The sequence below is a fragment of the Quercus robur genome, chromosome 3 (assembly GCF_932294415.1).
Source record: "Quercus robur chromosome 3, dhQueRobu3.1, whole genome shotgun sequence".
NCBI lineage: Eukaryota > Viridiplantae > Streptophyta > Magnoliopsida > Fagales > Fagaceae > Quercus > Quercus robur.
Genome location: NC_065536.1, coordinates 55,431,559 through 55,575,737, shown reverse-complemented (window position 1 = coordinate 55,575,737; position 144,179 = coordinate 55,431,559). Strand labels below are relative to the sequence as shown.

Here is a 144,179-nt window from a genome sequence, read left to right as displayed (position 1 = left end):
GGCCATGGTTTGGTTCCCCATTATTTCTTTAACTTGACCTCCTGACGGATACTTCACTTTTTGGTGCAAGGTTGATGGCACAGCCCCTAGTGCGTGAAGCCATAGTCGTGTCACGATAGCTATGTAGGGGGAGTACGCATCTACCACAATGAAGCTCACCTCCACCACGTCTGAGTCTGTTTGCACAGGCAGCCTAATCATGCCTTTCGGGGTGACGGTTTTTCCTTCAAAACTAACCAAAGGGGAGTCGTATGGCGACAGGTCTTCTGGCTTCAAGTTTAATCCTTTATACAAGTTAGGATACATTACTTCCACAGCGCTGCCTTGATCAACCAACACTCTTTTCACGTCATAACCTCCAATTCTGAGCGTGACGACTAAGGCATCATCGTGGGGTTGAAGGGTTCCTTGTTTGTCCTCATCCGAGAACCCGATTAAGGGCATGGCAATTACTCTGGCTCTCTTGGATTCCCTGTCGTCTGGCTCAGTCGGGAACCTGCCCACTGACATTACTCTGAAAGGGCTGGAACCGGTCATTCCAAGTGCGGCAAGAATGACATTTATTGTGCCAATGGATGGCTTCAATGTACTTTGTCTGGTTTCGATATTTGACTGTTCCTGCCATCCTTCAGGGCGATGCAACAGATGCCTCAACTTCCCTTCTTGGACAAGCCGGTCCAAATGGTTTTTCAGATTCCTACAATCATCGGTGGTGTGACCTGGCTCTTGGTGGTATGCGTAATACAGATTCTGATTACGTTTTGAGGGGTCACCTGCCATCCTGTTCAGCCATTGAAAGAATGGTTCGCACTTCACCTTCTCTAGGATCTTGTGTAATGGTTCTCGGAACACAGCATGGACTGCCTGTGCCCCAGTGGATCCAAACTGTTCCACGTAGTCTCTTCTTGGCCTGTTACTGCTGTTAAAGCGGTCCGACCTGAAGTCCCTCCTCTCCTGAGGGACAACCTTCGCTTTACCTTTCCTCATCTGCTGGTCCTCCTCGACCCTTTTGTACTTGTCAATTCTGTCCATGAGTTGGCGCACGCTAGTGATTGGCTTCCCAGTAAGGGACTTTCTTAAGCCATGCTCTGTCGGTAGGCCCCTCTTGAACGTACTAATGGCGACGTCATCGTAATTTCCTTTTATCTCATTATACATTTCCCAGTACCTGTCTGAGTAGGCCTTCAGCGTCTCCCCTTCCCGCATGGACAAGGATAGGAGGGAATCTAGGGGTCGAGGGACTCTACTGCTGGTAATGAAGCGGGAACCAAAAGCCTGTGTCAGCTGTTTAAAGGAATCTATGGAATTCGGCTTAAGGGCATCAAACCATCTCATCGCCATAGGTCCCAAGCTGGACGGAATCACCTTACACATTAACGCCTCGTCCCTAGAATGGACGGCCATCCTCTGATTAAATTGGCTTACATACTCTACTGGGTCAGTTCGACCATTGTATATGGCAAACGTTGGTTGATGGAACCGCTGAGGAAGCTCTGCCCTCTCTATTCTACGCGTGAAAAGCGACTGGGAGATGCGATCCAGGGCCTTGCTCATGGCATCGTTGGCTAGGCCTTGGTAGGATGGGCTTTTATGGCCGCGTTTGCGAGGTCATTCTTCCTTGTAGGAAAATGTCTCGCTTGGAGGGGTTCTTGATCTCTGCCTGTATTCATTATCCTCATCACTGCTAGTGTCTGAGTCGGGTGAGGGATGTTTTCGCTGCGCTCGGCGCAGCTTCTTCTTCAAATCATCAATTTCTTGCTGTAAAGCCTTTCGATCGTTTTGCTTATGGGATGCATGACCTTTCCCTTTCGAGCGGCTCCTGCTCGTGTGAGAGGTGTTCACACTGCCCTCTCGTTGTTTGTCTTGGTCTTTCTCCCATTCAAGATTCAAAAAATTGTCCTGCCGTTTGGAATCTGCACGTCCGGTTTGGCGCGGACCTGATCCTTCCATTTCTTACAGTTTCACTTGTCGAGACACAAGTTCTTCCTACAGACGGCGCCAATTGTAGGGGCGGTTTTTGGGGCCCAGACCCAGCAAGTAAGTGGTTCTGGCCTAAAGGACCCTAGACAATGAATTTGTAGAGAGCGGGTTACATAACTAGGACTGGACGAAGTGAACGTTAGTTAATTATATGCCATGCAACAGTCTGAACGTAAGAATATCTCCTTTATCTACAGGATACTCGGTCCGAGGAGACGTATGAGTGCACCTCTTGTTATGATTAAAGACTATAGAATTATTCCCTCTTTCTCTCTTTCTTTCTCTTCTAAACTTTTCCAATCCCCTCTTCATGGGGATTTCCTTCTCTTATATAGCCTCCTTAAATTGATAAGAACCTTACACTTGTTAACCATCTGGACCCTCACTTGAGTGCCTGTCCCATCGGACATCCACCTTATCTTTCTGTGAGTTGCATTAGCCAATGTAACACTGTTCGTCTGTCTTCTCCACATTAATGCGGTTGGAAAAATAGCTTCCTTGCATTTAATGCAGCAGTTGTGGTTGCCTCCTGGACGTCTTATCTTTTCCTCCTTCTTCCTACTTTGTGAAGCTTATCCTTATTACCCATATTTGCTTGGAATGACTCCTTATTATGGATAGGGTGCATGTTGGGCTCGTATTTGGCGCGTCCGAGGAGACACTTCTCCTCGGACGTCTCCTTTAAATAAGTTTGGACTTATTAGGGTTGGGCTAGCAGTTGTTTTGGCGGCCCATTTTCCCTTTGGTAGTAGTTGGACTCTGTATAGGGCCCAAGGCCCGTTGTTTGACTTGGGAATTTTACCTTTACAAGGAACATATTTTAACTTTTGCAATTGTTTTTTCATTATTATTCTTATTATTTTATAACAATGCATATATAGAAACTTAATTCTAAGATTTTGCTAATAATTTTTATTTGATAGTCTTTTTGGTGACGAAATTGCAATTTTTGTAAATAAAATATCCTCAATAGATTATCAATAACAAATTTATTTCCTAATTGGTCCAATTATATTTTTAAGTTTTATTAATTTTTTAGTTGCATTTTTTGGTGTTTTGGATTTTAGAGTAGAACAAAATAGGTTTAAGAAAGTTTGTTTAAAATTAAAAGAATATTTTCCAAATTTTGCATACTTTTTAATGATACTCAAAATGTAATAAATAAATTTTATTAAAAGATGAACATTTTTGATAACTTGCCTTTTGAATTCGTGAGAAAAATTGTATTGTTTTCATTTTGGTACTACATAAGTAATATATATATATATATTACATTTTTTATTGTTCCTATAATATATGAAAATACGATAATGAAATACATTAATTTTTATTAAATTAATCCAAATTGCAAAAAATAGATTTAATGAGACAACCTTAAAAAAATTATCACGCACAACGAGCAGTTTTAGGGCTTATTATTTATAAATTTCTACAAAAATTGTACTTTATAACTTTAAACTATACCCTATATTACACTTTACACCATAAACTTTTTGAATGCATGTATTGTACTTTAAACTATGACTATTGTTACACTTTACATCTTGACACTAAGTTTGCTGTTAACTTGGACGGAAATTCAAAATTTTGGGTGCAAAGTGTAATCAAGATTATAGTTTAAGATGGAAAAATGTAATTTATCTTTTGTTTTTAAAAGATTAAGAAGATAGAAAATTAGGTATTTTCACATGATGCCATATTTTTCCATCCAGATTAACAAGAAAGTAGATGTTTGGGTGCAAAGTTTAATAATGATCACAGTTTATGGTGCAAAACGTGCATTTGAAAAGTTTATAATGCAAAATGTAATTGGTGTATAGTTCAAGATGGCAAAATATAATTTTCCCTTAATTTCCTATCAACTGAATATATGTACACACCCACAAAACATACAGTCAACTAATTCAATGTCAATTTGGGGCATCATAATTACAATATGTATCTCTAGCAAAAATGAGCATCGATGATACTAAAAATGACAATATTAAACATTTTAAATAGATATAGTTATGGAATGTGTAAAATGCATTTTAGAGTGATTGCCGGACAAAGGCTGAGAATTGCAAGTTCTAGATGGTACATATTGACGGAGTTCTGCCCTACTGGAATTGAGAAATGGTGGATGTGTTGGCTGTGGAATTTCATGATTATCAGATAACATTTTCACTACCGTTGACATTGATGGCCGCAGTTCTGCAGAGGCTTGTACACATAGTAGCCCAATTTGAAGTAATCGAGATGCCTCCTCTCCTTGGAACTGACCCTCTAAGGCTGGATCAACAGCTTCACATATCCTACCTATTCCATAAAGGTTCCAAACCTTTAAAAAAGATGAAAAGTAAGAAGGTTTTGTTAGGTTTTCTCACATGAAATTAGAGGAGAATTATTTGTCATTGAAGCCTAAATTAGCAGAAATGCCAAAGGAAAAAAGATTTACCATTTGTAGGATGGTATATGAATATTGAGAGAAGGTATTGTTCCTCTTTCCAGATACAACTTCAATTACAAGAACCCCAAAACTGTAAACGTCTGCCTTCTCAGTCAATTTGCCGCGAAGAACATACTCTGGGGCCATGTAACCTCTACAAATACAAATATGGTTAATGCCAAATAAGAGATGTATATGTAAGCAGAGATATTACACTGTATACTGCAAAGCTGTAAGGGTGGAATGTCAATGTGTGAATAGAACAAAAAGAAAAGGAATTGATACTTTACTAGTATTGTCTTTTTCCCTGGGGTGATAATTTCCAATTAACAATAAGGACTTGAAAATAATACTAAAATTTATCCTAGAAAAACTGATGTTTCTTAGTATGTACCTAACATAAAATTATATAACACAATGAACAATTACATGTTTATAATGAGAATATCAACTTTGGATCAACCTTCCCCTGATTCAATACATTATATTAAACACTTCGTAACAATGGCACCAAGAGAGTAGTTAACTAGCACAGTTTGGAGGGGTTCATCTAAATATTCTTTAAAATGCATTGAGACATTGTGTAATGATGAAATATCTGTTAATGTTACTTAAAAGAAATAACTAGGATAAACCTTGAACTTGAAATACCAAGACACAAGAATTTTTCCCGCATGAAGAGGACATTAATCACAGGAATGATAAAGGATATTATGGACCAAGGAAGATAACCAAAGATGGTCTTGCACTTACAATGTGCCAGCAATGCCAGTGCTGAGGTGTGTCTTATCTTCTGGAAATAATCTAGCGAGTCCAAAATCTGCAATCTTTGCTGTGAAGTCCTCTTCAAGCAGTATATTGCTTAATTTAATGTCTCTATGAATGATTCTCGTTTCTAGTTCCTCGTGGAGATAGGCCAAGCCCTCAGCCGTACCCAATATGATCTTATACCTCACCTCCCACCTTAGCAGCTGAAACTTCCTTTTAGCTGAACCAAATGAAGTGACATATGTAAGTACATAAGTTAAATGAGAAAGGGTTATCTTCTAACATAAATAGTAATTCAAGATTAAATTACAACCAGAAAAGTAATCATGGAGGCTTCGATTTGGCACATATTCATAAACAAGAAGGCTTTCAGGGCCTGCAATACTGCATCCCAACAACTTTACAAGATTTTTGTGATGGATGTCGCTGATCAAATTGACTTCATTGAAGAAATGATCCACCCATTGTGTGGTATTGAAGAAAAGCCTCTTAATGGCAACAACCTTCCCATCAGGCAAAACTCCCTAGTTTGACACAGAAATGTACCTAGTTAATTTCATATGCAAAAATTAGAAATGTCAAAAAAGTAGACTTGAAAATACCTTGAAAACAGAACCAGATCCTCCTTGTCCCAGCTTATTGGAATTGTGAAAGTAATTTGTGGCCTTTTCTAGAACTTCATACTTATAATTGAGTTTGGAATTGTTCACTGTGGCCAACATAGCGCCTAGTTGCTTTCTTTCTGAAACAAATATCAAGTCAAGCTATATATTAAGTCCAGAGTCTAGACAAAGTCTTTTAAATTCTAAGATATCAAAATAGGTACCTCTCCTCCTCTTTAGTACATTCTTCCTCACAATGAAGACAACCGCTGCAATAACCAGCAAAAGAGCCAAAGCAGTCGATGTTGCAGTCAAAGCTATAGCTAGCTTGCTTCCTAACATATATTAACAAGTTACTCCGTGAGACCGTTACCATCGTTAGTCAAAATAGAAGTCAAGAATTAGTACACCAAATTATATAATTAAGTAATAATTGATGTTGCTGAGATTTTTAGTACTATGAAAAATTTTTACCCAAAAAACAGAGCATTAGAATTTATCCTTTGATGGCATAAAATTAGACAATATAGGCTAATTCAAATCCCAGTTTTTAGTCATTTTGTGCTGCAGTGGAAATGGAATAGAATCTTAATTGAAATTTATAAACAACTAAAAAGGACAGTAATTCAAGGCTTCCACGATGGAAAAGCACTAATATCCCATTTGATTCGATGGAGGAAAGACAGAACAAAAAGAAAAAGAAAAAAATTCATTGGAGCCAAACTCACCTTGATTACTGTTTATAACAGACTCAGTCGAATTGGAATAGAATTTTTTTGTTGAATATTTCAAATAACAACCAGCGTTCAAGACCTTTCCTTCTTCTTTTGGAGTACATGAACTAATTTTAGTAACCGCATTGGCCAAGCAGTCCTCACAAGCAGTACCATTCACAAATTCCCAACACTGAGCCAATCCATAAACAGTGACATTTCCATTGTTCACAGACCCCACAGAAAACCCATCAAACTTAGGCGCTTCCACGCTTAGATTCATCACCAACTGATTAACATTAGCGCTAAAAACAGAACCATTCCCTACAAAATCTTGAGCTCCACACACGGTCCTGTCTTGCGCACTCAAAGCCTCATTGAAGAAAGGGTAATCATCGTACCTTAGATAACACCCATCATGGAAAAGCCTGCCACCACTAGTGGCTTTATGAACTGGAAAACACCCGAAGATCTGAGTCTGGCACTGAGCAAAGCAAAGATCACAGTCTGTATTATTTAGATCTTTCATGCACTCACCAAAAGCATAAACTGTGGTATTACCAGTCCCGTTCACAACAGCTGCGTATCTTTTTGTGGCAATCAAAGGGGTCATTGTTTCCATGGCCGCAAAAAAGTTTCTTTTGAAGGTATCGCGCTGTGGTAAGGAAGTTTTGTTAGAGCATATTAGAGCAGGGTCTGTGGCTCTTGGGTCGGAAGGACAAGGATTTACAAACAAACATAAGGCCAGGAGGAGGAGTAGATAATACATTGAAGATGGATACAAAGATGAACTACAGACTTCAAAGAAAGCTCTAAAAATCTTAAAATGGTAGTTGTGATGCAAGACACAATGTTATTGTAGGTGATAATAGAATATTAAAACTATAGCACTATGAGGCTAATGCTGATGGTGTTGCGCGCTGTGGTGTTTTATTGAGTTCTTCTAGGTGATAACAGAATTTTAAAACATTTTTCCAAAATTCACTATAACTTAAAATAAAAATGGTTAAATCTTGTTATATACTCGTCAATGCACACAATTCGTGTACACTCATTGAAATCATGTTTTAAAAATACAATTTCAATAAGTGCATGTGTGCAAATTGTAAACAATAGTGAACGTGTGATAATCATTAATTAAAGAGAAATGTTACGTTCAAAACATTTTCACAACAAATCATAAGTGGTTAGTTGCTATTTAGTTATAATTTGAATAGACCACTGTAATAACTTTTTGCCCTATTAATTACAACTCGCAATAACCAAACACTTAAGATTTGTTTTGAAAATATTGTAAACAAAACATTTCTCTTACTGAAATTGTGAAATCGTGTAATTAACTGAAATTGTATTTTCAAAACACAATTTCAAAGGAATGTATGTTGATTGTGTTAATAAACCAATTTAAGAAATATTTTATACTACTTTTATGGAAAATAGAAAAAATTATCAAAAAATCAATTGCTTTTTTTTTTTTCCCATAAAAAATTTCTTAAAATGATTCTCTTATAAATGTCTAGGCAAGATATTTTGAACTTAGGATATCTCATGAAACCTTAGAGTACACTTAACCATCCTTTGGGAAGTCGAAAGGGTGTTTTTTTTTTTTTTTTTTTTTACACTCTGTTTATTTCAATGGAAAACTTTGTGTAAAGATAATTTTTTGTGCTTTTCATTGTTTAGTAGCATCATAAAAAATTAGTCAAATGAAAACTATCTCTAGTCGATAGAAAAAGTATGACTTATTTTTAGAGATTGTTTTCCACTAAATTTTTTTGGAAAATAATTCTATCTTGTCGTAAGCTAAATAAGGAAAGTCATAGTTTAGTAGCATCATAAAAAATTAGTCAAAGGAAAACTATCTCTAGTCGATAGAAAAAGTATGACTTATTTTTAGAGATTGTTTTCGACTAAATTTTTTTGGAAAATAATTTTATCTTACCGTAAGCTAAATAAGAAAAATTAGGAGATTGTTTTTTAATTCATTTAAGGTTGTTATTAAACATAGAAAAATGTGATAATTTTATAGATAAATACTTTTTAAAAAATAACTCATTTTTAATTTTTTTTTTATAGAAAATAATATTGCTGAAATAGAGAGAGCATTAACAACGAAAGGAGTGGATGTATTTTTTTTCAAAGTCAAATGGAATGTAAAAGATAGGTCCCATTGTAAGGTACAAGAAGGCCACCATGACGTAAATTATTGTTGGAGGGCTACCATTAAAGAGCGTTGACAATTTAGTTTAATATTAGGGTCATTAGTCATGGCTTAGTTTCTTGTTGGGGGGCTACCTTAAACCGTTGAACAATTTTTATTGCTTTTGTTAATGTAAATGAGACAAAGGATAATATTTCCAATTTAGTTTTCTCTTTGTTGAATGTAATCAATTTTTTAGCTTTGAAAAAGATTGCTGTGTTTCTTTTAATATAAGTATTTTACTATTTTGGTATCCATCGAGGTGCGTTCCATGCAATTTGGAGATGGATTGACTGAAATCCTCGTATTTGAAAAATGAAGACAAAACTTGGGAGGTCAGTATTCATTAGAGACAGTGGAGAATCCCTGAAAACGAAACCTTAAAACTCGTACTTTTATTAAATAAATAAATACTTTCTAGAAAAAATAAATAAATAAAACCTCGTACTTGGTGCTGGTGGAGGCATCATCCGTGACTTTTTTTTTAGGGTTTGTTAGGTTGGGAGATGGAAAAGTAAGAAGGTAGAAATTAATGAGAATATGAAAAAATAAGAGGATAAAAAAGATTTAGTTTTCTCTTGTATGTGTTTAGTTGAAGAAATGGAAAAGTAAAGGGATGGAAAACTCGTTTGTTTGGATGAGAAGAAAAATGAGATGATAAAAAATATAGTTGGTATAAATTTACTTTTATACCCCTATTATTTAAAATATTATATTTTTATTTTTAATTATATTACCCACAAATATATAAATATATTTATAAGTAACTCAATCTAATTTTTTTAATTACATATTTTTTTAGGAATATTACACAAACTATTTCTTATAAAAAAATAAAAATAAAAACTCTACATACAAATTTAATAAAATTTTCACCTTACCTATTAAATAAATAAGATTATATATATAAAAAGAAACTGCTGCACACACTTACACGTACAGAAAAATAGAAACAAACAAAAACAAAACCCATTCTTTCACCCTTTTGTCTACCCATATCCAAGTCCCATATCTAGGTCCAGTAACTAGAGCACGGAGAGGGCATTAGAGGAATAAGAAACAAGATTTTGTGGGTGGCGAAGGTGACAGGTGAGATTTTGTGGGAGGCGAAGTCAAACAATGTGAAATTTTGTGGGTGGCGAAGTCAACGGCATGAAATTTTGATTAACGGCGTAGGGCGATTGCAACTTGGCTAATCTTGACTCAGATGGAAGGGGGTATATGCGTTATTTTAGGATTGGAGCTTTTTCTCTCCTCTGTTTTCTTCCCGATTTGGGGAGATGAATTTTTGTGGACCCAGGTGACTTATTTTCTCCCCTATTTTCCCTCCCTTCAGTTTTCTCTCCTTAATCAAATGGAAGAAAATAACATTTTCCCCCCATTTTCCTCTCCCTTGTTTTCCCTCTCCTTTTCACCCCAACCAAACATAGTGTAAGGGTATATGTGTAAGTACGGATTTAAATCCGGTCCAATAATTAGAGCTTTTTTTTTGGTAAGTTGGAAGATGCACTCAACTAAGAGGACGAAAATACATCAGGGATAGGACAAAGCCTAATCTAAGACAGTCCATGCAAATCAGAAATAAAGACATCTAAGACAGAGGGAGGGGGATAATTGAAATACATAATATTAGCAAATAAGGAGCATCCTAGTCTAGCAAGGACATTTGCATAGCAGTTGCTCTCCCGATAGCAATGAGCCACCTTAACTTGAGGAATTTGGGATATTAGTGCTCTGCACGCAATCAGCCACAATAGAAGAGTTAGTAGCGTTCAAGCTACCAACATTGTTCATCAAATAAAAAATTACTTGGGCATCCAATTCAACTTTAAGAGCGTGAGTTTGCATATTCAAGCACATATGTAAACCATCCTTGAGGGCCGAAAGCTCAGTTAGAAAACTGGTGATGGTCCCTATATATATTTCTAGCAAAAGCTCTAACCCAACTTAAAATAAAAATGCTATAAAAATGGTTAAATCTTGTTATATAGTCGTCAATCCACACAATTCGCGTACACTCATTGAAATCATGTTTTAAAAATACAATTTTAAGAAGTGCATATGTGCAAATTATGAACAATAGTGAATGTGTGATAATCATTAATTAAAGAGAAATGTTACGATCACAACATTTTAACAATAAATCATAAATAGTTAGTTGCTATTTGATTATAATTTGAATCGGATTTGGCTTACCTCGAGTACTTTTTTAACTGGACATGTCATTTTTTTTTTAAATATACAATGACAAGTGGTAGTGAGTTTTGATCCCCCCCCCCCCTTTTTATTTAGTTAATGGATGATGTGGTAGTCTCTTATTAAAATAAAAGGAGATTCATTTCTAAAAAGTACTGGAGGTAAGCCAAACTCATTTGAATCAACCATTGTAATAACTTTTTGCCCTACTAATAACAACCTGACACTTAAAATTTATTGTGAAAATATTGTGAACAAAACATTTCTCTTATCGAAATTGTGAAATCATGTAATTAACTGAAATTGTATTTTCAAAACACAATTTCAAAGGAATGTATGTTGATTGTGTTAATAAACCATTTTAAGAAATATTTTATACTACTTTTATGGAAAATAGAAAAAATTGTCAAAAAAATCAATTTTTTTTCTTTTCCCATAAAAAATTTCTTAAAATAATTCTCTTAAAAATGTCTAGGCAAGATATTTCGAACTTAAGATCTCTCATGAATCCTTAGAATCCACTTAACCATCCTTTGAGAAGTCGAAAGGGTGTTTTTATTTTACACTCTATTTATTATGAAAAACTTTGTGTAAAGATAGTTTTCTATATTTTTCATTGTTTAGTAGCACATAAAAAATTAGTCAAATGAAAACTATCTTTAGTCAACAAAAAAAATATGACTTATTTTTAGAAATTGTTTTTCACTAAATTTTTTTTGAAAAATAATTCTATCTTACAACAAACTAAATAAGGAAAGTTAGGAGACTGTTTTTCAACTCATTTAAAGCTGTTATCAAACATAGGAAAATGTGATAGTTTTATAGATAAATACTTTTCGAAAAATAACTTATTTTTAATTTTTTTTTTAGAAAATATTATTGCTGAAATACAGAGAGCATTTAACATCGAAAGGAGTGGGTGTATTTTTTTCAAAGTCAAATGGAATGCAAAAGATAGGTCTCCATTGTAAGGTACAAGAAGGCCACCATGAGGTAAATTATTGTTGGAAGGCTACCATTAAAGAGCTTTGAACAATGAGAAATACTAATAAATGCCCTTAGGATATTAGTTAATAATCCATTTAAAGAAAATTTATATAAAAAAAAAAAACAATTAATATTTTGACAACTTTTTTTCATTCCTTATAAAAGTGACGTCAAAATTTTCTTAAAATAGATTGTTAACTAATGTTCTAAGGATACTCGATAACATCACGCTTGAACAATTTAGTTTAATATTAGGGTCATTAGTCATGGCTTAGTTTCTTGTTGGGGTAGGAGGCTACCTTAAAGCGTTGAACAATTTTATTTTATTGCTTTTGTTAATGTCAATATGACAAGGATTATATTTCCAATTTAGTTTTCCCTTTGTTGAATGTAATCAATTTTTTAGCTTTGAAAAAGATTGTTGTCTTCCTTTTAATATAAATATTTTACAGTATCCATCGAGGTGCGTTCCATGCAATTTGGAGATGCATTGACTGAAATCCTCGTACTTCAAAAATGAAGTCAAAACTTGGGAGGGCAGTATTCATCAGAGACAGCAGAGAATCCCTGAAAACGAAACCTTAAAACTCGTACTTTTCTTAATAAAAAATAAAAATAATAAAATAAAAACTCGTACTCGGTGGCTGGTGGAGGCATCATCCGTGACTTTACTTTGTTTGCGTATAATGGTTTGTTTAAATAGAACTTATTTTGTTGAAATTTAAAAATTGTTATTGAAAGTATGGTAGATAAATATAAAATTTAGTTGAAATAATATAGTGGGGTTTATGAATAGTGCTAAAAAGTGCAGTGGGGTTCTTAAATAATAACAAAAATAAGCTAAATAATGAAATAATTTTAATTTTTCATTTCAATTACGCACACTAAGTACATATTTGAATTAGGGGTGTCAATGTTTGACCCAACCCGCGAATACGACATAAACCCAACACGAGTTTTTTTGGGTTAGAGTTGGGCCTTAATGGGTTTAGGTCATAAATAGGTCGACCCAAAAGCGACATGATAAGAAATGTGTCATAAACGGGTCAACCCGCGTAACCCGCAATAGACACGTTTGACACTCCAATTTATTTGTGTCAACCCGAAATGACCCACTTAACACAACCCGTTTAACTCGTATAACAAATAAATATTCATCTTATTTTTTATTTATCATATACCTTTTATATCCAACATATATTTTAAATTAAAAAAAAAAAGTAAGTAATTACAAAAATTTACAAGAGATATAATTAGAAATTGAAACTTTACAAATCCTAGATCTCTAAACTCTACGAACTCTAAATATCTAAACCTTCTTATAAATATATATATATATATATATATATATATATATTCAGTCGTACTACTCTTCTCACTCCCAATTCTCAAACTCAAAGTGCCAACTCTCAAACCGGTTATTTCTCTCTCTCTCTAATGTGTTTATATTTTCTGCATAATGCTTTTGTACAATAAACTTTGAACCCATGTGCCTTGTGTTTTTCTTGATTGCATGATATGGCCCACTTGTTTTTTTTGAACTATGTTATTTTATTTTCGTTAAACTATATTATTTTGAATTTGGATTGAAGTGTATGCACTTCTTTTTTAGTGTAAAAAACTTATTTCTAGATGAATGTTATATTTTTGTTAAACTATATTATTTTGAATGTGGGTTGAAGACTTGAAGTGTATGCATTGCTTTTGGGATGTAAAAAAAATTATTTCTAGATGGATGTTATATTTAATATTATGCAAGTTGAAATGGGTTGTGTTATATTCGTGTCAACCCAACATAACTCGTTTATTAAGCGTGTCAAATGGGTTGGGTCAGGTCAACCCGCCTTATTAACAAGTCAGGTCAGGGTTGAAGGATTATGACACGATTATTAAATGGGTCGGATTAGGGTTGAGCCATTTAATCGAATACCCATATCTCGACACGACACGAACCCGACACACTAACCCGAATTGACACCCCTAATTTGAATCCGATGCCATATTAGAGCTACTTTATCATACAATTTCTCCTAAATTCCTTACAAAAAATTTTATTTTATTTATTTTTTAATCTTTTACCTCTTCTAATTTTTAACTTAAAAAAAAAAAAAAAAAAAAAAAAAAAAAAAAAAAAAAAAAAAACTTTTTAAACTACTTTGATCAAATGGCTGATATTAAAAATAACTTTCCTAACTTTTGATCACAACCATTAAAATGGAATTGCATGGAGTAATAGCCATAACTCAAGAAATAGCACCTGATCCTAATTCGTACAAAACCCGAACTCAAGGTCTGTGAGTAGTCCACTCTAACCAGTAGATCGGGTGATGGGCTGATTTTCTACCCATAGACGCCAATTAGGCTAGCTCATTAACTAATTAACAACCTGCCAAACTTAGCCCCCCACACCCATGGGTCTAGTAAAAATGGGTTGACCCTTAATTTTATTGGGATTTGGAGTCTATAAGTGTAACTATTATCTGGAATCTATAATTATATAGAACCAAAGCAATTTGAATTTTGGTTGAAATCTCAATATTTTAAATTTTATTATTTCAATATATATTTATATATATATTTAATTGAATTTAAATTTTATTCTATACTTAAATCTTCCATCAAAATCTCAACACGTGAACAAAAAGAAATATTGACACATGAGATCTATTTTAAATAGTAGAATATAACCACTGCACATCCTTGGTGCAATGGTCACTCTACAAGTATAAGTGCTTTTGGAGTGTGAGGGGCAAGGGTCAGGATTCAAGTCTCTAAGAGGGAGCTTCACACATATCCACACTTAGATTAGACTAGAATAGAATTTCTATCTTGTATTAAAAAAAAAAAAAAGTAGAATATATAGCTTCATATACAAATATAATCACAATAAATGTCTTATTAATTACCATAATGATCAAGTTTCATATTTAAACAAAACATTTACGCTCTGTTTATTTCGATGGAAAACATTGTGTAAAGATAGTTTTCTGTATTTTCTAGTATTTGATAACATTAGAATAAATTAGTCAAAGAAAAACTATTTTTAGTCAACATAAAAAGTATAACTTATTTTAAGATATTGTTTTCCACTAATTGTTTTTGGAAAACAATTTTATCTCACAGCAAGTTAAACAAGAGAAGTTATGAGATTATTTTTTAATTCATTTAAGGTTGCTAACCAAACATAGGAAAATGAAATAATTTTATGAAAAATGTTTTTGGGAAAATAACTCATTTTCTAAAAAATATCATTACTGAAACAAACAAAACGTTATAATTAAAAAAGGAAAAATCATATTATGTTAAATTTCTTGTGCATTACATGGGTTTCCAACTAGTTACAAATAAAAAAGGTGAATCTTGTGTCACATCTTAAAAAAAATTTAAACGTGATAGTCTATAAATTGTCAAATCTTGGAAATAAAATCTCAATCATAAGATGAACTCTTTTCATTTCAAGTGAAATTGAGAGGAATGATGTGGCAATATAAAAGCTGTTAGATAAAAAAAAAAAAAAAAAAAAAAATCTAAACCTTGAAATTAACAAAATGGACATAATTTTAAGGCAAAACTATATTGTGGTCTTTAAAGTTTACCTACTAAGGATTTTTTGTCTCTAAAGTTTGAAATGAAAGCTATTGGTCCTTGGAGTTTAAAAAATAAGCTTTACCAGTCGCTAACCCGTGCAATGCACGGGGAAAGTTATTGGGTATGAAGGTTTAACATTCTCAATTAGTTAATAAATGTATGAAAGACAAATTTAAAGAACAAATTCTTCAATATTTCTAATTAATCATGATGAACCACAACAATAGCAAATATGTTAACCCATCCAACAACAAAACTACAACTCATAAGCTTAAATTATATCCAAACACAAACAAACAAACAAAAAGTCTCATATTAATACAAAGGGAGAAACAAAACAAAAGGCTAAATGTAAATTAAAATTATAAAACATTAATAGTGGTGTTGTAAACCACAAAACATATACACAGCTATTTACAAATAAAATCACTACTATCAAAAGAACAGTTAAAAGAGATAGCACTGTTAATAAAATAAACAATCAATACTTAATATAAAATAATATAAATAATAAAATAAACAATCAATACTAAATATAAAATAATATAAATGATAAAATAAATAATGCAAGTGCACGAAGTTAACACTTGATGGACGTGTGGCAGAGGCATATAAAGTTGAATTTGAAAGCTTCATAGGCTTGGTCAGGCAAAGGCACACAAAAAAAAATAAGGTTGAGAAGACAAAAGAACGAAAGGAAAAAGAAACAAAGCAAAAAGAAAGGAGCTTGAGCAAAAAAAAAAGAAAGGAGTCTTGGCGAAGAAGATGGAGGTGACAGTAGCTATCTGGTATCGACTTCCATTTTTCTCCATGGGTTTTTTTTTTTTTTTTTTTTTTTTTTGTGTGGATAATATTTAAATGATCTGAGTTTTGGGTTTTGGGGGAAGGAGATTGTAGCGTGAGAATGTCAAAAGAATAATTCAAATGTTAAAATATTGAGGTTTGTATTGCTTTTATAGTGTTCATAGTGGGTGTTCTGAGGAAGGAGACGATTTTGAGGAAGAAGATGTCTGTTGGTGGGTATGGTGGGTTTTCAGATGCGATGCGATAATGCTTTGCTGTTGGCTTGCCGTGGGACTAATTGGCTTGCCGTGGGTTTGACTGTTGGCTTGCCGTGGGTCTGATTGGCTTGCCGTGGGTTTGATTGAGGAGGAGCTGGAAGAGAAGGCACAATATCGTGAAAGGGAAAGCGTGAAAGGCAGAGCCGGGTTTTAAAAAATTCAATTAGGTTTTTTTTTTTTTTTTTTAAAATTATGCTGACGTGGAAAATTGTGAGAGTTTCAAAAGTTTTGGTTATATATATATATATATATATATATATATATAGATTAGTCATTCAATTAACTTATGTTAGTTTTCTTGCTTATGTGTCTAATAGAATAATGACATGATATTTTTATTTAATTATGTGGCAGTGTTTTTATTATTAAAAAAATTACACAGCCAACTCAAACTCCAACTCAATAAATCTACCAAAACTACAACCTCTGCCCTCGCCCTCCATTACCTTCTTCCTACTGACGTTGTGGAAGGTAGAGTAGATTTGCTAATTGCTCGCACAAATCGCTTTCGAATTCATTGAACTCCTCTCTCTGTTTAAGCTTAATTGGCCAAGCTTTTGTATGTTAAAAAAAAAATCTACCAAAAAAAAAAAAAAAAAACCAAGAATTAAACCGTAGCTTACGGGCCATCTCTAACGTGGGTCTTTACTGCCATCTTCGAAAAAAAATCAATCGAAAATGTTTCCCCAGCAGTTTCCCATCTCCAAATTCACCCTCCAAAACCCCCTTATTTACTTCCATGCCACTCCTTTCACCATTGATTTCATAATTGTTAGTATATAATAGTATAAACAATCAGCATCAGATTGCATACTTTGATAAATTATTTTGAAGATTTGCATTCTACTTTTAGTTTTGAGCATGGTATCTAACGCTTAGACTTCACACTTATGGCTAAGTGTTTCGTAAAAGGGTAAAAATAAAATGCTTTGCTTTAAAATAGGTCAATGGCGTTGGGGAAATCCAAGATCACAGACCTGGTCGTTCCGGCCTTGGACGGTGTATAGGAACTAGGAAGGAGTAATGGAGGGCAGAGACAAAAATTGTAATATTGGTAGATTTGTTGAGTTGGAGTTTTAAAAGTTGAGTTGGCTTATTAGTAATTTTTTAATGCCATATCACTGTTTTGTTAGATACATCATACCAAGAAAACTAACAAAAGTCAAAATGAGAGAATAAAGCTTATTTTTTAAATTCAAGGGACCAATAGTGCTCATTTCAAATTTCAAGAACCCAAAGCGCTCGATAGGTAAACTTTACTTTAGGGACCAACAATGAGAAATTATTAGGTCCACTAGGTTGACTGCTGATGTGGTCTTCATTGACCTCCTAACTAATAAAATGCTGTTATTTATACAAATGTGACATTATTTAGTAATTTTTATTTTTTATTTCTTATGCTAATTAGGAATCTCACACATACCTTTATATAGATGGCATCATCTCATTGATCAAGAAGGACCACATCAGCAGTCCTCCCGATATAAATAATAATTTCTCGTAGTTTCGCCTAATTTTAAATGGAGAGGATATTTATAATTAATAGGCAAAACATCTTTTTGGCCCTATATTTTGGGAGTATTTGTTGTTCCTTGAGCTTTTCGACAACATTTCATCTTGGATAGTGTCATCATCTCAATAATGAAAGTTGTTGACATGATTGATGGAATGCTCACTGGCACACATGTAGCTAATAAAATATTAAATAAAAAATATAATTGCTTAAAAAAGTCATATTAGCGTCAAACAAAAATCATATCACACCATAAAATAAATACATAAAACAAAAAAAAAATGTATTCCTCAATTTTAAAAAATAGAACAAAAAAAGAATTTTTAGTTCTTTTAAAAAAATCTGCCGCAACTTTTTTTTAATTATTTCTTATGCTGATTAGGAATCTCACATATACATTTATATAGATGGTATCATCTCATTGATCAAGAAGGACCACATCAACAGTCCTCCTAATATAAATAATAATTTCTAGTAGTTTCGCCTAATTTTAAATGGAGAGGATATTTATAATTAATAGGCAAAACATCTTTTTGGCCCTATATTTTGGGAGTATTTTTTGTTCCTTGAGCTTTTTGACAACATTTAATCTTGGACAGTGTAATCATCTCAATAATGAAAGTTGTTGACATGATCGATGGAATGCTCACTGGCACACATGTAGCTAATAAAATAATAAATAAAAAATCTAATTGCTATAAAAAAAAAAAAAAAAAAATCATATCGGCGTCAAACAAAAATCATATCACACCATAAAATAAATACATAAAAAAAATGTATTCCTCAATTTTAAAAAATAGAACAAAAAAAGAATTTTTAGTTCTTTTAAAAAAATCTGCCGCAACTTTTTTTTTTTTTTAATTCCTTTTGTTGATTTGGAATCTCATACATGCATTTATATAGATGACATCATCTCATTGATTAAAAAGGACCACATCAATAGTCCTCTTGATATAAATAATAATTTCTCGTACTTTCGCCTAATTTTAAATGGAGAGTATATTTATAATTAATAGGCAAAACATCTTTTTGGCCCTATATTTTGGGAGTATTTTTTGTTCCTTGAGCTTTTCGACAACATTTCATCTTGGACAGTGTCATCATCGCAATAATGAAAGTTCTTGACATGATTGATGGAATGCTCATTGGCACAAACGTAGCTAATAAAATAATAAATAAATAATCTAATTACTATAAAAAAGTCATATCAGTGTCAAACAAAAATCATATCACACCATAAAATAAATACATAAAAAAAAAATCTGTATTCCTCAATTTTAAAAAATAGAACAAAAAAAAAGAATTTTTAGTTCTTTTAAAAAAATCTGCCGCAACTTTTTTCTTTTTTTATTAAATTCCTTCTGCCGATTAGGAATCTCACACATACATTTATATAAATGGTATCATCTCATTGATTAAGAAGGACCACATCAACAGCCCTCTCGATATAAATAATAATTTCTCGTAGTTTCGCCTAATTTTAAATGGAGAGGATATTTATAATTAATAGGAAAAACATCTTTTTGGCCCTATATTTTGGGAGTATTTTTTGTTCCTTGAGCTTTTCGACAACATTTCTTCTTGGACAGTGTCATCATCTCAATAATGAAAGTTGCTGACATAATTGATGGAATGCTCACTGGCACACATGTAGCTAATAAAATAATAAATAAAAAAATCTAATTGCTATAAAAAAGTCATATTAGCGTCAAACAAAAATCATATCACACCATAAAATAAATACATAAAACAAAAAAAAAAATCTGTATTCCTCAATTTTAAAAAATAGAACAAAAAAAGAATTTTTAGTTCTTTTAAAAAAATCTGACGCAACTTTTTTCTTTCTTTCTTTCTTCCCGTCTCTTGGAAACCACACACTCACACTATATATTTCTCAGTACAAAACTAATTTTCTTTGTATCTATTAGCATTTTCTTCTTTCCACTAGCATCCACCAAAAATCAGACCCAACCAAAATTGTCCCTGAAAAGCAAGAGGGTTATAAACCCCAAAAAATTGCATCAACATGGTAATTGAATTTTAAAGTGTTCCCAAAAGAAAACAGAGGAGTGAAATGTGCCACCAAAAATTACTGTTTTTTTAATAATCCACAAAAAATTCCTATTTAGCTTCAAATATCAAATATAATCCCACAACTACCTTTGCAAAAATAAACTATAAATTGATCATCAAAGCTGCAAAGGGTGGTATTAATTATAGTTGTAGTATTTAGTTTTTTGAGCAAGATATTAATCCTTTGGGAGCTCTAATTAGAGTTTTGCCAAAATATTCACACGGTCTGGGAGTTGGGGTTCGGGTGGTTGAGGAAGGATTACCCAATGTTGGCATCATTTTTGGATTTGGTCTCATTAGTTGGAAGGCAGTCGAAGCAATTGGAACTTTTTGCTACTGTCGCATGGTCAATTTGGTGCCAGAGGAATAAAATGAGGTGCAATGAACAGTGTTTGCCACTTAGGAAGATTATGGAATCAGCTGCCTCACTCCTGACTGAATTTCAAAAACATTCCAGTCATAGAGTTAGTGTGCCAAGGCAACGAGACATCAAATGGCATCCACCTACAGCAGCTATGATGTGGAAAACAAATTTTGATGGGGCTATGTTTTCGGAATCTGATTAGGCCGGTATAGGGGTGGTGGTTAGGAATCATGCAGCGTAGGTCATGGCAGCATTATCGGAAAAAATAAAAAAAACCCACCTTAGTTGATATACAAGAGGCCTTGGCAACACGGAGGGCAGTCCAATTTATCCTTGAGTTGGGCTTTAAACAGTCTATGTTTGAAGGTGACTTGGAGGTTATCATTAAGGCCCTTGATAATGAAGATTTTTCGTTGGTGAGTGTTGGACACATTGTAAAAAACATTTGGTCTATGTTAGGTTTATTACAAACCAAGTCCTTCTCTTATGTAAAGAGGCAGGGCAATTCAGTGGCCCATGCCTTAGCTCAGAGAGCAAGGTTTTCTTTTCCTGTATTAGTCTGGCTGGAGGATGTTCCACCAGACATTTATCATTTTGTTTCTTTTGATTTTCCAACCATTCAATAAAATTGCCGATGAGTTTGGCTTCTCAAAAAAAGAAAAAAAAAAGTATTACTTAACCTATGGCTGCATGGCACCACTTAAACAAGAATATTTCAATGTTTTTCTAATTTATTTTAAGTCACTATCTCAATTTGAGATAGTAGTTTGTATGCATATATATATTTATTTATTTATGCGGCAATATAATTGACTTGAATTTATTGTTCAATCACGCTTGATTTCAAATTGGATTTGACTTTATATGTAGATAAATATATTTTTTAATACGTTAAAAATTTCTAGCTAAAACTTGGCTTGAGCCCATATCAGGAAGATTAATAAATGCTAGAGTAGCATAAAATGAGAACATATGGCTCATACTTGCTATTCATCAGTTTGAATAAACAGCGGTGAGATTTGAATGAAAATGATAGCTTATAATTTAAGTTGAAATTGACCATTGAACTCCTCTAACTTTTCATGCACTGTTCATTTTGTTGGGTATTGAGTGTGCTTAGGACAATTTTTAATAAATCATTTTAAGAAAGTTTAGACAATACTTTTATTAAAAATATCAGAAGTCAAAACAATTAATTCTTTTTTTTTCTTTTCTCATAAAAATTTTGTAAAAATACTTTTAAATCAATGCCCTTAGGGCATCCTTTTCCATGTATTTAGTTTTCTCTTTGCTGAATTTTATTATTATTATTTTTTTAAGTTTTGAAAATGATTGCTGTTTTTTTTTTTAAATAAATTATATACTATATAATAAAAGTTAGGCTTAGAAGTCGGGGTTACACCAAGTGACTTCACCAAATTGCATAAATTGTTATAGATTTTTTTTTTTAAAAGATATAAATCTTTTTGTTCTTATCTTCTTCAAGTTGATAAAAATTTTAACTTGATTACAATCCAAATTCTTCATCTAATCCTTTTTCTTATTATAATTTATAAGTTGATAAATAATATCAATTTGATTACAATCTAAAATCTTCAACTAATCCTTATTTGTTTTATTTAAATTATATTACTACACGTAGAAAAAAAAAAACTACTTTTGTGTTTAAATAAAACACTAATCCTATTTACCCACCACTTTTTTTAATATTTAGACTTCAACTTCACACTTCCACAAATTAGACTAACATTAGATTTTTTGTTTATATCAACTTCTTTAATGTGGAGTGTATATATATTAAATAATTCATAATGAATACCTACCATTATGATTCTTTTTCTCTGTTCTTCTCTTCTTCTACCTACAACCTTGCAGATATGTATTTGTTTACTCTAATTTTTTTTCCATTAAATTGAATAGGTTTGTGTATTTTTTTGTCTTTTGTTTAATCTAATGCTTAAGTTTTATCCAATTTATATGATTATGGTTTGAGAATGAATCACATTAAATATGCTCAGACATGATTTACATGGGTTCCAATGGTGACATGTTGCTTTCATCCTCTCATTTTGATTTAGAGAACAATCTTCTTTCTAGCTTATTATTAAGTATGTCTTGTTATAAATTTGATGATAAATTGTTCATAACAATTAGATTTTTTTTTTCCCGATTGAAATAGTTTTGCTAACTATTAAGAGTTGTACACTTTGACCTATAAATGAAGGCAGTCAGTTCATTTAGTGTTTTTTTTTTTTTTTAAAATTTCTTTTATCAATCATTAAATATGGTTTGACATGATTTTCTCAATCATTAAATTTTCTAATGAAGAACAATAACAAATAAGAACAAGGATACACTAAAAATATAGTGTACAAAGAGGTATTCAACAATCTCTCAAGGATACTAAATTCTCATTAGAGCACAATTGGTATGTTACAAAACAATAATTTTTTATGTAGGTGTCATCATTTTATATTTGATAGTTATTATAAAAATACAACTTATTCCTTTTATTATTATAATAATTATTTATTTCATTATTTTTTATCAGATAAAATATATATATTTTATAAGTATATAATAAAAGGTGTTATTATTTTATATTGATAGTTATTATTCCAATACAATTTATTCATATTGTTATTATAATAATGATTTATTATTTTGTTATTGTTTATTAGATAAAATATATATTGAATATATTCTATAATTTTATGATAAAATCGCACAACACACAAGCCTTTAACTAGTATTTAACTATTTTAGTATCAATCGAGGTGAGTTCCATGCAATTTAGAGATGCTTAGCAGCATAGGCTGAAATACTCATATTTAAAAATTAAGTCAAAATATCATTTTCTATTACTTTAACGGTATAACCTACCACAACCCCCACAGCTAAACAAAACTTGGGAGGAGGTTAGTATTTAAACGGCAAGGAATCCTGAAAGCGAAATCTTAAAACGCATACTTATTAGTTTGTGGAGGCATCTTTTGTGACTTTACACAAGTGTAAGTACAAAGCCCAAGCTCAAGGCCTAGCATATTAGCCTACTTGTTCACATTGGCCCAATTCAATACTATTGAGGTCTGCGAATAGTCCACTAACCCGGTACATTGGGTTGTGGGCTGATTTTCTGCCCATGAACATCTATTAGGCCAGCTCGTTAACTAATCAACAGCCCGCAAAACTTGGTTCTCCATCCCATATTCTCATGGGTCAAGTAAAATTTGTCCAACTTTAATTTTATTGGGGCTTGGATTATAATAATATCTATAATCCCGAATCTATAATTATATAGAATGGGAGCAATTTGATTTTTTGGTCCATATCATAATATTATGTCAAATAAAATTTTGGGATTTTACAATTTTAAACATTATTCAAGTTAATTCTTGTAAAGAGAAAAAGAAATAGTGACATGTGATATTTTCTTCAAGAGATTAAATTTTGTAAGGACGTGATGTAAAACTCATGTTTTATCCCTCAAATCCCAACACGCCACATCATATTATCATATATTTAAGAATAAACACAATCACACTCAATCAATTCTAATACCCATATATAAATCCAATCAATTAGGAATTTATTGAAATGTTATTAGGTGTGGTAGGATGTATTGAATTTTACGTAAAATTTTGATATGACAATCACTTATTGAATGGTGTAAAACATGGGTTTTACACCACATCCTTATAGAATCTAATCTCTTTCTTTAAACAATAGAATATATAGTTATAAATACAAATACAATCATAATAAATGTCTTATTAAATACCACAATGATCAAATTTAAGTATTTAAAAAATAATAAAAAGGGAGGAAAAATCATATTATGTTAAATTTCTTGTGTACTACATGGGTTTCCAACTAGTTACAAATATTAAGGTGAATCTTTTGCCACATCTTAAAAAAATTTCAAATGTGATAGTTTGTGAATTGTCAAATATTGGAAATAAAATATCAATCATAAAATGAAGTCTTTTCATTTCAAGTGAAATTGAGAGGAATGATGTGGCAATCTAAATGCTGTTAGATTCACACACAAAAAAAAAAAAAAATATATATATATATATATATTTATATATTTATATAAACCATAAAATTAACAAAATGAACATAATTTTAGATGGAAAGGATATTTATAATTAATAGCAAAAAGCCTTTTTGGCCCTATATTTTGGGAGTACTTTTGCTTGGGAAAAATGATATGTCCACAATATTTTTATAATATTTTTACAACAAATTCTAAGTGGCAAATTGTTATTGGTTGTTATTGTTGGGACAAAAAAGTAATTTTAGTGTTAGGTTCAAATTTGAACCAATAACAACTAACCACCTAAAATTTGTTATAAAAATATTGTTTTGATCCTGGAGTTTTTCAACAACATTTTATCTCAGTTAGTGTCATTATCTCAATGATAGAAGTTGTTGACATAGTTAATGGAATACTCACCTGGCACACATGTGGCTAATAAAATAATAAATAAATAAAAGTCATAGTACCATGATACGAAAAAAAAAATCACATCATAAAATAAAATTTTAAAACAAAATAAATCTTTATTCCTCAATTTCAAAGAAAAAGAAAAAAAATTATTTAAAAAAATCTCAATATGCTACTCTCTCTCTCTTCTTCTTCTTCAGTCTCTTGGAAATTACACACTCATACCCTTTATTTCTCAGTACAAAACTAATTTTCTCTTTATCTATTAGCATTTTCTTCTTTCCACTAGTATCCACCAAAAATCAAACCCAACAAAAAATGTCCCTAAAAAGCAAGAGAGTTATAAACCCCAAAAAATTGCATCAACATGGTAATTGAATTTTAAAGTGTACCAAAAGAAATCAGCTGAGTGAAATGTGCCAGTACAAAAAATTACTGTTTTTTTTTTTTCAAATATTAAATATAATCCCACAACTACCTTTGCACAAAATAAACTATAAATAGATAATCAAAGCTGTAACGGGTAGTATTAATTATAGTTGTAGTATTTAGTTTTTTGAGCAAGATATTAATCCTTTTAGGATCGAGCTATAATTAGAGCTTTGTTATTTATTTTTAGTATTACTTAACCTAGCACACCATTTAAACATGAATATTTTGCATTAAAAAAAAAGTGAATATTTTAATGTATTTATGATTTATCTTAAGTCACTATCTCAATTTTGAGACAGTAGTTTGTATGTATCAAGAGTTTGAAATATATCTCTACTGCAATATAATTGACTTGAGTTTGTTGTTCAATCATGCTTGATTTTAAATTGGACATGACTTTTTTTTAAGAGAGTTTTAACCTATGATGTTCGCATTGAACTCTAGATTTCTTATTTAACCATTAGAAATTTTACCAATTAAGCTAACTGGAACCCACAATTGGACATGACTTTAGATGTAGATAAATATTTTTTTTTAGTGCATTGAAAATTTCTAGCTAAGACTTGGCTTGAGTCCATATCATGAAGATTAATAAATACTAGAGTAGTATAAAATGAGAGCATATGGCTCTTACTTGTTTTTCGTTGGTTTGAATCTATAGTGGTGTGGTGAGATTTGAACGAAAATGATAGCTTAAGAAGCTTCCTTGACTTACAATTTAATTTGTAGTTGACCATTAAGAACTCCATTAATTTTTCACGCATTGTTCATTTTAGTTGTCGGGTTCTATTAATATGACGTAAGTGCCCTTAATACAATTGTTAATAAACTATTTTAGAAAAATTTTAACACAACTTTTATTGAAAAATATAAAAAGTTGTGACGTAGAGCAAAAAACTAATGCCTTATTACTCCTCTACAAGCTGAAGAGTACTGATGACATGAGTCTCAGGGTGAGGAGCTTAAACACTAGGTGCACTGACATGAGTCTTAGGGTGTAGAGCAGGCTTGCAGGTTAGGAACAATGGCAATGTTTGAACTACTAGTCGAAGAAGGTGGTGATGCCTCGGGGTGTCAATGTTCAACCCAACTCGTGAACACGACACGAAGCCGACACGGGTTTTTTCAGGATAGGGTTGGACCTTAATGGGTTTGGGTCATAAACGGGTTGACCCGAAAGTGACACGATAAGAAACGTGTCATAAGCGGGTTGACCCGCGTAACCCGCAATAGACACGTTTGACACATCAATTTATTTGTGTCAACCCCAAATGACCCACTTAACACAACCCGTTTAACTCGTATAACAAATAAATATTTATTTTATTTTAGATTTGTCAAATACTTTTTATATCCAACATATATTTTAAATTTAAAAAGAAAAGTGAGTAATTACAAAAATTTACAAGGGATATAATTGAAAATTGAAACTTTACAAACCCTAGAACTACTAATACTTTCTTTTTCTTTTTTTTTGGCATAGAACTTGCACAAATATAATTGGATGAGCTTGTGAAAGATGTTATGAATTTGGACATCAACAAAGAATCTATGGATGATAATCATGGTCATAGTCAAGATTAGTCTATTGTTTACTCAAATTCTTTCAATATTGATACTTAGCATTTGGCGAGTTCCAAGGATATTATATTTTTGTTGAGCTATGTTATTTTATTTTTTTTAAACTTTGTTATTTTGAATTTGGGTTGAAGTGCATGCACTTCTTTTGGAGTGTAAAGAACTTATTTTTTAGATGAATGTTATATTTTTGTTGAACTATATTATTTTGAATGTAGGTTGAAAACTTAAAGTGTATGCACTACTTTTTGGGATGTAAAAAAAAAATTATTTCTATATAGATGTTATATTTAATATTATGTAGGTTGAAATGGATTGTGTTATATTCGTGTCAACTCAACACGACTTGTTTATTAAGCGTGTCAAATGGGTTGGGTTAGGTCAACCCGCCTTATAAACAAGTTAGGTTAGGGTTGAAGGATCATGACACGATTATTAAATGGGTTGGGTAGAGTTGACCCATTTAGTCGAATATCTCTATCTTGACACGACACGAACCCGACACGCTAACCCGAATTGACACTTCTAGTAATGTTGCCAAATAAAAACAACTAATGTAGTGGGTTTGAGATCATGAGCCCTATAAAAACCAATAGCACTTGGAGTTTTTGGAATGGCAAAAGCTTTGATACCACTTTTTGGCTTTGCAAAGCCTTAATAGGAAGAATAACAAAATAAACACTCACAAGAAAGAGAGGAATGAATATTTTATTAGACACAACTTCGACCTCACAAACAAAGAAAAATCAAGCTGCTACCTTGTATAGAACTCTAAAAAACAAAGGCTACGGCCTTCTACAACTCCCACAAATAGGGCTACGACCTTTTACAAAACTCTCACAAAGAAGACTATTACCTTGAACACTCTCTGAAGTGGACAAAATAGACTGAATAGGACCAATGTGGACCGAATAGAACCAAAGTGGACTAAGTGGGACCTAAGTGGACCAAATAAGACTTTTGAATATTTATAATTTTTATTGCATTTTCTAGGGCTTATTTTTCCAATTTCTTATGTCTATTTTATTTGTATTTTTTTAACTCAAAATTAAAGAGTTTAGCCCAAACATAATAAAATCTCATACTTTTCAACCCAAAAATTAAGAAAATTTAAATTTGAAAAGGCAACCTATAAAAAGAATCAATTTAAGGCCCAATTAGTCCAAAATGGATCGGAATTGACCGAGTGGACCAAATTGGACCGAAGTAAATTGAAATAGACTTAATTGGACCGAATGGGACCAAAGTAGATCTAATTAGACCGAATGGCAATTGTTTAATTTTTAGAGAGAACAAATTATCTTCAAAACATTTTAGAGAACAAATTATAAATTATATTACAATTACAAAATAATCATTTACTCCTACGCATCACATGGGTCTGCAACTAATTATTTATAAATTTCATATCAACTAAGTATATGCCAAATGTAAGACTCAATACACACCTGTAAAACACATACTCTACTAATTATATATCAATTTGGGCCATCACACGTGAGTTTTAGTTAGCTTAACTAATAAAGTCTTTTACCGTTGAATAAGAAATTTAGGGTTCAATCCCCTCCTACATTAAAAAATCAATTGAAGTTTTAGTTTGAAGATAAAGAGCAATCATCAGAAACGGAAAAAATATCTCTAAAATAATATTTTGGGCATCACACTTACACTATGTATCTCTAGTGAAAATGAGCCAGGGGATACTAAAAATGACAATATTACACACTTTAGGTAAATTTAGTAAAATACATTTAAGAAATAAGTTTATTAGTTATTACTATTACAATTGTGATTTGTGGAAAAACATGTATAAGTGCAAAACGTGAGTTCTAATTAGCTCAACTAGTAAAATCTTTAATGGTTAAATAAGATATCTAGAGTTTAATCCACGTCTATACCAAAAACTGATTGGTGTTTTAGTGTGATAATAAAAAGCTATCACCAAGAGTGGACGCCATATATTATAACTCTCTCAAAAAAAAAAAAAAACAAAAGAAAAGTATGAGTGCAAAACTTATAACCATAAAATTTCCTTGTGCATCTATCTAAAAAAAAAAATCCTTGTGCAATGTAACGTACATATCCTATGTAAAAGAATTCAAGTAAGCAGCTTTACTTGGAGTTTACGGAAGGCATTCAGCTCTATCCAAATTGTCAAAACATCGTGAAACTATACAAGATTCTAATTCTAACTTAGTATTTTAGCAGATGGTCGGTGCAGGCTGGAGTGGTACATGACTCTGTATCCTATGATATTCACAAGGGCCACCAAGGACTATTACAAACAGCTCCCTGAGTCACTCAAACCATTTCAGCTTTTATTGTAGTATCTTTGAGCAAACAAACTCCAATGTGCTACCAAATCAAGTAGCAAAAACTTGGGATAGAAAATCCTGGAAGCAGAGAACCTTCAAGTTGGCAACAGCCAAACCCAGTGGAATGGATCGAATGAAAGAATTTAAAGCAAGGGAATAATGTGAAAAATGTTTAAGAAGGTTAAGTGTTCATCTAGGCTCAATCCCACTTTCTGTTGAGTTGTTCCCTGAAGAGTGAGTGTAGGACTCAGGTTGAGAATTGTATGTTCTAGATGGTCTACCTAAAGAGTGAGTGTAGGACTCAGGCTGAGAATTGTATATTCTAGATGGTCTAGATTGACTGATTTCTGCACTACTGGAATTGAGAAACGGTGGATGTGTTGGCTGAGGAATTTCATGATTATCAGATAACATTTTCACTACCGTTGACATTGATGGCCGCAGCTCTGCAGAGGCTTGTACACATAGTAGCCCAATTTGAAGTAATCGAGATGCCTCCTCTTCTTGGAACTGACCCTCTAAGGCTGGATCAACAGCTTCACATACCCTACCTATCCCATAAAGGTTCCAGACCTTTAAAAAAGATAAAAAGTAAGAAGGTTTTGTTAGGTTTCCTGGCATGAAATTAGAGGATTATTTGTCATCAAAGCCTAAATTAGCAGAAATGCCAAAGGAAAAAAGATTTACCATTTGTAGGATGGAATATGAATATTGAGAGAAGGTATTGTTCCTCTTTCCAGATACAACTTCAATTACAAGAACACCAAAACTGTAAACGTCTGCTTTCTCAGTCAATATGCCGCGAATAACATACTCTGGGGCCATGTAACCTCTATAGATGCAAATATGGTTAATGTCAGATAAGAGATGTATTTGTAAGCAGAGATATTACACTGTATACTGCAAATAAGGGTGGAATGTCAATCTGTGAATAGAACAAAAGGAAGAGGAATTGATACTTTACTAATATTGTCTTTTTCCCTGTGGTGATAATACTAAAAATTTGATACTAGAAAAACTAATGCTTTCTTAGCATGTACCTAACATATAATTATATAACACAATGAACAATTACATGTTTATAATGAAAATATCAACTTTGGATCAACCTTCCCCTGAATCAATACATTATATGAAACACTTCGTAACAATGGCACCAAGAGAGTAGTTAACAAACACAGATTGGAGGTGTTCATCTAAACATCCTTTAAAATGCACTGAGACAAGCATGGCATTGCCTGAATTGCATATATAATGTAATGATGAAACATCTGTTCATGTTACAAAAAGAAATAACTAGGATAAACCATGAAGGACCAAGACACAAGAAATTTTCCCACATGAAGAGGACATTAAACACAGGAATGATAAAGGCTATTCCGGACCAAGAAAGAAAACAAAAGATGGTCTTGCACTTACAGTGTGCCAGCAATGCCAGTGCTGATGTGTGTCTTATCTTCTGGAAATAATCTAGCAAGTCCAAAATCTGCAATCTTTGCTGTGAAGTCTTCTTCAAGCAGTATATTGCTTAATTTAATGTCTCTATGAATGATTCTCATTTCTAATTCCTCGTGGAGATAGGCCAAGCCCTCAGCCGTACCTAATATGATCTTATACCTCACCTCCCATTTTAGCAGCTGAAACTTCCTTTTCGCTGAACCAAATGAGGAGACACTTGTAAGTACATAAATTAAATGAGAAAGGGTTTTATTCTTACATAAATAGTAATTCAAGATTAAATTACAACCAGAAAAGTAATCATGGAGGCTTTGATTAGGCACATATTCATAAACAAGAAGGCTTTCAGGGCCTGCAATACTGCATCCCAACAACTTTACAAGATTTTTGTGATGGATGTCACTGATCAAATTGACTTCATTGAAGAAATGATCCACCCATTGTCTGGTATTGAAGAAAAGCCTCTTAATGGCAACAACCTTCCCATCTGGCAAAACTCCCTATATTGACACAAGAAAATGTACCTAGTTAATTTCATTTGCAAAAAAAAAAAAAAAAAAAAGTCTCAAAAAAGTAGACCTAAAATTACCTTGTAAACAGAACCAGATCCTCCCTGACCCAGTTTCTTGGAATGGTGAAAGTAATTTGTGGCCTTTTCAAGAACTTCGTACGAATAATTGAGTTTGGAGTTGTTCACAGTGGCCAACAAAGGGCCTAGTTGCTCTCTCTCTGAAACAAATGCCAGATCAAGTAAGCTATATATTAATTCCAGAGTCCAGACAAAGTCTTTCAAAATCTCAGATATCAAAATAGGTACCTCCCCTCCTCTTTAGTACATTCTTCCTCACAATGAAGACAACTGTTGCAATAACCAGCAAAAGAGCCAAAGCAGATGATGTTGCAGCCAAAGCTATAGCTAACTTGCTTCCTAACATAGATTAGCATGTTACTCCATGACCATCATTAATCAAAATAGAAGTCAAGCAATTAGCACACCAAATTATCTAATTAAGTAATCTTTGATGTTACTGAGAGTTTTAGCACTATGAAGAATTTTTTCTCTTAACACTCCTTTTAAAAGATGTTAATGTTAACTCTAATGAAGAAGTATTATTCTATCCAATTTCCAATTGGTGAATCTGACACAAAATGGAAAATTTAGAATTCGTTATTGTACTACAAACAAAAGGGACCAGAAACAAAGCATCACAATTTATCCTTTGATGGCATAAAATTAGACAATATGGGCTAATTCAAATCCCACTTTTTAGACACTTTGTGCCGCAGTGGAAATGGAGTAGAATCTTAATTGAAATTTATAAACGACTAAGAAGGACAGTAAACATTAATATCCCATTTGATTCGATGACCGAACAAGAAATGAAAAAAATCATTGGAACCAAACTCACCTTGATTACTGTTTCTAACAGGCTGAGTCGAATTATAATAGAACTTTTCTGTTGAATACCTCAAATAGCAACCAGTGTTCAAGACCCTTCCTTCTTGTTTTGGAGTACATGAACTAATGTTAGAAACCGCATTGGCCAAGCATTCCTCACAAGCAGTACCATTCACAAATTCCCAACACTGAGCCAATCCATAAACCGTGACATTTTCGTTGGTCACAAACCCCACAGAAAACCCATCAAACTTAGGTGCTTCCACGCTTAGATTCATCACCAACTGATTAACATTAGCGCTAAAAACAGAACCATTTCCAACAAACTCTTGGGCTCCACACACGGTCTTGTCTTGCACACTCAAAGCCTCATTGAAGAAATAGTAATCATCGTACCTTAGATAACACCCATCATAGAAAAGCCTGCCACCACGAGTGGCTCTTTGAAATGGTAAACACCTGAGGAGCTGAGTCTTGCACTGAGCAAAGCAAAGATCACAGTCTATATTAGTTAGATCTTTCATGCACTCACCAAAAGCATAAACTGTGGTATTACCAGTCCCGTTCACAACAGCTGCGGATCTTTGTGTGGCAATCAAAGGGGTCACTGTTTCCATGGCCGCCAAGAAGTTGCTTACGAAGGTTTGGCGCTGTGGCATTGGGGAGGTTTTGTTGGTGCATATGAGAGCAGCCTCTGTGGCTCTTGGGTCGGAAAGACAAGGATTTACAAACAAACATAAGAATTGGATTAAGAGGAAGAGTGAATTAGACATTGAAGATCGATACAAAGATGTACAGACCTTGAATGAAAGATCTTTAAAAACTTACACAGTTAGTTGGGATGCAAGACACGATGTCTTTGTTACTCGCACAAAATGTTTGACTACAGCACTATGAAGCTAATGCTGACGGTATTGCTGTGGTGTTTCATTGGGTGCTTCTAGGTGATAAAATGAAATAAATACCGAACACGCTATGATTATATATATATACTGAATTTCACGGTACTTGAAATAAATCAGTGTGTAACCCGTGGTAAAACAATTAAAATTACTCGATTTAAATCATACTGGTTTTTTAGAATTTTATTAGATTTAGATTTTTTGGTTTTTATAATTAATAATTTACTTGCTAGGAAAATTAAAAAAAAAAAAAAAATAGATGGGCATATTATGCAAAATTGAACTCTAAGTTAATAAAAATAAAAATAAAAAAAGATGTCAAACTGAAATCCAATTCTACACTCAATAATTTACTTCACACAAATATTAAAAATTAGATCAAACACGTAATGCAAAAAAATACCTAACACGCTATGATTAGGATATATATATATATTTTTATTAGGATGTTATCTAATTTTATACCCTTGTCCGCATCATTTCAAATCCAAAACAATACAAGACGCATCAATCTTTCTTAACATCAAAAGAGGTGGGTGTTTTATTTTATTTTAATTTTTTCAACGGTCAAATGGGAATGCAGAAGATAGGTTCCCATTAGGGGTGTGCAGGAAACCCACGACCTGCCAAACCCGACCCGTCGGATTAGGTCGGTTTTTAAGGCTTGGTGGGTTGGGTTGGGTTACAAAAAAAAATTTTATTGCGGGTTAGGTTGAGTTTGGGTCATAGAATTACAAACCCACCAAACCCGACCTGTCCCACCATATTTAATATATATTATATATTTAATATTTTTATAAAATCAGCTATAGGTCACTTTTATATATACATATATATATTCAAATATATATTATATATTTAATAATTTTTTTTATATATATATATATATATATATTCAAATATATATTATATATTTAATAATTTAAAAAAAAACCAGCGGTAGAGCAGCATTTTCTCAATTCCTCCTACTAATACTAATTTAATATATATATATATATATATAATATTATATAATTAATAATTTTTTTTAAATAACCAGTTCTTCCTATCTTATATAAAAGTCAATTAGTTCACACAAATTCTAATAAATTACTATTGTTGTTTAGTTATTAGTGTTGTTTGCCTTTAAGAAGTTACATTGATACTAATTTTTAGGTTTTTTTAATATATTAATATTTATATTTTTTTTTACTCAATTTAATAATAATAATAATAATAAAAAAATTTGTCAAACTCATTGGTTCAACCCGGCCCATATGGGTTGGGTTGGGTTTGGTTGAACTTATGTGATAGGTTTGGTTGGGTTGAATTTTTTTTTACCCACCATGGTGAGTTGAGTCAAAAAATCCCCTCAACCTAACCCAACCCAACTCGACCCATGCACACTCCTAGTTTCCATTGTAAAGAAATAAGTGGGCCACCATTAGTCATGATGTAGTTTCTACGGGGGAGTGGTACACGTACAGAAACAGTATGGTCACGATGAAGGGACTAAGGCGGAGGGCCACCTTTAAAACGCGTTGAACAATTTTAATTTAATATTAGTAATGCTTTCGTCAATATGAAAGAGAGACAAAGGAGACCGATATCATTTCCAATTTAGCTTTTACTTTGCTGAATCCTGAATGTTACCAATTTTTTAACTTTGAAAAAGATTGCTGTGTTTTTTTTATAAAATATTTTACTATTTTAGTATCCATCGAGGTGACTGTACCATGCAATTTAAAATACTAAGAGCATCCACATCAGTCCATGGATACTCTTGCAAAATACATAAAGCAGGCCTTTTTACACATTTTGGCCAAAAAAACACCCACATCAGTGGGTGTAAAATCGTGCAAAATATACACCCGGCTGTGCAAATGAATAGTAATCGTGTAAATATACACGGTTATTGTTCACGTGTAAATGATTTTTTTATTTTATTTTCTCTCTCCATCAAACTCCTTCTCTCAACCATTACAACAACCCAGCGCGCCAGAATAACCACCCTAGCACAGAGTATTAACCAAAATCAACTGAAAATTAACCCAAAATCAACAAAAAATTTTCCCAAAATCAACTGAAAATTAACCCAAACACATCCACACAGACAAATCAATACAAAGATACACTTGCTCAAAAAAAAAAAAAAAAAAAAAAAAAACATAGAAATACACAAACAAACCCAAACGGACAAACAACAAAGAGAGATCGGTGCTTATCGGAACGTTCAGTGCTTGACTGGAATGACCGGAGCTCGTGGGTCTCGCTTGATCGAAGCTCATGGGTATTGGTCTCGCTTGATCGGAGCCTGATCGGAGTTACTAACTAATCGGTGCTTGTGGATCGGAGAGATAGATCGGTGCTTGTGGAGCGTGGATCGGCCGGTGAAGAAAGGATCTGGGTTGCCGGAGCTTGGTTCGTGGATCGGCCGGTGAAGAAAGGAATGGGTTGTGGAGCTTGGTTCATGGATTGGCCGGTCGTGAAGCTTGGTTTGTGGATCGCCGGAGCTTGGTTTTTGAGAAAGAATGAGAGAAGGTAGAAAAGAGAGAGAGAGAGAGAGAGTGTGGTGATCTGTTCTGAAAAGAGAGAGAGAGCGCGCGGTATATAGGTAATAGAGTGGGGAGAAATAATAAAAAAATAGAGAAGAATTAATATTTTATTGAAATATCTTGTAAAATAGATAAACTGATGTGGGTGTTTTATAAAAGCGATAGTGTAAAATAGAAAGAGTAGGTTTATTCGTGTAAAATAGACAAAAAATTTAGAAGGACTGATGTGGATGCTCTAAAAATGAAGTCAAAATATCATTTTCTAAAATAAACCTAACCCGACCCGCACACAGCTAAACTAAGCTTTAGAGGTCGGTGTTTACTGTTTAGACAGCAGAGAATCCCTGAAAGCGAAACCTTAAAACGCGTACTATTAGTGGAGGCATCATCTGTGACTTAAATAAGTACAAAGTCCAAGCTCAAGGCCTGGCATGGTAGCCCACTTGTTCACCTGGGGTTGGGCTGATTTTCTGCCCATAGGTCAAGTAAAATTGGGTCTGTTCATCGTCGACCCTTAACTTTATTAGAAATATTTGTAGATGCCTAAGGGCATTGATTTATGACATTGAAATAAAGTGGCAGCAAAAAATGCCATTATTTTGAATGAATAAAGTTTCTTCTTTTACTTCAAGACACTAACCGATGCATCTCTGCAATGCTTGGCTTCCACCACCGATGGCCCAAGAGAGAGAAGGACTCATTCTTTTGGGTCGTGTGCTTCGTCAATAACTCCTTCAAACCTGCTAACCTAGATTTTGTCTACTCCACTCTCAAATGGATCTCTATCATCATCCTATGAGATTTCTTCAATTCTTTTTACTCTTAAGTGTGTTTAGATATCGCTTATTTTAGTGAAATTGAAAAATTATTGCTGAAAGTATCATAGATAAAAGTAAAAGTCAGTTGAAATAATATAGTAACACATATGAATAGTGCCAAAAATTTTAGTGGAGTCTATGAATAGTAGCAAAAATAAGCTGAATAATGAAATAATTTTAATTTTTCATTTCAATCTACACGCTCCCTTAATATTTTTTTTAGTCTTACCAATTTGTATTTGATATTGGGTCTCTCTTTTCTTCTTTTATTTTCATTATTATTTTCTCATTTTGACTCTAAATTTTTGGGTATTTTTAGCATTCTCAGTATCATTTAAATTCTAGGTATGTTTTGTTTTTCCTTATCTTAATTCAAGTTGAAAATTCGTTTTTTTTTTTTTTGGTCTCTAGAATTTGGTTATGCCTTTTGTTTGCACGAGTAAATAGCAATAATTTGCTGGCTCTGAATTGTGGATTATTAAATGCCCATTTGATCGATGATTGAGTTAAGAAATGAATCACTGACGGTGAATATTGGGGTTTAAGGTAAAGTGAGACTACATAAAGAGCTGTTCTTCACTTATGGTTTGGTCCTTTTCCTTTTTGTTTTATTTTTCATATAGAAAGCTAGTTTTGCTTATATTTCGTCCTACTTAACCATGTGGGTTGTTGGGGGTATTTGGATGACATTTATCTATGGAACTGCTAATTTCACTAGGAAAAAAAGGTATTTTTTATTTATTAATTTTTTTAAAGTTAAATTAATTAAGCAATAGTGATAGAAGACCTTTAGGGGTTGATTTGTGAAATGCAATAGATAATGAACTTGTGTATCTGTCTTGGTATTGAGAAATGGAGGAATTTCTAGTTATCTACTGAAATGCTAGATGTAAAGTATGCCTTATCTTGAGTCAAGGAGCAGGGAAAGTTGCGAGGGAGTAGAGGGATGACTATTGCAGTTGTGAAAAATTTGTAGCCATACCATTCATTTGCTTTGTTTTGATGGGTTAGTTTTGAAACTATCCTAACGGGATTGAACTGAAAACCTTGTGAAACATACCATTCAATAGCTCTGTTTTGGTGGGTTAAATTTGAAACTAAACTAATTGGAATGAACTAAGTTCCTTGATAAAAGTCTACCCCATTTATAAGTTATTGCTAAGAACCTACTCCTAATCCAATGGTGTAACCAGAGACTAATCCTTTTATTGATGGGTATATTAAATAAGTTTAATTATTTGCTTACTCTGTGTATTGCTTCTATAAATGGGTCCAAACACTTTTAACATGTTTTTTTAAAGTAATATCTAATTTTAATAACTCAGCTTATATATAACCATTTCATTTTTCCTATCAAGATAACTCAACTTATCAATATGAATAATTTATTCTTTGTTTCCTTTTCAGCCTCATTTTGTGCTTGACTAAGTACTAGTTCCTTATTCTTTGTTTCCTTTTCAGCCTCATTTATTCTTAAGCTATTATATGCTACTCCTTGGAGTTAATTTGGAATCATTATCATGTTATTTGAGGTTTCCAAGGAGTGGCAAATAACAGCTCAAGAATAAATAAAAAGAATTAGTTAGACAGATTTTGATTATGGTTTTATTTCTTCATAAATTTGGTTGTTTTTACTTGTTTCTTCTCCCCCCCCCCCCCCTACCAGAGAGATGCAGATAGTACACTGGAGTAAAAATAGATAAGAGGGAGAGATAATCAAGTTATCTTTGTGTTTATAAAATTCTGTTAAGAGAAAAGACAATGTAGTCCAAGGGTGAGTACTTTTAATCAGTTATTCAAAACTAGCCTCATCACACACACTTATCCGTGTTTTTTTTATTTTATATATATAATTTTTATTTTATATATATAATTTTTATTTTGAGAATCTAATTAATAAGTGGATAAAGAAATTTGAAAATCAATAGGAGAGTGACCCTATTTTTTAGGCAATGTTTTAGCTATTTCATGTCTTGTTATTAAATTGTAGTTGTTCAACAATTAACGTCATCTCTACACCACAAAAGTCTCACACTTAATCACAATGAAATTCAGGAATATGACTCTCTATCTCATGCTCAATTTTCTAGTACCCTTGTTTGAATATTCAAGCACCTCCTCCAACATCATCTTCGCCTCATTTGGCAGCAGATCATAATACACCTTTAATATCTTCACACTCCCAACATGAGATCCACCTTCGCTCCCCAACAAAGTCACAATCACTGACATGTCACAGGCATTTCCCTTCCTCTCCCTCCTTTCTCTTTTCCAATCAATCCATCATCCAAACCCGACTTTCACAAAAATCAGTTCATGATTGACCCTTAAAGAAGAAGAAGAAGAAGATAGCCTCGTACGTTTTCAAATCCCTTAGTTGGGTTTAAACTTAAAGTCGACACAAAAGTAGATTTTCGTTTAAACTTCGCCATCCCATTGAATTTTGGTTGTTAAAAGTGACGAATTTGAATCCTCTAAACCTACAAATTTCATGGTCATTGATGATGTAAGAAACAAAAACCAAAAAAAACCAGATCTAACGCCTTCATAGAGATAGCAATGGGTCTAGGAAAGAATTCTGACTCGGCTCGAGAAAGCACTGGAACGGTTTTTGAAAGTTCAAATATGTGTATAAACACCCTTGAACGTTTAGACCCCCAATATACAAATTACCAATACAAGCTTTAAATCAAACAATTAATGTGCGGAACATGAACAAAAGCTTAATACAGAATTGGTAAACAATCTAAGCCAATTAAAAACACATCCACAGCAGAAAATAAAAGGCAAAGATAAAGGGAAGAGAGATGCAAACACAAGGACAACACACGATGTGTTATCGAAGAGGAAACCGAAGCCCTCGGCGTAAAACCTCTCCGCCGCCCTCCAAGCGGTCAATAATCCACTAGAAAATGTAGTTGGGATACATGAACAGCAATAGACCCTCCAAGCCTAATCTACCCGATGTACCTAAGCCCTCCAAGCTTCTTGCTCCAACGAGGTTGCGCCGAACCTTTTTCTTTTCTAACTTACCGGATTCCGCTACTAGACCGTAGCATCCGCCATCCTTGGCATCTTCCAATGCTTCCCAAAACTCCAAAAACACTCAACACTCTAAAAGGGTGTGGGTAGTGTTTGGATAGAAATCTCCTCTCAATAGGTATGACAATGAGAGAGGGAATGAGAAGAGACTACAAAGATTTCTCTCTAAGAATGAGTAGCTCTCTCTAATTGGGTGGGTGTTTTGAAGAAACCTCTCTTAGGGTTTTTCTTTCTGAATAGCCACACATATCTTGTGGGAATGAGGGGTATTTATACTGGTGTGAGAATGGAATACGAAGAGTCATTTTTTTTTTCCAAAAACAGGGCTGGCTGGCGACTTGACCTCGCGACTTGACGGAGTCGCGAGTTTAAGTCGCGAGCTAACTTAATGGCCAGTCTGGATTTTTGTCGTGTAGTGCTCCAGGTGGCGTGACTGTTCAGCTCCCTTGCATGCTCTGCACGTGAGCAACTTTTGGTGACTTGCAAGCCGCGAGCCACTCGCGAGTCCTAGCCGCAAGTCTCTGCTTCATTGCACTGTCTTGAGCATTTCTTCACACTCTCTCACACACTACCCTTACATGATTCCCACCTAAATACAAGGTTTCTAAGTGCTATATTACAAGCAAATTTGTCATGGAATAAAGCCAACACATGGTTGATTAAATTCAACCTTACAATCTCCCCCTTTGGCTATTCCATGACAAAACACCCTAAAATAGACTCTAGACTTAAACGTGAGTTTGGGAACAATGGCAAAACTCACTCACACCTAAATCTAGAAGTTGTGCAGCTCTTGAATCATATGAACATGAATCTCCTGAAACACAACAATACACCATGATCATTGTAAGTAGAAAATTATAAAATGCATATGAAACAGGCAATATGTGATCAAGCAAAGATGAAGTTAAGAAACAAACCATGGCTTGATCAACCAAGTGAACACCACAAGGTAGTGATCACAGTGCTCATTCACACTTGGAATGAACACAAGGACATACAAGTTAACAAGCACAAGGCAAGACACTTGTATGCTCAACACTCAACCAATGCGTAACACACAAGGCATATGCATCTAGGAACAATCCTACAAGGGCACAAGAGTGACAGTACATAAACCAAAATGCAGAACATTTAGATTAAAGTACTGATTTCAACATAGCATAAAGGCTGCATTAAGCAAGGTACATACCATAAAGCCTACAAACTATGCATAAAACATTAACCCTAAAAGCTTACAAAAGCAACATGGGTACAAACACATTATATTGAATAAAAACTTAAACAATATAAACTAAAAGTGCATAAAGTTTCTCCCCTTCAAAGTGATGAGAAGCTGTGATGCACTTGGAACATATATACTTGTAACCTGAAACACTTGCACAAAACACATTAGACCCTCAAGGTAAAGCAAGTAATAAAAGGACAAGTATAATGTAACAAGCAAATTACGATCAAGTAAACATGATGTGAAACATGTGAGCAACTTGATCATACACCAAAACTAACATATAGAAATGACTACAATGATCACATAGCAAAGCAAATGATCATTCGAACATGCATTCAAAGAAGCATAATAGCATAGGGATATATGCATGTCCAAAGCACAAACATGATGCAATGAGAATAACAAAGCATAACTCAAAGCACCATAAAGCCAACAAGAAAACAAACAGAACAAAGTTTTCTAGATAACACAAAGTCTTCTCCCCCTTGATATATGCATCTCCACTATGGAAAATCTCTCCCCCTACAAATGTGCACGAGAAATAGAATTTCTCCCCTTAAGGATGTGCACAAGAGTCATATAGAAATGACAAAACACTCCGGTATACTCTCTAGAGTATACTCTCCCCCTTTTTGTCAGGAATAGACAAAGGGTCAAGGAAAAAAAAAGGCAAGAGATGAATGAACAAACAATGATAATGATGCATGAGGGGTGCAAGATGAATGAGAAAATGAAGCTCAAACCTAAGACAAAATAGCATGCTACAAAGCATAAGGTAAACATGACATGCTAGGATGAAGAAATAAGGTAAAGTCCAATGCATGACAAGGGTAGCAAAGGTGTGTGCAAGAGGTGGCTAAGTGCATGCATGACCAATGCATGAAAAATGCACATGTGGGGCAAAGTGTGTTAAAATACACAACCAATGAATCAAACATGTTCAAACAAGCGAGAAAATGTTTAAGAGGCATTTTATCAAACACCTAGCATGCACACTATGAACAAAAATGTGAAACAATGCATGAACATCATGAAATCCACCCTTAATACATGTTCTTTCTGCCACAAGGGGCCAACATCCAATGCATATTAACAAATGAAACCAATCCCATGAAGAAAATTGACAAAAAATAAGTTTTCCCAACCCCTATGATGAAAATCCCAACCAAGAGCACAAAACTCTCCAAAACATAATCTAAGGATCAAAATCAATGAAAAGAGTTTATAATTACCTTAGAGATGTTAATGGATTGAAAAACCATTCAAATTGGTTGGGTTTTGATGTAAAAATATTGAAAGAGGGGTTTTAGAGAGGGTGGGAGAGGTTTAAAACAAGTTTCCCACGAAAAAGCTCTTTAAAAAGCTAATTCTAGGCGAGTCGCGACTGGCGAGTCGCGAGCCAAGTCGCGAGTGAGCCGCGAAACCTCTCTGTATGAACTCGCGGCTTAAACTCGCGGCTTGCAAGCCGCCAAACCGAGTAGCCAAAACTGGCAGCTTGCTGGCAGCTCACGCAAGTAGCCAAAATGAGTGGCCAAAAAATCTGACACTTGTTTTTCAAACCAGAACATGTTTAAACATTGAAAAACAAAGTAAGCACTAAACATAAACACAAAAAGTGATAAAAATCACTTCCAAAACATATAAAATGATCAAAAATATTTTTGGATTAATCCATATAAGATTGAGCACACGCACATCACATTTAGACAAGTACAATCTAACAAATGAATAAGACATTCATTGAACATTAGGCAAGTGTGTTGTGTGTGTATCAAATGTGGAATAGTCCTTAGTCTAGAGTGAAGTTTCAATGATTAATTCAATCAAGTCATACACAACTAGTACTAAGTCAAGTGGTCTATCTCAATTATAGAAATGAACATATATGAACTCCCATAAGAAAATGATTACATAAGATTGAAGCTTTTCATTTTGGCTTCTTACAATTCATATCATTTGATCATTTTGAATCAATACAACTCATTTTGAGCAATACATCTCATTTTTGAGATTGATGCCTGAAATTTTTGATATTTCAAATTGATGAACAAGCCTTTGGCTTTTTGGGCATCATACATTTTCATATAAGTCGCTTTCCCTTTTTCCTAGTCGAATATTAGTATGTGCGACGGCTTTTGCAGCTTATCATCTCTTTTCATTTTGAGATTTACATTTATTGAGCTCTTTAAGCAATAAAAATAAAAGAGTGGAAAGAGATATAAGCACAAGTCTACGCATGTATCAAAACCAACATGACTATTGACTAATCATTCATGACAAGCTTGAAGATCGATTTACAACAATCACACAAAGATGTCAAGATTTTTCCCACAAAGATATAGGTGCAAAAATAACAAGCTAAGCTCGTAAATGCACAAAGCCATTTGTACAAAGGTACAAGGCCAAACTCACATGTGATATGTGCTCAAACATATACGATCAAACTTTTTGAATCTTTCACTTTTTATGTGGTTTTGGATTTTTTACTCACACAAAGCAGAAACATAAAAGTAAGATAAAAAATGAAACAATGAATACAAATAAATGCAAGATGCACAAAATGTATGAAGATATGACATTTAATGCATGAAGAGTCCTACAAAGATCGAAAGAATTAGATCAAGGACCAAAAGAGCAAAAGCTCAAACATAGGAACCCTTCCTCATCCAAACGGAACGATTGTTTGGAATGAGTGTCTCAAGAGAAGCGAGACGAGGGTTGGAAGAATGAGAACCGGAGATGCACATAGTCAAGGAGTTAAGAGCATTAAACATTTTCTTTAACAACATCCTATTTTCACTCAAATCCAGTTTACTCTTTTTAGCACAACTTCCAAAAAACTCAAGTTTCTCTTTTCTTTTGATTCTCTTAAGAGCTTGAAACTTAGAGCAATGAGGTCTTAGATGACCAAAGGCACCACAATAGTGACAAACAATGTGTTTAGGTCCACTAGGCTTTTTGGGAATGGATCTAGCAACATGGTTTTGTTCTCTCTTTAACTTATGACATTGAGGTCTTATATGACCAATCACACCACAATGGTGGCAAGTAGGAACAAACTTAGATCCATCCAAAGCCTTAGGTTGAGACCTAAACGAAGGTTTTGACTTAATAGCCTTTCTCTCCACCTTTTGATTTCTTTTATGTGGAGGAATGTACACTGATTTGTCTTTTAAGGTAGAACACACACTAGGTACAAAATCGGGTACCACAACATGATTGCAACAAATATTTTCATCCTTTTTAACAATAGGTTCAACAATCAACCACTTGGCATGCATCTTAAGAGATTCATTTTCAGATTTAAGATCATCAACAAGTTTGTTAGACAAAACAAGTTTAGCATCCAAGTCCTTATTTAAACATTCAAACTCTTTTAGCTTTTCAAGAGAAATTTCAGCAAGATTCTTATATTTCTTAACCAATTTGTTGGATTCATTGAGTTTAGCAATCAAATCATCATTTTCACAAACTAACTTGCTCAAATTCTTTTGAAACTTCTTAGCTCCTTTCTTCAAGAGTTTGTCAACAACACCCATAGATTCAAGTAACATGTCATCACAATTATGAGGATTAACACTCATAGAGGCATTTTCACAAACACATGGCATGTTACAATCAACAATATCCATAGAAGCATACAAAGCATTATCCATGGCAAAATACACAAGGGGTCAAGGATCACACTTAGGTAATAAAACCAAAACAAGTGTACCCGCTCTGATATCAATTGAAAGTTCAAATATGTGTATAAACACCCTTGAACGTTTAGACCCCCAATATACAAATTACCAATATAAGCTTTAAATCAAACAATTAATGTGTGGAACATGAACAAAAGCTTAATACAAAATTGGTAAACAATCTAAGCCAATTAAAAACACATCCACAGCAGAAAATAAAAGGTAAAGATAAAGGGAAGAGAGATGCAAACACAAGGACAACACACGATGTGTTATCGAAGAGGAAACCGAAGCCCTCGGCGTAAAACCTCTCCGCCGCCCTCCAAGCGGTCAATAATCCACTAGAAAATGTAGTTGGGATACATGAACAGCAATAGACCCTCCAAACCTAATCTACCCGATGTACCTAAGCCCTCCAAGCTTCTTGCCCAACGAGGTTGCGCCGAACCTTTTTCTTTTCTAGCTTACCGGATTCCGCTACTAGACCGTAGCATCCGCCATCCTTGGCATCTTCCAATGCTTCCCAAAGCTCCAAAAACACTCAACACTCTGAAAGGGTGTGGGTAGTGTTTGGATAGAAATCTCCTCTCAATAGGTATGACAATGAGAGAGGGAATGAGAAGAGACTACAAAGATTTTTCTTTAAGAATGAGTAGCTCTCTCTAATTGGGTGGGTGTTTTGAAGAAACCTCTCTTAGGGTTTTTCTTTCTGAATAGCCACACATATCTTGTGGGAATGAGGGGTATTTATACTGGTGTGAGAATGGAATACGAAGAGTCATTTTTTTTTTCCAAAAACAGGGCTGGCTGGCGACTTGACCTTGCGACTTGACTGAGTCGCGAGTTTAAGTTGCGAGCTAACTTAATGGCCAGTCTGGATTTTTGTCGTGTAGTGCTCCAAGTGGCGTGACTGTTCAGCTCCCCTGCATGCTCTGCACGTGAGCAACTTTTGGCAGCTTGCAAGCCGCGAGCCACCCGCGAGTCCTAGCCGCGAGTCTCTGCTTCACTGCACGGTCTTGAGCATTTCTTCACACTCTCTCACACACTATCCTTACATAATTCCCACCTAAATACAAGGTTTCTAAGTGCTATATTACAAGCAAATTTGTCATGGAATAAAGCCAACACATGGTTGATTAAATTCAACCTTACAGTTTTGAAAAGACAAGCAAGATTGTCACTTTTAGTTTTCGGGCTCACTTTGATCCCTTGATGCCGTTTAAAATTTTGAAATTTGTTTTAGATTTGGTTAAACTATTGAATCTGGGTTTGGGATGAGCAATGAATGAGTTTTAAAATGAAATTCTAATTGATTAAAGAAATTTTAAGAAAATTAAAAGGAAAAAGAATAAGGAACGGAAAATTTTTGGTAGAGAAAAGATTTTTTTTTTTTTTTTTTTAAATTGACGTGGTTTTTTGCCATCTAAGCACTGATATAGCCACTAAAATTTTGACATGTTAGCATCTCATTTAATATTTTAACATTAATCATGTCAACAATGCAAACTGTTTGCAACATAAGCATTTTCCGTTAATGAGTTAACATAAGGACCAAACTAACTATAAGTTGAAAATAACAAGGACCAAATTGACTGTTGCTAAAATGTAGATACCAAATTGATCGTAACCCCAAAATGTAGGGACCAAAATAGTATTTTTCCCAAGAAATAAATAGGGACCTGGAGAACATTTATGTGACAAGAAGTGCAAAAGTTGTATGTGTTACTTTGTTAGCATTAGCATATTGATGGAATAGTTTATAGTGCATGCTACATATCTCCCTAGAAATAAATGGTACTGAGGATATGATATAAGTTTTTGGCTAAAATTCAATTTAGTCACCTGACTTCTATTTCAATTTTCACATTAGTCCTTAATATATCATTTTTCTTAATTTCGTTTATCACTTTGTCAAAATAAGCCAACAACAAGATTGGTTAAATAGCGTTTGAATGTTTAAACCGAGCCAAGTTTTATGATTGCTTATAGTGTAATCTGATATTGTCAAATAAGATGTTAGTACTGTTCAATGTGACAATAGAATTATCAAATGTGAGAAAAAAAAATAAATAAAGGAACCACTGAATGTGACAAAAGTACAGTCACATGTCATGTTGGTACTGCACAATTTGAGGATCAAATGTGAGAAAAAAAATATGAATATAACCGAATGTGGCAAAATTATGGTCAAATGTGAGGTTAATACTGCCCAATGTGACAATAGAACCATCAAATATTAGAATAAATAATGGAACCATTGAATGTGACAAAAGTACAATCACAAGTCATGTTGGTACTGTCCAATGTGATAATAGAACTGTCAAATGTGAAGAAAAAATTAAAGTACCACCAAATTTGAGAAAAGTACAATAAAATGTGATGTTAGTAGTGCTAAATGTGAGAACGGAACCATCAAATGTGAGAAAAAAATAAGAGAACCACCGAATGTGACAAAAGTACAATCACATGTGATATTAGTACTGCACAATGTGAGGATAGTACCATCGAATGTGAGAAAAAATAAGGGAACCACCGAATGTGATAAAAGTACAGTTACATGTGAAGTTGATACTACACAATGTGAGGATGGTACCATCAAATGTGAAAAAAAAAAAATAAGAACCACTAAATGTGACAAAAGTACAGTCACATGTGATGTAAGTATTGCACAATGTGAGGATGGTACCATCAAATATGAGAAAAAAATGTTTTGCCTTAAAATAGGTCAATGGCATTAGGGAAATCCAAGATCACAGACCTGGTCGTTCAAGCCTTGGACGGTGTATAGGAACTAGGAAGGGGCAATGGAGGGCAGAGGCAAAAATTGTAATATTGGTAGATTTGTTGAGTTGGAGTTTTAAAAGTTAAGTTGACTTATGTGTAATTTTTTAATGCCATGTCAATGTTTTGTTAGATACATAAGTAAGAAAACTAACAGAAGTCAAAATGAGGAACCAATAGCGCTCATTTCAAACTTCAAGAACCCAAAGCGCTCAATAGGTAAACTTTAGGGACCAACAATGAGAAATTATTAGGTCCACCAAGTTGACTACTGATGTGGTATTCCTTGACCTCCTAACCAATAAAATATTGTTATTTATACAAATGTGACATTATTTAGTAATTTTTATTTTCTATTCCTTGTGCTGATTAGGAATCTCACACATACATTTATATAGATGACATTATCTCATTGATCAAGAAGGACCACATCAACAGTCCTCCCGATATAAATAATAATTTCTCGTAGTTTCACCTAATTTTAAATGGAGAGAATATTTATAATTAATAGGCAAAACATCTTTTTGGCCCTATATTTTGGGAGTATTTTTTGTTCCTTAAGCTTTTCGACAACATTTCATCTTGAACAATGTTATCATCTCAATAATGAAAGTTGTTGACGTGATTGATGGAATGCTCACTAGCACACATGTAGCTAATAAAATAATAAATAAAAAATCTAATTGTTATAAAAAAAGTCATATCAGCGTCAAACAAAAAACATATCACAGCATAAAATAAATACATAAAACAAAAAAATTTGTATTCCTCAATTTTAAAAAATAGAACAAAAAAAGAATTTTTAGTTCTTTTAAAAAAATCTACCGCAACTTTTTATTTATTTATTTATTTCTTGTGTTGATTAGGAATCTCATACATACATTTATATAGATGACATCATCTCATTGATCAAGAAGAACCACATCAATAGTCCTCCTGATATAAATAATAATTTCTCGTAGTTTCGCCTAATTTTAAATGGAGGGGATATTTATAATTAATAGGCAAAACATCTTTTTGGCCCTATATTTTGGGAGTATTTTTTGTTCCTTGAGCTTTTCGAAAACATGTCATCTTGGACAGTGTCATTATCTCAATAATGAAAGTTGTTGACATGATTACTGGAATGCTCACTAGAACACATGTTGCTAATAAAATAATAAATAAAAAATCTAATTGCTATAAAAAAGTCATATCAACGTCAAACAAAAATCACATCACACCATAAAATAAATACATAAAACCAAAAAAAATCTTTATTCCTCAATTTTAAAAAATAGAACAAAAAAAGAATTTTTAGTTCTTTTAAAAAAATTTGCCGCAACCTTTTTTTTTTTTTTTTAATTCCTTGTGCTGATTAGGAATCACATACATGCATTTATATAGATGACATCATCTCATTGATCAAGAAGGACCACATCAACAGCCCTCCTGATGTAAATAATAATTTCTCGTAGTTTCACCTAATTTTAAATGGAGAGGATATTTATAATTAATAGGCAAAACATCTTTTTGGCCTTATATTTTGGGAGTATTTTTTGTTCCTTGAGCTTTTCGACAACATGTCATCTTGGATAGTGTCATCATCTCAATAATGAAAGTTGTTGACCAAGCCAGTCAGACAGAAAAAAGAAGAGACGTGGCCTTATGTCTAAACATTTTAAAGAACTCTAGGGAGGTAGGATAAACCAACTACACTAAAAATTGAATACAATGCACGTAGGTGATCGAGAGAAGCTATGAAACCACGTACGCTCACTAGGGAGGAAGAGGCAGAGTTGGCCCGGAGCAATAAGAAGGTAAAAGATATACATCATGCTGAGTTTAATGAAGGTCCACGGGAGAGGTCTCCACCTCCGCTTGTTCAAAGCTCCGAACCAGTTGACAGAGCCTCTTTCAAGGAGAAACTCGTGGGTGAAATGCCAGGGGCTTATGCAAAAGCTTTTGATTTCGATAGTTTAATGGAGGAAGATGAAGGGTCTGACGGAGAAGGTGGGGAGGAAAATGATCCGATTCCGGACGGCTGGGTCAAGTACAAGTTGTCCAAAGATACTAAAAGGCGTATTAGAGGTCCGTGGTCTAAATCCATTATTGTCAAACTTGTTGGTAGAACGAACAGTCTGCTTTACATTAGGACCAAACTGAACCAAATGTGGAGGCCGACGAGTAGGATGGACGTTGTGGATCTTGGCATTGGTTTTTTCCTGGTTAGATTTTATTCAAAGGAGGATCTTGATAATGTGTTGGTGAAGGGTCCATGGTTTATGGGTGACCAGTTCCTTTCCATAAGGCCTTGGGAACCTTTCTTTAAGCCTTCTACAGCTAATGTATCTCTGATTGCGGTTTGGATCCGCCTTTACGAGCTTCCCATTGAACTTTATGAAGCAGAGGTTTTAAAGGAGTTAGGAGAAACCATTGGTAAGGTCTTAAGGATTGACGCCCATACAGCCATGGAGGCTCGCGGTAGATACGCCAGAATTTGTATTCAGATTGACATAAACCAACCGCTAGTGAATACCATCCTTATTGGGCGTTTTGAGCAACCGGTGAGCTACGAGGGCATTCAAACCCTTTGCTTCTCCTGTGGAAGGCTTGGGCATACCGTGATGGCTTGTCCATACACCATTCGTAAGGGTAAGGAGCAAGAGGCGCCGGTTGAGGATAATCTGCCTAACAGGGGTGCAACGCCTCAAGAGAAGCATGCCGGACATGGGGCGCAGTCCAGTTCTGGTATGGCGGAAATGGGTGAAGCCAAGAAGGAAGACGGTCCGTACGGACCGTGGATGGTAGTGAGCAGAAGAAATAACGGCCGCAAGGGGACAAACATGGCTGGCAGTACGGAGAATACTACAAAATCTGCTCGGAATGCTACGCCTCAACCTCCTCCTAATTTTCCGGATAGGACGAGCACGTCGACTGGCAGAGCAGCTCATGCACCTAGCATGTCCCGTAACGTTCACGTTCCTAGTAGTGGGGACCATCTCAAGAGGGCTGGACCAAGTTGGACTCCAAATTACGCTGGTTTGGGCTCCACGAGCTTGAAGAATAAAACTGGTTTGGGTCCAGTGGAGTGCATGCCGCTGGAAACAGAGGGTGCTATTGGGCCTATTTCCATGTCATCTTCTCAAGCCCAATTCCACCGAAAATATCCAACTTCAGTGAAGGGTAAAAAAGCCTTTGCAAGGGGATTAAGTAAAGCTTCTCCTAACACTGACCGTGGCTCTGTAAGAAATCCTTTGTCTGCAAAACCCACTTCGCTGCCTCTTCCCCATACCTCTGCTCTTTACCATGGTACGGCTGGTCCTCTTGATCAGTCTTTCAAATTCACGGCAGCAGCAAATGGTGGATGGGATCAACATAGTAGTGAAAGGGTTCATCAAAAGGATGGGAATGATCCAATTTTGTCCGGTGGCGATGTAGATCACCAAGGCGGTCGGAGTGAGACACGGTCTTCAGGGGATCAACGAGCTGCTCCTTCGGATTCTGAGACTAACATAGTTAATGGAGTTGAGATATTAGGTGAGTCTACTATTTTTAATCTCAATTCTGAAGCTCTTGGCCAAGCTACTTGTGTGGGTAATGGGGGCATTTTGGATGAGGAGTTATCAAGTCCTTGTTCTAGAGAAGGTTCAATCTATGAAGAGTTGGGGTATGATGGTATGGTATCGGAGGGAGGGGAGGGAGCCCCTCTGTCGGATTGAGGTGCTAGCTCCTTGTTATTTTAATTTAATTATGAATTTGCTGATTTGGAATTGTAGAGGAGCGTTAAAACCCTCCTTTCAAAACTACATTCATGAATTATCTAGGCGGCATGACCCGGCTATCCTTGCTGTTATGGAGACCAAGTTGGGTGGTAGCAGAGCAAAGGAAGTCTCAGACAGATTACCTTTTGATGGGGCAATTCATACAGAGACGGTTGGATTATCGGGTGGGTTGTGGCTGCTGTGGAATGAGGACAAAGTGGAGGTTGTTGAGCTTGCTAAAACAGAACAGGAAATTCATGTCGAAATTAAGGTACGGGCCTCCAATCTTTCCTGGGTTTTTTCTGCTATTTATGCTAGTCCTAGGAGTGAAGAGAGGTGCATTTTATGGAATAATCTAGCTAAAGTGGCTGAGTTACATAATAAGCCTTGGATTATGGCCGGGGATTTTAATGAACCTCTTGTTCAAGAGGATAAATTTGGGGGCAGAGGGGTAAGTGTTAATCGGTCTTTGGCTTTTAAAGAGTGCTTAGATAGCTGTAGTATGGTGGATATGGGATTTTCTGGCCCAAGGTACACTTGGACTAACAAGCGGGATGTTAGTAATCTTATTTTGGAAAGGATTGACCGGTTCTTCATGAATCCGGAGTGGTGTGTCCTGTACCCAGAGGCGAAAGTTACCCACCTCCCCCGGTGTCATTCTGACCATTGTCCGGTTCTCATGGAAACCATTCCGGTTAGATCCGTTTGGCTCAATCGTCCTTTTAGATTCCAAGAGTTCTGGCTCTCGGATATGTCGTTTCCCAATGTTGTTTCTAGTGCTTGGTGTGGTAACCGGAATTTAGCTGAGTCTATTGAGTATTTCTCTAAAGAAGCTACTTATTGGAATAGGAATCATTTTGGGAATATCCACCAAAAGAAGAGAAGAATTATGGCGAGAATCTATGGTGTCCAAAAAGCTATCTCCAATTGGCCGAGCTCCTCTCTCATTAACCTTGAGGATAAGTTACAGCAGGAGCTTGGTGTGGTTCTAGATCAAGAAAGGGACCTCTGGATGCTTAAGTCCAGAATTAATTGGATGATTCATGGGGACCGCAATACTTCCTTTTATCATGTTTCTGCCCTTGCTAGAAGGAAAAGGAATCACATTGCCTCGGTTTTAGATGAGAGGGGTGTGTGGTTAACAAGGGAGAGGGAAGTAATGGAGCATTTTAGAAATGGTTTTATCTCCCTTTATACCACTTCCTTAGAGGAGGCCTCTTGGGTGCCAAGGCAGAATGTGCGTGGCCATGTGTATCTGTCTGAGGAAGTCAAGGACATGATTGGGGGTATGGTTACTTTAGAGGAAATCAAAGATGCCTTATGGTCTTTGAAACCTTATAAGGCGCCGGGCCCGGATGGTCTTCATGCCGGGTTTTTTCAACGGTTCTGGCTTGTGGTTGGGGGGTCTGTAGTGGAGGAAGTTAGGAAAGTTTTCAGAGATAGAAAGGTTCCTGTTTTCCTTAATAGGACCCATATTGTGCTCATTCCTAAAGTCCAAGGTCCGGAAACCATTGGTAATTACCGTCCTATCAGCCTGTGTAACACTATCTATAAGATCATTACTAAGATTATTGTTGCCCGGATTAGACCTCATTTGGAGTCTCTTGTCTCGCCTTATCAAACGGCTTTTGTTCCGGGTAGGAGAGGGGCGGACAATGTTATAATTGTGCAAGAATTGATCCATTCTATAGGTAGAGCTAAAGGTCGCAAGGGGTATATGGCTATTAAGATTGATCTGGAGAAAGCTTACGATAAGATTGAGTGGAGTTTTATTAGAGAAATGCTAATTTTTTTCAATTTTCCTGACTCTCTTATTGATATTATCATGAGCTGTGTTTCCTCGGTCTCGACTTCCCTTCTTTTTAATGGTGGCTGTTTAGATGCTTTTTGCCCTTCTAGAGGCATTAGACAAGGAGACCCCCTCTCCCCTTATCTTTTCATCCTTTGTATGGAATTTTTGGGCCATTTGATTGAGGAGAAATGTGAGGCAAAACTCTGGAATCCAGTGAGAGCTTCTAGGAGCGGCCCTTTTTTTTCGCACTTATTTTTTGCGGATGATTTGGTGCTGTTTGCTAGAGCAGATCAGGACAACTGTAATACCATTAAGGAAGTGTTGAATGAATTTTGCCAAAAATCTGGGCAAAGGGTGAGTGAAGCCAAATCTAGGGTGTTTTTCTCTCCCAACGTGGATCCGGATCAAAGAGAGCTTCTCACTAATAGTCTTGGTTTTAATTCGACGTCAAATCTTGGTAAGTACCTGGGTTTCCCGTTGAAGCACTCAGGTGACCGAAAGCATGATTTTGATTTTGTGCTAGATAGAGTTAAGAAGAAGTTGGCTGGTTGGAAAGCCAATTTACTCTCTATGGCTGGTAGGGTAGTTCTCATCCAGGCTTCTTCCTCAACGATCCCAAATTATGTGATGCAATATGCTTCCCTTCCTGCAAAAATTCTGAATGGTATTGATAGGGTCAATAGAAGCTTTCTTTGGGGGTCTTCAGATCATGCTAAAAAAATGCATTGGGTCAATTGGGGGGAAGTGACTAAACCGAAAGAGGCAGGAGGGTTGGGTTTACAATCTGCTAAAGGTAGGAACACGGCGCTTTTGGCCAAGCTCAATTGGAGGTTCCATAAGGAGGGGAATGTGCCATGGGCTAAGGTTTTGAGGTTCAAGTACTGCAATAGGCTTAGAATCAGCTCTAGGAATGAAGCTAGGCTCCCAAAATCTCCTGTTTGGAAAGGCTTAAAGAAAGGTGAAGAAATGTTCAAAAAAGGGGTCATATGGATCCCAGGTCACGAAAGCAATCTAAACTTTTGGTCTGATACATGGACCAATCTTGGTCCCATCCGGTCTCTTATCCACGGCCCGATCCCGCAAGATTTGGAGAATTTACAAATCAAAGATGTTTTTTCTCCTGCTGGCTGGGATTGGACTATTATTCCTTTTGAGCTCCCCCCGGATCTTAAAGCTGTAATTCAAGCTGTCCCAGTTCCTAGTGTGGCTAGATGCAGTGATAAACTAGCCTGGAAGTCTTCTTTAAAAGGCAATTTTGATATGAGAAGTGCCTATCTCCTTGCCATAAACTCTCCTGGTACCGGGTCCTTCTCTGGTTCTTGGATTTGGAAGCTTCCGTCGCTGCCTAGAATTCAGTTGTTTATTTGGAAGTGTATGCAGCAAAGTATTGGTGTGAAGGAATGTTTAGCTAATAGAGGGATTCCACTTGATACTACTTGTCCATTGTGCCACTTAGAAGGCGAATCTATTTTGCATGCCCTCAGAGATTGTAATCTTGTTAGACCCATTTGGCACCAATTAAGACTTTACTCCGTTCAATCTTCCTTCTTCTCTCAAGGTATAAGAGATTGGTTAATATCCAATGGTGGCCTTAAATCTACTCAGAATGCTGTGGGTATTCCTTGGAATGTCTTATTCTCTTTTGCTCTTTGGTGGATTTGGAAGCAGCGGAACCAGGTGGTTTTCAATAGTAAGAGTGTTAATCCGAACCTGATCAAGAGTATCTCATCTCAGGCCTTAGAATTCTTCCTCTGTGCCTCTAAGCCTAGTCGGAACCGGCCTATGATGACCAAGCAAGTGAAGTGGGAAAGACCGGAGAGGGGTTGGTTGAAGTTGAACACAGACGGGTCTTGGTGTGCAGCGTTAGATAAGGCAGCGGGGGGAGGTTTGATCAGAGATGAAATGGGCAACTGGGTGATTGGTTTTTCAAGACAGCTGGGCCATGTGAACAGTTTTTCTGCAGAAATATGGGCTCTACGAGATGGTTTGCTGCTTATCCATCAAATGAAGTTTCCTGCCATTATTATTGAGCTTGACGCTAAGGTTCTTGTGGACGCCCTTAAATATCCCCGTTACGGTAACTCTGTTATTTCTCCTCTTTTTGATGATTGTAAGGTGCTGATTTCCCTTATCCCCCATGTTCGTATCAATCATGTTTTTCGCGAAGCTAATAAATGTGCGGATCGGTTAGCGAATTCTGCCCATTCTCAAGCTTCGGAGTTTTGTATTTTTTCTGTTCCTCCTGTGGGTTTAGTCTCCCTTGTTGAGGCTGATATTCACGGTGATTCTTGTAGCAGGCTTGTTCCTGGGCCTTTTCCAGGTTGTTAGTTGAATCTTATTCCAGCTTACCAAAAAAAAAAAAAAAGTTGTTGACATGATTGATGGAATGCTCACTAGCACACATGTAGCTAATAAAAAAAAATATAATTGCTATAAAAAAGTCATATCAGCCTCAAACAAAAATCATATCACACCATAAAATAAATACATAAAACCAAAAAAAATTTGTATTCCTCAATTTTAAAAAATAGAACAAAAAAATAATTTTTAGTTCTTTTAAAAAAATTTGCTGCAACTTTTTTTTTTTTTTTAATTCCTTGTGCTGATTAGGAATCTCATACATGCATTTATATAGATGGCATCATCTCATTGATCAAGAAGGACCACATCAACAGTTCTCTTGATATAGATAATAATTTATTGTAGTTTTGCCTAATTTTAAATGGAGAGGATATTTATAATTAATAGGCAAAACATCTTTTTGGCCCTATATTTTGGGAGTATTTTTTGTTCTTTGAGCTTTTCGACAACATGTCATCTTAGACAGTGTCATCATCTCAATAATGAAAGTTGTTGACAAGATTGATGGAATGCTCACTAGCACACATGTAGCTAATAAAATAATAAATAAAAAATCTAATTACTATAAAAAAGTCATATCAGCGTCAAACAAAAATCATATTACACCCTAAAATAAATACCTAAAACAAAAAAATTTTGTATTCCTCAATTTTTAAAAATAGAACCAAAAAAGAATTTTTAGTTCTTTTAAAAAATTCTGCCGCAACTTTTTTTTTCTTTCTTCCAGTCTCTAGGAAACCGCACACTCACACTATATATTTCTCAGTACAAAACTAATTTTCTTTGTATCTATTAGCATTTTCTTCTTTCCACTAGCATCCACCGAAAATCAAACCCAACCAAAATTGTCCTTGAAAAGCAAGAGGGTTAGAAACCCCAAAAAATTGCATCAACATGGTAATTGAATTTTGAAGTGTTCCCAAAAGAAAACAAAGGAGTGAAATGTGCCACCAAAAATTATTGTTTTTTTAATAATCCACAAAAAATTACTATTTAGCTTCAAATATCAAATATAATCCCGCAACTACCTTTGCAAAAATAAACTATAAATTGGTAATCGAAGCTGCGAAGGGTGGTATTAATTATAGTTGTAGTATTTAGTTTTTTGAGCAAGATATTAATCCTTTTGGGAGCTCTAATTAGAGCTTTGCCAAAATATTCACACGGTCTGGGAGTCGGGGTTCGGATGGTTGAGGAAGGATTACCCAATGTTGGCATTATTTTCGAATCTAGTCTCATTAGTTGGAAGGCAGTCAAAGCAATTGGAACTTTTTACTATTGTCGCATGGTCAATCTAGTGCCAAAGGAATAAAATGAGGTGCAATGAACAGTGTTTGCCACTTGGGAAGATTACGGAATCAGCTGCCTCACTCCTAATTGAATTTCAGAAACATTCCAGTCATAGAGTTAGTGTGCCAAGGCAACGAAATGTCAAATGGCATCCACCTACAGCAGCTATGATGTGGAAAACAAATTTTGATAGGGCTATATTTTCAGAATCTGATCAGGCCGGTATAAGGGTGGTGGTTAGGAATCATGCGAGGCAGGTCATGGCAGCGTTATCGAAAAAAAAAAAAAAAAAAACCCACCTCAGTTGAAATACTGGAGGCTTTGGCAGCGCAGAGGGCAGTCCAATTTATCCTTGAGTTGGGCTTTAAACAGTCTATGTTTGAAAGTGACTCGGAGGTTATCATTAAGGTCCTTGATAGTGAAGATTTTTCGTTGGCAAAGTGTTGGACACATTGTAAAAGACATTTGGTCTATGTCAGGTTTATTACAAACCAAGTCCTTCTCTTATGTAAGGAGGCAGGGCAATTCAGTGGCTTATATGCCTTAGTTCAGAGAGCAATTTTTTTTTTTTTTTTTTTTTTTTTTTTTCCTGAATTAGTCTAGATGGAGAATGTTCTACTAGACATTTATCATTTTGTTTCTTTTGATTTTCCAACCATTCAATAAAAATGCCAATGAGTTTGGCTTCTCAAAAAAAAAAAAAAAAAAAGTATTACTTAACCTATCGCTGCATCGCACCACTGAAATATATATATATATATATATATATAGTGATAAGATTATTTATCACAGTGTTTACTTAAACCACATTATTTCTAAAGAAATGTGGGGCTCCAACCCTACCGCCACAAGAAGATTACCAAAATTTCCTATTCCCTATTCATATCATGATTATGTTACTGCCTGGTTCATATTCATGCTCCACCAAAATGAAAACATGCCTCATTCATGGTTTGTTAATTTTGATAAAGATTTTGATTCTGAATTCCCTCTTTGGTTCATCCGCTGGTGGTCCCAGTTTGGTTCAATTGTTGAAATATTCCCTATGCCATTGAAGGATTCTTTCCAAAATTTTACATTAAGGTTCAGAATTGATGATCATGGAGCTAAGTTCACTCCCCTGCTTCATTTTGCTAAAAAATATAAGGTTCCTTGGATTCTAAAATGGCAGTATGTTAAAGAAGGTGATGTTCTCACTCGCTGTTGCTATGTTAAATGGTGGGATAAGTTTGCTCACACCTAATCCATTATTAACAATGTTGCAAGAGATTTCCCTTCCCCAAGTGCTTCCCCATTAAGAATCACTACCCCTATGCAAAAAGTTGTGGCTGATGCACCTGCTTCCTCATCTGCTAAAAGTGTTAAACCACCTGTTAAGACCAAGAAGAAGAGTTCTCCTTTGGATGCAATCCGCAAGGACCCTGATGCTTTATATGCCTTGCTCACTAAAATGGTTAAGGAAGATGAAGCTGCTGATTCAGATGATGAACGATCCTCTCAAGCCTCTGTTTCAAAAGACCCTTACTACCCCTACAATCAGGAGTGGTTTGGTCATGATGACGAAGATGCTGATGACTTAGCAAAAGATTGATTGGAAGTTTGATTCCCCTATTTGTCTGGCCTGCATAATGGCAAAAAATGTTGCAATGTTTACTTTCTAGTCAAATTCTATTGATGACTTCCACCTCTAATGATGATGTTCTGGAAAAAGGATTCCCCATGTTTCTTGCTGAAAAGAAGATTCTCCCTGATTCAACGGCTTTTGGTCACATCAAAATCACTTTGGCAAGCTTTTTCTGTTCACTGCACTGATTCACTATTTACTTTTACTATTTTTTGAACTATTCACTCAAATATTTTTCCTATTTAAGGGGGGTTGTCCCTTGAAGTTTTACTTAAGTTTTATTTCAGATTTCTCTTCCTTTAGAACTCCTTCTCTTAGGAAGCCTTCTTAGAGAGAGATTTCACCCTACTTCTACTACTACTCCTTTATTCACTACAAACCTTGTAACTCTACAAACCTTGTAACTAGGACTAGTTCAAGCTTTGTAACTGTTAACTTGTACTGTTGAGATTTTATATTCACTACTACTATAAGTGTTTATCCTACTTTCAATAACAAGTATTTTCAGTTTTATGTTCATTGTTCTATTTGTTGCTACCGCCACCTTGGACGGATTACCGCCATAAAGGACGGTTTTAAATTGCTTTCATTTACTTTGAATTATTTTCATATATACTTGGCTGGTTCTACCGCCTTATAATTGTTCTTACTTTCAAGTCATTTATTTTCAAGTTACGTACATTATTTTCTTTACAATATTATTGTGCTTCCATCTCCTCCCTTCAACTGTGCGTCCTTCCCCCTTTATGGTATCAAAGCCACTCTTTTCTGGCCGGTGATAGTGTTGTTGTGTCTTTGTCTCTTGTCCGTATCTACCCGAGACTTTGATATTCCGTTGTTGTGTTCCCTTCTTATCGTTGTTGGCGCCACCCTAGTTGTAAAGTGAATTCCTAGAACTGAACTGTAAGGCCTGTTTGAGCCAAGAGGGCGTGTACGGCATGAGAGGTATAAGGTTGGTTAGGGTATGTGTTACGAAGTGCAACGGTTGTGAGAAAAACATGATAACTGAGTGTTGAACCTAGGATAGTATGGATAGGTTGTGGAGATCCAACTCCTCTATCAGCTCCAAGACTAGTTTTCCTCCTGATATTGTAAATAAAGAAGATCACACTATTAATGATAATGAGTTGATCCCTGATTTTCGTAATTGAAATGTTCCTAAAGTTGATACTAAAACTGTTTATAAAACTAGTTTTGTTGAAAATACTTTTCATTCTGCTTACAAAGCTAGAATTGTTGAACAAATTTTCTCTATTTCAAAAGTTCATGAAAAATGCTGTTTGTTCACTAAGAAAAATATTAGTGAATTCCTTGCTGCTAAAAAATTCAGTTATTTGCATATTGGTATGGTTCAAGTTGCTATTAAAACACTTACCTGAAAGGATATTAATGCTTCTGTTCTCATGTGTTTAAGAGATACTAGATTTAAGATCTTTAAAGATAGCATTCTTGGTATGATTATTGCTTCTATGTATGATGGTCCTGTTTATTTTAACTGTTATCCTGATCTTACTCTTGCTTTGGATGATCCTAATATTGTTAAAGTTTTGACATTGAATATTGCTTCATCTGGTTATCACATGGAAGAAGGTAGTAAGCCTTTTGCTTTGATCTATCGCATTTATTATAGACTGATGGGTACTCAAATGAACCCATGTGCTAAAATTCCTAGAGAACCTTCTGGTAAAACCATGTTAATTCAATGTTCAACCCCTGATGCTAAAATTCAAGTTCCAAAAATGATTCAATGGCAAGATGTTAAACTTCCTAATTATTGGTTGTTGGAACAAGAAACCCCTCCTGCTAAACCTGTTTTTGATGAACTTGATCTCACTCATATTCAACAATATCTTGATGGTACTGTTAAAATAAGTTTTCAAAACAATCCACCTCTGATGATCAACGAAGGAAGACATTCCTTTGCTGGATCAAGGATCAACAAAGGAAGAAATTCCTTTGCTGGATCTGAAAGTATTTCAAAAAGAGATCAAGAGATCAATGATTTTTTGAAAAAGAATTTGGAAAAATCCTCTGATTTAAAGTTAAAAGGAGTTTCCAGTAGTAATTCACAAGTTAGCACTCCTTTCTATTTTACTAAAGCTGAATCTTCCTCTCCTTATGGCAATGTTGCTATTGATGATGAAGAACACTACTGCTTCACTTAGCTTATGGACCAGGTCATTCTTATTGGGAATAGAATACCGAATCCACTCTAAAACCTTATTCAAGATTAGTCATTAACTACAAACCATTGAATAAGGTTTTAGAGTGGATTCGGTATCCTATTCCCAATAAGAATGACCTGGTCCATAGGCTAAGTGAAGCAGTAGTGTTCTCCAATTTTGACATGAAATCTAGGTTCTGGCAAATCCAGATTAGTGAGAATGATAGGTACAAAATTGCTTTTACCACTCCTTTTGGACACTATGAGTGGAATGTTATGCCATTTGGTCTTAAGAATGCCCCGAGTGAGTTCCAAAACATCATGAATGATATTTTTAATTCCTTCAATCATTTCACCATTGTTTATATTGATGATGTTCTTGTTTACTCTAGCTCTATTGATGAACACTGGAAACATTTGTATTCGTTTTTGGATACTATTAAAAGACATGGTCTTGTTGTCTCTGCTAAGAAAATCAAATTGTTTCAAACCAAAGTTCGTTTCCTTTTATTCTTTAATTGGTGTTTTAACAATTTTTCATCATTACACATATTGATACCAAGTTTTTTAATAGTACAGAAAATATCACCATAGGTTAAATTATCATAATCAATAGAATCATTTTTACCCATTAACTCTTGTTTTACCTTATGAGTAAAGATAGGAGGCAGACCGTTAATAAACTTTTCTTTCCAATAAGGCTTATGACAATCTTTCTGAAGCATCACTCTGGAAGTAAAAACATCTTGATACCATCTGTAATCAGACATAGTAGGGCAACTCAAATTATTTAAATAGTCAGAAACACCAGATGAAATATTGGATGGAGTACCAACAAAATGTTTGAGAATAGTATAGATCAGGGTATTAACACCATCAGGAATACCACGACCAATACTTTCATCAAAAATAAACAAACCTTCATCATTCTTTTTAATAGCATGTTTAATAGACTCTCTGGATTCTTCAGTGATATATGAATCCCACCATCCACGAAGAGTACCAAAAAAACCAGTAACAAGTAAATTAACAATTTCAGGTTGATCAAGATCATGGTTATTTTGATAAGCAATACCAACCATAGACATATGACTCATTTTATTAATGGTTTCCTGTTCAGACAAACCATCAATATTCTATTCATAAAGCTTATCAGCAGAGACAGAAAACTGTGTTTGAAAAGATCTCTCTTCAAACTGCATATCAAGAGGAGTGGGTTTTGAATACCAATTTTTAGTAAAAGACATTGCTTTGGAGTTTCCAACAAATCTTTTAATTTTCGGTAAATCATCATCAAAGATTCTTTTTGTAGAAACAGAAGAAACAGTATCAAAATCTGTATTTTCTTCAGAGACAATTTCTTTTTTAGAAATAGTTCGAGCAGCTGGAGTACTTGTAGAAGTACCTTCAGTTTTAATTTTTAAATCAGAAAGCATTTGTTCAACAATTTCAAGAGTCTTGGACTGAGAATTTTTAAACCTAACTTTTTCTCTTTGACTGGGTAAATCAATCAAAGGTTTCTCAGTTTTAACAGAAACAGGTTTTTTAGAAACAGGTTTTTCAACCATTTTTTCTTCAATACAGTCAAGCTGTTGACCAATAATATGCAAATATTGATTAGTAAAATTGTTTTGTTCAATAAGACTAACAATTGGAGTTTGGTCACCAGCAATTTTGAAAGGAGAATTGACTTGAATTTATTGTTCAATCACACTTGATTTTAAATTGGATTTGACTTTATATGTAGATAAATATATTTTTTAATACGTTAAAAATTTCTAGCTAAAACTTGGCTTGAGTCCATATCAGGAAGATTAATAAATGCTAGAGTAGCATAAAATGAGAACACATGGCTCATACTTGCTATTCATTGGTTTGAATAAACAGAGGTGAGATTTGAATGAAAATGATAGCTTATAATTTAAGTTGAGGTTGACCATTGAAATCCTTTAACTTTTCATGCACTGTTCATTTTGTTGGGTCTTGAGTGTACTTGGGACAATTTTTAATAAATCATTTAAAAAAAGTTTAGACAACACTTTTATTAAAAATATAAGAAGCCAAAACAAATTAATTCTTTTTTTTTCTTTTCTCATAAAAAGTTTCTAAAAATTCTTTTAAATCAATGCCCTTAGGGCATCATTTTCCATGTATTTAGTTTTCTCTTTGCTGAATTTTATTATTATTTTTTTTTAAGTTTTGAAAAAGATTGCTGTTTTTTTTTTTTTTTTTCAATAAATTATATACTATATAATAAAAGTTAGACTTAGAAGCCGGGGTTAAGCCAAGTGACTTCACCAAATTGCAGAAATTGATTTAGATTTTTTTTTTTTAAAAAGATATAAATCTTTTTGTTCTTATCTTCTTCAAGTTGATAAAAAATTTTAATTTGATTCCAATCCAAATTCTTCATCTAATCCTTTTTCTTATTATAATTTATAAGTTGATAAATAATATCAATTTGATTACAATCTAAAATCTTCAACTAATCCTTATTTGTTTTATTTAAATTATATTACTACACGTAAAAAAAAAATAAATAAAAAAATAAAAAATAAACTACTTTTGTGTTTAAATAAAACACTAATCCTATTTACCCAACTTTTTTTAATATTTAGACTTCAGTTTCACACTTCCACAAATTAGACTAACATTAGATTTTTTGTTTATATCAACTTCTTTAATGTGGAGTGTATATATATATTAAATAATTCATAATGAATACCTACCATATGATTCTTTTTCTCTATTCTTCTCTTCTTCTACCTATAACCTTGCAGGTATGTATTTGTTTACTCTAATTTTTTTTTTTCCATTAAATTGAATAGGTTTGTGTATTTTTTGTCCTTTGTTTAATCTAATGCCTAAGTTTTATCCAATTTATATGATTATGGTTTGAGAATGAATCACATTAAATATGCTTAGACATGATTTTTTAAATTATTTTGTGTTTTATGACATGGGTTCCGATAGTGACATGTTGCTTACATACTCTCAATTTGATTTAGAGAACAATATTCTTTTTAGCTTATTATTAAGTATGTCTTGTTATAAATTTGATGATAAATTGTTCATAACAATTTGATTTTTTTTTTTTCCTGATTGAAATAGTTTTAGCTAACTATTAAGAGTTGTACACTTTGACCTATAAAAGAAGGCAGTCAGTTCATTTAGTGTTTTTTTTTTTTTTTTAATTTCTTTTATCAATCATTAAATATGGTTTAACATGATTTTCATCAATCATTAAATTTTCTAATGAAGAACAATAACAAAAAAGAACAAGGATACACTAAAAATATAGTGTACAAAGAGGTATTCAACAATCTCCCAAGGATACAAAATTCTCATTAGAGAACAATTGGTATGTTACAAAACAATAATTTTTTATGTAGGTGTTATCATTTTATATTTGATTGTTATTATAAAAATACAATTTATTCCTTTTATTATTATAATAATTATTTATTTTATTATTGTTTATTAGATAAAAATATATATTTTATAAGTTTATGATAAAAGGTGTTATTATTTTTGTAAGGACTGAAATTGGAGTGGACCCAAAATAGGATTGGGTTCTAGTCCAAGCGGCCCAAACAATAAATTTGTAGAGCGTGGATGAAAGAACTAGATCTATTCCAGAAGAAAAATGATTAAATTTGATAATTTAAGACTGTTAGACACAAGTAGGATGAGAAAATTTGTCCTCGAAGTAACTCGAGGAGTTTATATTATATTGTCTTGTTGAACAATAAGATTATACAAGAGTTCGCAGTCGTGTTCTCAAATTACTTGATTTTTCTTGATCCCCCTTTTTTAGTACATCTTCCTATGTTATATACTACAATCTTGGTATCATCCCTACCACACATGTGTAGGTTAGATTTAGGGAACTCCTTCCTGTCCCATCCAGCAACTCCTAGAACCATCAACCAGTAGCTATAAGACTGCTTGATCACTGTTCAGAAATCACTTCCACATTAATGCGGCCAGAGAGTTGGTTGAAAGGCATTTAATGTGAAGGTAGTAGCCTTTGAAGATATTTGTTTGCCCTTTTCTTTTCTTACCCCTTGTCCAATGTCCAACCCTTAGTTGTGATGTAACTTTGAAGAAGGTCCATGATGATATGACTCTTACTGACCTTGGACACTTGCTACCGAGATGGCTTTTCTCCTCGGACATTCGTTGGACTTATCTCTTATTATCTCTACTCTTTTCTTTATTCTGTTCCCCTTATAATTTCATCTGAACATCCTCAGATGGTCCAATGTCCTCGGATTGGGCCATAGGCCCAATTAGTACAACCTTAACAGTACCTCCTAATTAAATGACCCCCACAATTTTATATTTGATAGTTATTATACCAATACAATTTATTCATTTTGTTATTATAATAATTATTTATTTCGTTATTGTTTATTAGATAAAGTATATATTGAATATATTCTATAATTTTATGATAAAACTGTGCAACACACAAACCTTTAACTATTATTTAACTATTTTAATATCAATCCATGTGAGTTCCATGCAATTTAGAGAGGCATAGGCTGAAATGCTCATATTTAAAAATAAAGTCAAAATATCATTTTCTAGTACTTTAATGGTATAACCTACCACAACCCCCACAACTAAACAAAACTTGGGAGGAGGTTAGCATTTAAACTGCAAGGAATCTTGAAAGTGAAATCTTAAAATGCGTACTTATAGCCTGTTTGGATAGAGGGGGAAGGAGGAGGAGTAGAGGGAAGTAGAGCAAAGTTGGCTAAAAATAAGCTAATTTTGTGTTAAATCTACTTTACTCTACTCTACTCTTCCTCTCTTCCTCGGACCATTAGTTTATGGAAGCATCTTTTGCAACTTTACTCAAGTGAAAGTACAAAGCCCAAGCTCAAGGCCTGGCATATTAGCCTACTTGTTCACATGGGCCCAATTCAATACTATTGAGGTCTGCGAATAGTCCACTAACCTGGTACATTGGGTCGTGGGCTGATTTTCTGCCCATGAACATATATTAGGCCAGCTCGTTAACTAATCAACAGCCCCCAAAACTTGGTTCTCCATCCCATATTCTCATGGGTCAAGTAAAATTTGTCCAACTTTAATTTTATTGGGGCTTGGATTATAATAATATCTATAATCCCAAATCTATAATTATATAGAATCGAAGCAATTTGATTTTTTTGGTGGATATCATAATATTATGTCACATAAAATTTTTGGGATTTTACAATTTTAAACATTATTCAAGTTATTTCTTGTAAAGGGAAAAAGAAATAGTGACATGTGATATTTTCTTTAAACAATAGAATATATAGTTATACACACAAATGCGATCATAATAAATGTCTTATTAAATACCACAATGATCAAATTTAATATTTAAAAAATAATAAAAAGGGAGGAAAAATCATATTATGTTAAATTTCTTGTGCATTACATAGATTTCCAACTAGTTACAAATATTAAGGTGAATTTTTTGCCACATCTTAAAAAAATTTTAAACGTGATAGTTTGTGAATTGTCAAATATTGGAAATAAAATCTCAATCATAAAATGAAGTCTTTTCATTTCAAGTGAAATTGAGAGGAATGATGTGGTTGGGGCTGTCCAGTCAACCAATGGACCCTACCCACCCACCTCTGCCGACTGAACCCGACCTGTCATTGACCAAACCGACTTCTCCGACGGTCGGCGACGGATTGCTTCCTCCAGAACCCAACTTTGACTGGTCAGACGTCGGTTCTCCTTCTTCAAAATCTAAGAAACCCGATCCGACTAACCCACAAATATTTCGGTGTTATTTGATAAATCCAATGAGTTTTGAGATGTTTTTTGGCTAGATCTGGCAAGATTTCGCTAGATCTGGTTGAGTTCTTGGCTAGATCCGGCGAGATTTCGCCAGATCTAGTTAAGATCTTGGCTATTTCTTGAAAAATCTCAAAGGATTTTGGCCGATTTTCATCTTCCAGCAAGTTCTGAGATGTTTTTTGGCTAGATAGGGCGAGATTTCACTAGATCTAGTCGAGATCTTGGCTATTTCCGACGAAATCTCAGAGGTTTTGGGCCAATTTTCATCGTTTTCTCACCGAATTTCCTCTATTTTCTAGATCTCGACTCCGACCGAACCCGACTGTCGCTCGTTGATGTTCCAACCCGTCCGAACAGATCATCCTCTCGGTCGGCGGCAGGTTTAAAGTTTGTCCACTCGATCTGGTCGAGTCGGATGCGGGTTGAGTACAAACTCAATACAGGCCTAGATGTGGCAATCTAAATGCTGTTAGATTCACACACACACACACACACACCAAAAAAAAAAACAAAAAAATCTAAACCATAAAATTAACAAAATGAACATAATTTTAGATGGAGAGTATATTTATAGTTAATAGGCAAAAAGCCTTTTTGGCTGTATATTTTGGGAGTACTTTTGTTTGGGAAAAATGATATGTCCACAAAATTTTTACAACAAATTCTAAGTGGCAAATTGTTATTGGTTGTTATTGTTGGGACAAAAAAGTAATCTTAGTGTTAGGTTCAAATTTGAACCAATAACAACTAACCACCTATAATTTGTTGTAAAAATATTTTTTTGGTCCTGGAGTTTTTCAACAACATTTTATCTCGGTTAATGTCATCATCTCAATGATGGAAGATGTTGACATAGTTTAATGGAATACTCACCTGGCACATATGTGGCTAATAAAATAATAAATAAAAAAGTCATAGTACCATGATATGAAAAAAAAATCACATCATAAAATAAAATTTTAAGACAAAATAAATCTTTATTCCTCAATTTCAAAGAAATAGAAAAAAATTTTATTTAAAAAAATCTCAATCTGCTACTTCTTCTTCCTCTTTTTTTTTTTTTTTTTTTTTTTTTTTTTTTTTTTTTTTTTTCAGTCTCTTGTAAATCACACACTCATACTCTATATTTCTCAGTACAAAACTAATTTTCTCTTTATCTATTAGCATTTTCTTCTTTCCACTAGTATCCACCAAAAATCAAACCCAACAAAAATTGTCCCTGAAAAGCAAGAGAGTTATAACCCCAAAAAATTGCATCAACATGGTAATTGAATTTTAAAGTGTACCAAAAGAAATCAGCTGAGTGAAATGTGCCATTACAAAAAAATACTGTTTTTTTTTTTTTTTTTCAAATATTAAATATAATCCCACAACTACCTTTGCACAAAATAAACTATAAATAGATAATCAAAGCTGTAACGGGTAGTATTAATTATAGTTGTAGTATTTAGTTTTTTGAGCAAGATATTAATCCTTTTAGGAGCTATAATTAGAGCTTTGTTATTTTTTTTAGTATTACTTAACCTATCACACCATTTAAATGTGAATATTCTGCATTAAAAAAAAAAACCTGAATATTTTAATGTATTTATGATTTATTTTAAGTCACTATCTCAATTTTGAGACAGTAGTTTGTATGTATCAAGAGTCTAAAATATATCTCCGCTGCAATATAATTGACTTGAGTTTTTTGTTCAATCATGATTGATTTTAAATTGGACATGAATTTTTTTAAGATAGTTTTAACCTATGATGTCCGCATTAAAATCTAAATCTCTTATTTAACCATTAGAAATTTTACCAGTTAATTAGCTAACTAGAACCTACAATTGGACATGACTTTAGATGTAGATAAATATTTTTTTTAGTGCATTGAAGATTTCTAGCTAAAACTTGGCTTGAGTCCATATCATGAAGATTAATAAATACTAGAGTAGTATAAAATGAGAGCATATGGCTCATACTTGTTATTCGTTGGTTTGAATCTATAGTGGTGTGGTGAGATTTGAATGAAAATGATAGCTTAAGAAGCCTCTTTGACTTACAATTTAATTTGTGGTTGACCATTAAGAACCCCTTTAATTTTTCATGCATTGTTCATTTTAGTTGTTGGGTTCTATTAATATGGGTTAAGTGCCCTTAATATAATTGTTAATAAACTATTTTTTCAAAAAAATTTAACACAACTTTTATTGAAAAATATAAAAAGTTGTGACATAGAGCAAACAACTAATCAGGGCTGGCTGAATGGTGGAGCAAGAGATGCGGTCGCCTAAGGCCCTAAGTAAAAAAAAGGCCCCCAAATTTTAACCAATTGGGTTATTTATAATAAATAAAGAAAATAATATTTTTTAACCAATTGGGTTATTTATAATAGATAAAGAAAATAATACTTTTTTACCAAATGAAAAACAAATAAAAAATAGAGAAAAATGCAACGTTCACAATATTTTCACAATATTTTTACAACTAATGCTAAGTAGCAAGTTGTTATAGTCTGTTATTGATGGCAAAAAAATAATTATAGTGATATTTTCAAATAGAAAGTAAAAAGCAACTTAAAACCGAGGATTTTTTGTAAAAAATATTGTAAATGTTGCACTTTTATAAAAAAAAAAATATAAGAATAATAATAAGAGTTTAGTTAGCAAACTTTTACTAGTTCTTATCTAAGTCTACTACTAACACCACTCTTTTACTTACCACTATCACTATAGCAACAAGTATGAAAAATTTTGTCAAATTTTTTTGTCTATAAAGTTTCTAAAAAAAGAAAAAATTCTACATAGTTCATATTAATTAGTAGTAATTTTGCATCTAAAATCAGATAAGCAATTTTTGCCTTAGGTTCCCAAATGCATCAAGCTGCCCTTGCAACTAATGCCTTATTACTCCCCTACAAGCTGAAGAGTAACGATGACATGACTCTCGGGGTGAGGAGCTTGAACACTAGGTGCACTGACAACCGGAGAAAGTGATGTAGAGCAGGCTTGCAGGTTAGGAACAATGGCAATGTCTGAAGTACTAGTCGAAGAAGGTGGTGATGCCAAATAAAAACAACTAATGTAGTGGGTTTGAGATCATGAGCCCTATAAAAACCAATAGCGCTTGGAGTTGTTGGAATAGCAAAAGCTTTGATACCACTTTTTGGCTTTGCAAAGCCTTAATAGGAAGAATAACAAAATAAACACTCACAAGAAAGAGAGGAATGAATATCTTATTAGAACACAACTTCGAACTCACAAACAAAGAAAAATCAAGCTGCTACCTTGTATAGAACTCTTAAAAACAAAGGTTCCGGCCTTGTACATCTCCCACAAATAGGGCTATGGCCTTTTACAAAACTCTCACAAAGAAGGCTATTACCTTGAGCACTCTCCGAAGTGGACAAAATAGACTGAATAGGACCAATGTGAACCGAATAGAACCAAAGTGGACTAAGTGGAACCTAAGTGGACCAAATAAGATTTTGAATATTTATAATTTTTATTGTATTTTTTTAGGGCTTATTTTTCCAATTTCTTATGTCTATTTCATTTGTATTTTTTAACTCAAAATTAAAGAGTTTAGCCCAAACATCACAAAATCTCATACTTTTCAACCCAAAAATTAAGAAAAATTGAAATTTGAAAAGGCAACCTATAAAAAGAATCAATTTAAGGCCCAATTAGTCCAAAATGGATCGAAATTGACCGAGTGGACCAAATTGGACCGAAGTAGATTGAAGCAGACCTAATTGGACTAAATGAGACCAAAGTAGATCTAATTGGACCGAATAGCAATTGTTTAATTTTTAGAGAGAACAAATTATCTTCAAAACATTTTGGAGAACAAATTATAAATTATATTACAATTACAAAATAATCATTTACTCCTACGCATCGCATCGCATGGGTCTGCGACTAATTATTTATAAATTTCATATCAACTAAGTATATGCCAAATGTAAGACTCAATATATACCCATAAAACACATACTAAACTAATTATATATCAATTTGGGGCATCACATGTGGGTTTTAGTTAGTTTAACTAGAAAAGTCTTTTGCCATCGAATAAGAAATTTAGGGTTCGATCCCCTCTTACATTAAAAAATCAATTGGAGTCTTGGTTTGAAGATAAAGAGCAATCATCAGAAACGACAAAAATATCTCTAAATAATATTTTTTGACCTCTAAAATAATATTTTGGGCATCACACTTACACTATGTATCTCTAGTGAAAATGAGCCTGGGGATACTAAAAATGACATTATTATGCATTTTAGGTAAATTTAGTAAAATACATTTTAGAAATAAGTTTACTAGTCATTACTATTACAATTGTGATTTGTGGAAAAACATGTATAAGTGCAAAACGTGGGTTTTAATTAGCTCAACTAGTAAAATTTTTAATGGTTAAATAAGATATTTAGAGTTCAATCTCCATCTATACCAAAAATTGATTGGTGTTTTAGTATGATAATAAATAGCTATCATTAGGAGTGGACGCTATAAATTATAAAAAAAAAAAAAAAGTATGAGTGCAAAACTTATAACCATAAATTTTTCCTTGTGCAATGTAACTTACATATCCTATGTAAAAGAGTTCTAGTGAGCAGCTTTACTTGGAGTTTACGGAAGGCATTCAGCTCTATCCAAATTGTCAAAACATCGTGAAACTATACAAGATTCTAATTCTAACTTAGTATTTTAGCAGATGGTCGGTGCAGGCTGGAGTGGTATGACTCTGTATCCTATGATATTCACAAGGGCCACCAAGGACTATTACAAACAGCTCCCTGAGTCACTCAAACCATTTCAGCTTGTATTGTAGTATCTTTGAGCAAACAAACTCCAATGTGCTACCAAATCAAGTAGCAAAAACTTGGGATAGAAAATCCTGGAAGCAGAGAACCTTCAAGTTGGCAACAGCCAAACCCAGTGGAAGGGATCGAATGAAAGAATTTAAAGCAAGGGAATAATGTAAAAAATGTTTTAGAAGGTTAAGTGTTCATCTAGGCTCAATCCCACTTTCTGTTGAGTTGTTCCCTGAAGAGTGAGTGTAGGACTCAGGTTGAGAATTGTATGTTCTAGATGGTCTACCTAAAGAGTGAGTGTAGGACTCAGGCTGAGAATTGTATGTTCTAGATGATCTAGATTGACTGATTTCTGCACTACTGGAATTGAGAAACGGTGGATGTGTTGGCTGAGGAATTTCATGATTATCAGATAACATTTTCACTACTGTTGACATTGATGGCCGCAGCTCTGCAGAGGCTTGTACACATAGTAGCCCAATTTGAAGTAATCGAGATGCCTCCTCTTCTTGGAACTGACCCTCTAAGGCTGGATCAACAGCTTCACATACCCTACCTATTCCATAAAGGTTCCAGACCTTTAAAAAAGATAAAAAGTAAGAAGGTTTTGTTAGGTTTCCTGGCATGAAATTAGAGGAGGATTATTTGTCATCAAAGCCTAAATTAGCAGAAATGCCAAAGGAAAAAAGATTTACCATTTGTAGGATGGAATATGAATATTGAGAGAAGGTATTGTTCCTCTTTCCAGATACAACTTCAATTACAAGAACACCAAAACTGTAAACGTCTGCTTTCTCAGTCAATATGCCGCGAATAACATACTCTGGGGCCATGTAACCTCTACAGATGCAAATATGGTTAATGTCAGATAAGAGATGTATTGTAGGCAGAGATATTACACTGTATACTGCAAATAAGGGTGGAATGTCAATCTGTGAATAGAACAAAAGGAAGAGGAATTGACACTTAACTAATATTGTCTTTTTCCCTGTGGTGATAATAATAAAAATTTGATCCTAGAAAAACTAATGCTTTCTTAGCATGTACCTAACATATAATTATATAACACAATGAACAATTACATGTTTATAATGAGAATATCAACTTTGGATCAACCTTCCCCTGAATCAATACATTATATGAAACACTTCATAACAATGGCACCAAGAGAGTAGTTAACAAACACAGATTGGAGGTGTTCATCTAAACATCCTTTAAAATGCACTGAGACAAGCATGGCATTGCCTGAATTGCATATATAATGTAATGATGAAACATCTGTTCATGTTACAAAAAGAAATAACTAGGATAAACCATGAAGAACCAAGACACAAGAAATTTTCCCACATGAAGAGGACATTGAACACAGGAATGATAAAGGCTATTCTGGACCAAGAAAGAAAACAAAAGATGATCTTGCACTTACAGTGTGCCAGCAATGCCAGTGCTGATGTGTGTCTTATCTTCTGGAAACAATCTAGCAAGTCCAAAATCTGCAATCTTTGCCGTGAAGTCCTCTTCTAGCATTATATTGCTTAATTTAATGTCTCTATGAATGATTCTCATTTCTAATTCCTCGTGGAGATAGGCCAAGCCCTTAGCCGTACCTAATATGATCTTATACCGCACCTCCCATTTTAGCAGCTGTAACTTCCTTTTCGCTGAACCAAATGAGGAGACACTTGTAAGTACATAAATTAAATGAGAAAGGGTTTTATTCTTACATAAATAGTAATTCAAGATTAAATTACAACCAGAAAAGTAATCATGGAGGCTTTGATTTGGCACATATTCATAAACAAGAAGGCTTTCAGGGCCTGCAATACTGCATCCCAACAACTTCACAAGATTTTTGTGATGGATGTCGCTGATCAAATTGACTTCATTGAAGAAATGATCCACCCATTGTCTGGTATTGAAGAAAAGCCTCTTAATGGCAACAACCTTCCCATCTGGCAAAACTCCCTATATTGACACAAGAAAATGTACCTAGTTAATTTCATTTGCAAAAATAAAAAAAAGTCTCAAAAAAGTAGACCTAAAATTACCTTGTAAACAGAACCAGATCCTCCCTGACCCAGTTTCTTGGAATGGTGAAAGTAATTTGTGGCCTTTTCAAGAACTTCGTACGAATAATTGAGTTTGGAGTTGTTCACAGTGGCCAACAAAGGGCCTAGTTGCTCTCTCTCTGAAGCAAATGCCAGATCAAGTAAGCTATATATTAATTCCAGAGTCCAGACAAAGTCTTTCAAAATCTCAGATATCAAAATAGGTACCTCCCCTCCTCTTTAGTACATTCTTCCTCACAATGAAGACAACCGTTGCAATAACCAGCAAAAGAGCCAAAGCAGATGATGTTGCAGCCAAAGCTATAGCTAACTTGCTTTCTGACATAGATTAGCATGTTACTCCATGACCATCATTAATCAAAATAGAAGTCAAGCAATTAGCACACCAAATTATCTAATTAAGTAATCTTTGATGTTACTGAGATTTTTAGCACTATGAAGAATTTTTTCTCTTAACACTCCTTTTAAAAGATGTTAATGTTAACTCTAATGAAGAAGTATTATTCTATCCAATTTCCAATTGGTGAATCTGACCCAAAATGGAAAATTTAGAATTCGTTATTGTACTAAAAACGAAAGGGACCAGAAACAAAGCATCACAATTTATCCTTTGATGGCATAAAATTAGACAATATGGGCTAATTGAAATCCCACTTTTTAGACACTTTGTGCCGCAGTGGAAATGGAGTAGAATCTTAATTGAAATTTATAAACGACTAAGAAGGACAGTAAACATTAATATCCCATTTGATTCGATGACAGAGCAAGAAATGAAAAAAATCATTGGAACCAAACTCACCTTGATTACTGTTTCTAAGTCTAACATGCTGAGTCGAATTATAATAGAACTTTTCTGTTGAATACCTCAAATAGCAACCAGTGTTCAAGACCCTTCCTTCTTGTTTTGGAGTACATGAACTAATGTTAGAAACCGCATTGGCCAAGCAGTCCTCACAAGCAGTACCATTCACAAATTCCCAACACTGAGCCAATCCATAAACAGTGACATTTCCATTGTTCACAGACCCCACAGAAAACCCATCAAACTTAGGCGCTTCCACGCTTAGATTCATCACCAACTGATTAACATTAGCTCTAAAAACAGAACCATTCCCAACAAAATCTTGGGCTCCACACACGGTCCTGTCTGGCGCACTCAAAGCCTCATTGAAGAAATAGTAATCATCGTACCTTAGATAACACCCATCATAGAAAAGCCTGCCACCACGAGTGGCTCTTTGATATGGTAAACACCTGAGGATCTGAGACTTGCACTGAGCAAAGCAAAGATCGCAGTCTGGTTTAGTTAGATCTTTCATGCACTCACCAAAAGCATAAACTGTGGTATTACCAGTCCCGTTCACAACAGCTGCGTATCTTTGTGTGGCAATCAAAGGGGTCACTGTTTCCATGGCTGCCAAGAAGTTGCTTAAGAAGGTTTGGCGCTGTGGCATTGGGGAGGTTTTGTTGGTGCATATGAGAGCAGCCTCTGTGGCTCTTGGGTCGGAAAGACAAGGATTTACAAACAAACATAAGACTAGGATTAAGAGGAAGAGTGAATTAGACATTGAAGATTGATACAAAGATGTACAGACCTTGAATGAAAGATCTTAAAAAACTTACACGGTTAGTTGGGATGCAAGACACAATGTCTTTGTTACTAGCACAAAATGTTTTTGATTGTAGCACTATGAAGCTAATGCTGACGGTATTGCTGTGGTGTTTCATTGGGTGCTTCTAGGTGATAAAATGAAATAATAATAAAAATATACCGAAATTCACGGTACTTAAAATAAATTAGTGTGTAACCCGTGGTAAAACAATTAAAATTATTCGTTTTAAATTATAATTGTTTTTTAAAATTTTATTAGATTTAGATTTTTCGGTTTTTATATTTAATAATTTACTTGTTAGAAAAATTTTAAAAAAATTAGATGGACATATAATGTAAAATTAGACTCTAATAATTTATACTCAATAATTTAGTTCACACAAAAATTAAAAATTAAATAAAACACGTAATACAAAAAAATACTGAACATGCTATGATTTGAATATATACTTAATTTTATACACATATCCGTATCATAGCAAATCCGACACGATAGGAGACGTATCAATCTTTCTTAACATCAAAAGAGGTGGGTGTTTTATTTTATTTTATTATTTTCAACGGTCAAATGGGAATGCAGAAGATGGTTTCCCATTGTAAAGAAACAAGTGGGCCACGATTAGTCATGACGTAGTTTCTATGGGGAGTGAAACAGAAGCAGTATGGTCACGATGAAGGGACTAAGGTGGAGGGCCACCTATAAAACGCGTGAACAATTTTTAATTTAATATTGGTACTGCTTTTGTCAATATGAATGAGAGACAAAGGATTGTTGTGTTGCCACTTACCAATTTTTTAACTTTGAAAAAGATTGCTGTGTTTTTTTTAATAAATATTTCACTATTTTAGTATCCATCGAGGTGAGTGTACCATGCAATTTAAAATAATAAAAATATCATTTTCTAGAATAAACCTAACCCAACCCCACACGGCTAAACTAAACTTTGGAGGTTGGAGGTTGGTGTTTAGACAGGAATCCCTGCAAGCGAAACCTTTAAACGCGTACTTAGTGCAGGCATCATCTGTGAATTAATAAGTACAAAGCCCAAGCTCTTGACCTGCCATGGTAGCCCACTTGTTCACTTGGGGTTGGGCTGATTTTCCGCCCATGGGTCAAGTAAAATTGGGTCTGTCCATCGTCCACCCTTAACTTTATGAGAAATAATAGTAGATGCCTAATGGCATTGATTTATGACATTGGAATAAAGTCGCGGCAAATAATACCATTATTTTGAATGAATTTTCTCATAATTTTAGAAGATATTTGAAGATTAATAGGGTATTTTGTTCAAGAAGTCAAATAACATTTATGAGTCATTCTACCGTAACTTCTCTTTTTTCTAGGGGGGTACGATAACGACGATACCCTCTTTAATCTTGACCATAGATTTTACATATTTGAATCATGACCATTTATTTATTTTTAATGAAAAACCTATTACCGGTTATGTAGGTAATATATAAAAGCAGGAATACATAGACAAACAAACTAGTGTTCTCTCTCTTGCGTCTTCTCTCTCAAACTGAAAACCTACTAGTGGGTGTTCCTTCTTTTTCTTCAAAATACTAAGAGCATTCTCATCAAAAATTGTAAAAATTTTAGCATTTAGCATCTCAAAAAATTACTTTATTCATTTTAACATCTCACTTTACAATATACCCAACATAAAAAATTCTATTAATTTACCACTTTATTTAAATATTCTTTTTTTTTTATTTCTTTATATTTTCTTTATTCTTTCTTTATGTTTTCAAATAACTATCATTAACTACCATATGGTTCTATTATTAAACAATCATTTTTTTTTTTTTTACAATCTTGTTAAAATGGGCTGCAATCCACTGTAGCTAGATTGCAAAATTAATAGGATTTACAATTCTTGATGGAGTATGCAGCCTACTATAGCTAGATTGCAAAATTAATAGGATTTATAATTCTTGATGGAGTATGCTTTTTACATCTTTGCAATACTTGGCTTCCACCACCGATGGCCCAAGAGAGAGAATGACTCATTCTCTCGAGTCGTGTGCTTTGTCAATAATTCCTTCAAACCTGATGACCTAGATTTTGTCTACTCCACTCTCAAATGGATCTCTATCATCAACCTATGAGATTTCTTCAATTCTTTTTACTTTTAATATTTTTTTTTAGTCTTATCAATTTGTATTTGATATTGGGTCTCTCTTTTCTTCTTTTATTTTTTATTTTTTTTCTCATTTGACTCTAAATTTTTGGGTATTTTTAGCATTTTCAGTATCATTTCAATTCTGGTTATGTTTTGTTTTTCGTAGTTTCATTAATTTAAGATCTCCTTTGATTTTGTGGGCATCTTGTTCAATTCTCCTTGTAAATGTACACGAATCTTCTAACTTTGGCTTTTCATTTGCATCCGGTGCTGTCGGCCAACTTGTTGGACAATATGCAAAATTGTTGGGTTGTTACGTAGTTGGAAGTGCTGGAAGTAAAGAAAAGGTATATTCTATTTGGATATATGCTTTTTAGTACTCACTGGCCCTTTTTTATCTACAAGCTGCTCTTTATCTGAATTCCAGAATGATCAATTCGAACATGATGGAATCTTCCTTCCCCACAAACCCTACTCAAAAACAGTCTTTTTCTCCTTTCGTGATTGTAGAGTGGGCTGGTGGGATGAATGTACCATTCACAAAAGAAGTTAAAAAATAATAATAAAATAAAAAAAACTATTTTTAAGCATGAAATACTCGTGTTTTTTCTGTGATGAATTAGGTTGATCTATTGAAAAATAAGTTTGGTTTTGATGATGCTTTCAATTATAAGGAAGAGCATGACTTGGATATGCTACTTTGAAAAGGTCATTATGTCATTTGCATAATAGGAGTTTAAAATTGTAATCTGGAGCTTGAAGGAAATACAGGTTCCTTGGCAGTTTAAGTTGTTCTTTTTTAGCATTGTGTAATATTTTAGAAACTGGAAGGGCCATTACTTGATATGACACCACATTTTTCAGGTGGTCAATAGTTCTCCAATTCACTAATCTTCGAACTTTTATTCTTTCCTCTTTCAGGCTAGCCAGGAGTATAATAATTGAAGATGGCATTGAACCCAGGCTTACATGAAATGATGATAGACCCCATTTTGTCTGTACATCTGGTGAAGAGGGTCAAATAAAATATAGTTTGTTGCCTTACTCTTGGAATTAGAACCTATTTGTAACCTGCAAAATGGCTTATTTGGCATCAAACTTTCTCTATGTACAATTTTATCTAAAGAAAAGTGCTTAATTACTCATATTACATGAAGTATTGTTAATGCATTCATGCCAAAATTTATTGGAATTACTAATTGCATTTGTCACAGTTGAAAATTCAAGTTGAATTGGTAATACAACTTAACAAATGCCAACCCTCTAGGATGTTATTGCAATATTTTTGTATGAACCCTTTGACATCCAATTTGCAAGCAACTGATTTTGTCTTTTGACAGGAAATCAATTATACTTAGTTTTGCTACTGATTTACCACCAAGGTCCTTAAACTTGGTTTTTCTCTAAAAGAAATAAGGCGAAAATACCATTTTGTTCCTTATATTTTGGAGTCATGATCTATTTAGTCCTTACATTTTGGTAGTAGTCAATTTAGTTCCTATTATTTTCAATTTGCAATTAACTCACTGATGAAAAATACCTATGTGGCAAACGGTTTGCATTGTTGGCATGATTAATGTTAAAATATTAATGAGATGCTGAAATGTTAAAATTTTAGTGGTCATATTAGCGCTGAGACGCCCCCAAAAAAAAAAAAAAAAAAAAAAACCACATCAACTTTTTTTTTTTTAATTCTTTTCTTTACCAAAAAATTATTTTCTTTATTTTAATTTTTTTTACAATTTCTTTAACCAATTAGAATCTCACTATTCTTCCCTAAACCTAGTTTCAGCAGTTTAACGTCATCTCTACACCACAAAAGTCTCACACTTCAATCACAATGAAATTCGAGAATATGACTCTCTATCTCATGCTCAATTTTCTAGTACGCTTGTTTGAATATTCAAGCACCTCCTTTGGCATCATCTTCACCTCATTTGGTAGCATATCAGAATACACCTTTGATATCTTCACACTCCCAACATGAGATCCACCTTCACTCCCCAACAAAGTCACAATCACGGATGGTCACCAATCATTTCTTTTCCTCTCCCTCCTTTCTCTTTTCCAACCAATCCATCATCCAAACCTAACTTTCACAAAAATCAGTTCATGATCGACCCTTGAAGAAGAAGAAAGCCGCGTATGTTTTCAAATCCCTTTGTTGGGTTTAAACTTAAAGTCGACACAAAGTCAGATTTTCATTTAAACTTTGCCATCCCATCGACTTTTGGTTGTTAAAAGTGACAAATTTGAATTCTCTAGACCTATAGATTTCACGGTCGTTGATGATCTAAGAAACAAAAACCAAAAAAAAAAAAAAAAAACTAAAAACTAAAAACCAGATCTAACGCCTTTATAGAGATAGCAATGGGTCTAGGAATGGTTTTGAAAAGACAAGCAAGATTGTCGCTTTTAGTTTTCGTGCTCACTTTGATCCCTTGATGCCGTTTAAAATTTTGAAATTTGTTTTAGCTTTGGTTAAACTATTGAATTTGGGTTTGGGAAGAAGAACAGTGAATGGGTGTTAAAATGAAATTTTAATTGATTAAAGAAATTGTAAGAAAATTAAAAGGAAAAAAAAAAAATAAGGAAAGGAAAATTTTTGGTAGAGAAAAGAATTTTTTTTTTTAAAACTGACGTGATTTTTTGCCATCTAAGCACTGATATAGCCACTAAAGTTTTGACATTTTAGCATCTCATTTAATATTTTAACATTAATCATATCAATAATGCAAATTGTTTGCAACATAAGCATTTTCTGTTAGTGAGTTAACAGTAAAGACAAAACTGACTATAAGTTGACGTTGCTAAAATGTAGGGACCAAATTAACCGTGATCCCAAAATGTAATGACCAAAATAGTGTTTTCGCCAAGAAATAAATAGGGACCTGGAGAACATTTATATGACAAGAAGTGCAAAAGCTATATGTGTTACTTTGTTGGCATTAGCCTACTGATGGAATAGTTTACAGTGCATACTACATATCTCCCTAGAAATAAATAGGGCTGAGGATATGATATAAGTTTTTTGCTAAAATTCAATTTAGTCACTTGGCTTCTATTTCAATTTTCACATTAGTCCTTAAGATATCATTTTTCTTAACTTAGTTCATCACTTTGCCAAAATAAGCCAACAACAAGATTTGTTAAATAGTGTTTGAATGTTTAAACCAAGCTAAGTTTTATGATTGCTTACAGTGTAATTTGATATTGTCAAATAAGATGTTAGTACTACCTAATGTGACAATAGAACTATCAAATGTGAGAAAAAAAAAATAAAGGAACCACCTAATGTGACATAAGTACAGTCACATGTCATGTTGGTACCGCACAATTTGAGAATGGTACTATCAAATGTGAGAAAAAATACGAGTACAACCGAATGTGGCAAAAGTATGGTCAAATGTGATGTTAATATTGCCCAATTTGACAATGGAACCATCAAATGTTAGAACAAATAAGGGAACCATTGAAAGTAACAAAAGTACAGTCACAAGTCATGTTGGTATTATCCAATGTGACAATAGAACTGTCAAATGTGAGGAAAAAATTAAAGTATCTGCAAATGTGAGAAATGTACAATCAAATATGATGTTGGTACTGCTAAATATGAGAATAAAACCATCAAATGTGAGATAAAAAAAAATAAGGGAACCACCGAATGTAACAAAAGTACAATCACATGTGATGTTGATACTGCACAATATGAGGATGATACCATCGAATGTGAGAAAAAATAAGGGAACTATCGAATGTGACAAAAGTACAATCACATGTGATGTTGGTATTGCATAATGTAAGGATGATACTATCAAATGTGAGAAAAAATAAGGAAACCACCGAATGTGACAAAAGTATAGTCACAAGTGATGTTGGTACTGCACAATATGAGGATGATACCATCAAATGTAAGAAAAAAAATGAGGGAACTACTGAATGTGACAAAAGTACAATTACGTATGATGTTGGTACTGCACAATGTGAGGATGGTACCATTAAATGTGGAAAAAAAAAAAAAGGAACCATTGAATGTGACAAATGTACAGTTATATGTGATGGTGGTACTGCACAATGTGAGGATGATACCATCAAATGTGAGAAAATATAAGGGAACCACCGGATGTGACAAAAATACAGTTACATGTAATATTGGTACTGCACAATGTGAGGATGATGCCATCAAATATGAGAAAAAAAAATTCATCTAATGTGATAAAAGTACAGTCATATGTGATGTTGGTACCACACAATGTGAGAATAACATTATCAAATGTAAGAAAAAAAATAAGGGAACCACCGAATGTGACACAAATACAATTGCATGTGATGTTGGTACTATATATTGTGAGGATGATACCATCAAATGTGAGAAAAAATAAGGGAACTACCAAATATGACAAAAGTACAGTCTCATGTGATGTTAAGATTGCACAATGTGAGAATGATACCATCAAATATGATAAACAAATAAGGGAACTACAGAATGTGACAAAAGTACAGTCATATGTGTAAGGTTGAATTTATTCAACCATCTAATTGGCTTTATTCCGTGTCAAATTTGCTTGTAATTCAGCATTTAGTAACCCTGTATTTAGGTGGGATTGTTGTAAGGGTAGTGAGTGAGATAGTGTGAAGATTGCTCAAGAGTGTGCAAGAAAACAGAGTGTCGCGGCTGGGACTCGCGGCTGGACTCGCGGCTTCAACCCGCCAGAAGATGCACACGTGCCAAGCATGCTGGAAGATGAACAGTCATGCTAGCTGGAGCACTACAGGACAAAACAGGACAACTGGCCATACGGTTAACTCGCGACTGGAACTCGCGACTTAGTCAAGCCGCGAGGTCAAGCCGCGAGCCACCCCTGTTTTGGAAAAACCTGACGTTTCGCATTCCACCCCTCTTCAGTATAAATACCCTTTTAACCCACGATTGAAAGAGAGCTTCCAGAGAGAATTTTGAGAGAGAAACCCTAAAGAAAAACCAGATTGTTTCACCCACAATCTCTACCTTAGAATCTCATCAAATTCCCTCACTCTCTTCCTCTCCATTGTCAAATCCTTGAGAGGCCTTTATACCAAACCTGGTTCTCACCATTATCATCTCTGTGAGACAGACGTTTGGAGTTCTGGGAAGCAGTTAGGAAGGAGCCAATATTCATTGGTTGATGCTACGGTGAAGTAGCGGAATCCGGAAAGCTAGAAAAGAAAAAGGTTCGGCGCAACCTCATTGGAGCAAGAAGCTTGGAGGGCTTAGGTGCAATGGGTAGATTAGGCTTGGAGGGTCTATTGCTGTCCTTGTATCCCAACTGTATTTTCTAGTGGATTGATTACCGCTTGGAGGGCGGCGGAGAGGTTTTTCGCCGAGGTCTTCGGTTTCCTCTTCGATAACATATCTGGTGTTATCGCTTGTGTTTGCATCTTCTTTCCTCTCTATCTCTGCCTTTACATTAATCTGCTGTGGTTTATTTTGATGTGGCTTAGATAGTTGTTTAATCAATTCCATGTTATAGCATATGTTAAGTTTCCGCACACTAATTGTTTAACATATTGCGTGTGTTGATTAAATTGGTTTTTGGGGGTCTAAACGTTCAAAAGTGTTTTTGTACACGTTTTTGAACTTTCAATTGGTATCAGAGCGGGTACACATCTGTTTGGTTTTATTACCATTGTGTGATCCTTGACTCCCTTTCTTTTTGAGATGGATAGGTCTCAATCCCTTAATGCACCTCCATATTTTGATGGAAGTAATTATGCATTTTGGAAGGTTCGTATGAGAGCCTTTTTATGCTCTATTGATGAATCCGTGTGGGATGCTGTTGAGATGGGTTGGACCAAACCTGAAGCAGCCAAATCCACATGGGATAAGGCAGCACTTACTGCATCTAATGCTAACAGTAAAGCACTAAATGCTATTTTCTGTGGTGTGTCTCCAGATGAATTTCACAGGATTTCTCACATTATTATTGCCAAAGATGCATGGGAGATTCTGGAAACAACTTATGAAGGCACGAAGAAGGTGAAAGATACCAAGTTACAAATGCTGACCACTCGGTTTGAGGAGCTCAAGATGAGTGAGGATGAGTCTTTCGACTCGTTCTATGGGAAGTTAAATGAAGTGGTTGTCAGCAAGTTTAACTTGGGGGAGAAGATGGAGGACTCTAAGATTGTAAGGAAGATCCTTCGATCATTGCCGGAAAGTTTCCGTGCTAAAGTGACAGCCATTGAAGAGAGCAAGGATCTTGACGACATCAAGGTACAGGAGCTGGTTGGATCTCTACAGACCTATGAGATGTCACTGCCAAATCAACGGAAGGGTAAATCCATTGCTCTAAAGACCGTTAATGAGAAGGTGGAAGATCAAGGCTCGTCAGGAGAAGATATGATGGACAAGGATGTAGCCTATCTTGTTAAAAATTTCAAGAAGTTTTTGAAATTCAAAAACAATGGAAAATTTGATGATAAGAGAAAATTCCAAAATTCTGGAAGGGAGAAGAGGGATTTCCAAAGGAAAGATGGAAAAGAATCCCAATCCACACAAGGTGTTACTTGTTTTGAATGCAACGGGCATGGACACTTCAAGAGGGAATGTCCTAACTATTTGAAATCAAAAGGCAAGGTGTATGCCACGACCTTGAGTGATTCAGACTCGTCCGACTCAGAATCTGAAGAGAGCTGTGATGGAGAAGGGAACTACTCAGCTTTCATGACTATTGCTCATGTTGAGTCTTCGGATGAATTGAATTTGCTTGTTCAAGACCTTGGAGAACATAGTGAGGATGACTCACTAGGAATTGTTGAAGAATCTGAAGCTGAAGAAGAAGAAAGCACAGCTACTCTTCAAGAAAATTACAACTCACTTTTGGAGAAATCTGGTGAATACACAAGGGTGGCCAAGGCTGCTGTGAGAAAGATGAAGAAGGCTGAGGAGGACTACAAAAGTCTCCTAATCCGGTATAGGGAGGCCAAATGCGAGATTGAAACTCTTAATGGTGAGCTGTCCGAAGCCTACACTAAAGTGAGATTCCTTGAGAATGAGGTTGTTCAAGCAACTGCAAAAATAGAAAGGGTCACCACCAAGAAGCTTGATGATGTTATATCATCTCAAAAGAGCTTCTCAGACAAATCCGGACTGGGATATACCGGAGGAAGTAGCTCAACTGGAAATGTCACCAAAGAAGTGAAGTTTGTGAAGTCCAAAGATCCAGTTGTAGCTGACTCTACGAGTGTGAACCTCGAGGTGGAGAAAAAGAAGAATGTGGTGGACCAACGGATGCTGAATCATCGGAATCAGTCTATGGGCAGGTCCGAGTCTCGTGCCAAGTCACGTCCACGACCACAAAGAGGTCCTAGAGGAATGTATGTGTGCCATTATTGCGGACTTCAAGGGCACACTCGACCAAATTGCCAAAAGCTGAGGGCAATGAACAGTGCTACTCCTCAAAAGTCAGGAGGACCAAGAGCTGATAGGAGAATTTGGGCAGGTGATCAACCTAGAGAGCAACATGGAGATCCCGGAATGATGGACGTGATGAAGATGATTGGTGCATTCACCAACTGCTTGGAAAGCTTCTCACGAAGGTTTGAAAGCCCTAACTCCCGTACCCAATCCTCTAAGGAAATCACCCCAAACGCAAGTGTCGTGTGGGTGAAAAGGGGTACTCATGCATAAGCATTACAACATGTCCATGCATTAATACTTCCTATGCTTTGTGACTATGGTTGTTTGATATGCTTGTTGTTTTTGATTTTGTTTGTTTGTTTGTGAATTTTTCTTAATTGTGTTTTATCAATCTTTTTGTTTCTTGAGTCAAAAATCCAAAAATTACATAAAAAATTTGAAAATCAAAAGGCTTGATTGACTTTGTTGAGTTTTGTCTTAAAACTCGTTTTGCCGTGTACCTTTGTGCTAATGGCTTTGTGCATTTTCGAACATTACTTGTTTTCATGCACTCATATCACTATGGGAAAAATCTTGAAATCTATGTGATTGTTGTAAATAGATCTTCAAACTTGTCATGAATGATTAGTGAATGGTTATGTTGATCTTGAAACATGCATAGTCTTGTGTCTATATCTCTTCCCATTTTTTATTTTTTTGTGTTGCTAAAAAGAGCTCACTAAATGTAAATCTCCAAATGAAAAGAGATATTGAGCTGCAAAAGCCTGTCGCACATTCTAGTATTTGACTAGGAAAAAGGGTAAGCGACCTTATATCAAAAGTGAAATTTCTTTCAAAAAGGCCAAAGGCCTGTTCTTCAAAGAAAAATGTTGTCTATCCCTCTCACAATGAGAGATGATTGCCTCAAAAGATCAAATGTTATGGCTGAAAGTGGAGTCAAATGAAAGGCTCCTAGTTATGTTATCAAGTTGTGTGGGAAGTCATATATTCATATTTCTATAATTGAGATTGGTCACATGATCTAGTGCTAATTGTGTATGCCTTGGTTGAATTGATCATTGAAGCTTCACATTAGACAAAGGACTATTTCATTGTTGATATCCACACACAACACACAAGTTTATGTTTGATAAATGCCATATTCATTTGTGTGATTGTACTTGATAAAATGTGTTTTCACATACTCAATCTTTGTTAATTCAAGCACAAAAAGATTTTTGAGTGTTTTAGGTGTTTTTGGAAAGTATTTTGCTGGAAAAATTCTGAAAATTTCAAAAATACAGTTTTGCCCTGTTTTGGCGGCTCAGTCGCGGGTATGTCAAGTCGCGAGCTTCAGTCGCATCTTCGCTGGTCAGTTTTGGCGACTTGTTCGCGAGTGGAAGGTCCAGTCGCGAGATTCACTCAGAGATTTTCGCGGCTCAGCTCGCGACTCACTCGCGGGTAGACCTTCCAGTCGCGAAAAACACTTAGAAAAATTTTTCAAAAATTTCCTCTTGAGTGCTTTGGCGGCTTGAGCTGGCGACTGTGTGGCGACTTGACCCAGTCGCGAAAATCGCGTGTTTTGCAGAAACAGGAGCAGTTTTTAAACTTTTTCAGTTTTTCCCTCGAATTTTTGTGTCTGTTCATCTTCTCTCTAAACACTCTCCCTCCCAAACACTCCGTGCTCCCTTTTCCAATCTCTTGTGTTGCATTCTTACAGCCCAAAATCGTCTAGTTCCAGGTATGGGTTTTCTGATTTTCACTCTTTTCTACTTGATTTTGTGCTTTTACCCTTGATTTTTCGCATTTGATTGTGTTTTTGAAATGGGTTTGTGGTTCGGTCTCTGCTCTTTGTTCTTGCTTAGCTTGTGGATTCTGTTGTTATAGGTTGTGTTAATGATAGTCATTTTCCTTTGCTCTTGTGCTTAGCTAAGTATTCCTTTCATTTCAATCTGAACGTTGAGCTGTTGAGATGTTACTATTGGTTCTGTTTGAGGTTGTGAGTTTTCCTTTGCTAGATTTGCATGTCTTAGAGTGTTAATCTGTGGGAAGATTCTGTTAGGCTCAATATATTGTGTGTATGTCATATCATTTTCCATAATCTGCCTCAATGTCATTTATTTGCCTTCAGGATAGCTTCACCATGTTGTTCATGTGTTTCCTATCCTAGGATTGGTTTATCCATATGTTTGAACTAAATTGCTTGCTGGTTAAATGTTTGAAGTTCACTTGTTTGATTGATATCTCTCTCTGTTAACTACATGGTACTGACTGGTTGTGCACATATATTGTTATATGTTGTTGTGGCCTTTTCTGATTGTTCACAGATGGCTCCTTCACCCCAGAAGAAGAAATCTACTGCTAAAAGGGCTGACAAAAGACTTAAGATGGATCCTAGATTGTTTAGGTCAGTTCATCATTTTGAGAGATACAAGGATAACTTCTTGAATGCAGGAATCATTCAAGAGAGATTTGTGGATTTGGAAGATTTAAGGCAAACTTTTATTCCCAGTTGTTTTGAAGGAAGAGGATGGGACAAACTTTTGAGTGATTTCCCTTTGGTGTGTGAACCCCTGATTAGAGAATTTTATTCAAATGCTGTGATAAAGGAGAATGAGTTAAATTGCTAGGTTAGAGGGAAAGAATTCATTTTGGATGCACATGTCATAGATGATGTACTAGGGCTTGAGGGTTTGGATGATGAGGAGTTTATCAATTTCAAGGATAGGAGTGTCTCTATTGAAACAGTTCAACAGAGGATAGGTGGGCAGAGAGAAGGGAAGTGTTTGAATACCACTGCCTTTCCAGTGGACATGAGGGTTCTAACCATAATCATGATGTTTAACCTTTATCCTATTAAGAAGTTGACCACAATCAATTGTGCTAGAGCAATTTTTCTGATGGATCTCAAAGAGAAGAACTTCATAGATATAAGTTCCCACATCTTTGACATCATTGTGGATGAGACAAGAACAACATCTAGACCAAAACTGATCTTTCCCAGTCTCCTAATGAGGATATTTCGAAGGAACGGTGTTCAAATTCCTCAAGACATCAGTCACATGTCTACACCCTCTGCAATCAACAAACTTACCTGCAAAAGGATCAGTGCTAGGCTTCCAGGAGAAGAAGATGAAGGTGATGAAGGAGAGGAAGTCCCAATGGACACTGATGCAGAGGCAGCAGGGCATGCATCCACCTCAACACCAAGGAGGAGTAGCAAGAGGTCCAGAGCTTCAACCTCTGCAGATGCACCTCCAGATGCTTTCCAGATCATTCTGGAAAGGCTTGATGGGATCAGGGCAGTCCAGACTGAGCATTCTGACAGAATGAGAGCCATGCAAGATCAGATTGATGTCTTGGCTGCTACACTTGACAGCTTCACAACTCAGCATGACAAGTGACCCTTTGGCCATTCCATGTCAAAAAGGGGGAGAAAGTTCATTGATAATTGAAAAGCAGAAAAGCAGCTCTTAAGGGGGAGTAATTTGTTGAGGGGGAGTAATTAGTGTTTTTATGGTTTTTATGGTTTTAATACACTGGGTTTTGGTATATAACTGTTTCTAAATCTTTTCATATACTCTTGGATAAACTTTTATATATGTTTAATGATGTTATTCAGGTTTTTGTTAGTTTGTACCCATATGCTTTTGTAAGCTTTGAGGGTTTATGTTTTATGCATAGTTTGTAGGCCTTGTGGTATGTACCATGCTTAAGTGCAGCCTTTATGCTATGTTGAAATCAGTACTTTAATCTAAATGTTCTGCATTGTGATTGTTGTACTGTCACTCTTGTGCCCTTGTAGGATTGTTCCTAGATGCATAAGCCTTGTGTGCTATGCATTGGTTGAGTGTTGTACATACAAGTGTCTTGCCTTGTGCTTGTTAACTTGTATGTCCTTGTGTTCATTCCAAGTGTGAATGAACACTGTGATCACTACCTTGTGGTGTTCACTTGGTTGATCAAGCCATGGTTTGTTCTTTAACTCCATCTTATGCTTGATCTTATATTGCCTGTTTCATATGCATTTATAATTTTCTGCTTACAATGATCATGGTGTATTGTTGTGTTTCAGGAGTTTATGTTCATATGATTCAAGTGCTTCACAGCTTCTAGAATTAGGTGTGAGTGAGTTTTGATCAACTGTTCCCAACTCACATGTTAAGTCTAGAGTCTGTTTTAGGGTTTTGTCACGGAATAGCCAAAGGGGGAGATTGTAAGGTTGAATTTATTCAACCATCTAATTGGCTTTATTCCGTGCCAAATTTGCTTGTAATTCAGCATTTAGTAACCTTGTATTTAGGTGGGATTGTTGTAAGGGTAGTGAGTGAGATAGTGTGAAGATTGCTCAAGAGTGTGCAAGAAAACAGAGTGTCGCGGCTGGGACTCGCGGCTGGACTCGCGACTTCAACCCGCCAGAAGATGCACACGTGCCAAGCATGCTGGAAGATGAACAGTCATGCTAGCTGGAGCACTACAGGACAAAACAGGACAACTGGCCATACGGTTAACTCGTGACTGGAACTCGCGACTTAGTCAAGCCGCGAGGTCAAGCCGCGAGCCACCCCTATTTTGGAAAAACCTGACGTTTCGCATTCCACCCCTCTTCAGTATAAATACCCTTTTAACCCACGATTGAAAGAGAGCTTCCAGAGAGAATTTTGAGAGAGAAACCCTAAAGAAAAACCAGATTGTTTCACCCACAATCTCTACCTTAGAGTCTCATCAAATTCCCTCACTCTCTTCCTCTCCATTGTCAAATCCTTGAGAGGCCTTTATACCAAACCTGGTTCTCACCATTATCATCTCTGTGAGACAGACGTTTGGAGTTCTGGGAAGCAGTTAGGAAGGAGCCAATATTCATTGGTTGATGCTACGGTGAAGTAGCGGAATCCGGAAAGCTAGAAAAGAAAAAGGTTCGGCGCAACCTCGTTGGAGCAAGAAGCTTGGAGGGCTTAGGTGCAATGGGTAGATTAGGCTTGGAGGGTCTATTGCTGTCCTTGTATCCCAACTGTATTTTCTAGTGGATTGATTACCGCTTGGAGGGCGGCGGAGAGGTTTTTCGCCGAGGTCTTCGGTTTCCTCTTCGATAACATATCTGGTGTTATCGCTTGTGTTTGCATCTTCTTTCCTCTCTATCTCTGCCTTTACATTAATCTGCTGTGGTTTATTTTGATGTGGCTTAGATAGTTGTTTAATCAATTCCATGTTATAGCATATGTTAAGTTTCCGCACACTAGTTGTTTAACATATTGCGTGTGTTGATTAAATTGGTTTTTGGGGGTCTAAACGTTCAAAAGTGTTTTTGTACACGTTTTTGAACTTTCAATATGTGATGTTGGTACTGCACAATGTGAAGATGGTACCATCAAATATGAGAAAAAAAATAAAAGAACTACCGAAGGTGACAAAAGTACAGTCACATATGATGTTGGTACTGCACAATGTGAGGATGATACCATCAAATGTGATGTTTTGGTAGCCTAATATAGCAATTTGCCTAGTAGTGGGTACCGTACTCCAAAAAAAAAATGGAGGGTACGGTAGAATTACCTAACATTTTAATTGGGGTTTTCTTAGGGAATATTTAGGGGCTGTTTGGTATGGCATTTTAAACAACACTTTTCAATTTTTAACCAACATAACATGTATTTTCACACATTTTTTTACCGAATTTCCAAAAAATACAAACAACGTTATCAAATGGTAGCTTTTATGTTTTAGTTCTTCTAAGCAGACAAATCATTTAATTTATTTATAGTTCCTATGAGTCATGGTCTTGAAAATGTAATATTTTTAATTGCTATTTTCGTTCTCTCATGCTTAGAGGGTTATACTACGCATTATATAAGTCATTTGGCTGAATTGAATAAACTCTTATCTTTTAGGTGGATTCCTTTGTGCTTTTACGCATTATATGAGCCAAGGGCTGTTCTATGCATTATATAGGTCATTAGCCTTAGAGCTTTTTAGAAGATGTATTTCTTATAAATTAACTTTTATCCCTTTAGTGGATTCTTATGGGTGGCAAGTTTCAGTTTCTGTATCTCTTTAGATGGTGATATTCTATGTTCCACTGAGTGGTGAGCCAATCTAGTTCTGTATTCTTAGTTAAAAAATTTTTGGTGGTGATATCTGTATTCATTTGGGTTTAATTTGGTAGTGAGCCTATCTATCATTTTAATTCTTGAGTTTTTTTCTTATTCCATATAACCAAAAAAAATATGAAAATATATATATATATATATATCCATCCTGCTCTCATTTATTATATTGGATAAGTTTAGGTTGCCCCATACAATTTCAGTATCTGTAAGGTTGAATTTATTCAACCATCTAATTGGCTTTATTCCGTGCCAAATTTGCTTGTATTTCAGCATTTAGTAACCCTGTATTTAGGTGGGTTTGATGTAAGGGTAATGAGTGAGATAGAGTGAAGTTTGCTCAAGAGTGTGCAAGAAAACAGAGACTCGCGGCTGCAAGCCGCCAAACGCAGCACACGTGCCAAGCATGCCAAAAGGTGAACAGTCATGCTAGCTGGAGCACTACAAGACAAAACAGAACAACTGGTCATACGGTTATCTCGCGATTGAATCTCGCGACTTAGTTAAGCCGCGAGCCACCCCTGTTTTGTAAATCCTGACGTTTCACATTCCTCTCCCACTCCAGTATAAATACCCCTTTTACCCACAAATGTAAGAGAGCTTCCAGAGAGAATTTTGAGAGAGAAACCCTAAAGAAAAACAAGATTGATTCACCCACAATCTATACATTAGAGTCTCTTCAAATTCCTCAACTCTCTTCCTCTCCATTGTCAAATCCTTGAGAGGCATTTTACCAAACCTTGTTCTCACCATAATCATCACTGTGAGAGAGCTGTTTGGATTTCTGGGAAGCAGTTAGGAAGGAACCAATCTTCATTGGTTGATGCTACGGTCTAGTAGCGGAATCCGGGAAGCTAGAAAAGAAAAAGGTTCGGCGCAACCTCGTTGGAGCAAGAAACTTGGAGGGCTTAGGTGCACTGAGTAGATTAGGCTTGGAGGGTCTATTGCTGTCCATGTATCCCAACTATATTTTCTAGTGGATTGTTTATCGCTTGGAGGGCGGCGGAGAGGTTTTACACCGAGGGCTTCGGTTTCCTCTTCGATAACACATCACGTGTTGTCTTTGTGTTTGCATCTTCCGTCCTCTCTATCTTTGCCTTTTTATTATCTGCTGTGGATTGTGATTTTAATTTGGCTTAGATAGTTTTACCAATTCCATATTATAGCTTATGTTAAGTTTCCGCACACTTGTTGTTTGACATAATGCTTGAATTGGTTAAGTCGTAATTTGGGGGTCTAAACGTTCAAGGGTGTTTATACACATATTTGAACTTTCATTTGGTATCAGAGCGGGTACACTCTTATTGGTTTCAATACCATTGTGTGATCCTTGACTCCCTTTTGAGATGGATCGGTCTCAATCTCTAAATGCACCTCCATATTTTGATGGTAGTAATTATGCTTTTTGGAAGGTTCGCATGAGAGCTTTTCTGTGTTCTATTGATGAATCTGTTTGGGATGCTGTTGAGATTGGTTGGACCAGACCTGAGGCAGCCAAATCCACATGGGATAAGGCAGCACTTGCTGCATCTAATGCTAACAGTAAAGCACTCAATGTTATTTTCTGTGGTGTGTCTCCAGATGAATTTCACAGGATTTCTCACATTACCATTGCCAAAGAAGCATGGGAGATATTGGAAACCACCTATGAAGGCACGAAGAAAGTGAAAGACACCAAGTTGCAAATGCTGACTACTCGGTTTGAGGAGCTCAAAATGAGTGAGGATGAGTCCTTTGACTCTTTCTATGGGAAGCTAAATGAGGTGGTTGTCAGCAAATTCAACTTGGGGGAGAAAACGGAAGATTCTAAAATTGTAAGGAAGATCCTTCGATCTTTGCCGGAAAGTTTTCGTGCTAAAGTGACAGCGATTGAAGAGAGCAAGGACCTTGATGACATCAAAGTCCAGGAGCTGGTTGGTTCTCTTCAGACTTATGAGATGTCGCTGCCCAATCAACGAAAGAGTAAATCTCTTGCTCTTAAGACCATTAATGAGAAGGTGGAAGATCAAGACTCATCGGGAGAAGATGTAGTTGACAAAGATGTTGCATACCTTGTTAAAAATTTCAGGAAGTTCTTGAAATTCAAAAATAATGGCAAATTTGATGATAAAAGAAAATTCCAAAGTTCTGGAAGGGAGAAAAGGGAATTCAAAAAGAAAGATGGAAAAGAATCCCAACCTACACAAGGTGTCACTTGTTTCGAATGTAACGGGCATGGACACTTTAAGAAAGAATGTCCGAATTATTTGAAATCGAAAGGCAAAGTGTATGCCACAACATTGAGTGACTCGGATTCATCCGACTCAGAATCTGAAGAAAGCTGTGATGGAGGGGGGAACTACTCAACTTTTATGACTATTGCTCATGTTGAGTCTTCGGACGAGCTGAATTTGCTTGTACGAGACCTTGGAGAACATAGTGATGAAGAATCACTGGGAATTGTTGAAGAATCAGATGTTGAAGAAGATGAAAGCACAACCAATCTTCAAGATAATTATAACTCACTCCTAGAGAAGTCGGGTGAGTACACAAGGGTGGCCAAGGCTGCTGTGAGAAAAATGAAGAAGGCAGAGGAGGATTACAAAAGTCTCCTAATTCGATATAGGGAGGCCAAATGTGAGATAAAAACTCTGAATGGTGAACTGTCCGAAACTTACACAAAAGTGAGATTTCTTGAGCAAGAGGTTGTGCAAGCAAATGCTAAAATAGAGAGGGTCACCACCAAGAAGCTAGATGATGTTATATCATCTCAAAAGAGCTTTTCAGACAAATCTGGGTTGGGATATACCGGAGGAAGTAGCTCTTCTGGAAATGTCACTAAAGAAGTGAAGTTTGTAAAGGCTAAAGATCCAGTTGTAGTTGAGCTTACTGCTGAGAAGCTCAAGATGGAGGAGAAGAAGAATGTGGAGAACCAACGATTGTTGAATCCCCGCAATCAATCTGTGGGCAGGCCTGAATCTCGTGCCAAGTTACGCCCACGACCACAAAGAGGTCCTAAAGCAACTTATGTGTGTCATTATTGCGGACTTCAAGGGCATACTCGACCAAATTGCCAAAAGCTGAAAGCAAAGAATAGTGCAACTCCTTAAAGGTCACGAGGACCTAGAAATGATAGAAGAGATTGGGGAGGTGAACAATCTGGAGATCAAAATGGTGATCCCGGAATGATGAACGTGATGAAGATGATTGGTGCATTCACCAACTGCTTGGAAAGCTTCTCACGAAGGTTTGAAAGCCCTAACTCCCGTACCCAATCCTATAAGGAAATCACCCCAAACGCAAGTGACGTGTAGGTGAAAAAGAGTACTCATGCATAAGCATTACAACATGTCCATGCATTAATACTTCCTACGCTTTGCGACGATGTTTGTTTGTTTGCTTGCCTGCTTGTGCATACTTTTAATTTATTTCGTTTTTGATCAATTTTTTTGTGTCAAAAATCCAAAAATCACATAAAAATTAGAAAATCAAAAAGTTTGATTGACATTGTTGAGCTTTTGTCTCAAAACTTGTTTTGCCTTGTACCTTTGTGCTAATGGCTTTGTGTATTTTCGAGCATTGCTTGTTTTCTTGCACTCATATCACTGTGGGAGAAATCTTGAAATCTATGTGATTGTTATAAATAGATCTTCAAACTTGTCATGAATGATTAGTGAATGGTTATGTTGATCTTGAGACATGCATAGACTTGTGTCTATATATCTTCTCACTCTTTATTTTTTGTTTTTGCTAAGAAGAGCTCACCAAATGTAAATCTCCAAATGAAAAGAGATATTGAGCTGTAAAAGTCTGTCGTACATTCTAGTATTCGACTAGGAAAAAGGGTAAGCGACCTTATATTAAAGAAAATGTTTATTCAAAAAGCCAAAGGCTTATTCATTAAGGTGAAATATCAAATATCACTCTCACAATGAGAGGTGATTGCCTCAAAAGATCAAAATGATCAAAGGTTATGATTGAAAGTGGAGTCAAATGTAAAGCTCCAAGATATGTTATCAAGTTTTGTGGGAGGTCATATATACATATTTCTATAATTGAGATGGTTCACATGATCTAGTGCTAATCGTGTATGCCTTGGTTGAATTGATCATTGAAGCTTCACATTAGACTAAGGACTATTTCATTGTTGATATCCACACACAACACACAAGTTTATGTTCAATAAATGCCATATTCATTTGTGTGATTGTACTTGATGAAATGTGTTTTCACATGCTCAATCTTTGTTAATTCAAACAAAAAAAGATTTTTGAGTGTTTTAGGTGTTTTTGGAAAGTATTTTGTTTAAAAAATCTGAAAATTTCAAAAAACCCAGTTTTGCCCTGTTTTGGCGGCTCAATCGCAGGTATGTCAAGTCGCGAGCCTCAGTCGCGTCTTCGCGGGTCATTTTTGGCGACTTGTTCGCGAGTGGAGGGTCCAGTCGCGAGGGTTACTCAAAGATTTTCGCGGCTCAACTCACGACTCACTCGCGGGTAGACCTTCCAGTCGTGAAAAACACTTAGAAAAATTTTTCAAATTTTTGTCCTTGAGTGTTTTGGCGGCTTGAACTGGCGACTTGTTGGCGACTCTCTTAAGTCGCGAAAAACGCGTGTTTGGCAAAAATAGGGGCAGTTTTTAAATCTTTTTCAGTTTTTCCCTTGAACTTTTGTGACTGTTCATCTTCTTCCTCAACTGTCTCCTTCCCAAACACTCTGTGTACCCATTTTCAAACCTCATTGGTGCTTCATTTCATATCCAAATCATCAAGAAAAGGTATGGGTCTTGTTTTTCCTCATCTCATTTTCCCTATTTCATGGATGTTTTGCTTACCATTTGGATTGATATTGTATTCGAATCATTCCTCTCTTTGTGTAATGGGTATGACTTGTTATGTTTGTTGTTGATTTCATCTGTTTTCATGTTGAGTGGTCACAATGTTCCTTTTCATTGTTTTGATTTTTGCCTGTTGTTGATTCTGAAAATCTTTTGCTAAATGGATTTGGTATTTTTGTGACTTGCTCTTTTCACTTGTTTGTGTGTTGATGTTGGCTTACGGCATTGGTTTACTGTGCTTTAATGTTTATATATCGTGTGGTTGATGGCTTCTTGAAAGCATTCTTTTGAAACAACTTTTTCTGAATGTTGTATCTCACAGCCATGTGCTCTATTTTGGATGCTCTGATCCTTCATTTAGAAAATTTTTTTTTTCCCATGTTCATATCTTATGTGGTATGTTTTATGATATCTGTTCTTAATGCTCAGATGCTGTCTTTGTATGCATATCATGGTCATGGTAGATTGTTTCATTGACAGTTCTGTTTGAACTTGTCTCTCTATGCCTTTTGCACTATCACCATTTTGCTGCATCTGTCACATTGTGCACCTTAGTATTGATGGAAGTTTGGTTGGGTCTGCACTATCTTAAGTTTGCATTTATATATTGAAATCTTTGTTTTTCACTTCTATTTGCATCGAATCATGTTGATATTTATCTTGTGTGGTATTGTTGTTGGCTCTTTGCTGTGGGCCTATTCTCTTGTAGATGTCTCGTCGATCTTCCAAGGGTAAAGACATTGTTGCTGACGATCCAGCGACACCAGTTGCTAAAAGGACTCGACTATCATCACAGGCATCTCAAGACCCCAATGAGGAGAGGTTCAGAACTCCGCTTACCTCACACATCTACTTAAACATCTTTGACAAGTCAACTCCTATAGTGGAACGGGTGGTGGAGTTTAACACATTAGGGACCACCTTTATCCCTCGTATCTTTGAGCAACGAGATTGGGCAAACTTGTTTGGGAACTTTGATGATCCAATGGATGAACTGGTCAAAGAATGCTTCTCCAATGCAACTGATCTTAGAGCTGAACTTATTTTCTGGGTCAGAGGAAAAGAGTTTGGCATTTCTCCAAACTCCATCGTAGATCTTCTCGGCATCACTAGACCTCAGAATGTGGATCTAACTCCGTACGATGATCGAACTCCGGAGGTTGAAGAAATTCTACAAATCCTAGGATCCGATCATGAAGTATCCAATACAGGAACATCCATCAGCACCGCAAAGTTTGCACTAGAGCTGACCACACTGAAGTTGATCATGTTCACCAATCTCTACCCACTGTCCAACACTACATTCATCAATCTTGGGAGAGCTCTATTCCTTTGTGATCTTATTACAGGAGCCCCCATTGATATATGTGCTCACATCTATTACACCTTGAGGAAGACCGCGTTTCGACTGCAGCTCAAGGAATTATTCCATTTTGCAGTCTCATCATAAAGCTCATTCTTCGTGAAGGCATTGTTCCTCCTACAGATGGAAAAATGTTGACCCGTCAGCGTCCTATTTCCATGTTCACTCTTCAAGCTAGCAGAAGTCACTTCTCTAAAACACCAAGGAGTGCTCACATCTCTCCGGTTACTCCATCTGCCCCTGAGTCAGAGACACCTGCACATACCACATCTACTTCGCGTGCTGTTCCTAAAGCTTCACAAGCTAGTATTCCGCAAGCACAGACTGCTCCTCATACTGATAGAATGGGCAGTTTACTTGAGCATATTCAGAAACGCATTGATAAGATTGTGACAATTCTCTACTCCACAAACAACCATGTCCAAATGCGTCTCGAGACTATGGAGAATCAGCTAGACGCTATTCAATGAAAGTTGGACGACAGCCTTTAGCTATTCGTGCCAAAAAGGGGGAGAGCATTCAGTAAAGGGGAGAAAGTTCAAAGGGAAGTGTGCATAGTGATAGGGGGAGTACACACATACTTTTGACATACTTTTGTTTTAAGTCTTATCCTCTAAACTTATAGGTTTATTTTTGTTGGACTTTTAGTGTTTATATGGGTTTGATACACTGTGTTTTTGGTGTATATTTGTTTCTAACTCATAACTTATACTCTTGATTTAATCTTTTATATATTTTATTGATGTTATTCAGTTTTTTTTTGGTGTTTGTACCCATGTGCTTATGTAAGCTTTTAAGGTTAATGTTTTTATACATAATATGTAGGTTTTATGGTTTGTACCTTGCTTAATGCAGCCTTTTATGCTATGTTGAAATCAGTACTTATATCTAAATGTCTTGCATTTTGATATTGTGTACTGTCACTCTTGTGCCCTTGTAGGATTGTTTCTAGTTGCATATACCTTGTGTATTATGCATTGATTGAGTGTTGAACATACAAGTATCTTGCCTTGTGCTTGTTAACTTGTATGTCCTTGTGTTCATTCCAAGTGTGAATGAGCACTGTGATCACTACCTTGTGGTGTTCACTTGGTTGATCAAGCCATGGTTTGCTTCTTAACTCCATCTTTGCTTGACCACCTTAAGCTTGACTCATATGCATTTCATGTTTTTCTGCATACAATGATCATGGTGTATTGTTATGTTTCAGGAGTTTCATGTTCTTATGATTCAAGTGCTTCACAGCTTCTAAAGTTAGGTGTGAGTGAGTTTTGTTCAACTGTTTCCAACTCACATGTTAAGTCTAGAGTCTGTTTTAGGTTTTTGTCACGGAATAGCCAAAGGGGGAGATTGTAAGGTTGAATTTATTCAACCATCTAATTGGCTTTATTCCGTGCCAAATTTGCTTGTATTTCAGCATTTAGTAACCCTGTATTTAGGTGGGTTTGATGTAAGGGTAGTGAGTGAGATAGAGTGAAGTTTGCTCAAGAGTGTGCAAGAAAACAGAAACTCACGGCTTGGCCTCGCAGGTGACTCGCGGCTGCAAGCCGCCAAACGCAGCACACGTGCCAAGCATGCCAGAAGGTGAACAGTCATGCTAGCTGGAGCACTACAAGACAAAACAGGACAACTGGCCATACAGTTATCTCGCGACTAGATCTCGCGACTTAGTCAAGCCGCGAGCCACCCCTGTTTTGTAAATCCTGACGTTTCACATTCCTCTCCCACTCCAGTATAAATACCCCTTTTACCCACAAATGTAAGAGAGCTTCCAGAGAGAATTTTGAGAGAGAAACCCTAAAGAAAAACAAGATTGATTCACCCACAATCTATACATTAGAGTCTCTTCAAATTCCTCAACTCTCTTCCTCTCCATTGTCAAATCCTTGAGAGGCATTTTACCAAACCTTGTTCTCACCATAATCATCATTGTGAGAGAGCTGTTTGGATTTCTGGGAAGCAGTTAGGAAGGAACCAATCTTCATTGGTTGATGCTACGGTCTAGTAGCGGAATCCGGGAAGCTAGAAAAGAAAAGGTTTGGCGCAACCTCGTTGGAGCAAGAAGCTTGGAGGGCTTAGGTGCACTGAGTAGATTAGGCGCACTGGGTAGATTAGGCTTGAAGGGTCTATTGCTGTCCATGTATCCCAACTATATTTTCTAGTGGATTGTTTACCGCTTGGAGGGCGGCGGAGAGGTTTTATGCCGAGGGCTTCGGTTTCCTCTTCGATAACACATCGCGTGTTGTCTTTGTGTTTGCATCTTCCTTCCTCTCTATCTTTGCCTTTTTATTATCTGCTGTGGATTGTGATTTTAATTTGGCTTAGATAGTTTTACCAATTCCATATTATAGCTTATGTTAAGTTTCCGCACACTTGTTGTTTGACATAATACTTGAATTGGTTAAGTTGTAATTTAGGGGTCTAAACGTTCAAGGGTGTTTATACACATATTTGAACTTTCAGTATCAATTTAGGATATATTTTTAGAAACCTTTTATGGGAAATTTAAATAAAAAAAATTATTTTTTTAAAAATATTTTTATATTTCTTTTAAAAATTGTGTCAAAACTTTTTAAAAATAGTTTATTAAAAATTGCCCTAAGAGCACTTGTTAGCGTGATCCTAACTTTATTAGAGCTTGGATTATGTATCTATATAATCTCGAATCTATAATCTATAATTATTGAAAAATGGAAGAAATTGATTTTTGGTTGATCTTATAATATTAGGACAAAATTTATTTACAAAATTGGTTGTAGCCTAAGGCTACAACCTTACTCAATAAAATAAATATTACTACATATTTTGAAAATGACAAAATTTAGCTACAAAATTGGTTATAGCCTAAGGCTACAACCTTATCCAATAAAATAAATATTACTACATATTTTAAAAATCTAACCGCTGAATTGCATATTCTTTATATTCGTAATACACACGTCAAATTTTGTATCAATCGAATATTATTTACTATTAGATTTATGAGCTAGTATTTTATGCATAATTTTAAACTACAAAAACTTGCAATTTAAACAATTTATTGATGACATAGCTATTGATCTCTAATTTTCTAGAAATTTTGTAAGCATGAAGGATATAAGAAGAAGAAGATGTAATTCAATGATGGATTTGTCAAAATTCACCCTCATTAAAAAGATATTGAGTGAGGTTGTAGTATTAGGCTACAACTAATTTTGTAGCTAAACTTTACCGTTTTGAAAATCTAACCATTAAGTTACATATTCTTTATGCTCTTAATACACGTGTCAAAGTTTGTGTCAATCATATATTATTTAAATTACAAAAACTTGCAATTTAAACAATTTATTGTTGACATAACTATTGATCTTTAATTTTTTAGAAATTTTACAATCATGGATGATATAAGAAGAAGATGTAATCTAATGGTGAATTCGTCAAAATTCAACTCCAATATAAATATATATATATATATATATATATATATTGAGCAAAGTTGTAACGTAAATTTACAACCAAGTTTGTAACTAAACTTTGTCCATAATATTATGGCACATAATATTTTTGTGATTTCACAATTTTAAATATTATTATTTTAATATATACATTTTTAATTGAATTTAAATTTTATTCTATACTTAAACCCTCCATTAAAATATAAACACATGATTCTTGTAAATAAAAATAAAAATAAAAATCTTGCCATTTGATATTTACTTTAAATAGTAGAATATGTATATTTCCATATACAAATATAGTCATAATAAATGTCTTATTAATTACCATAATAATCAAATTTCATATTTAAAGTTTTTTTTTTTTAAATGAGAAAAAATTATATTATGTTAAATTTCTTGTACATTACATGGGTTTCCACCTAGTTGATAAAAATGTGAATCTTGTGCAACATCTTTAAATATTTTAAAACATGATAGTTTATAAACTGTCAAATTTTGGAAATAAAATCTTAACCGTAAATGAACTTTTCTCTCATTTCAAGTGAAATTGAGAGGAATGATGTAGCAATCTAAACGCTGTTAGATCCAAATATATATATATATATATATATATATAATTTGAAGATTATGAACCAAGAAATTAACAAAATAGACTGAATTTTAAATGGTTAGGATCTATTATAATTAATAGACAAAACACCTTTTTGGCCCTATATTTTGGGTTTTTTTTTTTTTTTTTTTGGTCCTTGAGCGTTTCAAAAATATTTCATCTTGGTTAGTATCATCATCTCGTTGATGGAAGTTGTTGATATGGTTGATGGAATGCTCAGCTAGCATACATGTGATTAGTAAGAATATTTTTATTAAAAAAAAAAAAAAATCTAATTGCTATTGAAAAAGCCATATATCAGCATCATAAAGAAAAGAAAAAAAAAAGCCACATCAAAAAAAAAAAAAATATATATATATATATATATATATATAAAACTTTATTCAACAATTTTAAAGAATAAAAAAAAAATTCAATCTGCAACTTTTTTTTTTTTTGTTTTCTCTCAGTCTCTTGGAAGCCACACTCACACTATATTTCTCAGTACATAACTAATTCTCTCTCTATTAGCATTTTCTTCTTTCCACCAGCATCCACCAAAAATCAATACCAACAAAATTATCCCTAAAAAGCAAGAGTTATAAACCCCAAAAAATTGGATCAACATGATAATTAAATTTCAAAGTTTTCCTAAAAGAAAACAGTGGAGTGAAATTTCACAAAAAATTACATTTTTTTTTTAATCCACAAAATCTTACTATTTAGCTTCAAATATCAAATTCAATCCCACAACTACCTTTGCACCAAACAAACTAAAAATAGATGATCAAAGCTGCAAAGGGTAGTTATAATATTTAGTTTTTTTTAGAAAGATATTAATCTTTTTCGGAGCACTAAGAGCTTTGATATTTTTATCAATATTACTTAACCAATCACACCACTTAAACATGAATAGTTTACTTTTTTATCTTTTTATTTTATTTTATTTTTTATTTTAAGTCACTATCTCATATTGAGATAGTAGTTTGTACTTTGTATGCATCAAGAGTTTGAAAATATATTTTTGCCACAATATAATTGACTTGAGTTTGTTGACATAAGTTTTAGATTGATTTTAACTTCAAGCTAAAACTTGGCTTGAGTTCATATCATGAAGATTAATAAATACCAGAGTAACATAAAAGGAAAATGACAGGGACACAAAAAAAATCCACAATTTTTTGCCACAACTTGCTATGTGGAGACTACGAATGGCAATTTTACCCTGCCCCGCTTGACCCACCCCTCCCCACTTTACCCCACGCGGGTTTTCCCCACCCCCGTAAAGGTGGTGGGGTAGGGATGGGACGAGATTTTAGCCCTACACCACGGAGCGGGGTGGGAATAGGTTTAGACTTTTTAGACGTAACCCGCTCCATCCCCACCCCGCCCCACATTGATAAGGGCTAAATTGTAAATTTTTCATACCCTAAAACTTTACTATTTAAATAAACATATCATCAACTTATTTTATTCTACATAACAAGGATTTTACTACCTCTTTATTTTTTTATTTATTTTTTCTTTCTTTCTCTAGCAAGGTTGAAAATAAGATACCAATTTTAACATTTTCTTTTGTCTTATTATAAAAAAATCGGCCCAACACTGTAGGGATAGGCCCAGCCTAATATCAAGTGTGCAAGGGTACAAAGATTGACGTTCGGGGGAATCCTATTGTGTCTGGGCCAAGTTAGACCCAATACTGACTAACAAGCCTGGGGGAGGCTACTGAGGGTACGATAAAATCCAAGTCAGTCCCTAAGTACTGTTAGTACCTTTGGGATGTTCGCTGCCAAACACTATTTGGCGTCTAGAACAAGTTTCAAAAGAATCCTCAAGAGGAATGATTTTTCTTTGTGATTCTAAGCAGAAGTGGGATTACGTGGGAAATGATGAAAAAGTAATCATTTGAACCCCCACTAAGGAGAGACTATAAAAGGGGAGGGAGGGCGAATAGTAAGGGGGTTCGAGGGAGGAAAAAAGGGAAAGAAAAAGAGAGGGAGAAGAAAAATCAAAGAGTAGATGAGAACTGGGCTTAGAATCACGAAAGTAAAAGAGTAGGCTATCAAGGCAACGTTTGAGGCAACAATCCATAGGAGTGCAAGGAAACCCACCAACAAGTAAATTGGGAGCCCAAGTCCCTTCTCCCTGAAAGCATCACTCTCGGGTTTAGGCACCACAAAATCTATATACTATTGAATCATTAATTTTGTATTATGAGATTTTTGTTTTTGATGTGATATTGTCTTGTTAAACACTTTAATAATATTATTCAATTTTTGCTAAAAATTAGTTTGATTTGATGGGATAAAGTTATTTGTAATTTCAAGTATATATTTATTAATGAAACATGTTTTATTAAAAACAATTGTAATAGTTGTGGGCAAATTAATAAGAAGTAGAGTTTTATAGGATGGGGCAAGGCTTTGCGGAGCCCCAAGAGGCGGGGATGAGGTAAGAAAATTTTCCCTGTCATGCGAGGCAAGGTGCAGGGACGGAACCAGGATTCAAACCTAAGAGGGGGCCAAAATTATTTGTTTGAAAATTTTCAAAAATTGGTATGTCAACACTAAAGGTTGGCAATGTTGCATCAATAGTACTATTTTCATTTTTTCTCTAAAAAATATTAAACATTGAAGTTGACTTTCCCATAATCTATGAATCAAATAAAAATCATATTAATTATATGGATTTATAATCAATAGTTTTGTAGTTCAACTAAAACTTCCTCATGTGTCCAATAAAAGTTCAAATCCCCACTCATTTTTGCTGTAACTATCTTTAAAAATGAGTGGTTCTAAACTTCAAGGTTCTTTGGTTGGATTGGGGTTGGACTTATTCTTTAATCTTTTCACATTAAATTCTAAAGAAAATCAATTTAGCTATTATTTTCAGATTATTATATACTTGATAATAATATCATTATAATGATATATTGGCAACTAAAGATTATAGTTTGTCTTTTTTAAATACTAATAATAGCAACATTTTTTATTAATTTAGCAAGAGCCATAAATGATATTTAAATAATATTTTTTTTTTGAGAGAAGATATTTTAATAATTTAGATGTGTCCTGAAGTAGCCACAGGCCCACAGCACATTAATTTATATTATTAATAACTTTGTTCTAACTAAAAAGGACTATTCCCCTAAAAAAAATATAATAAAAAATAAATAAATAAATAAATAACTGAAAAGGACTATAGGTATGGTGCACCCCTTTTATTGGATTTTCAGTAACCTGATGATATCATGGCTACTTATGATCATTCTCACTAATAGTTTTTGAAATAAAAGCTTCCACCTTTATCACTTAAAAATTAAGAAAGGCAGAGCAGCTGCACAGCCTCACAAGTCACACCAAAACGTAAAGAGATAGAGAGAGGAGGGATATCAAAGAGAAGAAAAGATCAGATCAAAGATTTGTTTCGTCAAGATTTGAGATTTGTTGTGTTGTTAGTATTTATTTTTTTATGTTTAGACTGGATTTGTGATTTGTTTGTTGGTATTTTTGATTTATCTAAGGGTTTTTCTTGCTATTTCAATTTGTGAATGGTTTTGTTGATTTGTCTAAAGGTTCTTTTGTTATCCGGTTTTATGAATTGTCCAAAGGATTGTCTCAAGACTTTTGTTTTTCTTGGGTAAATGGAATGCAGTAATGGTCAGGTAAGCTTTTTGTTTTGATTTCATGGGTCAATTTGAAAAGTATTTTGGGGGGGGGGGGGGGGGGAATGGCGGGGATGAGGTAAGACAAAACCATGCAGGGAGGGGGTGAAGACCCCATCCTTCGAACCCGCCCTGCCCATTGCCATCCCTAGTAGGGACGTTGTGAATAGTGGAGGTAAAATGGTGGGTCCATACTTCCACCACTCACAACTTACTATATGGCGAGTTGTAGCAAAATTTGTGGATTTTTTTTATCCCTAGCATTGCTCTAGCATAAGATGAGAACATATGGGTCATACTTGTTATTTATTAGTTAGAATTTATAGTGGTGAGATTTGAATGAAAATGATAGCTTAAGAAGCTTATTTGACTTACAATTTAAGTTGTGGTTGACCAATTGAATTCCATTAACTTTACATGCATTTTTAATTTTGAGTTGTTTTGCATTCATTAAATTGAAAATGAAAAAAAGAATTTTTTTTTTTTTTTCCAAAGGAATGTGTGTGTACTAGCATGTTTGTAACCTTTTTTTCTCTTTTCCTTTTTTGTTTTTGCTGAGAACAAGGCTTAGTGGACCAAGTGATGGTTCATTATGTGATTTGTGACTAAGAACTTGCATGTGATCTCTAACTCTAATGTCCATCACTTGTTTTGATAGGAAGTACTAAAGACGTTAATAATTATCTTATCACTAATGTTTGTCAATAATTGTTGTACATGGTAGACATTTCTACAAGGGAAATTAATTAATACATACATGGTCAATTGAACTTTTATTTAAATTTGGATACAATATGTCAGACGAACCCTTAATTCTTTTGTTGGCATATGTAGGTTGTAGCAATATTTGTATTGCTATTATTGTTGTCAAAATTTGTGAGATTTGTCAAAAATTAATTTGGAGAGAAACCTTATCTTTCCATCTATCTATAAAAAAAATAAAAAAATTATTTAAATTGCATTCCAAATGCTCCATAGTTAAATTTGTACTTTGTAGCAAGGATTAAAGCAACGAGCCAACGACTAATTCCTTATTGCTCCCCTACAAGCTAATGGGGGATGATGACTAACTCTCTATCAATTTGGAGTTTGGAACTTGGGACCTCAGGGTTAGGAGCTTGAACGCTAGGTGCACCGACAAGTGATGTAGAGCAGGCCTGCAGGCTAGGAACAATGGCAATGTCTAAAGTGCTAGTCGAAGAAGAAGGGTCACTTACATGGTTTCATGTCCATTGTACCATACAACAAATGTAGTAGGTGTGAGATATTACACTGTGTGAGATCAAGAGCCCTACCCACTACATTTGTTGTATGGTATGGTATAATGGACATGTAATATCTAAACCCTACTTAATTACCTTTACCTATTAAGAATTGGGTATTATTCAAATTATTTGGATCAGCTAAGGTTAGATATCTATTACCCAATGGGTATAGCCATCCTTAGTTGCAGGGGCGGAGCTAGGGGGGTTGAGGGCGGAGCTAGTCGGTCACTTAGCTTAAATGTTTAAACAAGTTCTTTAAGTCTTGGAAAAAAAAAAAAAAGTGACATGCTAAAAAGACTTTGTATATGGACCTTGTTGGGTGAGTAAGTGACCGACTCATAAGCACAGATATGGATACGGGTGCGACATGACAACATCACAAATTTTTTTTTTTTAGGGTAAATTGCAAATTACACTCCTGAAGTTTGGGGTGGATTGGATTTTACACCCCAAAGTTTCAGAAACTTGATTTTACACCCTGAAGTTTGATTCCGTTAGCAATTTGCCCCCCACGGTTAGTTTTTGCTGTTAAGTGACACATCACCATGCTAATGTGTTTTATTATTGCCAATTCAGCCTTAAAACTACGTTGTTTCAATGATGATCAAGCGAGGAGTTGACACAATCAAAACTACGTCGTTTTAGGCCTAAACTTAAAACAAAAATTTTTAGCCTGAAACGATGTAGTTTCATGTCAAACTCTAAAATCAAAAACAAAAACCATGGACCCCACAGTATGTCTACTTGAACACAGACCTCCCTGACCCAAACCCAAGCAGCGGCGGCAACAACATCTTCTCCAAATCTTGACCACCACTTGAAGCAACTGACAAAGCTAGAGGCGGTCTACATGATGTGGTGGTTGTGGAGATCGATGATGATGATGATAATAAAGTTTGAATTGTTGTTGATAGTGGTGGAAAACTTCTGATGATGATCAATGATGGTGATCGTTAACTTCATTTCGGTGGAAGTTACGATGACAGTTACAGGCGACGTATTTCAACGCGTTGAGTGTATCTTCTTCTCTGACAGCCAGGAACTCGCCGCAACTGTCTACCATGTGGCCTCCCATACCTACCGTGTGGTTCTTCAAGAATTTTCTGTATCTGGTCATCGCAGACGAGGTGGTGGGCATTCTCTGTATCTGGTCATCTTAGATGAAGTGGTGGGGTTGGTGGTGGGACTCACCAGTTTGCACTTACTACTAGCTGAGTTGGTAACCACTCTGTATCTGGTTATTGAAGACTGCCTTTAGCTTTGCCAGCTGCTTCAGGCAGTGGTCAAGATTTGGAGAAGATGTTGTTGCCACCGCCGCCTGGGTTTGGGTTAGGTTGGTTTGTGTTCAAGTAAACATAATGACATGTCGTGGGGTTCATGGTTTCTGATTTTGATTTTAGAGTTTGGCCTGAAACTACGTTGTTTTAGGCTAAAGGTTTGTGTTTAAAGTTTAGGCCTGATGTAGTTTAGATTGTCCAACTCTTCACTTGTTCATCATTGAAACGAAAAACTGAATTGGCAAGAATAAAACACATTAGCATGATGATGTGTCACTTAACAGCAAAAACTAACTGTATGGGGTAATTGCTAACGGAACCAAACTTCAAGGTGTAAAATCAAGTTTTTGAAACTTTGGGGTGTAAAATCCAATCAACTCCAAACTTCAAGGGTGTAATTTGCAATTTACCATTTTTTTTTTTTAAATAAGACACTATACTATGGGAAATGCATGTTTATCAAATAATTATTAAATATATTTTTATTTATATTTTTTCTATAAAAGATTTATTTTTTATTTTTTATCTAATGTTAAACATATATTAAATTAAAAATAATAATGGATAATAAAGTAAATCCATGACTATTAAAGGATGTTTTAAAATTAGAATACGAATAAAAAATAAAGATTTGTTTATTAATTTTCAAATCCACTATTACTATTCAGAGCATGAATGCTCTTGATTCCTTTTGTTTCCGTGTTCCGGCCATATCCTACAGTCTTTTTATAATAAAAAAATATCACGATTTGGAGACGCATGCAAAAGTGTCCAAAGCATGTCAAGTGTTCAACACTAGTACAACACACCAATTAGAGTGTTTGTACTTCCTAATTAACTGCTTTAATTAATTGTCAACTCTCATTTTTCTAAAATTAAAAAAAAAAAAAAAATCAAAACAGGAATCATGGAGCTTCATAACATTATTTGGTCCCCCTTAATAAAGAGAATTAAGTTCAATTCTCTCTTTCCCACTTATCGTAACCAAAAAAAAAAAAAAACTAGGATCACCAACCCCCGAATCTTAGGCACTGTTTTGGACAATGCATGCTGCATTCCAGTGACGAATAACATGCGCTAGTGAGTAGTGACTTACCATGGGTTGGCTACCTTATTTCTTTTTTAGACTTGTTTCACCTCAAAAGTTAGGTTCTTTTGAGATAAGGGTTTCTTTTTAGTAGATAGTGACCTGGTTATGTTGGGTGAGCTGTTTTAATTTATCTGATAAGGTTACTAAAACGACAACTTTATAGGTTTTAGGCATGCACCTTCTTAAAATATGAGATTAGGGCTTGAAAGAATTATCCAAACTCCAAACCCTATATTTTAATTTAACTTTTTTGTCCAACAGCTTCCACCAAACTGAATAATGCATGGGTCACCCTACTAAGCATGAAATTTATAATTGAGAAATCTACATAAATAAAGAAGAAGCAACTATGTGGTTAATTCACGTACCTTTCCTTAAAAAAAAAATTGGCTTTTGAGTAAAATTTATGGTGTATTTTTGTATCAAAACTTTGAAATATTACATTTTATCATCCTAAATTATATTTTCGATTACACTTTGCACCATAAACTTTTCGAGTGCACATTTTCCACTATAAACTATGATCTTTACTACACTTAATTTGCACCCCGACATCAAATTTGCTATTAATTTGGATGAAAAAATATAACATCATATGAAAAGACTTAATTGCCCATCTTCTCAATCCCTTAAAAAAATATGGAGTTTTTTTACTTTACAATGCTAAACTATTGTCAAGGTGCAAGGCGTAACAACAAATAATTGTCAAAGTGCAAGGCATAACAAGGGATATAATTTAGAGTACAAAATGTGCATTCGAAAAATTTAAAGTGCAAAGTGTAATATAGGGTATAGTTTAGGATAATAAAATGTAATTTTCCTTAAAACTTAGAACTCTATTTTCTCAATCTTGTGTGCATTTTTGTTTCTTATAAAAATGAATCTTTGTGGTTAAATATATACCATTAATAATTGTAAACTTAAAAGAAAACTAATCTGATGCCTCCCAACTGGGGATTATGTAGACATACACGTGTGGTCATATTCACATTCCCTTTTCAATGTTTACTTAAAGTTATGTTTTTAAAAATAGTCATGTTAATGGATGCCTTTACAATAATTATTAGTAAACCATAATAGAAAAGTTTTGACACCACTTTTATGAAAAATATAAAAAGTTGTCAATAATTTTATAATTTTTCCAATAAAATGTTTTTAAAAATAGCTCCTAAACCAATGCTCTTAGGTTATTGGTTAACATTTCCCTTTTTAAAACAATTGAATCATTGGAATAATAATAGGAGAGTTCTATGATCCACTCAAAAATGAAACGTGGCTAAAGCAGTGGAACTAAAGATCACCACGTATCGTTTTCTACCAATCATTTAATGGAGTAGTATTTTTATATGCCGATGGTAGAGATTCTGAGTTTTGAATATACTTATACACTAGTCACTAACTCGTATGATGCATGGGATAGTTAAATAAAAATTAAAAGTATTTATTTTACTTAAAGGTCTATGACTTGACTTAAAAAAAGGTATAACTTGAAAATGAATGAAGATAAGTAATTTTTTTGTTTAATATAATGGTTTAGAAAAAAAAAATCTTTAATATCATTGGTTTCACATAACACATCTCGGCGTGGGCTATTCTATAGTGATGACTTCACACAATACTCAACTACAATTAAATCTACTATCCCCCACCAATCTAATCTTTGTTATCTTGATAGTAGATCTACAAATTGCATTCTCATATCCTCCATAATTTAGAAGATAACTGAAGTAATGATTTTATGTAATGTATAAATTTTATTTTTTTACAATATATAAAATTATTAAAATAAAATCTAATGTTCTGGAAATTTTTTGAAATAGAATTTTAAATTTCTTAAAACTTAGTTAATAGAGTTTCTATTTTACCTAAAAGTGAACTATCACAATTAATAAATTAATAAGAATTTAACCATTTTTTGTAGAGAGAAGATAACCACAGGGCCAATTTATTTATTTATTTTTTATAGCATTGGATGTTGTAGTTAGATCACTACCATGTTTAATGCGTTAGTCCATTATGATAGTTCCAAATAATATCCTAATTCCTATCTATATGAGTTTTCTTTTTAACGATGCCATAAATTATGGAGTTTAATAGAAGTCATTTAAGATCCAATGAATCCAATAATTTTTAAAAATATATATATATAATTTCAAAAATCTTTTAATTGTAAATTTTTTTTAATCATAAAATTGATTCTATCTAAACTCTAAACAAAGGTATTCGAAATGATTACATCATTGATACCATATCATGATGGTTGCAAATAGCAATATTATTATTCATGATTAATAGATGAAGAATGAAATTGTGAATTAACAATTTAACAATTCAAATACCAAGTTTAAACTACAACAACACATATACAAAAGACTACAAATATTGGAACATACTTCTTCTGCCATTTTCATTATTCAATCAAAACCAAAGTATCAAAGTTAATTTCAATTTAATTAAACCCAATTCATACATACACATGAACGTAAAGAATTCGAAAAATAAAAACAACAATCTCTAAAAGCCTCTACCTAATACAGTCACTAATTTTATTTTTTATTTTTCAAATTGTGTGTTCTTTAGTTCTTTGTCCAACCCATGGGTTCAACCTGACCCAACCTAATCCATGTGGGTTGAGTTGATTTGGGTTGGGCTAAACCCCTGTGATGGGTTGGGTTGGGTTTTTTTTTTTTTTTTTTTAACCACGGTGGGTTGAGTCGAAAAATCCCCTCAACTCAACCCATGCACACCCCTAAGTATAGTATATAATGTTCCAGAAAATGTTTTCTACTTTATTGGGCTTGTTTTGCATTGTCCACTACAAAATATTTTCATACACTTTTGTTTTCCCTAGTACCAAATACCAGAAAATGTAGATACCCTTTTTTGCCAAAACAAATTGAGCGTTGCCATAATAATAAGAAGAAGGAGAAGGAGAAATAATAATAAGAAGAAGGAGAAAGGAGAAGAAGAAAAAGCAAGGCTAACTAAATTTTGGAGAAAAAATCATTTGACTCTACTTACATACGTACTATAAACCACATCAACTAATTTAGTCACAATTAAGGCTCTTTCTTCTAATTATTTATAAATTTCTTATCAACTGAGTATATGCCAAATTTGGGATTCAATACATACCCATAAAACACATACTCAACTAATTAAATATTAATTTAGGGCATCAAATGTGGGTTTCAACTCATCAAATAAGAGATTTAGAGTTCGATCCCCTCCTACACTAAAAAACCAATTGTTGTCTTGGTTTGATGATAAAGAGCAATCATCAAAAACAGTTAAAACATCTCTAAAAAATAATTTGGGGGGCATCACACTAACACTATGTATCTCTAGTAAAAATGAGCACGGGGATACTAAAAATGACAATATTACACATTTTAAGTAGATTTAGTAAAATACATTTAGACGTAAATTTATTAGTTATTACTATTACAAATAGGACTGTCCAAGCAATCTGCAAAACCAACCCACCTGAACAAATTGATTAGACTCGAACCATCCACCACTCGATCTGACTACTCCTGCGGTGGGTCCTTTCTTTCCAAAATTGATTCCAGTGGGTCTTATCCCCAAAACCCAAGCCACCCGACTTGACCGTGATATAAATAGCTTAAAGGTTGTTTTTCATAACACAAACTCTTAGTTCTTCTACTATCATAATCTCCTTGCTCTTTGCCTATCTTTGCTCTTTGTTGATCTCTACACTTCATCGTCGATCTCTCAACTCTTCAACCGCTACTTTGCTAGCTCATCTCCGCCTCCATCTCTTCCATCTCTTAAGTTCGATCTGTCCATGTCATCTCTCAAGTTTGTTTATATGTGGAATTGCTGTTTATTGTTGTTTTTGGTACTTGGATTTGTGGATCTGTTCTTTGGGTTTGTAGATTTGCTATTTGGGTTTGTAGATCTGTTAATTTTGTTCAACAGGAATCAAACTTTAGTGTTTGATCTTTGTATTTTGGTTGAAATCAAAGCCATCCGCCATCCACTTGAGCCCGATTCAACTCGACCCATAGCTATTTGTAGTTAGCGGTGAATTTGGAACTTCTCCACTCAATCTGACCAAGTTGGTTACGGGTTGGGCATAAACCCGATCCGAACCGACCCTAGACAATCCTAATTACAATCATGATTTGTGGTAAAACATTTATGAGTGCAAAACTTATAACCATAAAATTTTCCTTGTGCAATGTAAGTTACAAAAAACAGTACTAGTAAGCAGCTTTACTTGAAGTTTACGGGAAGGCATTCAGCTCTATCCAAATTGTTGAAACATCGTGAAACAATACAACAATCTAGTTCTAACTTAGTATTTTAGCAGATGGTCGGTGCAGGCTGGAGTGGTACATGACTCTGTATCCTATGATATTCACAAGGGCCACCGGGGACTATTACAAACAGCTCTGAGTCACTCAAACCATTTCAGCTTGTATTGTAGTATCTTTGAGCAAACAAATTCCATTGTGCTACCAATTCAAGTAGCAAAAACGTGGGATAGAAAATCCTGGAAGCAGAGAACCTTCAAGTTGGCAACAGCCACACCCGGTGGAATGGATCGAATGAAAGAATTTAAAGCAAGGGAATAAAGTTAAATATGTTTAAGAAAATTTAAGTATTTATATAGGCTTAATCCCACTTTCTGTTGAGTTGTTCCCTGAAGTATGAGTGTAGGACTCAGGCTGAGAATTGTAAGTTCTAGATGGTCCAGATTGACTGATTTCTGCACTGCTGGAATTGAGAAACGGCGGATGTGTTGGCTGAGGAATTTCTTGATTATCAGATAACATTTTCACTACCGTTGACATTGATGGCCGCAGCTCCGCAGAGGCTTGTACACATAGTAGCCCAATTTGAAGTAATCGAGATGCCTCCTCTTCTTGGAACTGACCCTCTAAGGCTGGATCAACAGCTTCGCATACCCTACCTATTCCATAAAGGTTCCAGACCTTTAAAAAAGATAAGAAGTAAGAAGGTTTTGTTAGGGGAGGATTATTTGTCATTGAAGCCTAAATTAGCAGAAATGCCATAGGAAAAAAGATTACCATTTGTATGATGGAATGTGAATATTGAAAGAAGGTATTGTTCCTTTTTCCAGATACAACTTCAATTACCAGAGCACCAAAACTGTAAACGTCTGCTTTCTCTGTCAATATGCCGCGAATAACATACTCTGGGGCTATGTAACCTCTACAGATGCAAATATGATTAATGTCAAATAAGAGATGTATTTATAAGCAGAGATATTACATTGTATACTGCAAAGCTGTAAGAGTGGAATGTCAATCTGTGAACAGAACAAAAGGAAGAGGAATTGATACTTTACTAATATTGTCTTTTTCACTGTGGTAATACTTTCCAATAAACAAAAAGGACTTGAAAATAATACTAAAAATTTGATCCTGGAAAAACTAATGCTTTCTTAGTATGTACCTAACATATAATTATATAACACAATGAACAATTACCTGTTTATAACGAGAATATCAACTTTGGTTCTACCGTCCCCTGAATTAATACATTATATGAAACACTTCGTAACAATGGCACCGAGAGAGTAGTTAACTAACACAGATTGGAGGTGTTCATCTAAACATCCTTTAAAATGCACAGAGACAAGCATGGCATTGCCTGAATTGCATATATAATGTAATGATGAAATATCTGTTCATGTTACAAAAAGAAATAACTAGGAAAAACCTTGAAGGACCAAGACAAAAGAATTTTTCCCACATGAAGAGGACATTAAACACAGGAATGATAAATGCTATTCCGGACCAAGAAAGAAAACCAAAGATGGTCTTGCACTTACAGTGTGCCAGCAATGCCAGTGCTGATGTGTGTCTTATCTTCTGGAAATAATCTAGCAAGTCCAAAATCTGCAATCTTTGCCGTGAAGTCTTCTTCAAGCAGTATATTGCTTAATTTAATGTCTCTATGAATGATTCTCGTTTCTAATTCTTCGTGGAGATAGGCCAAGCCCTCAGCCGTACCCAATATGATCTTATACCTCACCTCCCATTTTAGCAGCTGTAACTTCCTTTTCGCTGAACCAAATGAGGAGACACTTGTAAGTACATAAATTAAATGAGAAAGGGTTTTATTCTTACATAAATAGTAATTCAAGATTAAATTACAACCAGAAAAGTAATCATGGAGGCTTTGATTTGGCACATATTCGTAAACAAGAAGGCTTTCAGGGCCTGCAATACTGCATCCCAACAACTTTACAAGATTTTTGTGATGGATGTCGCTGATCAAATTGACTTCATTGAAGAAATGATCCACCCATTGTCTGGTATTGAAGAAAAGCCTCTTAATGGCAACAACCTTTCCATCTGGCAAAACTCCCTATATTGACACAAAGAAATGTACCTAGTTAATTTCATTTGCAAAAATAAAAAGTCTCAAAAAAGTAGACCTAAAATTACCTTGTAAACAGAACCAGATCCTCCCTGACCCAGTTTCTTGGAATGGTGAAAGTAATTTGTGGCCTTTTCAAGAACTTCATACGAATAATTGAGTTTGGAGTTGTTCACAGTGGCCAACAAAGGGCCTAGTTGCTCTCTCTCTGAAACAAATGCCAGATCAAGTAAGCTATATATTAATTCCAGAGTCCAAACAAAGTCTTTCAAAATCTCATATATCAAAATAGGTACCTCCCCTCCTCTTTAGTACATTCTTCCTCACAATGAAGACAACCGTTGCAATAACCAGCAAAAGAGCCAAAGCAGATGATGTTGCAGCCAAAGTTATAGCTAACTTGCTTCCTAACATAGATTAACATGTTACTCCGTGAACCTCATTAATCAAAATAGAAGTCAAGCAATTAGCACACCAAATTATCTAATTAAGTAATCATTGATGTTGCTGAGATTTTTAGTGTATGAAGAATTTTTCACAAACACTTCTTTTAAAAAAGATGTTAATGTTAATTCTAATGAAGAATTAATATTCTATCAAATTTACAATTGGTGAATCTGACCCAAAATGGAAAATTTAGAATTCATTATTGTACTGAAACCAAAATGGACCAACAACAAAGCATCAAAATTTATCCTTTCATGGCATAAAATTAGACAATATGGGCTAATTCAAATCCCACTTTTTAGTCACTTTGTGCCGCAGTGGATATGGAATAGAATCTTACTTGAAATTTATAAACGACTAAAAAGGAAAGTAAACATTAAAATCCCATTTGATTCGATGAAGGAAAGACAGAACAAGAAATGAAAAAAATTCATTGGAACCAGACTCACCTTGATTACTGTTTCTAACAGGTTGAGTCGAATTGTAATAGAACTTTTCTGTTGAATACCTCAAATAACAACCAGTGTTCAAGACCCTTCCTTCTTCTTTTGGAGTACATGAACTAATGTTAGAAACCGCATTGGCCAAGCAGTACTCACAATCAGAACCATTCACAAATTCCCAACACTGAGCCAATCCATAAACCGTGACATTTTCTTTGGTCACAAACCCCACAGAAAACCCATCAAACTTAGGTGCTTCCACGCTTAGATTCATCACCAACTGATTAACATTAGCGCTAAAAACAGAACCATTCCCAACAAACTCTTGGGCTCCACACACGGTCTTGTCTTGCACACTCAAAGCCTCATTGAAGAAATAGTAATCATCGTACCTTAGATAACACCCATCATAGAAAAGCCTGCCACCACGAATGGCTCTTTGAAATGGTAAACACCTGAGGATCTGAGTCTTGCACCGAGCAAAGCAAAGATCACAGTCGTTTTTAGTTAGATCTTTCATACACTCACCAAAAGCATAAACTGTGGTATTACCAGTACCGTTCACTACAGCTGCGTATCTTTGTGCGGCGATCAAAGGGGTCACTGTGGTCATGGCTGCCAAGAAGTTGCTTATGTAGTTTTGGCGCTGTGGCATTGGGGAGGTTTTGTTGGTGCATATGAGAGCAGCCTCTGTGGCTCTTGGGTCGGAAAGACAAGGATTTACAAACAAACATAAGACTAGGATTAAGAGGAAGAGTGAATTAAACATTGAAGATGGATACAAAGATGTACAGACTAGAATGAAAGATCTTATAATCTTACATAGGTAGTTGGGATGCGACGTGCACAAAATGTAATTGACAATGGCACTACGAAGCTAATGCTGACGATGTTGCTGTGTTTTTTCATTGGGTTCTTCTAGGTGATAACAGAATTTTAAAACATTTTCCCAAAAAGTAAGATTTACATACAATATTTAGGTGATGTTTCTTAAGCTCCTATTTTAAAATTCTATCATGTGAATTTTTTTTTCATGAAATAAAAGTGTATTTTTTCAGTTAAATAGTCACATGGTTAGAACTTAAGATGAGAATCTAAAGAACAGCACTTAAGATATGTAATTAAATTTTGTTCTTCCCAAAAAGTCGTAATAAAATGAAATAATAATAAAAAAAATACCAAAATTCAAGGTAAGTTAAAATAAATATGTTATAAAAATTGTTAAATCTTGTTATATAGTCATCAGTGCATATAATCCTGCACCCTCATTGAAATCGTGTTTTTGAAAACACAATTTCAATAAGCTTGTACAAATTGTAATTATCGGTAAAATTATGAAATCATAATTATGTAATTAATTAAGAATAATGCTACAGATACAAACTATTTTACATCATTTCTACAAACTGCTAATGTGACAAATTCTTACTAGTTATATAGGTCCATCTCTAGCATTATTCATTAATTAAAATTATAATTTTAAAACACGATTTTAAAGGAATGTACACTAATTGTGTGCATAAATGTGTGGTAATCACTACTTTACAAAGAGATCCAGGTAAAGAGTGCCCTTATGATATTTATTAATGAACAATTTTAGGAAAGATTTTATACCACTTTTATGATAAAATAAAAAATTGTAAAAAAAAAAAATTCAATTGCATTTTTTCTTTTTTCATAAAAACTTTCTTAATTAAAATTATTCACTAATAAATGTTGTTAAAGCATCTATTAACTTTTTCTTTTATAAAAATACTATTATTGTGAAGTTTTATCGTGTTCTTAATCTTTTTTAAATGAAACTTATGTCTTGCACTTTACACGCTACAATTCAGACACGGTTCAAAGCGAGTCAAAAACAACAAATTAAAGACGTATCAATCTTTCTTAAAAGTTAAAATCAAAAGAGGTGGGTGTTTTTTATTTCAACGGTCAAATAAGAATGCAAAAGATGTGGTCTCCATCGTAAGGAACAAGTAAGCCACCATTAGTCATGGCGTAGTTTCTACGGAGACTGATACAAAAACAGAATGGTCACGATGAAGGAACTAAGGTGGGGGCTACCTTTAAAATGCGTTGAACAATTTTTAATTTAAGTGTGCATTTGGCATAAATTATTTTTGCCAATTTATTTTACTATTCAACTTATTTTAACTATTATTTATGGGTCTCATTGCACTGTTTAATACTATTTGTGGATCTCACAATATTATTTTAGTTAACTTTTAAAGTACTTTCAATAAAAAGTTTTCAATTTTAACAAAAAAGAATCAAATCCCAAACAGACCCTAATATTAGTACTACTTTTGTTAAAATAAATGAGAGACAAAGGAGACTGATACCGTTTCCAATTTAGCTAGCTCTCTCTTTACTGAACGCGTTATCAATTTTTTAGCTTTGAAAAATAAAATAAAATAAAAACAATGGGCACATTGTGCACAACGGTGCTCTCGACACATGATTCTTGTAAAAAAATTCTTGACACATGATATTTACTTTAAATAGTAGAATATATATTTTCATATACAAATACAGTCATAATAATGTCTTATTTATAATTGCCATTGTAAGGACGCGATTCGTAACGAACCGTAACAGTGTTGGGTTCGCACGTAAAAAGGCCTAAACAATATCATTTGTAGAGCGTGGGTTTGAAAGGCTAGGCCTCAGTCACCAGACGGTGGGTTTCTAGTGGAGTTCATACATGATTAAGTCATTTTCGCCTTAGGAGTTTTTCTCCTGGAGGCAGGCTGGGAGGCTCTGGTTTTTGGCCATTTTTCCCAGCCTTCTTCTTGGTGCACTAACCTACATTATATAGTCCTTCTTGGTCGATCTTAGCCCTCCACTTGTTGGTCTGGCAGGTGCTTACTTCTGTACCCATCCCATCAGCTGTCCCCTCTTACTTTCTGTTAGTTGCGATGATCGAAGTTACACCGCCCAAGCGTCTTTTCTCATTAACATGATCAAGACGCTGGCGGGTGCATTTAATGCGGAGGGGACGTATTTTCCTTGAGCCTACTTTGCACTGTACCTCCACGTGGGCCCCATTCCACTTACATCCCCTTCAGGGGGCTATTTGGGGATAGCCTTCATCGAGACATTGCTCTCCCCATTGAAGTCCTGGAGTGCTGAGGATAGGGTCGTCCTCTGCTGTTCCCTTTGGCACCTCGGCTGTTGATCATTCGTCCTCGACACACTACCTCCTCGGCACGGGCCTTGAGCCCGGATAGAGCTTGGGCCGGATCGTAAGCTCCCCGGCCCCACAGCCATAATAATCAAACTTCATATTTAAATTTTTTTTTTTAAATGAGGAAAAATCATATATCATGTTAAATTTTTTGTGCATTACACGGGTTTACAACTAGTTACAAATAAAAAGGTAAATCTTGTGCCATATCTTAAAAATTTTTAGAACGTGATAGTTTATAAACTACTAGATTTTAGAAATAAAATCTTAACCGTAAGATAAACTCTTCTCATTTCAAGTGAAATTGAGAGGAATGTTGTGGCAATCTAAACACTATTAAATCCCAAAAAAAAAAAAAAAAAAAACTATATAATCTGAAGATTCTGAACCATGAAATTAACAAAATAGAGTGAATTTTAAATGGATAGGATCTATTATAATTAATAGGAAAAACACCTTTTTGGCCCTATATTTTGGGGTATTTTTGTTTTGGTCTTTCAAAAATATTTCATCTTGGTTAGTGTCATCATCTTAGTGATGAAAGTTGTTGATATGGTCGATGGAATGCTCACCTAGCACACATGTGGCTAATAAAATTTAAAAAAAGAAAAAAAAAAGCCACATAAAAATATATATATATATATATATATATATAAATCTTTATTCAAAAAATTTAAAGAAAAAAAAATAAAAAATAAAAACTCAATTTGCAACTTTTTTTTTTCTTCTTTCAATCTCTTGGAAGCAACACTCACAGTCTCACACTATATTTCTTAGTACATAACTAATTTTCTCTCTCTGTTAACAATTTCTTCTTTCCACTAGCATCAACCAAAAATCAAACCCAACAAAAATTATCCCTAAAAAGTAAAACAAAAAAAAAATCATTATTCAACAATTTAAAAAAAAAAAAAAAGCAAAAAAAAAATTATTAAAAAAAAAACTCAATCTGCAAGTTTTTTTTTTTTTTTTCTTTCAGTCTCTTGGAAGTAACACTCACACTATATTTCTCAGTACATAACTAATTTTCTCTCTCTATTAGCAATTTCTTCTTTCCACTAGCATCAACCAAAAATCAAAACCCAACAAAAATTGTCCCTAAAAAGCAAGAGTTAAAAAAACCCCAAAAAATTGCATGAACATTATAATTGAAATTTAAAGTGTCCCTAAAAGAAAACAGTGGAGTGAAATGCCACAAAAAATTACTTTTTTTTTTTTTTTTTTTTTTTCTAATCCACAAAATCTTACTATTTAGCTTCAATTATCAAATTCAATTCCACAACAACCTTTGCACCAAACAAACTAGAAATAGATGATCAAAACTGCAAAGGGTAGTATTAATTATAGTTGTAATATTTAGTTTTTTGTGCAAGATATTAATCTTTTTCTGAGTTTTAAGAGCTTTGTAATTTTTCTCAATATTACTTAACCAATCACACCATTTAAAAGTGAATAGTTCAATGTCTTTTTGATTTATTTTAAGTCACTATCTCAAATTGAGACAGTAGTTTGTAAGCATTAAGAGTTTGAAAATATATTTTCGCGGCAATATAATTGACTTAAGTTTTAGATTGATTTTAGCTTCAAGCTAAAACTTGGCTCGAGTTCATATATGATGATTAATAAATACTAGAGTAGCATAAAAGGAAAATGATAAAGACACAAAAAAGTCCATAATTTTTGTCATAATTTGTCATGTGGTAAGTTGTAAGTGGAGAAGGTAAAATGGTAGGTCCACACCTCCACCACTCACAACTCACCAACTTGCTACATGGCAAATTGTAGCAAAAATTGTGAACTTTTTATGTTCCTAATGTTGCTCTAGCATAAAATGAGAACATATGCCTCTTACTTGTTATTTATTGGTTAGAATCTATAGTGGTGAGATTTGAATGAAAATGATAGCTTAAGAAGCTTATTTGACTTACAATTTAAGTTGTGGTTGACCATTGAATTCCATTAACTTTTCATGCATTGTTATTTTATTTGTTTTGCATTCATTAAATTAAAAAAGAACAAAAAAGAAACAAAACAAAAAATTTCAAAGAAATGTGTGTACTAGCATGTTTGTAACTTGTGGTTGACAATTGAACTATGTGTACCATTTATAGCTTAGATTAGCATGACTTGTGCACTTACTAGGCTTAGTGAACCAAGTGATGGTTCATGATGATGCCGGAAATTTGCCCACCAGTGAGTCACACGTCCCTCGTATGATCGCGAATGGCACCTACACAACGAAAAGGAATAACCTAGCGGTGGGTACCGGTGTGGTACCGGCCAAACACCCTTCGAAGGTCAAGTTAGAAATATTCTCACTACTCTAGAGTGCTAGAGAGGGTAAATTATGCGTACCTTGGTTTGTGAGGGTGCTTGGGTTTTTATAGTAGAGAGGGTTGACCCTCTTTTCCTTGGAGTAGAAGTCTTTTCCTTATCGGAGTCTTCTTGGGCGTATTTTACGGAATCCTTTCCATATAGAAGTCCTTAGGTTCCACGAAACGTGGGGAGCAAGTTATTTATTTGTACATGTAAGCGTGTAGAATAGGTATTTCATAGACTGACGCCGTCAGTCTATGTCATCCCGTCAGTCTACAATTATCCCGTAAGCTTCAGGATGTTCGGCTTTATGTGGAGTTCTTTTGCCTTAGGTCACCGTCAGCCTCGAAGGTATGCTGACGGCAAGACCGTCTCGTCACCCTTGTTGAGTCTGCATCTTCACCCTTGCAAGGCATGCACCGTCGCCCTTTTCAGGTCTTCACCGTCGCTCTTGTCAGGTATGTACCGTCACGCTGGCTATCATAATTTTATCCTCATCATTTGCCCCCTACTCCATAACTCCGTCACCCTTTGTACTGACGGGCTATGGAGTGTTTGAAAGAGGCAGAAATATCGTTTGCGTGGATCTGAGCATTTAATGCCTTGGACAGGTGGCTCGTTCCCATTGGCCTCACTTCTGACGAGACGTCGCTTCGTCTTCCGCGCCACTTTTTCCATGTAAAAACAACGTTTCCAGTCATTTTTCCACTATTTCATCCTTGCTGAGCTTGTGGAGAGACAGACCGTCGCTCACCTTCCGTCAGCTTCACTTCCGTCAGTTTATCCGTTTGCTGTTGCCGTCCAGAAGGCTTCCATACCGGTAAGTTTTCATCCTCTCTCCTTCCTCTTTTTTTTTATTTTTGCCTCATTAGTGAGGCCGTCAGCCTAGGTACTTAGTTTGAACCCGTCACTTGTAGGTAGTCAGATGTCGAGTGACGCGTCTTGTGACGAGTCGTCAGTCCGCGAGGGAGCGGGCTACGACGAGACCTTTGGTTCTGGAAATGAGTCAGAGTTCTCCCTCCCGTCAGAGAGAGAGTCGTCAGCCCAATCTCCCGACGGTGAAGAGAGTTTTGTTGAGGGAGATGGGGATGAGGGAAGAGGGGATGAAAATGACGGGGATGGAATGGATGTTGATGGGGACGGAATAAACGTTGACGAGGATGGAATAGATGTTGACGGGGAAGATAGTGACGGGGATGAGAGATCCAGTGAAGGAACCTCGGAGAGTTCCGGAGATAACCGTCCCTTCATTCTTCCTGAGGATTGGGCCGTCAACAAATTTTTGCCTGGGATGAGCGGTAAGGTCTTTAGGGAGTTACGGGTTCGTTATCAGATCCCAGACCACATTCCCATCCGTCTCCCTAGAGAGGGTGAGAGGTGTTACTCCGGGCGGACAGCTGACGTTGGTATGTATGACGCCATGTTTGCTGCGGGCCTGAGGTTACCGTTGACGGCGTTGCACCGTCAACTAGTTGATTTCCTTGGAATATCCGTCACCCAGGTTGCCCCAAACGCCTGGAGGACCTTTATAGGAGCTGAAATCCTATGGGGCAATCTTAGCGGAGGACACCGTTAGCTTACATTAGGAGAGTTTTTTTTATTGTTACAGGCCTCACCATATTGCCTCGTCCAAGGGGACGTATCATTTTAACGCCCGAGAAAAAGGGCTACGGTTAGTGTCAGATATGCCTGACTCAAATAGAAATTGGAAGAGTAGGTATTTCTTTGTTGAGGGGACGGACTGGGTTTGCCGTCAGGAGGAGTGGGCGACGATGCCCAGTGGTTATTTTGACAACACATGGGCCTTTGTCAAAGATTCAGGTCAATCCCGTCATTCATGAGGCTCGTGTGTTTTTTGAAGTGACGGTAGTAACACTTGTTATTTTTTCTTTTTCAGCTTATATCCGTCCGCAGATAACTGACGAGCAGGAGGGGTTCATCCAACGGATTCTAGAGATCCCTTTGGAAGACCGTAAGTGCCGGGATTTGATCACCCTTGACACCCTCCACTTATACTGTGGGGGCCCAGATCCGTCAGCGGAAGCCCGTAGGTTGGAGGAGTTTGCGCGCCGACGTAAGTAGACTTCCACTCCCGTCAGTTTAATTATTTCCGTCACTTTCCCTAATTAGTCTTTCTTTGTTTTGTAGAGATGGAATCCGCGAAACAAAGGATACGGGCCGCCGCAGCTCGTCAGAAAGAAGAGAGGAGGGCCAAGGAAGCAGGGGGGGACGCCTCGTCAACCCCCGTGGCCGTCGCCAAGGTGTCAAAGAGGAAACCTGACGGGAGTGATGGCCGTCCAGCAAAAAAGGCTGCCGTCACTCCGTCAGTCGAGCCATTAAAGGAGAAGTCCCCTCCGACGTCTGGCCACGGCGCGGGAAAGGGGGTGATGACTTCCACTGGTCCCGTCAACGAGGGCCCGTGCCGTCTCCTAACCCACAAGGAATACGCCGTCGGGGAGGTTGAATCTCTTATAAAACCGACGGACATGGAGCCCTGTGATCAAGTAGGGACGGAAGATTTAGGGGTGTCGGCCCTCTTTGATCTCTCCAGGGTAAGTTTCTCACGTTTTTTGGTTTGAACATGCCGTATCTTGTTTTGATGTATTTTTCATCTGACGGATACGCTCTTTTAGGCCTTGGTTCGTGTCAAAGCCCTTCGTGACCGTTGCGAGGCGAAGGAGGGGGTCGTCAGTCGAGTTCGCAACCACAACAAGAACCTGTTGAATCAGCAGGCTCAGTACAAGGAAGCCGTCCGTGTCCTTAACCAGGAGTTGAAAGATGTTAATATTAAGCTAACGGAGGCCAGTGGCGAGAACGTCAAGCTCCAAGGAGAGGTGACGGCTTTGGAGGAGAAGCTACAGACGGCGGGGGCTGACGCGATCAGAGATTTCAAAACGTCGCAGTCTTTTATCGACTCATGTGGTCAGTATTACGGCACTGGGTTTGATGACTGCCTTCGACAGGTCGCGTCGGCCTTCCCGGATCTGGACTTGTCTGGGGTTACAATGGACGATGGAGATGACGTCTCTCTTCAGCCCGAACCTACTCCGGAGCATGACAGCAGCGTCGTCCTGGCCCAGCCTGCCGTCAATCCTACAGCTTCTGATTCTCCGGCGGTTATCGTGGACGTTGAGGACCGTCCTGCTGACGGCAACCCTCCTGCTGCTTAATTATAGCTATGTACTTAGGCAGTTTGTTCCTTTTTTCTTTTTTCAAATTTTCTGGAACAGTTGTTATTTTTGGTTTTAAACAGTTGTAGTTTTAAACAATTGTAGTTTTAAACAATTGTAATGTTCAAGTGCCCTTGTCGTTTGTATAATTGCACGTATTTCATTTCTGTTGCTTTTATCTATTTATTTTAGACAAAATTGTTGGAAATTCCCGTCTGCTTGTAATACGTCATTTCTTTAAACTGTTGAATATCCCGTCAGCTTTACGACCGTCAGTTTGTACGTCATCTCTTTATTGGTCCGTCATTTTCGAGGACCTTGTCTACGATGGTTATTCCATCTTATTGAACCGTCAGCCCTTTGGCTGTTGGCCTTTTCGGGCTGTCAGTTTCTTGGCCTTGGCCTTGATGTTATTTGACATCTTTTTTGGTCCGTCATTTTTGAGGACTTGTTCCTACGATGGTTATTCCATCTTGTTGGACCGTCAGCCTTTTGGCTTTTAGCCTTTTTTGGGCCGTCAGTTTCTTGGCCTTGGCCTTGATGTCATTTGACATCTTTTTGGTCCGTTAGTTTTGAGGACTTCCTACGATGGTTATTCCATCTTGTTGGACCGTCAGCCTTTTGGCTTTTAGCCTTTTTTGGGCCGTCAGTTTCTTGGCCTTGGCCTTGATGTCATTTGACATCTTTTTGGTCCGTTAGTTTTGAGGACTTCCTACGATGGTTATTCCATCTTGTTGGACCGTCAGCCTTTTGGCTTTTAGCCTTTTTTGGGCCGTCAGTTTCTTGGCCTTGGCCTTGATGTCATTTGACATCTTTTTGGTCCGTCAGTTTTGAGGACTTAGTCGTTTTTGGGCTGCAAACTTAGTGGACCGTCGGAAGGAAAATACACTTTCAGCAATTTCTGAATAAAACTCCTCTTCTTGCCATGCATTTAAATAAAAGTAATTAAAAACAAATCCTGCCCCTTGGGCTAAAAAAGTTGTTGCGAAAAAACTAAAATAAACGATAAATCTGAGGAGTTGAACTATAATTTGCTAAAAAGCCAAAAAAGGAGTTGGTCTTCATGCTGCTGCTCCTATTGGTAGTACTTCCGTAGGTGCTCGGTGTTCCATGGATGTGGTAGTTTCTGTCCCTCCAATGTTTCAAGGTGGTAAGTACCTTTTCTCTGCCACGACAAGACTCGGTAAGGACCTTCCCAATTGGGGCCGAGTTTCCCTTGGGTAGGGTCCCTAGCGGCGCCCATGACTTTTCTAAGAACAAGGTCTCCGACTTGGAAGTCTCTGTGTCGGACCCGAGAGTTGTAGGATTTGGCCATGCGATCCTGGTACCTAGCGAGCCTCTGTTCTGCTGCTGCCCTGATCTCGTCCACTAGGTCAAGCTGTAGTCGCATAGCCTCATCGTTTCTGCTCTCATCGTGGTTGTGTACCCTGTAGCTTGCGAGTCCAACTTCGGCCGGGATGACTGCTTCGCTTCCGTACGTCAGGCGAAACGGTGTCTCTCCTGTGGGTGTTCTTGCCGTCGTCCTGTATGCCCATAGTACACTTGGCAATTCTTCGGGCCATATACCCTTTGCCCCCTCGAGCCGAGTCTTGATGATCTTGAGCAAGGATCGGTTTGTGACTTCGACCTGTCCATTAGCTTGAGGGTGGGCGGGGGAGGAGTAGTGGTTCTTTATTCCCAACTGTGAGCAAAAATCTCGGAAATGGTCGTTGTCGAACTGTCTCCCGTTATCCGAGACAAAGACTCTAGGAATGCCAAACCTGCATACGATGCATCTCCAGACGAAGCTCCGAACGTTTTTCTCCGTAATCGTGGCTAAAGCTTCAGCTTCCACCCATTTCGTGAAATAGTCGATGCCTACTACCAGGAATTTCAGCTGCCGCGTAGCTGTAGGGAACGGTCCCATAATGTCTAATCCCCATTGTGCGAACGGCCATGGGGCTGTCATTGGGGTCAGCTCTTCGGTTGGTTGTCTAATAATATTGCTGAATCGTTGGCATTTGTCGCAGGCCCTGACATAGGCTTCGGCGTCCTTCTGCATGGTGGGCCAATAATACCCTGCTCGTACAAGCTTGTGTACCAATGATCTGGACCCTGAGTGGTTTCCGCAGATTCCTTCATGTACTTCTCTCATGACGTAGTCTGCTTCTTCCGCACCCAAGCATCTCAGATACGGTCGGGAGAAACCTCTCTTGTATAGGACGTCTTTTATCAGGACGAACCTTGCCTCCTGGACTTTAAGTTTCTTTGCGGCTTCCTTCCCGTCCGGTAAGACCCCGTTTTTTAGGTATGAAACCAACGGCGCTGCCCAGCCGCTGTCGGAGCATATTTCCTGCATTTTGCTGAGATCTATTAGCGGGGAAAGCTGTACAAAGGAGAGTACATTACCAGGGAAGACCATTCGTTCCGCTGAGGCGGCCTTCGCGAGACGGTCTGCTCGCTCGTTTTCCTCTCTGGGAATCTGGATGATTTTGGCTTCTAGGTCGCCCACTCTTGTCCTTACTTCGTTAAGGTACTTCTTCATCTTTTCGCTCTTGCACTCGTAGTCTCCATTTATCTGGTTGGTGATAACCTGTGAATCGCAGTAGACGACTACCCTTGCGGCTCCTGCTGCTTTGGCGAGGTCGAGTCCTGCTATCAGAGCCTTATATTCTGATTCATTGTTGGTGGCGGGAAAGTTTAGACGGACCATACATTCAATGGTGTCTCCTTCAGGTGATAGCAACACAACGCCGGCCCCCGCGGCTTGCCTGTTGGATGATCCGTCCGTATGTATGCTCCATTGAGGGGACTCTGCTGCCCCCTGGTCCTCGTCATGGGTGAACTCAGCTATAAAGTGGGCGACAGCCTGTCCCTTGATGGCGGTCCGCGGACGATACTGAATGTCAAATTCGCTCAGCTTGATCGCCCATAATGCCAGTCGGCCCGCGGCCTCGGGGCTGCTCATTGCTCACCGTAAAGGCTTGTCAGTCAGGACATTTACCGTATGAGCTTGGAAGTACGGTTTGAGCTTTCGGGCTGCCGTAACCAATACGAAGGCAAGTTTTTCCATCGGCGGGTATCTTTCCTCGGCACCACGAAGCGCTCGGCTTGCGTAGTATACGGGTTTTTGCACTCTTTCTTCTTCTCTCATCAAGGCTGCGCTAACAGCTGCGGGGGAGACGGCCAGATAGAGAAAAAGCTCTTCTCCCGGCTGCGACGGGCTCAACAACGGTGGAGATGAGAGGTAAATCTTCAATTCTTCGAACGCTTGCTGGCATTCGTTTGTCCATTCAAAGGATTTTTTCAATGTCCGGAAGAAGGGCAAACACTTGTCCGTTGCTCTCGACACGAACCTGTTAAGTGCCGCTATTTTTCCATTTAGGCTCTGTACTTCCTTTATACTTCTCGGCGGTGTCATTTCCATAATGGCTCGGATCTTATCCGGGTTCGCCTCGATTCCCCTTTGAGACACCATGAATCCCAAGAATTTTCCTGCCGTCACTCCAAAGGCGCACTTCCCTGGGTTGAGCTTCATATTGTAGGAGCGGAGTGTATCAAATGTTTCTTTGAGATCTCCTAGATGATCTTCCTCCCTCCGGCTCTTAACTAGCATGTCGTCTACGTAGACCTGGACATTCCTCCCAATCTGTTGCGCGAACATTTTGTTCATGAGCCTTTGGTACGTTGCTCCTGCGTTCTTCAGGCCGAAGGGCATGACCTTGTAACAGAATAAGCCTTGGCTGGTTACGAACGACGTTTTCTCCTGGTCGGCTTCGTGCATTCGGATTTGGTTGTATCTCGAGAAAGCGTCCATGAAGCTCAGCAACTGGTGTCGGGCCGTGGAGTCTACTAGGACATCGACCCTCGGTAGGGGCTAGCTATCCTTGGGGCAGGCTTTGTTAAGGTCGGTGAAGTCCACACACATCCGCCATTTCCCGCTTGCTTTCTTCACCATTACTACATTTGCTAACCAGTCGGGATAGTATACTTCCCTGATGAAACTTGCTTCCCGTAGCTTTCTGACTTCCTCTGCTATGGCTCGGTCTCGCTCCGGGGCAAACACCCTCTTCTTTTGTCTGACGGGTGAAAAGGCGGGCGACACGTTCAGCTTGTGCACCATGATTGAAGGATCTATCCCTGGCATATCTTCATGACCCCATGCGAATACGTCTTGATTGCATCTAAGGAATGTTATGAGCTCTTGACGGGTCATGGGGTTAGCGAGCGTCCCAATTTTTGTCGTTCGGCCAGGATCGGAACTGTCAAGGGGTATTTCTTCTAGCTTCTCAACCGGCTCCGTTATCGTCCGGTGCTCTTCTATACTTAAAGTCTGAACCTGATCCTCCATTTCCATCATGGCTATGTAACATTCGCGCGCGGCCATCTGATTCCCGCGCAACTCCCCTACTCCGTAGTCAGTTGGGAATTTAATCATCAGGTGGTAGGTGGAGGTTACTGCCTTCCATGAGTTGAGCGTGGGTCGCCCGAGGATAGCGTTGTAGGCTGATGAGCAATCAACAACCAAGAATGTCACGTCCCTGGCTATCTGTTGGGGGTAATCACCCACAATTACGGATAAGGTGACCGCGCCCAGGGGGAATACTCGGCTCCCGCCGAAGCCGACAAGTGGGGCGTTCGTCGGGATCAGTCGCCCCCTGTCGATCCTCATCTGCTGGAACGCGGTGTAGTATAAGATGTCTGCTGAACTGCCATTGTCGACGAGCACCCGGTGCATATTGTAATCTCCTACACGCAAGCTGACGACGAGTGCGTCGTCATGTGGATGGTGAAGGCGTCGTGCGTCTTCTTCTGAGAATCCGATTACGGGACCTTCTCTTCTTTGTATCTTCGGCACGGCTCCCGTCAGTTGAACATTCTGTATCATCCGAAGATAAGTCTTACGGGCCTTCTTGGATGACCCGGCGGCGGTCATCCCTCCTACGATCATCCTTATATCCCCAATTGGGGGCCTTGGTCGCTCATTGTCCCGTCGGGGGTGCTAGTCTTGTGCGGGGGGATCCGCTCTCTCCTTGCTAACGAATCTCTGCAGCTTTCCTTGTCTAATAAGGGCTTCTATCTGCTGCTTGAGGTCATAGCAATCAGCTGTGTCGTGGCCATGGTCGCGGTGGAATCGGCAGTACTTATCTCGGGAACGTTTGTTGGGGTCACTCTTCAGCTTTCCTGGGAATGTCAGCGATTCCTCGTCCTTGATCTGCATAAGGACTTGATCTATTGGGGCTGTTAGCGGAGTGAAGTTCGTGAACCTTCCCCCCAGGGGCTTTGGGCGTCTTTCGTCCCTTCGGTCCGCGGTTCTTGCCTTCTTTCGGCTTTGGTCCTGCCGACTGTCTTCCTGCCGTTCTCTTTTTCTAGGCCTCTCTTCCCGAGCTAAGAGTGCATCTTCAGCGTTCATATACTTTGTGGCACGATAAAGCACTTCTGACATGGTTTTTGGGTCGTTTTTGTATATGGAAAACAAAAACTTGCCCTTCTTCAAACCATTTGTAAATGCCGCGACAAGTATCTTGTCGTCAGCTTCGTCGATCGAGAGCGCCTCTTTGTTGAAGCGGGAGATGTAGGCTCTTAGAGTTTCGTCTTCTCGCTGCTTCATACTCATCAAGCAAGCCGTAGACTTCTTGTACCGATGGCCTCCAACAAAGTGTGCGGTAAACTGAGCGCTGAGTTCTTTGAAGGTGCTGATGGAGTTTGGGGCCAGTCGACTGAACCAAATTCTTGCTGCGCCCTTTAGCGTTGTAGGGAAGGCCCTACACATGATGGCGTCCGCTACTCCTTGAAGGTGCATTAGGGTTTTGAAGGTCTCCAGGTGGTCTAGTGGGTCCTTGACCCCGTCATAACTGTCTATCTGCGGCATGCGGAACTTACTTGGCAAGGGGTAGGAGTTGACGGCAGTGGTGAACGGTGAGTCCGTTCGGTTGACAAGGTCATCAAGGTCGCTCGATACTCGTCCCTTGAGAGCATTCACCATAACCTCCATCTGTTCCTTCATGGCTTGCATCTCCGCGAGGACGAGGGGCGGAGTGGTTTCCGCGAGGGAGGGGATGCTCGTGTTCTGTCGTTCAGGTTTGCTCGGGGCGTTGCTGGCCTGGGGTCCTTCCTGGTTTCTCCTGTCAGCGCTGGTTCCTTCTTGCTCTGCTCCTGGGTTGTTGGGAGCTGCATTCTTCTGTCTCAGTTGCTCTTCTAGGTCGTGATTTTGCTTTGTGAGGCGCTCCACGGCGGCGGCGAGTGTCCTCACCTGTCTTTCGAGCGCAGTTGTAGGAGTTTCTTCTTCTTGAATGTCGTTGTTGGTCGCCATTGAGCGAGTGAGTACCATGTAACTCTCTTGTCTTGAAAGCGAGAACGTGCTAAAGCGCTTCCCACAGACGGCGCCAACTGATGATGCCGGAAATTTGCCCACCAGTGAGTCACACGTCCCTCGTATGATCGCGAATGGCACCTACACAACGAAAAGGAATAACCTAGCGGTGGGTACCGGTGTGGTACCGGCCAAACACCCTCCGAAGGTCAAGTTAGAAATATTCTCACTACTCTAGAGTGCTAGAGAGGGTAAATTATGCGTACCTTGGTTTGTGAGGGTGCTTGGGTTTTTATAGTAGAGAGGGTTGACCCTCTTTTCCTTGGAGTAGAAGTCTTTTCCTTATCGGAGTCTTCTTGGGCGTATTTTACGGAATCCTTTCCATATAGAAGTCCTTAGGTTCCACGAAACGTGGGGAGCAAGTTATTTATTTGTACATGTAAGCGTGTAGAATAGGTATTTCATAGACTGACGCCGTCAGTCTATGTCATCCCGTCAGTCTACAATTATCCCGTAAGCTTCAGGATGTTCGGCTTTATGTGGAGTTCTTTTGCCTTAGGTCACCGTCAGCCTCGAAGGTATGCTGACGGCAAGACCGTCTCGTCACCCTTGTTGAGTCTGCATCTTCACCCTTGCAAGGCATGCACCGTCGCCCTTTTCAGGTCTTCACCGTCGCTCTTGTCAGGTATGTACCGTCACGCTGGCTATCATAATTTTATCCTCATCAGTTCATTATATGATTAGTGACTACGAGTCTTGCATGTGACCTCTAACTCTATGTCTATTACTTGTTTTGATAGGAAGTACTAAAAAACTTTTAAAAAAGGACATTAATAATTATCTTACCGATGTTTATCAATATTTGTTGTATGGTAGACATTTCTACAAGGGAAACTAATTAATACATACATGGTCAATTGAATTCTTATTTGAATTTGGCGCAAACTATTTTACAACATTTTTATAAAATGTTGAGGTGACCATCTTCTTATTGGTTTTCGTCTAGACTTACCATTAATATCACTTTTTCATTTACCAATAATCACTCATCATGTCAGTAATTTGTAAAAAATTTGTATCTCTAACATTATTCATATGTCAAAACCCTTGATTCTTTTATTGGCATATGTAGCAATATTTGTGTTGTTATTATGAGTACAAATCTTCTATTTCACTTTTCATGCTCCATTTTATGCTCCACAAATAAAATCATGTCATGTGTAACCTAATTAATTCAGTTCTATTTTTATTCATTTAATAAATCAAATACCCAAAATAGAAGAAATAAAAATAAATAAATAAACTAAAGAAAACCCCCATCACTCCACAAGTCCACCACCTACGTTCACCACTACTGGTCCACTACTACATCGCCAACGATACTAGCAAGAGGTTGTCGACTCTTGCCATTCACGGCCAACCCTTGTGCGCTTCTGACAAACACATCTCTCTGCCACTTCATCCCTCTCAAAACCCACCCACCACCACAAAAAGCTTAGCAAACCTCATCTCCCCATCGATCCACCACCTACCTCCAAGGGCGATAATAGCAAGAGGGGGTCGAAGCCTCCACCACTGCCATTCACAGCCAACCATCATCTCCAACAAACCCATCTTTCTTCCATTTCATCCCTCTCAAACCCACCCACCCACCCACCCACCCACCACCATTGTCATCTTTACATTGAAGGATTATTAAGGATTTGTTGTGACTACTCAGATCAACCTGCAATAATCTCATTTATTTTCAAAATGGTATTGATGGTTTTGCTTTAAATTGATGGGAATGTTGTTTTCGATTTGGGTATTTGTTTTTGGCTGAAATTGGTGGTGGTAGAAGGGAGATGAGTTCGTTGAGGATGGTGTCTGTGCATGACTGTGGGTGGTGGTGGGTGGGTTTGAGAGGGGATGAAGTGGAAGAGAGATGGATTCGTCAGAGGCCGATGGCGGTTGCCCATGAATGGCAGCATCAAAAGCATTGGCCACCTATTGCTAGTGCTGCCAGCGATACAGTGTGGACCAGCGGTGGCGAATGTAGGTGGTGTATTTGTGGAGTGGTGGAGTTTGCTGAGTTATTTATTTATTTTGGGTATTTGATTTATTAAATTAATAAAATTAAAAATTGAATTAACTAGTTACACATGACATATTTTTATTTGTGGAATATAAAATGAAAAAGGAAAAGTAAGATAAAAGATTTGAACTCTGCTATTATTGTTGTCAAAATCTGTAAAATTTGTCAAAAACTAATTTGGAAAGAATCCTTATTCTTCTAGCCATAGCCATAGATTGTAGCAAGAATAAAGCAACGAGCAAAAGTACTAATTCCTTATAACTCACCTACAAGCTGATGAGGGATGATGACATGACTTTCGATCAATTTGGAGTTCGGAGCTTGAACAGTAGGTGCACTGACAACTAGAGCAGGTCTGCAGGCTAGGAACAATGGCTATGTCTAAAGTGCTAGTCAAAGAAGAAGGGCCACTTAATGGTTACATGTCCATTATACTATACAACAAATGTAGTGGGTGTGCGATCATGAGCCCCATATATAAAAACCAATAGTTACATGTCCATTGTGTCCGAAAATGAAAAATGATTTTCATTAAAAACAACATGCCTGATGCCTCTGATTTTATTTTATTTTATTCTTTTAAAGACACTCGAATCTTCTTTTTCTTTTTGGTTAAAAAAAAAAAAAAATTTCGTTGTATGTGTTTACAACTTTACATTAACAGTACAGATATAGGATAGGAGATAGCAGCGGCGGGAATGGCACCGACCGGCCCCACGTGTGGACCATCCGCGTGCTACAAGAAGAAGAAGACAACATTCTTCAGAGACTTCACTTAAAAAAAACAAAAAACAAAACCAGGACTCCTTTTTTTTCCCCTTTTATCTCCACGTACAACTCTGAGAACATGCGAACCACCACCTTGTTTTGTATCATAAAACTAACTAAAGCTACACCTACACCTGAAAAAAAAAAAAAAAAAAACTTGTAATGTGATCTCCATTTTTACCTACTAAATAAACTGCCACTTCATTTGTAGTCCACGTCGCTTTGATGGTTTCCTATTCTTCTCCTTGGAAGGAGATAGTAGTCTTGAGTATGGTCTCTCAAATTTCAGTTAGTTTCATTGGTCTTATGAATTATTAATACTCATTACTTAATTAGGGCTTCTTCTTTTTTTTGGGAGATGCGTTACTACTTAGTTTAAATGTTTAATCAAGTCTTTCAACTTAGGGGAAAAAAAATGACGTGCTAAAAAGACTTTGTGTATATACATACATACATATATATATATATATATATATATATATATATGGACTAGCCTGATTGGCTGACTAGCTTGTCAACTCTCATTTGTCTGAAATTAAATAAATAAATAATCAAAACAAGAAATATAGAGCTTAATAGTATTAGAATAAAGTTTAGTTACAAAATTAGTTGTAACATTTTTTTTTTTTTTTGAGAATGAAATTAGTTGTAACCTAAGATTACAACCTTAATATCTTTTTATTGAAGGTAAATTTTGAAAAATCCATTATTAAATTATATTTTCTTCTTATATCCTTCATGTTTATAAAAATTCTGGAAGATTAAAGATCAATAGCTATATTATCAATAAATTATTTAAATTGCTAGTTTTGGTAATTTAAAATTATGCATAAAATAAAAGCTTATAGATCATATAATAAATAATATCTAATTTATACAAAATTTGATATATGTATTAAGAACATAAAAAACATGCAATTTAACAGTTAGATTTTTAAAATATGTAGTAATGTTTTTTAACTTGAGTAAATTTTGTAACTAAACTTTGTTCATAGCATTATTTGGTCCCCTTAATAAAGAGAATTAAGTTCAATTCTCTCTTTCCCACTTACTGTAACCCAAAAAAAAAAAAAAAAAAACCTAGGATCACTAACCCCCGAATTTTAGGCACTGTTTTGGACAATGCATGCTGCATTCAAGTGACTAATAACAAGCACTAGTGAGCGGTGAGGGTTTTTTTAGTAGATTGGGACCTGGTTATGTTGGGTGAGCTGTTATATATATATATATATATATATATATATATAAAATGTTTTATCCTATCCTAAAATGATAAATTTATTCACAAATGCAGAAATTGTATAACTTGCAACTTTTATCTTGGAGCAGGCCTTAATTATAAAAGTATTTAGGAGGCATCCAAATTATACTTTATAGGTTTTAGGCATGCACCTTCTTAAAATATGAGTTTAGGTGTTGAAAGCATTATCCAAACTCCAAACATTATATTTTAAATGAACTTTATTTTGTCCTCCTCCTTCCACCAAACTGAATGATGCATGGGTGAAATTTATAATTGTGCAATTTACATAAAATAAAGAGGAAGCAACCCTATGTGGTTAATTCATCGGTCCTAAAAAGTTTTTATAATTTTTTAGTGTAATTTGTGGTGTATGTTTGTATTAAAACTTAGAACTACTTCATTCTCTGTCCTTTATTTGTTTTTGTTTCAAAAAAAAAAAAAAACTTTGTGGTTAAATCCACACCTTTAGTAATTCTAAACTTATAGAAAACTAACCCGATGCCTCCGAAGTGGGATTATGTGGCAATATTCCCTTTTCAATGTTCTCAAGCAGTCATTACTTAAAGTTATGCTTTAAAAAACAGTTTTTTTTTTTTTTTAGCACATTTAAAAAACAGTTAAATCATTAGAATAATAACAACAAGAGAGTTCTACGATCCACTCGAAAATGAAACGTAGCTAAAGCAAATGAACTAATGATCACCACTTATCGTTTTCTAGAAATCATTTTAATATAGTAGTATTATTTATATGAGGACGGTAGAGATTATGAGTTTTGAATATACTTATCTATACTTAAGTGGAATTTAGGCATCGCTCAACATACTCAATCCTAATCGGACATGTTAGTCCTAGTGGTATCTTTCTATGCACAAGTGCATGTGGTTCAAGGTGTGGCTGGGTCGAGCAGCACAAAAGTGTAGATTTTTATAAAAGTTAAAAATTTAAATAAATAAAAGCATTCAGTTCCCAATTTTTACCTGTTTTAAGAGTTTTTTACCGAATCAAATTGATGTCCAATTTCAAGTTGAATCGGCCAAGTCAGTCCAGTTTTTAAGACTATGGTTAATATAATATATAGTTGATCCAAACATATAAGCCTAATTTTTTGAGTTCCATATATAGCGTGGATGACCACTTTGAGTTCCATATATATTTTCTCATTCTAATGGTCTTTTTTATTTTTTTTTTTGAGAGAGTAATGGTCTTTTTTATTGATTTTATTGATAATTCCTTTATTTCACAACACTTACAAAGTACAATCCATGTTTATCTTTAACTAAAAAACAAACTCCAAATGTTACATCATCCGAAATAAAACAAGAATAGCTATATATAGTTTCTTATAATAAAAAGCCAATTGTAATCGAAGTCATTTAAATTCTCCAAACCTCTATCTTCATGTTCTACCAAGCCCACCCAAGCTACAACTCTCAATTCAACCTTAATATGAAGGTTATCAATGAAAGAGTGAGCTATACAGTCTAATAAATAATTGTAGACAACATATGACGGAATAGAGTCAAGTTGCACAAGAATATTTTAAATTTTCTTATGAATGTAGAAGTCTCACATATAGTTCCAAAACGAATAATTAATGAACCACTTAAATTTTATTCATAACCATTCAAGATCTTTTTGTTTTATTTTTGCTGTGAACCATTCAAGATCTTAAAATCATTAAAAAGCACATAAAAATTTATCATTATATAGGGGCCGTATGGAATTTTTGTAAAAAGTAGAGATTTAACCGTAGAGTTTTAGTTGCATAATTTTTGGTGATAAAATGCTTAAACTGAAAAGATCTTTAACAACTCTGAGTGTTTGGAAAATTACAGTATTAAAGTAATTAGAACTGTTGTTACTTTAATTTAATACTGTAATGTACCAAACACTCGAGTTGCTAAAGATCTTTTCAGTTAAAAAGTAATTAGAACTGCTGTTTCTGATTAAAAAAATATAATAATTATAATTAGAACTGTTAAAAACTTTTTGGTAACCAATTGTTAAAGAGCTATTAATGAAATAAATGAGAAATGACAACAGAAGGTAATGGTTTAATCAATTAGTTAATTATAAATCTTTGAACTTTGATAAATGCCCAAATCATACCAGCATTATAGCATTTTAATTAAAAAAAAAATTTAACCACACTTAAGGCTTACCTTCAAAAGTTCCTTTTTTTATTTTTATTTTTAAAAAAAATGCCTTCACAAATTAATTCCGTCTATAATATTACTTCTTGGTGGTGCCCAATAATCCCATTCACCAGTGCAACAGAAAAAGTATTTTATGAACTCCCATGACATGCGTAAATTTTAATACTATATAAGATAGAGTCTCGCGACTGTTATACGATGTACTCCTCCTCCCATTCTAAATGACAAAGTCATTCTTGTCCTTTACTAATTTAACCACCGAATGAAGGATGTCCTAGTAAATTACAACCCAGTCAAGGCTATTTCCGTGATAACACACTACATAAACTGCTTATATAACTACGTACCGTACCCTTGTATCAACTCTCAAGTCTCTAAGCATAGTTTGCTAAAGCTCGTCATACTAGTAGGAATTCTCTCTTCTCGGAGAAGGCTTTCTAAGAAAGAAAAGAACAGTTCAAAGAGATGAAAAAATACAAGAGTTTATCTCTTCTCCTTTTTCTATTCTTTATGGTCACATTATTCTCCAAAATTTCAGTTGAGGCAAGAAACAATCACACTAGGAATTCCAAAACTCATAAGCACCAGAAAGATAAGAGTGGCAATGGCAACACTCATTTTCCTAGTCCTGCACCAGCCCCTCTTCCTCATCGCGGTTCTAATCCCAACCCGTCTAGCAGTTTTGATCTTTTTTCATTTGGAGCTAAAGGTGATGGAATTTCCGACGATTCTAAGGTAATTAACTAAAAATTGTTCGTTTGTGCTTATGTGAATTTGGAAATTTATGGACACTCCCTCATCTTATATGAATAGTGGATTCGTTCATATTTAGTGGTTTGTATGATTCTAACTTTCTTGAGCATGTAACCAATCAAGCAGGCACTCCTAGCAGCATGGAAAGCTGCATGCAAGTTTCCTGGGGCTACAGTAGAAATCCCATCAGGATTCAATTTCCTCATCAAGCCCATAACTCTTCAGGGCCCTTGTATGCCTCACCTTGCTCTTCAGGTTTTGCTTTCTCTTCTTTTAATCTCATTTTACTGACTCTAAAGCAGTATCTTCATAATAATTACAGAAATGGAGAAAGATAACAAGAATATTCTCTTTTTCATTTAAGTAATATATTATTTTGTCTTTATATTATAACAATTTACAACTAAATGCTTAAACGTACAAAGCTAATGCAAGTGGAATTCCAACAGATAGATGGAACTCTCTTAGCTCCTCCCGAAATTGGTTCATGGCCAAAATCCAGTTTGTTTCAGTGGATTAATTTCAAATGGGTCCAAAACTTTACCATTCAGGGCACTGGTACTGTTGATGGCCAAGGCTCTAACTGGTGGACTACCTCTCAAATTCTTTATACTCAGGTTAGCACTTAGCATTAACTTGCATTTGTGCTTTTACATCAACAAAGTGAAGAAGATTATATAGCATCTAACCTCTGTGTAATTGTATATATGCTTCGCAGAAAAAATCCAATAACATTCCAGATCTCAGACCAACAGTAAGATTCACTTTATTTTCTCAGTTTTATTTTGTGATCACGTACATTATTTTTCTATTTACAATTTGTAGGACAAGTTCTGATTTTGATGTTCTTAACATTTTCTTTCTCCAATTCAGGCTTTGAGATTCTATTCTAGCTATGATGTCACAGTAAGCGATATCAAAATCATAAACAGTCCACAGTGCCACCTAAAGTTCGACAGCTCTAAGGGTGTCAAAGTTAACAATATTACAATTTCTTCGCCAGAAGATAGCCTAAACACTGATGGGATTCACCTACAAAACACCCAAGACGTAGAAATTCAGCATTCTAGTATTGGATGTGGTAAGAACCACTGGTTATAATTAGAAATTATTTCCATTTTTTTATTTCCCCCATAAAATATAGGAAGACTAAAAGGCATGGTGCCCCAAATTCTGTACTTAACTAACGGTTGCACTTTATACACAAGGCAATGTTTAATTATGAAATTAGTCAGGTTCCCATGATGTCATATACTAAAAAAGACCCATTACATAGTACATACCTGACGAACATAAAGTAAACAACTTTATCTAAAATTTGCACTAAGACTTAATTAAATATGTCTTGCTCTTAGGCTTTTTAGAATTGGAGAACAGAATATGCCTTTTTTTATTATTATTTTTTAATTCTTGAGTCACACCCATATACCAATTTAAGAAGCATACGAACTTCAAAGTAAACTGTCTTAGTAAGAATGATTGGTTGAAGGGTTCTTTTAAACGGTTAACTGTCACCAAACTAACTTTTGAAATAAGCAGGGAACAAAAGGTACTGGCACAACTAACTTTTGCTTTTGCAATTCTATGGGCTCAGTATTAACTATTAAGTAATTTATGATGCCCATACTATTACACTGTTAATTAACATTCAGATTAGTATTCTAATTAATTCTGGGCTCTCTTTTGACAGGGGATGATTGTGTATCCATACAAACTGGTTGCTCCAATGTCCATGTTCATCATATTAACTGTGGCCCTGGACATGGTATAAGGTAATCAATATATATTATATATATCACCTTTTATATTCATTCTAGAAAAAAGAAACACCTTTTATATTACTAAACAAAATAGGAAGATAGCATGGTAAAAAAAAATTACTTAAACATCATGTTTTTTATATACAAGTTTAGCTACAAATTTGATTGTATCTAATGTTTGCAATTCTCACTAAAAAATGTAAAATTTACCCTTAATTTAATATTTATATACTCATGAATCTTTCTTGTCATCTGTTTTTTTTTCCCCACAATTGCAGTTTAGGGGGACTAGGGAAGGACAAAAGTGTTGCCTGTGTCTCCAATGTAGTTGTGGAGAATATCTCAATTCAAAACACTCTATCAGGAGTAAGGATCAAGACATGGCAGGTATAAAATTTTCTTATGAAAAGTATTGACTAATTGTTTAGATTATGAAGGAATTTTATTTATTTTCTAACATTAATTTCATTTTTTGATTCCTATGATCAGGGGGGCATTGGATCTGTCAAAAACGTATCATTTACCAATGTTCAAGTTTCTGATGTTAAGGTACCAATAATCATAGACCAGTTCTATTGTGACAAGAATTTCTGCAAGAACCAAACAGGAGCTGTGGCAATAACTGGTGTTAAGTATGACCAGATAGTTGGGACTTATTCAGTGCAACCAATTCATCTCGCATGTAGCAATGACATTCCCTGCACTGGCATTGATCTAATTGATATTCAGTTGAAGCCCTCGCCACGCTATCGAGGCTTTCAACAGGGTCTGTGTTTAAACTCTTATGGGAAATCAAGTGCTCCATTGGTCCCTTCAAGCATAGATTATTGCTTAAGGAATAGTGGTGGTTCTGTCAACAGAATAGCAAGATCACATGATAATGTGTGTTGATTAAAATTTGTTTAGGTTGTTATAATGTAGCTTCTTCTTCTTCATCTTCTTCTTATTTTTAAGTTGTTTGCTTCCCTTCTGCAATATTTTAACTGTGAGAAGGTGATGGTCTAGTGCAATGTAATTCGCGCGATTGGTTAATGAAAGAATAAAATTATATTCTCATCTATGGATTTTTTTTTTTTTTTTTTTTTTTTACTCAAAAAGAATAAAAAAAGCTCAGAATAGGTAAGTGGAGAGACCTAAACCTACCTATAGCCAGGAATTTGAAATGGACCTGCATATTATGAGACCCAGCTTACATAAATAATACGCCTTCACCAGTAATGTAATTAAGGAATTCAACATCAATGTTCATAATTTTTTCCATAATTATTAAAATTATAATTTGTTATTGAAATAATATCATTTTTACATGATCTCGCTACTAATATGAATCTTTTTAGTATCAATAAAAAAATACACTCTCTTACACCAAAAAATTTATTGGTGTCTAATGAATAATAATAAAAAATTATCATTATGGGCGAACGTTGAAATTATCTCTAAAAATAATATTATAATAATAAACATATTTCCTACATAATGTCTACTAGTAGTATAAAAATAAAGCAAAGATTGTGATTTATTATGGACATAAATTTCATAAATTGTAATATTTCTCTTTTTAAATAAGCTTAGTAAGGGTGTGTTTGAATATCGCTTATTTTGCTAAAACTGAAAAATTATTACATAAAGTACTGTAAATAAAGGTAAATGTTAGTTAAAAGAGTACAGTGGGGTCCATAAATAGTGTCAAAAAGTGCAATGGAGCCCATGAATAGTAACAAAAATAAACTAAATAGTGAAATATTTTCATTTTTCATTTTCACCCAAACACACACTAAGTCACGCGATTGTATTTCATTGAGACTTTTTTCTATAGTTTATGGAAAAAGGCAAATCATTATTTTTAATTTTTTATGACCTCTAAAGAAGAACAAAGGAAAATATTTTTACTAAATCTTGAAGTGAATATGTAAAATGAAATGAAATTTGGTTCATTACTTGAACAAGATAAATTATGTAAAATTATGCACTGAAATTGTCTAACGGTCTACATAGCATGACTTTGTCTTCATTTTGACAGATCAATTCATGCCCAATTTTACTTTTTTATGACTTATAAAGTGGTTTCTCTATAAAATAAAATAAAATAAAAATTACTTATAAAGTGGTTGAATATGTGATGTGTCATGTGTGGTGCATTTTTTTTTAAGAGAGAGAGAGAGAGATTTCCATTTCCATTAGACTGAAAAACACATTAAATTTTAAAACTTCTCGTCCATATAATCTCTAAGGTTGCTTTAAGCACATTAGACTAGCATCTGGCGTTATAGCCAAAAAGTATTTAAAGATTAGTTAAGAACAGAGAAAGACAAAGGAAGCATTGACCATCTGAATATTCCTTTTATTAGCTAAAAGAAAGGAGCTAGATCCCATTTGAGTGGGTGTTCTGACATGCTAGTCTCATGGTCATCATAATCCACAATTGATTAATTGCTTTTCTCTTTCTTGGGTTAGGTCCTATCTTTATTTTATTTTTTATTGGCAATTTCCAGAGTTAGATTGGTGGAAGGTGTTCATGACGGTTTTGGTGATGGAGGCAGTGCGGTTCGTGCACCGTCCAACTCATCCTCTAAATAGCTTCACTGCATGCGCATGGGCTAAAAAATTTCTTGAAAGAGATCAAAAGCTAATGCATAGCTTCAATTTTCATCTTTAAAAATTCCAACTGGCAGGCTTTTCCCAATCCCTCATCTCATGGAATCTATTTTTATGGTTACCTACCTTTTAAATGGAGAAGATATCTCACAATATGTTAGTCAATTAATTGTAAAATTTAAAATATATATATATATATATATTATAGGTGTAAGACGTGGCAGGTTTGAGGTATTTGGTCATTTTTAATGAGTTGATTTCGACATTAATAAGGTTGAGATGAAAGAGAAATAGAATAACCATTGTAAGGATATTGGGCCCAGAAATTCGTTATCTATTTATATATTGGGTCTGTGCCCCAATCCGAGGACGAGGGTTTGTCCAAGGAAGAGATATCTTTGTCAGGAGAGACTACATTAGTAAGTAAAGAGATTAGTCTTGGTCATAACAACTCAAGGGGTGGGCCGAGGATAAGCACATCCTTGGCTAACCAATGTTGAGGTCCGAAGGGGTTGTTTGTTGTCCTAGGTAACGTTCCAAGAAGTTCCATTGGTACGGATATGTATTGCAGTGACATCAAACAGGGAGAAGTCGAAAGCTGCTATCTCTGCATTAAATGCACTGCAGCTGACTCTCTGGCCGCATTAATGTGGATGTGATGCTTGAACAGTGGATTTCAGTCTTACAGCTACTACATGAGGACTTATGGGGAATGCTAATGGGACAAGTATCAACACCAACCGTCTAACATACACGTGGAAGGTGGAGATGAAAATGAGAGACAGTATAAAAGAAGGAGGCAATAAGACTAGGGGATCAAGAAAAAAAAGATAAAATAACTGTAGCATCAAAAATTGACTTTATAATCAAATCTGAAAGAAATATATAAGAACGGATCTCCTCGGACTTTGCTGAAGATGATTTTCTTCATTATAGACCTGTCCATTTACATCTTGTCATCTAAATCTACTTTTGTGTTTGTCTGATTCATTAGAACCCAGTTTTCCAACTCATTCTCTACAAATTCATTGTTTTGAGCTTTTTGGGCCTCAGTCCATCTATCTGTTGGGTTAGGGATTCAAATCTGGTCCATACAACCATATAAGTACTTGTGAGAATTCTAAAACGGAGAGAAAGCAATTGTTTAAGTGTATCACAAGAGAATATTAAAAAATATATAAATAGAATATATATAAATAATTTAAATATTTATATTAAAATAAAGCATACCAAATAGTTCTTTCTAATGGACTGGTAGATGCAAACGCAGCCAGAATCTAGCTTCTTACTGGACTTGTGGTCCAATAGGCCCAATGAATTTTCAATAGCAAAAAAAGTGAGTCACGGTATAAGGGCAAGGCCCAACACCAAAAAACACAGCCCATTAATGATCCAAGTGATGGCAACAAACTAACAAACTTGCATAGCAAAATTACAAACAGCCAAGTAGACACTATTTCCACCACTCAGTTCCGATGATCAAACACTTTTCTCTAAGATCTCAGAATCTTCTTGAACTCAGGCCTCAATTTATGCAGAGCAATGGGCAGAAAGAGAGCGTGCATTATATATACGAGGTTCCAAGCATTTGATGATAACAAGGTATACAATTTTCTTATAAACTGGTATTGTTTATATCTACTGTGGGGACTTAATTCCAGAAAAATTGAAATTTTTATGCCATGAATTTTCCAATATTTATCTATTTTAATTCTCACTTACTTCATCTACCAAATTTTTTCTTTAGGGCCCACTTTTACTTTGCTTTTATTTTCCGGCGTCTAAAATATAGATTTTTGTATGTGTGAAACCACTTATTTGGTTCGTTTAGAGTGTCACTATGTCCTCATCATACTTAGTGGATATCAATCGTTGTTGAAAGTATTGATAATGTTATGGCAAATGCCTTCCACCCAAAGTGACATGTAGTAGGTTCGAGTCTCGAATCAGCCTCTCCAAAAAATAAATAAATAATTAGACTAAAGCTGCATACCAATTACTTCTACTAGACCTTGTAGAAGTGAGATCTTTGTGCACCGTCATGGTCCAGATCTTTTTACATTTTCAAGACTTATTTTAAATATGCAAAATGGAACTGCAATATTGTATCTTGTGGTAGTTTGCTTGCACACACAATACATGCATTTAGAGCATCCATAGCAGTGGAACATAAAATATAGCTATTTAACACCTACAAAAGTCATTTTATCTATTTTACCTCTTCACACCCCACAGCAATGGAGTTATATTTTTAGCTATTTGATTAAAATAATACAAATAACTCATTAAAATAATAATAATAAAAATCCACAAAAAAAAAAAAAAAACAGCACAGCATAAACCACCACCACCAATCCACAGCATGAAAGAAAAAAACCACCAACCCAAATCCTTAATCTTTTTCCTCAACCTAAACCAAACAAAATCACCAATCACAAACAAAATCAAAAATCACCAATCACAAACTCAAGCCACCACCCACCATCAAAAAACCACTGCAAAAACGAAACCCACCACCACTACCCACACTCACTACCACCAGACACCATTGCCCACACCCACTACCACTGCCATCACCACCCACAACCTCAACCCAAATCAAAACCCAATCACAAACCCCAAACCAAATCACAACCTAAACCCACTATATTAACCAAAACCCAGCAAAAACAGAAAATCATTAGATCAATAAAGCTTGGATTCAATCTAGAGAAAGGGCTAGAGAGAGAGAGAGACAAAGAGAAAGAGAGGGTTAACCCACCATGGCTAACTCCCCGCCGTCGCGCTGTCACAACCAAATCCACCAGATAAACTAAAATCGAAAACATTAGATCATTTGAGCTTGGATTAGATCTAGAGAGAGAAAATGACAAAGAGAAAGATCGGCACTGGGCAGGAGCTTCGGTTGGCACTAGGCAGGGGTTTGGGTCAGCGATGAGTGGAGGAATTGAAGCTTGCAACAGGAAAAAATGATGAGTGTGAGGACCGACTGAGGGGAGAGAGGAGCAACGAGTAAAAATGGGAAAGGAGGAGAAAGGAAAAAAAAAATATATATATATATATAAATATATATATATATATATATATATATTCTAACCATGTGTGAACACAAAATAAAATAATTTTTTTTTT

General features: G+C 35.5%; 3 protein-coding genes and 2 long non-coding RNA genes across 20 annotated transcripts; 3 read left to right on the top strand and 2 right to left on the bottom strand.

The window, feature by feature from the left end:
• Window positions 1-3,882: 3,882 nt before the first annotated feature.
• On the bottom strand, window positions 3,883-7,281 carry LOC126718440 (cysteine-rich receptor-like protein kinase 3). Of its 2 annotated transcripts, XM_050420640.1 has the most exons (6): window positions 6,003-6,120; window positions 5,779-5,918; window positions 5,490-5,700; window positions 5,162-5,396; window positions 4,418-4,562; window positions 3,883-4,300 (listed from the first exon to the last, which is right to left on the bottom strand). In XM_050420640.1, exons 1-6 carry the CDS (start codon window positions 6,118-6,120, stop codon window positions 3,974-3,976), a joined length of 1,176 nt encoding a protein of 391 aa, XP_050276597.1. In that variant the 3' UTR covers window positions 3,883-3,973. The 2 variants fall into 2 exon arrangements, with proteins under 2 accessions (XP_050276597.1, XP_050276596.1); XM_050420639.1 differs by lacking the exons at window positions 3,883-4,300; window positions 4,418-4,562 and adding an exon at window positions 6,507-7,281 and having other exon boundaries at window positions 5,150-5,396; window positions 6,003-6,113.
• A 21,654-nt stretch (window positions 7,282-28,935) lies between these two features.
• On the bottom strand, window positions 28,936-115,634 carry LOC126718436 (cysteine-rich receptor-like protein kinase 3). 14 transcript variants are annotated; one of them, XM_050420633.1, is made up of 8 exons: window positions 114,737-115,631; window positions 114,137-114,247; window positions 113,909-114,048; window positions 113,618-113,828; window positions 113,290-113,524; window positions 112,523-112,667; window positions 112,159-112,426; window positions 28,936-29,499 (listed from the first exon to the last, which is right to left on the bottom strand). In XM_050420633.1, the coding sequence occupies exons 1-8, from the start codon at window positions 115,497-115,499 to the stop codon at window positions 29,438-29,440; spliced, it is 1,935 nt and encodes a 644-aa protein (XP_050276590.1). In that variant the 5' UTR covers window positions 115,500-115,631; the 3' UTR covers window positions 28,936-29,437. The 14 variants fall into 14 exon arrangements, with proteins under 14 accessions (XP_050276590.1, XP_050276587.1, XP_050276592.1 ...); XM_050420630.1 differs by lacking the exons at window positions 112,159-112,426; window positions 112,523-112,667; window positions 113,290-113,524; ... (2 more) ...; window positions 114,137-114,247; window positions 114,737-115,631 and adding exons at window positions 29,936-30,080; window positions 30,668-30,902; window positions 30,996-31,206; ... (2 more) ...; window positions 32,116-32,905; window positions 74,341-74,485 and having other exon boundaries at window positions 28,936-29,821; XM_050420635.1 differs by lacking the exons at window positions 112,159-112,426; window positions 112,523-112,667; window positions 113,290-113,524; ... (2 more) ...; window positions 114,137-114,247; window positions 114,737-115,631 and adding exons at window positions 29,936-30,080; window positions 30,668-30,902; window positions 30,996-31,206; ... (2 more) ...; window positions 32,116-32,807; window positions 32,934-33,050 and having other exon boundaries at window positions 28,936-29,821.
• LOC126718446 (uncharacterized) lies at window positions 29,443-112,806 on the top strand. 2 transcript variants are annotated; one of them, XR_007652927.1, is made up of 2 exons: window positions 29,443-29,499; window positions 112,159-112,806. It is a non-coding gene; the product is annotated as an uncharacterized LOC126718446 (long non-coding RNA). The 2 variants fall into 2 exon arrangements; XR_007652926.1 differs by lacking the exon at window positions 29,443-29,499 and adding an exon at window positions 70,876-70,932.
• On the top strand, window positions 76,723-77,682 carry LOC126718447 (uncharacterized). The gene is made up of 2 exons (XR_007652928.1): window positions 76,723-76,830; window positions 77,405-77,682. It is a non-coding gene; the product is annotated as an uncharacterized LOC126718447 (long non-coding RNA).
• A 20,685-nt stretch (window positions 115,635-136,319) lies between the features above and the next one.
• Window positions 136,320-139,468, top strand: LOC126718441 (polygalacturonase At1g48100). The gene is made up of 8 exons (XM_050420641.1): window positions 136,320-136,674; window positions 136,819-136,947; window positions 137,142-137,309; window positions 137,411-137,446; window positions 137,566-137,773; window positions 138,383-138,464; window positions 138,731-138,839; window positions 138,942-139,468. Exons 1-8 carry the CDS (start codon window positions 136,405-136,407, stop codon window positions 139,341-139,343), a joined length of 1,404 nt encoding a protein of 467 aa, XP_050276598.1. The 5' UTR covers window positions 136,320-136,404; the 3' UTR covers window positions 139,344-139,468.
• Window positions 139,469-144,179: the final 4,711 nt, after the last annotated feature.

Coding starts and splice junctions, on each gene's coding strand:
- LOC126718436 (XM_050420627.1), bottom strand. CDS start 74,313: ATGTCTAATTCACTCTTCCTCTTAATCCTAGTCTTATGTTTGTTTGTA. Junction 31,207..72,724: donor GATCTGGTTCTGTTTACAAG/GTAATTTTAGGT, acceptor GTGTCAATATAG/GGAGTTTTGCCAGATGGGAA. Junction 30,081..30,667: donor ACTGGCATTGCTGGCACACT/GTAAGTGCAAGA, acceptor TTGCATCTATAG/AGGTTACATGGCCCCAGAGT.
- LOC126718440 (XM_050420639.1), bottom strand. CDS start 7,260: ATGTATTATCTACTCCTCCTCCTGGCCTTATGTTTGTTTGTAAATCCT. Junction 6,114..6,506: donor TGTTATAAACAGTAATCAAG/GTGAGTTTGGCT, acceptor AATATATGTTAG/GAAGCAAGCTAGCTATAGCT. Junction 5,397..5,489: donor CCTCCATGATTACTTTTCTG/GTTGTAATTTAA, acceptor CATTTGGTTCAG/CTAAAAGGAAGTTTCAGCTG.
- LOC126718441 (XM_050420641.1), top strand. CDS start 136,405: ATGAAAAAATACAAGAGTTTATCTCTTCTCCTTTTTCTATTCTTTATG. Junction 136,675..136,818: donor GAATTTCCGACGATTCTAAG/GTAATTAACTAA, acceptor CCAATCAAGCAG/GCACTCCTAGCAGCATGGAA. Junction 137,774..138,382: donor GCATTCTAGTATTGGATGTG/GTAAGAACCACT, acceptor CTCTTTTGACAG/GGGATGATTGTGTATCCATA.